Genomic DNA, 144,179 nt, shown 5'->3' with positions numbered 1-144,179 from the left:
CCTCCCCAAACACGCACAGTATTTTACCTGAGCCATCTGAGTACAGAGAACGTCAGAGATGACTTTAGCCGGCCCCTATGTGTCTGTCTGTTTTACTAAGTGTGATCAGAACAAACTCGGCCTGCTCCTATCCCCCTCAACAAGCGCTCTCCATGCTGTTCCTCCTGCATTAGCTTGATTGGAGGAGAAGTCCACGGCCCCAGGGACTGTCCGGCGTTCGGTGCAGAGAGAATTATTTTCTTGCACGGCAACAGATCGTTACATAACAACACGGTCACTAGCTGTCCTGCACATACTGAAAATAATTGAATATGCAGAGGAAAAATAATCAGGTCACCTAACGCGATAATTATTTACTGCGAAACACTCGCATAAAAGAATGAGAGAGACAAAGCGTGCGACAGTGGCTTAATGCGGATTCATTAAAGGAGACTATAAGGTCATTTTAAGATTTGCCTCCAGTGTCTGTTGATTAGAAGCGGATATTTAATGTTTCCAAAGGCCTCATTATGGGCTAAAATAAAACATTCAATCACTGAGGCCATTAACGGTTCAGAATGGGAGTGTTTACCATGGCGAATATAAAACGGATTATGGAACGCAGGAAAAGTCTTTGTGTGCAAATGAATGACCAGTTACCGTATATGTACGTTCAAATACGAAATTGTCCATTTCAAGTTCTTCTTTTCATTTCACCTGACCTTTCTTCACTCCACCAGGCCTGCACTAGGAAGCTTTGTTGATGTCTAGAGTGGGTTATTTGGTCAGCCACAGGGCACTGGGGTCATTCAGAGCACTGATTTAAGGTGCAGTGACATTGTGGGTTTCTGCAAGAGCATCACATGCACGGGTGTGTGGATGGAGGAAGGCTTGGTTAAAGGAGGGCCCTGGGGCTGCTCCAACACCACAGTGGTGAGATGCTGGAATGGTGTGGAGGAGAACCGGGTCAATATGAGCCCAGGCTGCAGCACAACCAGGTCAGTCTTCCCATTCATTACAAGCCGTGGAGGAGAAGTGAGCCCTCAGGGATCAGAGCAGATCCTGTCTCCCTCTCCTCAGGCTGATACTCCCTCCTCCACAGGACAGCCATCCTCCCCAGAGAGAGAGAGAGAGATGGGGGATGTGATGAAGACAGAGCCATGGAGTGAAGAGGAACAACAGGATGGTGGAAGAATCTAGGACAGGTGTCTTCTATCCACACAACTGTTGTTTGCACGTGTGTACCCACATGGATGTTTGCTAAAAGCACACTTGTGAGGACACATATACACGCATATAAACAGATGAATGAACATTGAATGTCAGGTTAAGAATCTGTGCTCACCTTCTTTAAACACACAAAATGCCAGTCACAATCTACGTGAGACACGGACAAGCAATGGATGCCAGAGAACAGAGAGTGTAAATAAAACAGCAGTGCAGACCGTGAAATCGCAGCTGAACTGAAGGCTTTCCAGGAGAACGATGGAAGTGTTTTGAGTTAATCTGAAGAATTACAGAGGCAAAATTGTGGCACGTCGAAGAGCTTCCGCCTAAATTGAACTTTCAAGGGCGAGAGCTTAAAAATGACACGGGTCTCTGCAGAGACAGCTCAGTATGAGAAATCTGACTGCTACAGAGAGATCACAAAGCATTTAAGCTGTGAGCACTCTTATCAACATAAAGACATAAACAAACCCTTAACCTCGGAGATTCAGAAACTGAGGCTTCATTGTAAATTATGACATAATGTTCTATTTAAGATGGCAGGGTCACATTCTAGTCTAAATGTCTGCGCCAGCAATATTAAACTCAGAATAATAAACATAGACAAACATGGCCCTGAACTCTCATCACAGTTTATGGTCTGTGGCTTCTAACGCTTCAAAAAAAAAAAACAGCTATTACTTGAGTAACTACAAACTGTCAAGCTGAAACATTACAAGGTATTTTTATCTGAGACTGCAGTACTTATTAAAAGAAAGGTATCTTTCTTGCTTTGAAATTAATTTAAATGACATAAAGTGAATCTATCAACATACAAAGACTTACATAAATCAGTAATAACCTGACCTATTCTTCAGTAATTCAGCAAATGACAGCTTTTTATCTGCATTATTCTAGGCCAGGCGGTGGCTATACAGCAGGTATAAGTCACTCACTCACAAATATTATGTATGAAATATAGCTTATTTTGACCATTTGTTTGATGTCACTAGAGGCACAGAAATTACAAATGATTTTAATATTGTCCAACTATTGGTTACACTATTTTAATAGTCAATTTTAAACATTCAACTTACTGTAAGTCATTTTGCAACTTCATGGAAAACTTATTCTCATTCATTAGCAACTACATATCTACTAACTCTCAGAACAGACTGTTTGGTTAGGTTTAGGGTAAGTAGAATAAGTTGACATATACTTGCAAAGTTTCTCATAGTCATAGTGTTGTGGACCCATCTATTCCAGTCTACTAATACTTTAATGACTGCTAGTTGACATTGTAGTTGTAAAATTACTTCCTGTTAGTAGAATGTCTTAAGTGGGCTATCAACATAAAGTGTTACCCAAACATTTTTTTCTTCAGCGGTGATATTTATCACACACACACGCTTTAAGTGCATTTTCAAGGCAATAAAGATAGAAATAAGACATTGCATTACCAATGCACTGAATTAAATTGGCATGAAACAAATCAGGGTAAAATTTACTTGACAGCCAATGGTTTCATTTTAGGAGGAAGTCAGAGGGGAGAGTTCCTCTGCATGTGGAGCATACAGACGTGTGTTTTATCTGTGATGTAATTTTAACGTATGACATTAGTGCCTTTATTAACAGACAGATAAGAGGAACAGATCTGAAGTTGTGCCGCAGCCTTGATGGCAAGGCAAAACAGAAGAGAGGAGAACTGTGTGGCTTTTGATTAAGATTTTAATGAGTGCATCCTTTCCCAGACAGGGGCCATTAATCATGTCCTATATGGAGGTACGACCGACAGGATAGGGTCTGTGCATGGCAGTCTTCAGCTGGAAACAGGCCACCATTTTAGGTCCACACATGACCAAATTCTAGTAATGTACTTATGCTCAATTCTTCCCTCTTGTTTGCCATCTCTCTCTCACTCTCTGTCTCTCCCTCTCACCATATATATACACTACTCAACATTTGATTTGAATAAAACCTTTCATCAAAGTTGTCCTAAAACCTAAAACCAAAATGCGTTCTCGATCCACTTCAAATGTTGACTACTATATATATATATATATATATATATATTTATTAGACGCATGCCCAGTGTGACAAATTATTCAGGTCAGGAAAGGTCTCGTCGATCTCTGAATTCTCAAGATAGTAAAAAACAGCGACGAGCGCCGTGACGAAAACACCGAAGAAGCTTAAGGTTTTACCCCAGTTACTCTCAAATACATTCATGCCAAGCTTGATAAACGACTTTGGTAGTTGATACGCTGAAGCTTCTTCTTGTTATAGCGTCCTGTGTTACACACTGCGCATGCGCAGAACGCCTACATGCAATGCAGCGAAAATTACAGCTGTTTGGAAAAGCATATGCATTTTTACTTGGTTTTACTGACACTTGAAGCCTTCAGAACGTGAAAATATCGATCCTAAAGTATTGTGGCAGAGCAATTGAACACCTTCCAAAAACAAGAGTGCCCAGAGTGCTGCTTATGTGATGGTGGCGCATGTTTGTGTTTCTGAGTTCATTCTTTCGAGTTTCTCTATGCATAATTTCATAGATATGTGGCTATATTTAACCACTGGTTCACCTAAAACTCTTAAACTATCTGTAGTTAAATGGCATGGTTTGATATAGTGAACAGCTAAATTTGATCTAAGTAAATGTTAAACTTTTGAAATTCAAAAAAAAAGAACCACATATTGATGAATCAATACATGAAAATTATGTATCTGTGTCCTGTTATTTATCTTTTGGTATGCATTTCAGAAAAACAAAATGGTTGGGATTCAGGTGTAATTGCAAATAGTGATTAATCCTGATTAATCCACTGAAAATTCTGATTAATTTTATTAAAAATTGTAATCATTTGAAAGGCCTTAATTATAAGGCCGACAACTAAGGAAAATCCCAAATTCAGTATCTCAGAAAATTCGAATATTACTTAAGACCAATACAAAGAAAGGATTTTTAGAAATCTTGGCCAACTGAAAAGTATGAACATGAAAAGTATGATCATGTACAGCACTCAATACTTAGTTGGGGCTCCTTTTGCCTGAATTTCTGCAGCAATGCAGCGTGGCATGGAGTCGATCAGTCTGTGGCACTGCTCAGGTGTTATAAGAGCCCAGGCTGCTCTGATAGTGGCCTTCAGCTCTTCTGCATTCTTGTGTCTGGCATATCACATCTTCCTCTTCAGCAGAAGCCCACACCGGGTGCCATTCCTGTCAGCTAAGACCAGGAAAGAGAAGCTACAATTTCCACAGGCTCACCAAAATTAGAAAATAGAAGACTGGAAAACCATTTCCTGGTCTGATGAGTCTCAATTTCTGCTGTGACATTCAGATGGTAGGGCCAGAATTTGGCGTAAAGAACATGAAAGCATGGATCCAACCTGCCGTGTCATCAACGGTAATAGTGTAGGTTTTTTTTTCTTGCCACAATTTTGGCCACTTAGTACCATTTGAGCATCATTTAAACGCCAGAGCCTACCTGAGTATTGTTGCTGACCATGTCCATCCCTTTATGACTACACATCTTCGGATGGCTACTTCCAGCAGGATAATGCACCACGTCACAAAGCTCAAAACATCTCAGACTGGTTTCTTGAACATTACAATAAGTTCACTTCACTCGAATGGCCTCCACAGTCACCAGATCTCAATCTAATGGAGCAGCTTTGGGATGTAGTGGAATAGAAGATTCACATCATGGATGTGCACCCGACAAATCTGCAGCAACTGTGTGGTGTTATCATGTCAATATGAACCAAAATCTCTGAGGAATATTTTCAACACCTTGTTGAATTTATGCCATGAAGAATTAAGGTAGTTCTGAATCCGTAATAACATCCTCTCATTGGCGATCTCAGTTGTCTCAATTGTCCATTGTCCAACCCCCTTATTTCACACTTTCACAAATAAGTGCAACAAGACAGGCGGTTTATTAGACTAATCACAAAATCAACATCTGGCCCATGCTCTCAGTTTCTTAATCTGCCTCTAAACAAAGGGATTTGAAGCAGTCAAGCTGCTGCAAGGGGAAACAGAGACAGCGCATAACCTGGTCTGCTGGGAGTTTGAGTAATGACTTCCTTTACAGCTCCGGTGAGATTATGTCTAAACCCACGCCGCATCACGCACAAGCAGAATTACACGTACATTAACCTACAGCTCACGTAGGGTGAAATAACCGAGATGGCGCGGTGCTCTGCTGAGTGTTTCCAGCACTGGAAATAGGAATATCCAAGCACACTTCCTAATGTAAACGTTTCTTTTTTTTTCCTTTTAGCGAGGCATGCAAACATATGCCGAGAGCCCGACGAGAAGTTCAGAAGTTAAGAAAAGCTGACAAGTTTAACGCCTGCAACAACAGCAGATGAGGAACACGAATAGCACCAGGTGAGAGCATTGCTCAGGAGCACAGGTGCACCTCCCATCTCCTCTCCACGTAACCTTGATGAGGGTTAAAGAGACGTTGGGACTTTGACACAGACGGTGCAGAGAGCAGACGGGAGCGTGTGACCCACGGGCCATGCCAGGGCTGCCAGAGCCGGTCAGACGTCACCCGCCGGCACCTCCCAGCATTATTAAAACAATACACTTGACAGCCTCGTATCGTCATCTCGGGGAAGATTAGTAAATCTGTGTCACAGCTTGACATTCTTACCATCTGCTGGGCAAATTATTCAAATTTGCAATAAATGCCACCGTAGAGAGTGGTGATGCAGAGTAATTAGCAAACTGACAGAGGTGCCACGTTAAGGCTGAGTGAAGCTGCATTTTTCTACTGCCTTGGTGTTGGTTTTAATCTTCGTATCACAGGACACGAGAAGGGCAGGGCGAAACATGTTAGAAAGCCACAGAAGCACTGTTTAAACACCTCCTGGGTAAATGACACGCGCGACCAGGAGCCCAAATCTCTCCACGTTGAATAAATGCCAGTGGAGACACATTTCATGCGCGGGAAATGTCAGCGGGAGAGCCGCAAGTGGGCCGACTCATCTGCGGTCTTCATCAGGTGAATAGGACACCCCTCTTCATCATCGCAGCTCAATTTAGAAGGCGGTGATAAAAGCACCGAGATCACTTCACGCCCTCTCTCTCTAATATAAACCCACTGAAAACCCCATGCCAAAAAAACTGGACATGCAAGAACTGGCTAGGATTGGCTCACAAATCTATTTATGAATTGTCTTTGTCATAACAACATAACAAATTTGACATATTGACGACGTTTATAAAAATGTTATGTTTTTCATCAAACTAAAACGAGCTTAAAAATCCAAGGTCACCCACCATTCCCTTGCATTGTATGAAAACATTATAATTGGTGAACACCCTGATGAATCTACTTTTGTGTTTCACTCAACTAATACAAGTTGGGAACAACACTACAGTTCAAAAGTTTGAGATCAGCGAGAAATTAATTCATTCATCAAGGATGCGTTAAATTGATCAAAAGTGCAGAAAAGTCATTTATAATGTTACAAACTATTTCTATTTTAAGTAAAAGCTGCTAATTTGAACTTTCTATTCATCAAACAATCCTTTCAAAAATATAATTTTCACAAAAACATTAAGTAGCACAGCCGTTTCAACACTGATAATAATGAGTTTTATACATCAAATCATTATATTAGAATCTATTTGATTGCATCGCATGAATAAATTACATTTTAAAATATATTAAAAAACTACTATTACTACAATGTTTATATATATACACACACAACACACACACACATATATATATATATATATATATTTGATCAACTACCTCTTTAATGTCAATGAGAATGATCAAAATGTCTCTATATAGTTAATGAGTCTCATGGGCATAATAAGGCAGTGCGACTGGTCACTAGAATAGCTTATTAAGCTAGTTTTCCCAGAATGCCTATGGGCCATGGTTCACCACACAACCTTGCACACATGACATCATAATCAGGGCCTAGTCGCAGCAAACAAGTCTGGAGGGAGGCAATTAATGTCCGTCAGATGAAGAGTCACAGATGACTGAAGGTTGGTCTGGCCAAGGGACAGCTGAACCCAGAGGGCTCCGTGACAGAGGGAGGGAATATGCAATATGCTGCACGCTCAGAAGACCGTTACCAACGGACGCCAGATCTTACAGTGGGAAATTCAAGATGAACCTGCATGATAAACAAGACAACAACACTCACATCTCAATATGACAAAGAAAATATTGTGGTTGCGTAATGGAAGGTCTTTGAAAAATGACTCACAATGGCAAACTGAATTAACATATTTCTGCTTTTGAGTAATATGTGGTGTATGTCACTGTACATCTGTGGCCAATATGTAATTTTCTGCAAACAGCAATAAACACATAAATGCATTGCAAAACTATCAGAGAAGGTATTGAGTTTCATTATATACGCAGCACTGCCACTGAACAGATTGCTTGGCTACTAAAATAAATAATGTTATGAAAAATGCTATGAATGAAATAAAATATGAAACTTTGTCTGATGGGATGCATGTATAGAGGCAAAACATGTTTTGATTAAATTTGCTACAAAACAAAGCATGCAGCTAGACACATATTCACTGACAGATGCGTAAGAGGCTGTTGTTTGAAGGGCCACTGATGAAAAGATTGAACACAGGAAAAGTTTACACTAGAGTGACGCTCAGTCTCAGTCGGCCCAGCACTGTTTCCCAAGGGCACTTCATCATTCCCAGCTGTGCAACATGTATAATGTGCATCATTCTCCTAGCACGTCCCAGTCCTGGATGCTGAAGAGCATGCTACATAAACAAGTGTCTTACAATTTATGAGTTAACATCCTGCAAAGCAGTGACAACATTCACTGGTTCCTCTCTCTGTCGACCACCAACCCATTCCAACACTGTCTGCACTTCCTCCCCCTCCGCCCACCCTGGTGTCACAGGGCTGAAATTGCCTTTGGGGCCAATAGAAACACAGTTCCAGCTCCAATAACATAGTTCACTGGTCCAATTAAGCATGCTAGATTTAGCGTCATTAGGAGAGACATCTTTTGGAAGGAAGAAATTCGGGATGAAATGTAGGGTGCACCAGAGTGCAGAGAGCAGGAATGGCTGCCTTTTCCATATATTCAACATAGCGGTTCGTTTCACATTCAAAACAATACTAATATTTATTTATGTATTATTTACTTATTTACTTGAAGCAAATGTATAATTTTTAAAAACTAAGCTAATGAGAATAAAAGACTTAACATTATATATTACTGAACCGTAAATTAATAAATGATTTTTATTATAATAATACAATTATATTAAAATCAGAGTGTTTTATAAAAATAAAATAAAAATGTTACAAAAAGTGAAAGTGAAGTGAAAAAAAAGTAACAATACTATTAATAATAATAGTAGTAGTAGTGGTAAAAATTATTGTAAATAATCTGTATGTATATAAAGCTATTTATTTATATATTTATTTATGGAGGGATGATGAACATGTTATTCTTCTTTTAGTATCGATTTTTTAATTATTTTTCTTTCTTTCTTTTTTTTTTTCCTTTTGTATTTATGTCCAGCCTTATAAAAAGCTATTTGGCATGGCAGTATTTGAGCAATAAAGAGAGTGCTGTCGGCCATTCATCTCCACCAAACAAATGACCTCTAAGGTGGCTTGATGAATGTGAACACAGCACGGGTGACAGTGGAAGGTTAAGTGTGAGTGGGACCTCCGGGGAGGCCCGAGACAGTGGGTGTGAAGAGATCTGACCCTCAGCTGAAAAAGAAACTACACAGTGCTTCAGGTCAAAGTCACTGGATCTCCCACTGATAACAGCCATTATGCCAGAGCGGCCAGACTGTAAATCCAAGGACATCAACACAGCTAGTGCACGTTTCAAAAAGTCAGCTCAAAACTTCAGAAGTGAGCAACCTGTGCACGGTAACATATAGGTATATACTGGATACAGAGTAGTAAAAAATGCAGTGGGAAACGTCGCTCTTGTAAAGCAGCAGTGTGACGTATTGTCATATTGATGAAAATGTTCAAATGTGCTCTTCCTCCGCTACATGGGGGCCTTTGGGATTTTATGCTAAATGCACATCCACTAGTCACTTCGCAGTGTGACCTCCCAGTGAGAGCCTACAGACGATAGTGCTTTTTTATTTGTTTGTAATGTTAAAGCATTCCACAAATGGCCGAGTCAGTGGTGTAAATTGTGCGTACTTACATTTAGGCAATCGACAGAGCTCGTTACAACAAAACACAGTGGATAAATTTATTTAGAATGGACTGAAAATCCAATACGCAAGTGCGAGGAAGTGAGAGAGAGGGAGAAATGGGCAGAGGCGCAGAGGGACTGATGGTAAAGTGAAGGAGACGCTGAGAAGGTAAATTGAAAAGGTAAAAGATTGCACAGAAATTATCTCCCGTGAAGATGCTATTCTGAAAAGCAAAAACAGAGGAACAATGGGGATAGGTATAGCACACTGCAAACAAAGAGCATCTGTCATTTAGTTGTGTTTCTAACTGCTAATTAAATAGGCCTGTAAATGGAAATAGACGGGAGCATGAATACATGACAAAGAGGTTAAGATGCATCCATTACATGTGAGGTGATGCTAAGGCAAATGTGTTTTTTGTTTTGTTTTTTTGGCTGGTTTTGAAACAGGATATTCAACTAGGACCAACGCAGGACAGGACATTATTAGATCGTAGGGAAAATACAATTATATAAATAATAACATACACTGTTTTTATTTAGTGTAATCGTAAGTCAAAGCTGCTATTTGGTGTTTAAATCTTTTATATTAGCTTAATCTGCTCAATTACAATACATTTTGAATTCATTTCTCTCTTTCCCTAGTCTTGGGGTGTCATATTAATTCCATGTTCCTGACTTAATTTATACCTGTTCCAGTTAAATTTCTATTACTCTTTCCCCTTTTCAGTAGAAATCAAAGGCTTTTTGACATAAATTAGCAAAAATGTCTTAGGGGACGTGCTCAGAAGATTATTTCTCAGAAACATATTCATTAGTTGTGCCTTTCATCAGTATATGAATTCTAAATGGCGTTTTGGGATTATTGTGTTTACGTTTGCATCTCAGGTGAATTGTCTTCAGAGAACCAAGGTGTCCTTGTAAAGTTCCTGAGTGCAAAAACTAAAAAACTAAAATAAAAAACAGGTCTTCGTTGATGAGAGGAAAAAAAGAAAAAAGCTGGAAGAGGGGATTGAGAGAGTGTGAAAGCAAAGAAAGTGTCTGATGCGGCCTCTGCAGTGAGAGCGCTGAGGGAGCAGACACCCTCTACAAAAGAATTGCTTATTTGATGAGAACATTTTCTCCTAAACTAAATGTACTGCTACACTGCTTTTAAGTAATACAGCACAAATGATCTTCACTCTTCCATCAGTCTGGTCTCTCGGTCCCTCAATGGCAATGAAATTTTCTTTATTCGACTCTTGATTCTATGCTGGATGGACTAATTAAACAAAGGTAGAGTTTGAAGGGTGATTACGGCAGACTGATTAATCTCCAAAGAGTGAAAAGATTCAGAGTGGGCTCAAAAGAGTGTTTGAGAAAACGTTGCTTCATATTTTCACCTTCGACGTGGGATGTTGGGGTTATTAAACACACACACACACACACACACACACACACACACATTGTTCTCGCTCATGTGTTCCTTCTCTAATTGTATCCACTCAGCATCACTTTCCATCCCCTTGTGCTTCCTTTCATTTTGTGTAAAGTCTTCCTCTGTCCCCGTGGCTGGCAGCACATGTCATCCTGCAGTAATTATCTTCACCCATTCCGGAAAGTGACCTTCAGCAACTCTGAGAAACATACTAATCAGAGAGCAATTAGAGCAGATTTGTCAAAAGCAGGCAATGTGAGCCTCAACAGCGATCGCTCCTTGCACGGGCCTGCTTCTAGTTAGTTAAGGGGTAGAGGTGTGCAAACATCCAGTGCTTGCACCACAGGGAATATATAAACCATGGACAGGAATCATTCTTGCAAATATTCTTTATTTTTAACAGAGAAGCGGGCATTTTTTTCCACCCTGATGCAACATGGACTCTTGCCCGAATCTGTGCTAAAGCTGTTCTAATAAGTGACCAAATAAAGGATGTCTGGAAAAAAGGAAGGGCAATTAAGCAAAACAAACAAACAAAAAAATCTGTAAGTAAGTTGATAAATAAATCACAATCAAATTACATAATGAATTATTACAAGGCCTGCTGATTACAGTAAGTACAAGTTTACATAGTCAAGGCAGGGGGCATCGTTGTGTTAATTACTAATGTTTTCATATAATTAATCTCACTAAATAAATGTTACACTGACAAAACAAAACAGGAAAAAATAAAAATAAAAAAAGTCACTAATAAATGTTACACAAGCGAAACAGGACAGGATAAAAAAATCTGAGCAAAGCGAAACAAAAAGTAAAAACGTATGGTCATCTAGAACAAAAGCATTCAAGCAAATCCAAATAAAATGTAAACCCGTAGAGTATAGAAATATGGAACAAAACGAACAAACAAATAGAAAAGGTTTGCTGAGTATTTACAAGCAAAACAAAACAATACAAGACAAGAAAGGATAAAACACCAGAGCAAGCAAAACAAACATTAAAGAAAAAAAAACAAAATTTAAAAATGTATGGAAATATGTGACAAACCCCAAAAATAAATAAACAAATAAGACAAAACAAAACAAAAAACAAAACATCAATACAAATAAAAAAAAAAAAATGTATGGGGAAACTAGGACAAGGGACTTAAGGGTGTTCTCTATAATTAATGTAGTAACAAGCAACAGAAAGTACATTAGCTTAAATGCACGAGTAAGGAGACATACGTACACACAATGAGAGCCTATTCAAGATGTTTATCCTCTTGACATTTACAGCTGTTATGATCTAACATGTCTGTCTCTCCATTTTAATGACTAAAAGTGCTTATGGACAAAGTATCTCCGGCATTTTCCACTCGATTTGGCTCTCATCTCCACAAACACCAGTGCAGAGCATCCCACATCAAAGCACTGCACATTCTCTCAGTCTGATCGCATCTGCAACACTTACAGCTGCATTCTGGCACATGCAAAAACACTGCAAAAGCCTCATTCAGTTTTTTCCCATGTAGAGAGTGAAACATAGCGCTAAAGCTATTTCCAGAAAAAAAAAGGCTATGCTGTGCATTGAATGTCAACATTAGATGACTAAGTATGAGGTGGCTAGCTAAGTGGAACACCATTAACACTTTCAGCAACTTGAAAGTGCACATTTTCAAGGACTTGCAATTACCTAAGATACAGATACACATATTGGCTTGTCACACTTGGAACTGTAAATCCTGGGTTGGCATACAAACATAACCCTCATTATCTAGTTCCATGTACAGTATTACACTGTTTATACCTCATCTTAGGTAATTATGTTATGAAATTTGATGCTGAACATTTGTAACTCTGGACTAAGAATCTTATAAACATTTATACTATGTATAACTGACGAGACCAATACAGGATGCAACCTGTTTTAATAACTGCTCGTCCATCTGTGGAAATGTCAAGTCAAAGCAATAATAATAGTGTTTCATCATCACTCATTAACACATTTGTCACCGCTGTTCATGTTTCTCTCAAACGCTGAAACTAAAACACAGCATGAAGATTTCAGTGACTGTGCAAAGTATATGAATATTTAATAAGGTATGTGCCGAGGATGTTTATGATTGGTTGTCTGTATCTAAACAACTATAAATGGCATTGCAATTTGGAACTAGCCTTGCAAAATCAAGGCTTAAAAAGGCTTTAACCCAGGGTTAAATGCAATGTGAAAACCCTAGATCAATAAAAACACTTCCATACCTGAAAAGTGGCTATTAATGTTGATAGTGCTATGTGGGTTCTTATAAAACTTGTCTTCTATAGTCCACTATGCACAGTTCTGTCGATGGTACCTAAGATAAAATACAGCAGCACATACCCGCCTCTGTCACTCCCGCTGTTCTCATACATGCACGGTTTGAATCCAGCACCATGGCCAAATGCCATGACGTAAATAAGCCGAGGACCTTTCTGTCAGCTCTCTCCATACTGCCAGCTTACTGCTCCCAGCAGTTATGGGAGAAAGTCTCTTGGCATCATGCTGACGGCGTAAAAAAACTCTATAGTAACTAATGTAGATAAGCCAGAAAATGCCTACACTGCCTAAACACACAGAAGCAATAAAATAAATCGCAAATAACAGCACGGGCAGTCAGATTGTGTTTGAAAACAAACCAAAACTGTCTGCAGCCTAAACAGGCTTAAGGTCATTTTAACATCCTATTTCACGTTTAACATCCTGATCAGTGCTAGCAAGTGTTTCAAATTCCTTGTGGCCCTCCACAAGGTCTGTAATCTAGTGAACACATAATATCATTTGTATGTCATGTGTATTATTGTGCATTATTGCATGTTGATGAAGAACAAAAACATATGTGCATTTCTCATTTCAGTCTACACTTGTATGTGCTTTGCATGTTCAGATCAAAAGAACTTTGCACCTCTTTTACACCAGTTTTAAGTGTTGCTATTTTATGCATGTAAACAGAGAGTGCTGCAGAAAAGACTAAAAGTGAAAGTAGAATAGAATAGAATAGAATAGAATAGAATAGTTGTACTGAAGCTGAAAATGAGCTCTGTGTCAGGGAGATGGAGGTGCAGATGTCTTCAGGCTCTAGGTGAATGAAACACGAGGGCGGCCGAGTGACAGAAGGAACGCAGAGATAACCGGCTCCTGATGATGCTGTTATTATTGTGTGTTATTGCTACGTGCCACACTGGCACAGGACTGAATAAACACCCCAAAAACACTGTGTACAACAGCACAGAATTAGGTCTAGCCAAATCACAACATATTTCTATGACACAACTATAAAAAATAATACAGACAATTCATATGGAGCCATGATGCTTTTTCAAACAGAAAAGGCACTTGAGCCCAGATTTCTAAATGCAACCTCCAAAAAAGAATCTTCCAAATATATCTTGGATGAATTTTTAAATAAATAAATCACTTACATGAAAGCAAGCCAAACAAACTACATTATCCGAAGTTTCCCACAATCCATCATGCAAACTTCATCATGACGTGTTAATGGGAGTTTAACGCATGTAACACTAGAAAACCTGACTGTTTGATGTTGAGACACTTTCAGAAACACACTAACAACTACAAACACCCTTCTAAGTGGATGCTAAGCGGCTCCTGGCACTGTGATGCTAGTGGGTGTGGGAGAGAGCGAGCTAATGGACGGCATTAGTTCTCAGGCTGAGACAGTAATGCACAATGTGTCAGATTAAGGAGATATTTATCAACACAGGTGGCTGATGGTGGACAGGCAATACACAGATCTCCCATTAGACACTTATAGTGAACATTATACATTGTGTTCGGTGACATTAGAACACCGGCGCCGGATTTACCTTCTTTACCTTCAGGTCTTTAAAGTTTCTCTGCAATGCTAAGCCAGCACTTTTTATATAGCGGACACTGTTAGCAAGCAATATTTAAAAGCTAATTGAAAATTGACTAGAAAGCAGTATTCTTACTGTTATTATTGTAAAACAGTTTAACTAATTATCGACAACTGCAAACTACAGCTATATAAAAATCTGATAATTTGTGCAGAGGTCAAAACATTATGTGTTCCCAAACCATTCACTTTTAAAGTTCCATGCAGTCTATGTAGAGAAGCAGAGAGGCAGCTCATTAGGTTCTGGAACAGAACTGCAATTTATCTAAGAGTTTTTGACACCTATGGACAGTTTCCTTCAGGTATATGCAAGAGAGAGATGCTGGAGATTGAGACTTAGTTGAGTCTGATGGCTTTCTGACAGGAGAACAGTACACACTGCCATCTCTGTATCATGCGGCGAAAGTATAACGTCTGAAGACAATGAAAAAAACATAGAGTGAGTGAGTGAGTGACAATACATGACAACGGTTATTTTACAACTCATGTCGTTCCTACAAAATGGCATAACAATGTGTCATAGGGAGAATTACAGTCGCTGTTATCTAGCGACGATTTCACCACAATCTGAAAAAAAAAAAAAGACACTTGGGTAAGAGCTTACGGATATATAACAATGGCTCAAAACAGCTGCACTTGAGAGTGGAGAACCTGCCAGCTTGAAATGTGAATCTATCGCTGAAAAACAAAAGGAAGAATCTCAGTGATGTCGGAACTGAAAAAGTGTCGTTCATTGACTTGGCGGAGCTATTAAAAAAAAATCCCAAAGAACACATTTTGCTTTGCTCTGCTTTAATTGTGTAAATGGCAACCTAGGCTGTTATTTACATCTGAACGACTCGGTGCCGTTTACGATTGTGCGGCAATGTTTTGACTGGGTGTATGGATCTTTTCAGAAGGATGTCAACACACAGCCACAGCTATTACAAGGACAGTTAGATCCCCATAACCTGAATCCATTCTAGTTTCTCATTATCATTCCGACTAAATAAAAGCACGATAACGCTGATCCGCAATGAGGCCCTCTCACGCATGAATAACAAACTGTTTCATAACACCCGTCTTCCCCTGCCGAGGACTCAGGTGGGGGGGTAGGAGGATCAGCCACACTTCAGAGAGAGAGAGAGAGATATCAGAAATGGAGAAGATATCAGCTAGCTGTTTTTCATACCTGAAAACAAGACAGTGCCAAAGAAGCTGACAAAGCTGTCTATTTCTAAACTGTGGCAAATGGAAAGTGTGGTGAGAGCTATACGTCTCCAGATTGGCTACGAGACCTCGTTCTCTCTAGCTGTTTCTATCCCACTTGTTCATTGCTCGGTTGTATTTCAAATGCACATTCCCTCTGTAATTTCCAAGTAATCTTTTGGCCATGAACACGTTCTTTTTGAGCATATGGCATATGGGCTAAACATGGATTCAATCTTATATCTGAAGGAAAAAAACAATCATAATAATAATAGCAAATAAAACATTAGAAAACTAATGTGCCATCATTTGTAACATATGGTGCATCGTTTGAATTTTAAACGTCATTTGGCAGATTTGCTGTGAGATGATTCTGTGGAAGGGTATAGGAATTGGATAATTTTAGTTTATAATTAGGGATGGTTCACTCAGAAAAATGAATCATTTACTCACCCCAATGTTATTCCAAACCTTTATGACTTCCTTCTGTGGTAAACACAACAAAAAAGAAACATGTCGTTTGTTCTAAATAAAGAAAGTCGTACAATAGGATGGCTGGGTACAGTTTGACAGTGTAAAGATAGACATCATGTCCTCAGAAACATAACCATGAATACTACCTTAATAACATCTCCGGTCTTTTCTACTGCTTTGGGTTTTCTGAATGCTCTCAGCCACTTTATCCTAATGCACTCTTGGTTCATCTCAGCCATTACTAATGTGTGACTCAGTCTGGAGAGATTTCCTCCATAAGGTGATTTTTGCAGAGACAGAAAACCACAAAATGAAAAGTGAAATCCAAGTCAAGGACAAAAGCACCTCCCGACGCACTCTTCAGCTGCCTGTGCATCTCATTCACATTCAGGCCCGAGCCACAGATTTGACAAATTGGAGTGATCTCAGGACATAAGGTTTCTGCAGGGGAAAAGTGTTGCTCCCTGCAGTCCGGTTCTGAACTGAGACTAGGCACGACTGTGCTGGAACAGTAGCGATTCTTTCCAATTACCCACACTCCCCAGCGATGAACATCAGGGAGGACCCAAACTACAGGCTGATCTGACAGTCACTCCGCAGGTGACAGAGTCAGCCACGGCGAACACGGCCGGGCTGCTCTCCGCTTCCTCTCTCCAGACCTGCAGCTCACGGCTTCGCTACCGGTGCCGCTCTCATGCGTAAATGACAGAAAGAACAAAGAACCGTTGAGCTCATGCGACGCTTGCCGCTAGCTCCGACTGACAAAACCTGATACTGATGGAAATCAGCACAAGCTAAGAGTGTTTTTACACTAGAGCTTTCTGTGCAAGCCAGAGTCTGCTTGAAAATACAATTCTGAACTTCCTGGTTATGGTACAGACGGCTAATTTGTCATCATACTAATAATGTATTATTGATATAAATAGCTAATGTTCGGTGGGTTAGTCACTTACCTAAAGCTGGGTTACTGGAAGGAACAGAGTAAAGGCTTAGAGGCTGTTGATAATGACTTTTATAGTGACTGATGATGGTCCAGTTGTATGGTGAACATACTGTTTAGGTCCTATTATATCCAAATTCAAGATAATGAATGAATGAGTATTTACCAGCCATGTCATATGTCATCTTATATAAACAAGCCCCAAAAATATCTTCCCATTTAATCCTACAATCAAATATTCAGTGGATTGACAGTCAACCGCAAAACACTTCAGCTAAATTCAAGTCTTTCACATCTTTACATCCTGTCTTCACGATGTCTCACATAAAGAAAAAAAAAGAAAAAATGTGAACTCTTCACCCTTATGACTACAGAATCAGAGGTCAAAGCCTTAGAGATATCGTGACCTCTTCGCCTCCACTAGGGTCCCGAAAGGAAGAAAGGTCCGTGTTCGTTTCACCCGCTGTAAAATATTAATCAAAGCCCAAGAAAATTAACTTTTAATAAACATGAAACTGAAACCAGCCGTATTGTAGTTGCGTCCAATCTATTCTTCTGCTTTCTCTCCTCTCCGTTCCTCTGCCTCTCCCGTCTTTTCTTTTTCCTCATGAATAATGAAGGGAAAATATCCAGCTTGTCCCTGCAGAAGAACACTGGGCTCTCCGGTGTTGATCAAATACGGCCTGTTAAATAATTGAAGGGAGCCTTTGTCATGCAAATGAAGGGCCTCAGGTCTGGAGAGCGGTGTGGTTGGGCCGGATGCTAATGTCTTACGTTTGTTTGTTTCTAAATAGGTTTTTTAAATCTAGTTTTTGAGGCCTCTTTGGCCGAATACAATGAAAAATAAAACCAAGGGCATCACGTCTGATCACACTTGCTCATTTTGGGGGAATGGGCAACCTTGGGCTTATAGGATGCACTTTATCAAAAATGAGGAGGCGTGGCCACAATACACAATACTTCAACCACAATACTCAGAGGAACTCTGTTCGATTTAAGGACATCCATCAAACACAACTAGACGTAGTTTGTGACACTTGGAAGAACTCCAAGTAAAGTTGAGGACGCTCCGGCGTGAGGCGGGGCAGCTGCTCATCAGAGAGTGAGAGAACATGAGCTAACACAAGCAGGGCAATTATACCCGCAGATAAAAGCTCATTACACAATCAATGAGCTGCTTTGTTTCTGGGGCCTATTATACCCTGTTATCCTCCACTGGAAGCTCTCACTCCCCCCATCCTTTTATTCACTCCACTCTTTTTCTTCTTTGTCCCTGGCGATTTCGGATGAATGATAAATAGCTTAAATGAAATAGCGGAGTCGAAAGAGAAAGCGAAACATGGTACCCAGTGAAACAAAAGACTTCCATAAACATGCCTGCGCTGATATATCGGATCGAACCGGCTCTTAGGAAAGGAAAAACATGGGAAATCAGTGATTGAACTTCATTCTCTTTCATGCACACAAACAAACACAAGGAGACTATGAAGAAGAGGCACAGGTATGGTGTTGTTAAAATCGACAGCAAGTCATTTCAGTGTGTATGTCTTTACACTAAATCACACGGGTGGGAATGTGCCCTGCAATTTCACATTTAACCAAAGGGGGCAATATCCACAAGCAGAAAGGGGTCAATTCAGGGGTGCGTGAATGTGGCATTTCCCAAAATGACCAGAGTAGGGTGCGTGTGGAAATGTCCTTGAAATGCACAGATACAGAGATCTTTATGTGGCTTCCTTCCTGGAATGATGCTCCGATTACAAAGAGTTACAGTACATAACTCAGGCTGGACAATAATACACTCACACAAATCCTTAAAATCTAAGGCAATACTGCGCACAGTTTTTGAGAGAGAATATTTATCTACTGATACTTATATAACACGAAAAAATGAATCATGTTATACAAAAAAAGACCCGGCATTAACATATGTACTTTAAAAAAACATACATGCATTCCTACACACAAACACTGCAAACTCCCCATTTCTTACTGCATTTTTTTTTTTTTCATTTCTTTATGATCTACTTAAAAAAAAAAAGTATACATCATTGGTGCACATAATCTAAAGCGTTTTCTTTTATCATTATATAACACCAGAACCTCATTAATAAAATATAAAGAACAAAACTGAGAAGACTATTTGGTATTTAAACTAATATGTTTTCAGTTCTTTAGTTATGCAGACAACATTGTTCACAAACTTAACCCTGACTGACGAATAAACAGCCAATCAGGCGAAGACCAACACCTCTGGGAATCCATTTGCCATTCAGAGCTTCCAGTTTGTCTTTCTTTCAGTATTTCTCTAACTTCTCCCACCTTGCCTTTATTTCTGTTCACTCCTCCCTTTTTCTATACCTCCTGACCCCTCTTACCATTTCACAGCACCTATGTTTATAACATACTTCATCCTTTCCCTCTGTCTCGTTCTCTGGCCTGTGGCGGCAGTGTGTGCAGCTCCGCGGGGATTCTTTCTCTAAGAGGCATCCATTAGTTACACTCTTCTCAGAACCTGTGGGCTCTATGGGTCACGGGTTCTGTTTCCCTCTGAGTGACAGCATGCCTGGAGAGCAGACCGCAAGCGCTGCGCCGTCGCGCCACTCAACTAGAAACCTCCACACACAAATAAACAAACATTCACAGTGGCCTCCGCTACAGACAGAGGATTCGAGGAATGAGGGAAATATTATACAGAAGCATCTTTGCTGCTTAGTCATGTGAAGAAGAACACTTATCGCTGCAGTAAGTGATGCTGGCTTGATGAGACATGCTCTTTTACTGGGCTTATGGGCCTCGGGGCACACAGGCAAACAGACTGTCTAACAGCTTCCTGTTTATGGTTGGGAACATCATTGTGGCTGTAAGATGCGTTACATCTCCTAATCTAAATGTGCTATAGATGTAGTATTTATTGACTCTAAAACCGCACAAGAAGCAAAGAAGGGCTTAACAAACTCAAGAGCAGGGCTAAAAAAAAATTCAATCGGTTCACTCCGAGCAGAATCAATATTTTAACATTTATTTTCCTGCGTTCTGTATTATTACCGTTCTGAAACGGATTATATCAGTTTATACTTTTTTGTTTGTTTTGCCTATAATAATAATAATAATAACAAAGTACAGTGGTTTCTTTACTCAAATAAATAAATAAATAAAATAAAAACAAAGCGATCTGGTAACCTATATTAACCTGCAGCACTTAGTCACAGCCAATACAGCATCATCTTTTCTAGATTTTGGCCAAATGTAGGTTAATAAACAAACCTCAATCTAAAAACTAATTAATTTAAAGTGAAACTGATGCCTACCTCTCTCATTCGGCACGGTTACAAATGTTTCCATATTTGTGACATATCTGGATGCTAAAATATTATTTATTATAGGCTAGGAATTGTACTTTCATCTACGTAAAACATCATCCTTCACATCGGCTATTTCAGCACAGTGAGGCGGTGGTCATGCTGAGCGCAATATATTGTACAACCGAGCAGTGTTACTTTTTATTTCGTTTCTTTAACTGTATTTTATTTTGATAATGAGCTGGCTGCAATGTCGCAAAATATGTTGTGACTGTGTTAACGATTTTCATTTCCTTTCCAAGAACTTTGGAATGCGTCACAATGAACCGTAACTCAGCACACTTTTTTATTTTGTTTTGTTAATGTGTCAATGATTTAAGTGAAATATATTTTGTGTATGCCTATATATTCCTTTTATCAAATTAAAACTTGCTCTTCATGCCATCTTTAATGTCTCAATCAACCTAGTTCCATATAGAAACATAGGGCCCTTTTTTAATGATCTAAGTGCATGGTTTAAAGAGCAAGGCACAGGTGCACTTAGGGTGTTTTTCAAATCCACTTTTGCTATTTTAACGATGGGAAAAACAGTCGGCATGCCCGGGGAATGGTCTAAAAGTATTGTCCCTATTCTCTTAATGAGTAATGGGTGTGTTTTGGGCATAACATCCAATAAACCAATCAGAGTCTCATCTCCCATTCCCTTTAAGAGCCAGTTGCGCTCGCATCATGGCAGATTTGCTATTGTATGGCGGAATTTGCAAGCGCAAAGAATGAACTGATCTCAGAGGAAACCCAGCTGCTTGTGCACGAGCAAATAGGTAGCCTAATTCTGATACATGCCATTACTATTCAGTTGCCTCAAAATAACAACGAACCAACAATGCACCTGAACACACCTTGTTTTCAGACCGGCACGCCCATGGGCACAAAAATGCATTCGCTATTTAAACAACATGGTAATGATATCTGCATCAGGCTGAAACTAGCAAAAAACACTTGCGTTGCACCTGGCGCCGCAATGTACCATGGGTTTGATACAGTAGGGCCCATGTTCCAATTTCATATCAATCCCTGTTCAAAACGTGTAGAAGCCCCAAAAATAAGCTGTTTTTGTTTTTTTGCCTTAGGATAAAATAATGTGAACATCTTGAGCTTGTGTTAACTACAGACACTAACTTTAGGACAGAAAAAAATAATAAAAAATCCTAATGTTAAACTTCGAGGTTTAAGGACTCATTATTGCAGCACTCTATTTGTTAAAATATTTAATCTCCAAATAAAATTTAATCTTTTCAAAGTAATTCAGATCATTAGAGCCATTATTTTATTTTCTAACATTTATATTTTTTAATGGATGTTTTGCCTGTCAACAGACAGGACAGCAGAGAAATACTAAGGAGAAGTGATTACACTTTAGAATAAGGTTCCATTAGTTAAAGTTGGTTAACTACTTTAGATAAAATGAACTAAGCAAGAACAAACCTTCTGCAGCATTTATAAATCTTGGTTAAAGTTCATTTCAACATTTACTAATGCATTATTCAAAAGTTGTGCTTGTTAACATTAGTTAATGCACTGTGAATTTGCATAAACTTACAAAGAATAACTGTATTTTCATTAACTAACAGTAATACATGTATTGGTCATTGTTTGTTAATGTTAATTAATACATCAACTAACATTAACTAATGGAACCTTAGTGCTAGATCAGAAAATGACCCATGATGGAATCCAGTTCAAAATCCAGTTGCCCACACACAAATAACACAAAGCAACATGGGGGAGCATATGCATTACCCAGCAGGCCAAATCTAGGACAAAACATTTTTTTTTCTTTTCTTCAGAATAATGTGTACTGATGAATAGTGCTCGACAATACCAGGGACATTTATTATTGTTAGCAAAGGGGTCGGTTTTGATTTTATGTTGTCAAAATAATGAAAACCCACAAAATCACTCTTTGTTTCCCCCTCCAAAATGCAAAATGCTAATTTGTCTCGCATGTGGGCCTCCATTTGTCATTCCATATGTGTAGACTGACCCGTTCATGAATTGTACATGCAAACAGAATCAAACTAACCAGGACAGACATCAACAGAGCCGAGATATTCAGTCTGTGATCTCACGTCAACCCAGAGACCTCATAGTCCATTACCTATAGAAACAGTGATCAAAACCTCTCCGCTGCTCGTGTATCTGCATTCATAGAGCCGGTTCCCAAAGGTAGCGAAAGCTGCGGCGCTGAAGATTGGCTAGTGTAGGCTCTTTAATGTCTGCAATACTAACAAGGCTGGCTCGCAGCTACACAAAGCAAGCGTCTCCATTGCTTCGCCGGGGACCAGGCGGCACCAGGGGTCAGACAACCCACACTTCCTCTAATTGGTTTGATGGAGAGTGAGAACTGCCACAGGGCGCAGGCTGTAAATAAAAGACAGGCCACTGAGCGGAGGAGAGCTCGACAGTTTACTGTATGGTAATGCACTGTTTTTTTTTCATTTATACCACTCACGCTCTCATCCTCTCTGCCCTCTGAAGAATTATTTAACCTGAAAACATTCATAATTCATAGAACATCAAAACACGTCTGCAAGAATGACATTTATGGAGAGTTTGTCAATATCTCTCCTCACCCCAGGAAAACCGATGTTAGGCAGCCTTTTGACTCCGTTTAATTAAAAAAGCTGATTCGGATCATTTTGCCTTGTCAGTCAACTCCTGTTTTAAACGTGCTGTGACTTTCGGGGCATTGTGCAAATTAGCATACAGAGTTTTCACCCGCAGTAAAAGGCCATGTCACTGATGTTTGTTGAGCGGAGAGCTGAACTTCACTCGTGGAATGACTGATATGATATTCACGCTCGACTGGAGCTCTGAGTTACTAACGGGCCTAAGTCTGCCTTGGCTCATTTTCAACGCAAAGAGATGTTGCCGGTTACTTTAAGCCAACGGCGGACTACCTGACGAGTCCTAAATCTGACAGCATGTCCGTGTGTTACTCTTTGCAAAAAACTATTTAAAAAATGATTGCCACTTGATTAAAGAAGGCATATATTCTCCACCAGTGCTGCACCAGCAGTCGTGCTTATATCTTACAATCTTCAGTCCATTTCCTGACCCAATGTGCTTGATGGCATACACAGGAGAGTCGAACCAAAGGGAACGAAAGTACTCTGATAAGTCACATTCAAGACACCTAGACACCCACTCTCTCTCTCTTGCACCTCAGGCTGCGGCAGAGAAAAAGCAGCCTAAGAGCTTTTGCTGCAACATCTCCCCCCCAGTAACCAGTAAGAGAACAGTCAAGAGTGAAAAAACACAAATAAAAAACACCACAGCAAGTCTCTGTATAAACACTTCTATTAGTTCACCAGGCTTTCAAATGCTTCTCCCCAAATACAGCATAGACAGCTGCAGGGGTTTGTCATCTTAGGAGCAGAAGGAGGGGATGAGCGGTCTAAAACAAGATGTTCAGGGACAGGGGAAGTTCAGAGAGAAAGCAAGAAGTGTAGGGGGAAATCAGAGCAGAAATATTGACTTTATTGTATCAACTTCTGTTTTCCCAACCTAAAGGGCCAATGGGCTTTTCTAGCTAGATAGTGATCAAAGCCAGGTGAGGTGTCAGTACAACTAAAGCTCCGGATGTCACCTTCTGCTGCCTAGAAAGAAGCTATGAGTTATTATTATTAGGCTCTGAAAAGAAATTTCATATAGATGGATATTAAGCTGTATTTAATAACAGACCCAGAGATAAATTCTCACATCAAACGAGAACAATTCAATATAAAACTTTCTATTATTAATCTTTAGAAAGAAAGAAAGAAAGAAAGAAAGAAAGAAAGAGAAAAAGAAAGAAGAAGGAAAGAAAGAAAGAAAGAAAGAAAGAAAGAAAGAAAGAAAGAAAGAAAGAAAGAAAGAAAGAAAGAAAGAAAGAAAGAGATAAAAAGAAGGTTGATAAGTCACACAGAGTGGGTGTGTGGATATAATGTGACACACACACACACACACACACACTCCAGACCGTATTAAAATAGCTGTCATTCAGCAGACCCTCTCTATACCTACTGCAGGTAAATTGATAAAGCTCCTCACTCTGCCTTCTGTTGGAGAAGGAACACCATTAAGACCAATCCCTTCAAATGGCAATTTAAACAAGGTGTGAAATAACATGAGACTACTGGAACTTCCTGATTGCTATGACAACCCAGGTTCATTTCTGCTTCTCTGAAGATAATCCAATCACCAAATCAGCCCTCAAAGCACATACAGACACCATGGAGGAAATGAATGGAGAAGTGCAGCTGCTTACCTTAAACAATACAAACTGGGGCATGAGAAATCAGAATTATTCTCAAGATATTTTCTTTCACACTCTTAAAGGGATAGTTCACCTAAAAATGTAAGTTCTGTCATCATTTCCTCACCCTCATGTCATTCCAAACCTGTATGACGTCCTTTCTTCTGCGGAACATAAAAGGAGATATTTTGATATCGTCTTTCTTTAATTTTTCAAAGTCAATAGTCAAATAGTTTGATTGCCAAAATTCAAAAGATATACTTTTGTGTTCTGCAGAAGAAAGTTAGTCATACAGGTGAGGGAGAAAAAAAAAAAGAAAGAAAGAAAAACATGAAGGGAAGTGAATGATGACAGAACTTTAATATATTATTTTAAAAATCAAAGGTTTTTGTTTTTGCGAATCTTTAGTTCGGCCCACTTTTTGTTTTCTATTTGGTTCCTCAAAAAATAAAATTTTTGACATCATACTATACATAATTCAGAACAATATACTAGACTATGCTACATTTATTGATGCAAATTCCTGTTCTTATTGTGCATTACATGTTATTCCAAAGAAATAAAATGTTAGCCTTCACAATCTGTATCAAAGTGAAATATACATCACAGAAGTTATTTCCCCACTTTTTCTGCATTTCTCTCATACTGCAGAACAACAGTATGCAGATGCTTTTCTAATAAACTAATAAAAGGTTTATATGTAAAATAAAAAAGCATGACCTTGGATGCCTCCAGGCTGTGAAATCCTGGTGGTACATTTATATTTAAATGTGAATCATCAAGCCAAACTTTTTAACAGGTTTTACAAACTTGTAAGCCTACACTAATTGTGCGATTACATCTCTAGACATCAGTTAAAGTTGAGGGTGTCATATATCCCAGCATAACCTGAGAGTGTACTCAGCTCACTGTGGATGGAGAGAGAGGATAAAAAGTCTAAAAAGCAGCTCATCAGAGGACGGAGACTGGAAGAGTGAAGACGCTGGGGACGTGTTAGCTGCGACGGGATAAAAAAAACAGACACTCTCCGCTGAATGATAATGTTATAACACCAGTCTAGATAAAACCCCAACCAGAAGTGAATTAAGCAGCCCTGTACCTGCAATCCACAGTCTTAATAGATATTGATGAAGTCAGTCAGTTAAACAGTGAAACAATTAGACCGCTCCCCTCGACTTCAGACAATTACAGAAGAGCCAGGACGGTGGAGCCCTTAGCAGAGTCTACATCGCAGAGCCCGTCTCTCTCAGGGCCCCAGAGCAACTACCCCTCTTGCTGAGGCTCAAACAGACAGATTGGAGCTCATTATACCTGCAGTGGGGAATAGCGCCCCTGCCTGAGGGACTTCATCTTGCCTATGCAATAGATTAGGGGTCTGTTGCAAGCTTGGAACCCAAAGCATGCTTGTGCTCTTGCATCAGGGTGAGCGAGAGGACGTTCGTGTGAAGGATAACAATAGTAAATGGGGCATGCCGAACAAGAAAGGTCATGCCATGGCTGTATAAATGTATGAGCCATGAACTCAACATGACACGGAAAGAAAAAAGGGAAAGAGAGAAGAGAAAAGGAGTTTTGTGAGCCGAGAAGGCAGGGGAAGTTGGGTCACGGAAACCCACATGGAATCCGCACGCTCATTTCACGTTTTCTGTGCTGATTGTGGATGAAGGTCTGAGGAATTCTGTTTGAATATAGTTAAATGTTTTAAACGGCCCTGAGAGTACATAACGCTTGCTGGTAGCTTTATGCATCATCTGATTATTTAAAAAAAAAATAATAATAATAATCTCATAAATGAACATGCAAGGAAATAGAGTAGGGGTGTAGAGCTGTTGTAGGAGAAATAGAGAAATTGAAATAGCACTGCCAAACATAGAGAGCTCTGGCAGAATTTGGTTTGTATCTTGTTGAAAAATCTATCTGGTAGCTGAGTCAAGATTTGCTAAATAGGGAAAATTATTATTAGAGAGCATTTCCATAAAAGTGAAGAGGGAAATTCTGTTCGTGATTTACTAACAATGTGCACATTATAGAACACAAACGCAGCCAGATCATTTCCATAATGACCAGCGCAATCTACCAATAGCAGTGCAAATTACTGCCTGCTTTAAGATTAGATTTTTTGGGGGCCTTAAATAATGGTACAAACACCGGTAATTTGGCAAGCACAAATGTTAGTAAATCACATTGTTTGATTCATTTTAATTCTCTGCTACCATAAATTTTGCATCTAAAAGGGAAACTCCTATAAATGCATATTCAAGGTCATGTGCAAAAATAATTGTCCACGCCTTTTCAGCGCTTTTCATTCTTAACTGTGCATCTTTAGTAAATCCAGAAAGTTCTATTTTTTTTATATATACATTAATAATAAGCCATTATTGTTATTATTATTGGAACAACTGGGTGTGAAAATGATGACAGAATTTACATTTTTAATTGAACTATCCCTCAACACTTTACATTGGCATGACCAACTGCAAGCGTTTGTTTGAGGAAGCTAATGACTAATTTGGACCATTTAAAATCCAGCTCAAAATCAACTACAATGTTCCAAAATACAGCTACCAATTTAAGCTGGATTGTACAGCAAGGCCTAGCTGTTGTGTGGATACAAAAACATCCCGCTCACACAAACACATACACACACATACATCCTGGAGGAAATGAGTGTGTCCTGAGGAAATCACCCCTCCCCGTTTCACTGTATCCCAATGGTATGGCTGCTTTTCTCTCTGATATTTATACTCTGGTGACCCAAAGCCCCAGAGAGAGCCTGACCTCAGTCAGCACATCTAATCCTGTGGGATAAACAAAAAACACCCTGCTTTATTCATAAGCCCCACACTTACACACCACACAAGTTCTTCATAATTGATGACACCGCTGGCAACACTGCCAACCTCCCCTGTAATGAGACTGTATGTCAGATCCACCTCGTTCTCTTCAAGTCAGAACAATACCACACATATTCCATCCTGCCTTCTTCAACACCAGCAAACATGGCCCAATTCAACTTGTTCTTGCCTAATACAGCCTCTTAAAGCAACCATTCCCATTCTTCTCTTAGACAACAACCCCCACCTGAAGACAGTCATCACCTTCTGAGGATATCATGGTGCATTTTGCTGAACACTTGAGAGAGTAATGAGCAGAGATACACGGAGACACCTTTACTTATTCATAGTTAGTAAAGATACTCTTAGATTTAAAAGCTTAGCGCTGCAGTCAGGTGTCTCTGCGCTGAAGGAGGACTTCCTGTGCTGCTGTAACAACATGGACACACACCTAACGGCCTTGCTAATGCAAGGAAAGGCATCGGTAACAACCCTCAAAGACTTCAGCGAGCCGCTGACCTTCACAGAAGCCCCTCCATATTCATTCAACTGCAAGTTCTGACTCATGCCATGTACATACACAAACACACAAAAGCACCTGATGTTGATCTTATATGTCAGATGTGTGTATACAAGATTCATGCATTGATTAGTTGCTTGGTCAAATGGACAGCCTTTCAGCAGGCCAGTTTCATTCTACACATGTTTATTAATAACCACTCACATCTGAAAGGGCTCGCTTCACATACGTAAACACAAAATATATGCGGCCATTAATGTTTAAATGATGTAGACCAGTGGTTTTCAACCTGTGGTGGTATTGCAGGTGGGCCGCCAATTATTTTCTGTTCATTTCCAGTCCATTCTAGGGCTGTGCGATTAAAAGAAAACGTCCTAAAATCACGATTTGAGCGTGCGCATATGCCTAACTCCAGGTTCACACACTGTCTGTGATGCGCCTTTTTTCTGAGCCAATGTTGACGGATCAGAGCGTTCTCACTGCGGTAAAAGGCTAGAAATAAAAACGTGTGAAAATAATTCATGTCTAACACATGAGCATAGAGTGAATTTGTTAGTGAACAGGATGCAGTTTAAGTGAGAGGAGACACGTTTTAAGTGTGCACACTCTCTCCTCGCAAAGCAGCGTGTATCTGAGCAAGCACGACCGGTTTTGTGACAGAGCAAAGGAAATCTGCTGCGAACAGAGAGATTCGCACTCCTGCATTATTTTAATGTGCTTTCGCGTTATATTTATGCGCTCTCACTGCTGACCGCATACACATACTGTATACACACTGCAAACACCTGAGGCACCGCTACAATTAATGAGCTCTATGAACAATGCATGGCAAAAAAGAAAAAAAAGTCCCTGTATACAGGATTTTTTTTTTTTTTTTTTTGCCATAAGTCTATACAATTTTTTTACATCTTCACTATAGGGATAATTTTGACTTATGTCTGTTCTAGAGATGTTACAACTTTTTGATAAAGCTCTGATTGGTTTTCTTTTGGAAATATGTTTCAAATTAATCCTGGATGCGTTCATGACTGTAAAAGCACAATTGCAAAATTGATCAAAAAAATCGCCATAGTTTTTTTTTTTTTTCATATCGCACAGCCCTAGTTTATTCAATAAATAGCTTAAAATCTAGCTTCTGAGTACTAAGTTATTAACCCAACAATAGCGGGGTCAGTTAATTTTTTTGAAGTGGGCCGCGCAAACATATGTGTTTGGTTGTGTGGGCCGCGAGTTGAAAAAGGTTGGGAACCACTGATGTAGACAATCTAGGGAAGACTGTTCCTGGCTCGTTGATTATTTAACAATTATTCAACCTCTGCTCTGAAGTGCCTTTGGAGAATTATATTGGTCAATGGAAAATAGGAAAGGGAAAAACATTTTCAAAAAACAAAATAAAAATAATTTAAAGTGCAGTGTTTGTAGTCATGTACTTAAAATAGTTAAAATCTTAAAAATTACATTTTCGAGAAAAGATCATTTTTAGACAACTAAAAATAACAACTAAACAACTGTTGTTACAACTATGAATTAAAAAGCAAATACACTTTATATGTGAGTGCATACATTGTAATATTTTCCTGCATATATATATATATATACATACAGTATATATATACATACAGTAGTAGTAATAATTAAAATATTAAAATATTTCAATATAAACAGACAAAGGCAAAGGCATGCATACACATTGTACATGTGAGTGCACTTATTGTAATGTTTTTAATTATTTCATTATGTATTCTATTTAATAATAATAATAATAATAATAATAATAATAATATACACATAATAATAATAATAATAATAATATATACAAATAATAATAATAATAATAATCATCATCATCATCATTATTATTATTGTTGTTGTTGTATCAAATTAGTATACACATACTCCTTGTTTTCTTTTTTCTTTTTTTTGTGAATATTGGATATAATTAGATGTAAATTATATTTTATTTTATTAAAAAAACGACAACAACAAAAATATGCAACATACCACTGAAGCACATGACAGAAGCCTACATGGCATGTACTGTATTAAATTAAAGAACTAGAAATGTAACCTGAGAAGGGCTTGTTTTTAAACGCTGCCCTATATACCTGCAGCTAATGAGGCTTTGTCTTCATGGGGTGCAGTTTGACTGACACATTCACCATCATTAAAGGTTCTCCTATTTATAAGTCATCACAAGGATAGGGGAAAGCAGTTCATTTGAAAGACTTCATCTGAGGCATTTTCAGGGAATCAGTTCACCACCATCCACTCAAAGCATTTTCAGCACACCCTGGATGGCACATCCTACCCAGCAGAGCACTAGTATCTCCACGTGTGGAACAAACGACACATGGACCTGACGAGATCCCGGCAGTAGGAAGATTGGATCCTTAACCCTTTGGGAAGCAGGCGTGTCATTGGTATGCAGAGAAATGAGGGAAACGGGAAAATGAGACGGCTTAACAAAGCACCACTATGCAGTCAGAATGAGGTTTATTTGACAGGTCTCAGTGCCGAGCGAAGACCCACGAGATGTTTCCCTGCTTGCTATGGGTGATGTGAAGTCACAGGGGTCCCTGTTCAATAGGTTTATTCAGTCCAAACAGCACACACACATGCCAGACACGTAACCTCTGATGCACGCTAGCTAGCTTTTCTCACCTCCTGCATGCCGCATGCACAGTGGGTGGAGACGAGCAGCGATCCAATGTGAAATATTCCCCAAACACACATCGTCCTGTCAGAGCTGATGACATTACACTGCTCTTTAATAGCGTGCCGTCTACGCCAAGAGACTAATACACACTAATGTACAGAAACAAAGGCCATTCATCCAGACAGATAATCTTCTGATCCAATTGAAGGAAAAGCAATAGAAAAAAGTGAAAGCATGCTTTGCTCAAATGAAACCCACTCGACTTAAGCGAGGACCATGCTGTTCAGTGAGGCCCCTGTGTGGAAATTAAATTGCAGATCATCTGGGGAATCAATAAACAGACAAATTCAGAGGTTTAACGTCTATTCAGAGATTTGGTTTTAATAAAGGCATTAAAGTATGTAGACGCTTTAATCCTACAATCACATCAGTTACATACTGTAGTCTACTTTGATAGAGACTGGTAAAGAATCAAACACATTCATATACAAAAACAGAGATGAACACAAAGTGGGTTATAAAAGAGCTATATTTTATGCTATAAAAAATCTAAAGAAAATGCAATGCTCAATAGTGAATAACACATCTGTCTTTTGCTGTAACCAACACCTTTCTGTTTCACTATCTTTTTTTAGTTCATCTTGGTTACTAAACCTGAAAAACATCAAGCAGATGAATGTCCATTTCTCATGGATATTGATTGCCATTGGTCATTTATCAAAGGCTTAGTAAAAGATTAACTATAGACTACATTCATAGCGGTTCTGCTAATTTGCTGGTAATATGAGATCAATACAACCACGCTAATGTATGCGTATGAAAAGATGTAACAAGATTATGCCTACGAGGGTAAATAGATAGTTTGTGTTTGTTGTGGAGAAACAGCGGCCAGTCATTTTAATTTAGTAAGTTTGTCAAATAGCATTAATTTCCTCTTTTGGTTCATTTCTGACTTTGTGTCGTGCAGGTTATCGATTACACATTCCTTCAAGGGATATCGTTTAGATCCCACCATTGGCAAACAAGCTGCTTAACTATCTTTAATCCATGAACAGACGAGGTTGAAAGTGAAATCAATAATTTAAATCAAAAAGACAATTACATTTTTCACAACTATAATAATAATAAAGTATATTTTCAGAATGAACTAAACAGATGTGGCATGTAAAAACCAGTGTCTTATTGCTAAGCACCTACAGTACAATCCAATTTAGCCAGACATTAAATGCAGTGAATAAACGCTGCACTGGGATTATTTAAGTAAACATGCATCTTTTCTATGCAAATGAGGCTTATTATAGATTGCATCTCATTCATTAGTGAAATCCCTCCAATGAGTTTCAGTGGTCAGAGGTTCCAGATGGAGATCTAAGCAAATGCAGCTTTAAGCCAAAGTCTTTCTCAGCGGAGATTAACACACACGGATCCACCTGTTGCACCGCTATTTATGCTGTACTCTTCCAATTTAAAGCCTCGCAAACATGTACAATAGTACCGACATCAACGCATAAGCATCTGACACAATCTCAGCATTTACGCACAAGCTTGAAAGATCTCGGTAAAATGCTCCAGTGTTTAATGATTCCCAAGATCTATAAACAAGCTTTAAACTATTGACAGTTTTAAATTTGCACTGCATTAAGTCTGAGCAGTGCGGTTCAGGGTTCCATCAATTATACAGTATTATTCTTTACAGAGTCGCTCTCATTCAAACAACTTCCTGCAACTCTAAGACATCTTTTATTTAAGCACAGATACTAAAGCTTGAGTCAACTAAAGTGTGCCAAAGGAGACCTTGAGAGACTCAGCACACATCTGTAGCATTGAAGTCGCTCTATGTGCAGCTTTATGTGAATGGACTATAATTACACATTCTGTTTCAGATGAACTGTCAAAAACTCTAACCTTGCCAAGTGACTGCAGTCCTGAAAGGTGATGTAGGATTTTTAAATACACCTGTACAGGCTAAATGACCCCATGTGCTGATCTAGATGAAGATTAATTATCCTGCCAGGAAACTTTCAATCAACTGGTCCAGCCATCAAGGGCATCATCTCATTCACACCGTAGTTAATGGGCACCCCTAATTCTCCTTCTCAATAGTTCCTGTCTTTCACTTACATAGATTTGAAACACTTTGAAACGTTACCTCTGAGACAGTTTGCAGTGTTTTAAAGTTCCATGTTGTCATGTATTTCTAAGGGAATATATGAATATTCAGTTAAAAATATAGTGGAAATTGATTCTAACTTAATGTAAATTTGATGTACCTTAATGAAATTTTTTATCTATCATTTGCCCTAATGACAAAAAGCCATAAACTTAAAAACGAATGAATAACAATTTAATAATAATATTTATAATTATTATTAGTATACATACACATACATATACATATATATATATATATATATATATATATATATATATATATATATATATATATATATATATATATATATATATATACACATTTTTTTACGCATTTCACACATGCCCAGTGTGACAAATTATTCAGGTCAGGAAAGTCTCGTCGATCTCTGAATTCTCAAGGTAGTAAAAAAACTGCGGCGAGCACCACAACGAAAACACAGAAGAAGCTTAAGGTTTTACCCCAGTTACTCTCAAATACATTCATGCCAAGCTCGATAAACAGAGATGACTTTGGTAGTTGATACGCTGGAGCTTCTTCCTGTTATAGCGTCCTGTGTTTCACACTGCGCATGCGCAGAACGCCTACATGCAATGCAGCGAAAATTACAACTGTTTGTAAAAGCATATGCATTTTTACTTGGTTTTACTGGCACTTGAAGCCTTCAGAACGTGAAAATATCGATCCTAAAGTATTGTGGCAGAGCAAATGAACACCTCCCAACAACAAGAGTGCCCAGAGTGCTGCTTATGTGATGGTGGCGCATGTTTGTGTTTCTGAGTTCATTCTTTCGAGTTTCTCTATCCATAATTTCATAGATATGTGGCTATATTTAACCACTGGTTCACCTAAAACTCTTACACTATCTGTAGTTAAAGGGCATGGTTTGATATAGTGATCAGGTAAATTTGATCTAAGTAAATGTTAAACTTTTGAAATTCAGAAAAAAAGAACCACATATTGATGAATCAATACATACCTCTACAAAACACACAAAATTATGTATCTGTGTCCTGTTATTTATCTTTTGGTATGCATTTCAGAAAAAAAATGGTTAGGATTCAGGTGTAATTGCAAATAGTGATTAATCCTGATTAATCCACTGAAAATTCTGATTAATTTTATTAAAAATTTTAATCATTTGACAGCCGTATATATATATTCCACTGTCTGAATGAAAAGTTTAATTAATAAAAAATATATTAGTATAAATAAAAACATTATTTAAATTAATTTTATTCAAATTATTGTCCATGTACAGCATGACAAACTAAATATTCTTACAGTTCAACATTAATGTTTCCAATGTCCTAATGAAAAGTAAAATAAATAAATACAAATATTATTATATATATGAATTATATATTTAAATAATTTTTCATCAAATTCTCACTCTTTTGTCCATGTACAGCCCAATAATGACAAAAAGCCAAAAACTATAAACAAACAACTATCAAACAGACCTCCACATGACTTTTATATTCTGATACATGCAAATACATTGGTCCAGAAACCAATGGACTCATGCCTTCTGTTTCTGTGCATCTGTTCCTGAAAATATGGCAGCAAGGTCATCTCTGCAGGATTTCATGTCAGTACACAAGCTGAATTAAATGTAGCGCTTGACTTATACACACAGCTGTCAACCTCCTCTAGGAACAGAGCACAGCAAACTCACAAACACACACACAGGTGTGACTACGAACGCAAAGATCTCACACTAACACGCTGTTCTTTCACAGCACATTGTTCATCCATAAAAATCTAACAATCTAAAAAGCTCCAAAGAGATTTATAGGCTACGCCTTCACAGCGCACGGCATAAAAATAGTAATACCTGTGTTTATTTTCAGCAACGCTGTTCAACAGCCTGGAGCTGTCTAACTTACTTCTGCTGTTGTTGGAGCACATTATTGAAATGCTCTTGCCAAGGAAACACGTTTGTTACAGTGGCAAAGCATCTCCTGTGGCACATTCACACTAATGCAGGCCGGTAGCCATACGGTGCGAGACCGGACACGTCTGAGCTGATCGGGTGTGATCGTGGACAGCAGGGTTTCACTCGTCAGCCTGACAGCTGCAGCAGAGATCACTAAAGCAGATCACACTCACACACAGACTGACAGGCCAGCTGATCCAATAAGCCTGTAGTGACATATGAGCAAAGGAAAGTCAACTTACTTACAACATCTAGAGGAGGAAAGAATTAGTGGACGAATGAGCCGAATGTTTGTCTTCTTCCTCCGACTGATAAAAAGGAAAGAAAGAAAGAAAAAAAAATCAGCCATATTATGCCACATAGACTAGTACAACACAACTCCCAGAATCCTCAAAAAAAAAAATATTTGTGCAGCTAAAAGCAATTTATTTCCAAAGGCAATTTAGCTAGTACAACATCTTTTGTGATTTTCCTTTCTTTTCTTTTTTTTTACTTTAAATAATGAAAAATGTATAAAAAAAAAAAATAAAAAAAAGAAAAAAAAAAGAAAATTTGTTTTAAATAATGCCTGAGTCTCAAAGTAAAAATGTCAAACAATTCACTAGATACATCATTCACTACCGCAAAATAAAACTAAAACCCAACAGGAACCCAGTGTGTAGCTTATTACACACATACAAAAAATAATAATAATAAAATAAAATAAATGGACATAGAATTTTGATCTTATTATTATTTTATGACCAGAAACTACAGTAACAGCGAAGTTACATAAAAGTCATAAATCTAGAACAGCTATAGGGAATCAATTGTCAGCAATTAATAAAATTTTAACACCCATTAAACACCAATATATTGAAAAAAAAAAATAATAATAATAATAAAATAAATAAATAATATTAATATTATATATATATATATATATATATATATATATATATATATATCTGGTAACTGGGATTCTGAATATGTTTAAGTAAACCAATAAGAACACTGTTCTATCGGGAGCTATGGCAAGTTTGTGTGAACTTTTCTTGTATATGCACAGCATGTGTGAGTGTTTGTGTGTGAGTGTTTGTGTGTTTCCAGAATCTCTCTGCCACCAAACTGACACTGGAGTCAGCTGTTAATCTGACAAATCCCTGACCAGTCTTACACCCACCCATGTTCACAGAATAAGCTCAACAACATATGCATGTACAAACCTGCATGTGCATGTACAAACACGTGCACTTTTCATTTGTGTCTAAAGGGAACTGCAGTGGACGTGTGTCGAACTTCCACACTTCTCTGTGAGGTTCCATGCGTGACTGGAAGCCGGGGTGCGTGTAATTCTATTGAGAAGCAGCTTCTGAGTACACAGAGAAAAGCTTCCTCTCACTGTGGGACCAGACCTAATCTAGCACTGAGAGACGAGCAGGATTATCAGCACGTCACTATAAACCTCACCCTGACTTAACTCTGATTAACATTTACAGATAATATAGAACTTCAAATACATCTCGTGCTTCATAGAATATATAACCAGTTACTGTGTTTTCTATTAAGTACAATGAACTTTCAGTTATATTTGTTTAATTTAAAGGTAATTTTGCAGTTTGGTTTTACAGTGTAAACTATCCCTTTAATAAAACAGGTTATATACTTCCTGGGCATACTACATGAGCCAGATGAACAACTAACAATGAAAAATGGGAATAGGAATAGAATGCTAAAACTTAATGGAAAGTTAGTTAATCTACACACCTACAGGATATGATAAATGTTTGACTAAATATTGTAAAAACTTACTTAGAAACTAACTTGCTTTGCAACGATTAGTATCGTAAAAAGCACTATACAAATAAAAAAGTAACACTAAATAGCAGCTTTCAAACCCGTTTACAGCCACATACAAAATTCCTACAAAATTGCATTGCACGTGGTGTTAATGTGAGTGTTTGGGGAAATGTGTGAATTTGTCATTAGATGGTTATTCAGTTAATGTGGTGTATTTGTAATGCAGATCAGCTGTCGCTATAAGGTGAGCTCGCAGTAGAGAAAAAACCCCAGAGAGTCGACTCAGACTGTCACAGCCAGTGTTGAAACACAATTAACAAAGATGTGTGTTAAGAATTCCTCCAGTCTGATTCTTTGCAGATTAGCAGGGATTCATAATTCATTAACCTTGGCTGACTTTACACTATAGATTAATTTTTAATTGCAGTTCAGCGGCGCAACGGGAAGGTCAGCTGTGTGATGTGTCGCGACATCACTTCCTCCAGGAGCCCAGGTCCGCGTTGACACTTCATTTTGTGGCTCCTCTTGGAGAAAATAAAATAACAGCAGCTCATCTGAAGTGCTCTCTTCACACGCTGCAGCGCCGAGTAAAACCTGTCACTTACACTCCATGCGGAGCCAAACCGACAGATAAACAAGCCAATAGCATAACAATTTACATCAATATGAGGGCCAACACAGAGAGCAGGAGCTGAACGAGTCTTAAGCCCAAAGGCAGGGAGAAAGAGAGAGCGACAACTCGTGTATACAGAAAAGGAGAGACAGAGATTCCCGTTTATTGTTGTGCAAGTCTGCAGGGTAAAAGCGTGAGGGGCTTCTGAGAGGTAATAGATCAATATGCACACTGAAGCCAGTCTGGGTCCCTACGGCTGAGACGGATCGTTCTCGCACACACATCGAGAGGTGAGCCCAGGGCAAGCCAGTGGACTCATCAAACACAAAGACCTATTTCATGTGCAATCTATAGGCCAGCCGGAATGACCTGCCGGCTACGAGACACAAAGTACTTAAAAAAGCACCCTTGTCAGCAAATATCAAAATCGATCGGCATGTAAATCCAATAGGGCCCGCGTAGAAGTGGCTGTTTTGTGTGCAAATGACTAGCTGTTGCTTCAAATGGAGTCTGCCGGCCTATCGCTCGAAATATTCTATCTACACATGCAAATAGAGCGCAGTTCTGCCCCTCAATATACCTAGCCACATAAACCCAACCTGATTGGACAATGAGGAGTGCGTGTGAGCGCCAAAACAAGCTTAAGGCTCGCCAGCACACTCGCACATTCACATACTGACCCAATAACTGAAGACTTAAGACAAATTAGCACCTGCCTATTTAATTACAGCTCCGACTTAATTAAACTCCCAAGGATTAAACACTGCTAACTGGCAGAGGCAAAAATATTACAAATACAAACATGTGTGCGTAGCATCATGCTGCGAATCCATTGTAGCCTGCGAAATCGGTTACTTCACGCTATTACATCATGTGTGTTTTTATGTCAGGATGATGCAAAATCAAAGCTAAAGTGTTTTTTTGTCGATTTACCTTTCATCTGCTTTCTGTAAACACCAAATATGAATAGCGCAGCCGTAGGGTGGATCAGATTATAATCAGCCGAGACATTTAATCTATTCTTTACCCGACACAGTGATCGAGCCTGGTTACACTGATATGACAGGTTGTGCACTGGACGAGATTATTCCCATGCTTCTCCCAGATCCCTGAATTTACTAATAGTCAGGCTTGTTGGATGGAGAGGTAGAAGAGAGACTTAAGCACAATCGTGGATAAAAAAAATAAATAAATGTAAAACATTTTTTTTTTTTTTGCTCAAGTGACAACATGAAACAAATGCACTTTTAAAAATGAATGTGTCTATTTACAGTACTACTTTAATCTTAAGTATATAAGTTGTTCAATAATAAAATACTTTTATCTCAGCTTAATGGGATGAGACATCTATGAGAAGTAAATCATAAATATTTAGAATTTGTATAGAATTTGTTTGAGCACCTTGACCAGCTAAAAAAAGAGAGAAAAAAGAACCGTCTCAACCAGTGGCGTTTAATTTTATTGTTTGAAAGTATATTTATTTATTTATTTATTTGTTGGTTTGTTTGTTTGTTTTCATTCATTCATTCATTCATTCATCATTTATTCATTCATTCATCCATGCATTGCATTGAAATATAGAGGATATAAATACATTTGATTGCTTAAAGAGCCACACAGATGGGAAATCAAAAATTACCTGTATTACAGTGTATGATGTAGCTGTCCATCAGTGTAAACAATGTGCAAATAATTAAACCAAAAAGTACACGATTTATAAAGTTATTGGCTTCTAAAGTAAGGAGTCGACTCTGAATTGCTGAAACGAGTCGTTATAGATTTCAAATCTTTTGCCCATCTCTATGTACGTCACTAGGAACACTTTGCATAATAATCTCATAATAATATATAATGTCACATATATAGTAGCCTAAGAACAAAATAGCCAACGTATTATTATTTGAGGCACTTTCTTGCAGAATTTCACTGAACATATCAGACAACGAGAGTGCATGCCCCTCATCTGGTGCAGAGACGAGTCTTTTTTTCTGTGCTCTGATCGCTGCTTCTTCGCGGGGAGCTCGTGGTCTGCGCTATGCAGGTGCACGTGCAGGTCACGGTTTCTGTTTGCGTCATCACAACATTTCGGCCGTGTTGTTTCGGTGATAAAAATCTATCGGCTGAAAACCGAAAAGGCCATTTTCGTCCGAAAATTTCCGGTGGCCGAATATTCGGTGCATCCCTAATAGAAAGCTTGACATGTCTACTTTAAAACTAAACAAGTGCTGCCGAAAACAGATATTCTGTGATAAAGTAATCCATATGAAAACAACACGATATCTGTTTCTCATGTCTCCCTTCGTGACCACGCCCCCGCGCTGAACGCGGTATTCAAATTCAAACTGAAGCGCGCGGCTTGAATACACACACACAGAAGAAAAAGCAGCGAGACTGTTCAAGTTTTTATTTTACTGTTTGCTTCGCGGTGAGAGGAATAAGACATAATTCACCCCAAACAGATGCTAACGCATAGTTTACCGTGGAGGTGCAACCAATCAAACCTGACTATGTTAGTTGACCAATCAGAACACAGTATGCTACCGAAAGGTGGGGTTTAAGGAAACTGAATCTTTTGAACAGCTTCGCGTGAACCGTTTCGGGATCTCTGAGAATTGAGGTAATTTTAAAATGATATTTTGACAAAATGACAATGTTTTTAACCTTGGATGGATTTAAACCTAATGTACAGGACTTATAAACAGTGATAGGAAGCTTAGTTTTTTCATCATACTGGCTCTTTAAAATTGCAACATTTACTTGTCTTTACAACACAGCATTAAAAAATATTTCACACTTTTTCACCAAATATTTAACAGTTTTCCCCAAAAGAACGGATGATATCTAAATTTGAAAACCAATGACTTAGGGAAAAAAACAAAAAAAAACAATTTACCTGCTCAGTAGTAATAGAAGCATTAAAATTCAATGACGCATCTCTGACTCGTCTCTGATTTGAAATGCTCTTTACCTTTTCTGCACCAAAATCAAACGGCAGCACACTTCCATAGCAATATCTTACTGCCCGCTTAATGTGAATTTAATGATAGCAATCTCCTATTTAACGTCAGTGTGTTCTGTAATGGAAGGCTCTCAGTGGGAGAGAGCTGGAGAATCGTACGGTAAGACGCAGGAGCGGCGCTGGGGCGATGCAGCCGGAGATACTGTGAACCCGGCAAAGTAATCACACGGTACAAGAGTAAATCAGCCACAACATTTAGAAGTCTGGAGCATGTGAACAAAGCCCAGGAGGTAGTTAAGACTGGTTCTTAATGAGCTAATTAGGTTTGTTTAGGCAGCTTTTACATGCTGCTGGTAATGAGGGGAATGAGAGACAAATTTCTTTGCCAAAGAGGAGAGGATGTGGAAAGAGTTGTAAAAAAGAGCACTGACAATGGTTGTTTTGAAATCTTTCCATGCATGTTCTTCAAGCCAACGTTTCCAGATCGGTGTTATCAGACCTTTGACGTCAAACCTTGTAATGAAATAACACTGTCCAATTTCTCAGAGGGAAACAGCTTGCTTCCTTGCACTGACCGCAGACTGAGGTTTCATGTCACCTGTGCTCCGATAGCCAGGTTACAACACACACACACACAACCAGATTAAAACAACACATGCACACCCCACCTGCTGTCTGCTCTCACACTGGTGGCAAAATAATAAAAAGATTACATCTATTAATGCAACAAAATGCATCATTTCAAAGCGCTTGAGCATTCCGAAAAACACTCATCAGTGACTGTGGCCTTCACCGTCTGATAAAGCACTGCAGCAACAGGACCATCACAAGCCTGTCGTGCATAATTAATGAAAGAGATGAGAGCTGTTAGCCACACTCACACACACACACACATACACACACATACACACAAAAGCTGAGATGCCTGGTACCAGGGTAAAAGAAGTTAGATGAATGAGATAGGACGGTTTAATCTTAAATAGCTGTACAGAATCTTGTGCATCAAACAGGAAGTCTTTTCTTTGATCTGAACCGCTGACTGCCCAATGCCGTCAAATCGCACACATAAATACAGGTGATTGTGTAGAGCTGACAGTTCAAGGGTGAGTTTTACAAAATGGCAAGGGATGTGATAGTCATATTTCAAAAGTATTTGAAAAATGTGTTTAAAGAAAATGAAGCCAGTTTGTGTAGTGAAATTTCAAACATTACTTTTATTCAGCAAGGACACAATAAATTGATCAAAAGGAATATGTGTTATCCAATAAATATTTCCATTTCAAATAAAATGAATATTTTATTTATTAAACAATCCTAAAAAAAAATGATGTATGCAGAATTGTTTTGATAATTGATGATAATAATAATACATTAATATATTTTACCAAATATTTTTATGATGATGATGATGATGATGATGATAATGAAATGTAGCTATGGTGAGCACATTATATATATATATATATATATATATATATATAAAATAACTCCAAGCTTTTTAATTGTACTGTATTATAACTACACATCAAGTTAGCACATCAGTATAAGTAAATAAATAATCACAGTGCAATAAATAAATAAATCACAATGTTAAAATAAATAAAAAAAAATTTTTGTTCTATTCTTGAAAAATGTCACCCTTTTCCCCATTTTGATTTGAGGATGAAGTATAATCCAGCCATTTTCTGTGTAATTCATCCTCAAAGGGAAGCATGCTGAGAAGGTCGCTGAAAGCATTTGTCTGAACTAGCAGTGCTTTCTATTTCTCTACCTAGAAATGTCCCTTTAGTCTTTTCTACAGAGCATAACACGAATGCTTTTAGCACCTATAATCAATAGAAGAAATTGTTTCAATATCACTGATGTGTGCGAGGTGAAAGGTAGTGGAAGGGTTTAGACGGGTACCCTACAAGTGGTATATACACAGACACACACACACACACACACACACACATCCACAAACAAGGACAGAACAACACCTATAGAAGGGTCATCACATACAAAATGTGCCCAGGTAAGATCTTTCTCCTCCAACTCCCAGGAAATGACTGCATACATGCGTGAGAGAGAACCCGTGTGTTTTGTGTTTGGGAAGAGGGTGTTCAGAGGTTAAACTTGTACTCCTAAAAGTGTTCCCAGCAGAGATTAATCATTCCGGGCCGGGATGCATCATCGCAGCCATAAATCATTGGGCCTGACCTCTCTCTTGTGATATTAGTGAAGAGCGGTGAGTGGCGAGATTGCTCTCTGCGTGATGGTTGCCACAAATGGTTTGCACATTACATATCTATCAAAGTGCATGTATCTCAAGTCAGGTAAATATGGAAACAGCAATTGCATCTCTTTCTTAAAAGCACTCAGAGGCGTTTTTTGGGGATTAAAATGTGTCAGATATAAGTGAAATAGGTGTCCGGTGATGATCACATCGTTCTCTGTAACACAACAAACACAGAGTATGCCAAAAAAATCGGTTTTGAATCATGGGCGAACCCCAAATGCATGTTTGCCTTGAAAGGCAGTACAGGAACCGCACACCATTCAAACGGTCATTTGAAATGAAACTGAGCAGTCGCATCTCTTCACAAAGAGCTCTTACACAAGGACGTTAGCAAAGCATACAGTCATTAGGTCACTTCAAGAAGCAATTTTGCCATTTATGATCACATGCACCCTCCATAGTACTCACTTCAAGTGCTTTGCCCTTCTAAGTGAGTAGGGCATACTGATGCTCACTTCTGAATGCAGTTCATCCCTTTTTGCTTGTTCAGATTTGCTGACATGTCTTTAGAGGGTGTGGTGGTGTAATTCAGTGGCTAAGTCAGAAAAAAGGTAGTAAAAAAGTCTCTAATTTCTTACAGCAACTATAAAATCACAAACACGTGAACTCTTGTATTGGCACAATATCCGGTTTAGCTGCAGATGCTCAAACTGGCAGCGTTCAGGAGGTATTCACTGCTCTTCTGCTTCACTTCTGCTGCTTGTCTTGAAAAGCATAAACATCTTTTCAGATCACAGCACATTTAAATGGGATCAAGGCCAATGGGATTGCAGACTTATTGTAGTTGTCCTCTTTTTTCCTGAGTTTTGCTGTTGGTACATGTTCTTTTGCGTTTTCTAAAATACATTGACTTTGCTCTCGTGTCAGCAGGTCAATGCTGAAGCTTTGCTATAGAATATGCATGTGGCCTTTAGCAAGCTAACAGAGAGAGTTTTGCTTTTTTCCAGAGAGCAATTGAGGGTTTTTTTTTTTTCTCTGATGAACACAGATGTTATCACCTGCAAGAAGTCTCTACAGACCCTCAGCGGTGACCCCAGGTTTCTGTGTCACCTATTTTAGTATTCTGTTCGTCCCTTTACACTAATCACTGTAAGAGACCCACTGCTAGAGAGAGCAGCTGCTGAATTTCATCTTATAAATGGAGATCTGAGTGTTTGTGCTTTCTTCAGCTCGCATCAGAATGAATGCATTTAACAAATGAGTACACATGAATGTGATGTTTAATTACCAGAAACCAGAGAAACTTTGTTTTTCTTTGAGCCCTAACTTTCTCTAAAATACTCATTTAGCTGATTTGTGAGCGGTTTATCTTCAACCAAACTGTGAGATACTTAACTACATAGATAAACTATCAGTCACATGGTTATGGCTCCAGTGCAACTTTTCTAACTGCTAAAATTTATAAAAGCATTTATGAGAGTTTCAAGTCATCAAATAATTTATCATTATTTATTAATTTGCCTTAAAGCACTACTAATCAGCAAATACCCATATCTTCTAAAGCGCAGGCTTCTTATTCCCATTTTCTTATGTTGTTCTTTATTCATTATTTCTTTAAACAGAACTGTAAAAAACCCTCTTAAGAATTGAATGAACTAAACATCACGTTAGCTGTAGAAACATCTGAGTTTATTAAATTACTTTTGTCTAGAGTCTCAAGAGATGTTATCTGATCTAAACTCTAAACAAAATTCCCCTCTCTCTCCATCTGTTGCTCTCAACGTCTCTCTATTTACCATCTTCTTTCTGTTAACACGTAGTCACCGCATAAAAATCTTTGTGATATAATAATGCAATTATTTCAGTCAACATAGTCATAACTATATATGTGTGTATGTGTGTGTGTAATTATATACTGTAAATATGTGTTGTCCTACAAAATTTGATGAAAGTTTATTTTTTCCCCCAATGAAATTGATTCAGCAATGGTTATGAATTTAGAAATTATAGATATTTTGACATAAGTCGTCATTCTACTATGAAACCTTCTTGTAAGTCTCTCAAAATAACAATAATTCAGGATGGCTTTGTTTTACAGCTCATTTAATATGTACTGACTATTTATAGGTTTTTAAGCAAAAATAATTATCAATATTATTGTTTTTCTGTGTGTTTGATCAAATAAATGCAACCTCTGTGAGCAATAGACATTTCTTTAAAAAGAAAATAGTAAAAACACACAAAGTGATGTACCATCCCTCAAGAGCTGCAAATTAAATTAACAATCAGCTAGAACATCAGGAGCCAAGATAGAAATGAGAGGGGAAAGAGAGAAAGAGAGAGTACTGAATAAGCTTTAAATGACAACATGTTGATGAAACAGTACAGACTATAGCTCAATCAGTTTCTGGTAAACATCTACAGTTAAAGCACGGAAATTAACACGAGTGAATAAATTTAGATAGAACAGCATTTGAGTGTCCCCTCGCTTTCACCCCACTGAATAGAAGAGCCAGTGCCAGGAATCACAGTCGGATGATGGTTTTGGGAAGCTCTGCTGTAACTCAGCACCAATTCAGAGTGCCAGCGGCGAGGTATCAGAGCGGGCAAGACACCGGTGACAGATGTCTAGGGGGTTCTTCCTCTCCGATACAGGCTGAAGATAGCATCCTGGGCCATTGCCAAATCAGCACTGAGTTTGCCTTTGCAATAAGACACCATCAATCAGGAACTCCCTTGCTAACAGCTAAAACCCATGTTTATACAAAGAATCACAGAAATTCATGAACCAGCTCCCAGAAGTTAAAAACTCCATGAAATGGTTTGACAAGCAAAGTTAACTTTTCTGTGCTGATGTATTTCCTATTACTGAATGTAGAGCACGCAAACTTGCTTTACAGAGAAAGCTACTATAGTATTATTATAAAGCATATGTATTTATTTTTGCTACTTTAGGTCTGGTATAATAATAATAATTATTATTATTATAATTATTTATATAACATCATGTTAGCTTTAGAAACATCTGAGTTTATTTAATTACTTATATTTATATTTATATATACATGTTTTGAAAAACAATTAAGCTGCATTAATTTGATTATTCATTGAAAACTGAAATACCTGTTTTCTATTTTTATTAATTTTAAAATTGTATTTATTTCTGTAATGTAAAGCTGAATTTTCAGCATCATTACTCTAGTCTTCTTCCGTGTCACATGATTCCGAAATCATTCTAATATGATGATTTGCTGCTCAAGAAGCATTTCTTTTTATTATCAATATTGAAAAAAGTTGTGCTGCTTATTATTTATTTTATTTTATTATGCGTATGTGTGTGTAAATGTATATCTTAAGTTTTTCAGGATTCAGTGATAAACAGAAAGGTAAAAATAATTTATTTTGAAATGGAAATGTATTATAAGTGTCTCAAATGACACCTATGCTCAAAGTATTAATTCTTTCCAAAAAAAAAAGAAAAGAAAGAAAGAAAAGGGGATACGACCACAAACTTTCAAATTGTATTATATATAATTCATACTAATAGCAATCCTATCCAGCTTTGCAGCAATGAGAGCAGGAGAGACTCTTCTCGTGCTAAAAGTTGCTTTTAAGCTGCTATTTAATTGTAAGTCTGTCTGGGTCATGGATTTGACACCATCACCTAGTTAACGCTTATCAACAGCAACCTGAGCTGTGCCGTGTTGAGGTAAGCCGCATCTGTCCCGGCCTGACTAGAAGTGAAAATATCAGCTGTTAACTCTGTGGTCAATGTCGGCCTGACCTATCATGAAGACATATTGAAGATTGCAGATACAGTTCATCAGCACTCTGATGTTCTCAGCTGTCCGTGTGTGAATGTGGTTTTAGATGCATTAGGGTTATTATACACTCCCACCCAACACTGTAATCTCTTAATCTGCTGAGGACTGGAATCACAGGCTGCATCTGTCAGAGTGCTTGACAGGGGAGAGACCATACACCTAATGTGTCAACACACCACACAAGCATTTTGTGACTTCCTGTGAGAAAGCATTTCAAATCTGGCACTTTATGCCAAGTCAACAGTCAAAAACCTCACCACAAGTGCACACACACACACACACACACACACACACAGACACATTCATCCATTAGTGCATCTCCATACCTCGGACAAACACTCCATTCCCTGACACACACACACCATCTATCTGGTCTCATTCCCAACTCTCCTTCACACGCCACAGACCTGGCTGAAGGACGCAGGACTGGGGAGGGGGCCTTGATAATGATGCAGACACTCCTATAACTGCAAATGGATTTCGCTACATCAGCCAAGCCAATATGTACACACAAACACATCTACAACAACACACTCACACAAGCGTGAACTAGAGTTTTGCTTAACAATGCTAATTGGTTGAAAAGGGTCAGGCTTATGTTGACAGTAATGAAGACTGATGCTCTGGTGTGTCCACAAATGTGGGAGACGCCAGTGTGGGTATAAATAAATACTGTCAGCGCTAACCCAGATCTGAAGTCTTGTGTACACGCATAAAAAGAGACTGAGTATAGTTCATAAAACACATATTATAGCAAGCCATTAGAATACAGTAAATTTAAAACAGATTAACCGTTTAAAACCGTGTCTACACAATTCAATGTAAGATATAAATAAAAATACACACACGTACAGTATATATTTTGAAAATATTTAGATGTTTATACATTTATATATTCATATTCTTATATTTTACATTATATGTACATATATTTAATATATAAACCTAAGATACTTTTATTAAATATATACATGCATGTGTTTGTATTTATATATGCATAATAAATATACACAGTACACACATATATTATGTAAAAAAAAAACTTTTATTTTTGATGTGATTAATCATTTGACAGCACTAATAAATATTATACAGTGCCCTCCACTAATATTGGCACCCTTGGTTAATATGAGCAAAGGCGTTTGTGAAACTAAATCTGCATTGTTTATCCTTAAGATCTTTCATTTAAAATAAATAAATAAATCACAAAATTTTAACCTTTCAGCGAAGTAAAACAATTGAAAGTTGGGGGGAAATTCTGATGATGAAATAAATGTTTCTCTCCAATGCATGTTGGCCATAATTATTGGCACCCCTAGAAATTCTTATGAGTAAAATATATCTGAAGTATATCCCCATTCATATTTACCTGACTAGGAGCATGAAATTGTCCAGCCATGACATTGATCATAAATATGAGGAAACAAAGGCCAATTCCCTTAATCATCCATCACAAGGAGTAAAACCAAAGAATATAGTTCAGATGTGCAGAACAGAAAAGATTGTTGAGCTTCACAAAATAGAAAGTGGCTTTAAGAGAAGAGTTGAAGGATTGAAAATCCCCATTTCCACCATCAGGGCAATAATTAAGAGGTTCCTATAAACTAAAGATGTTACAAATCTACCTAGAAAAGCATGTGTGTCTATATCGTCCTAATGCACAGTGAGGAGGAGAGTTTGAGCGGATAAAGACTCTCCAAGGATCACAGCTGGAGAATTGCAGAGATTAGTTGGGCCTTGGGGTCAGAAAGCCTAAAAAATATAAAATAATAATAAAACAGCCCCTACATCACCATGTCTTTTGGGAGGGTTTCAAGAAAAAATTATCCTCGCTCATCCAGAAACAAACTCCAGCATATTCAGTTGTCAGACGAAACTAAAAAAAGGGTTAAATATACTGCTGGATCTTTAATGTTGTGGGCCTGTTTTTCTGCCGGAGGTCCTTGACATCATGTTCAGATACATGGCATTGTGTATTCAGTCAGATACCAAGAGATACAAATTCTAAACCTGACTGCCTCTGTTATTAATCTTATAATGGACCACTCTTATGACGGAGTACTCCAAAACAAACATCAATATGAACACAGAAATCAGTCACTGATCACAAAATGAAGCTTCTGCCATGGCCATCCCAGTCCTCAGACCTGAACCCTATAGAACATGAGTGGGATGAACTAAAGAGAGGTAGCACCAACATGGAGCTGTGAATCTAAAATATCTGGAGAGATTTTGGATGAAGGAAAGGTCTCTGATCTTTTATCAGGTGTTCTCCAAACTCATTAGGCATTAAAGGAGAAAACTCAGAGCTTCTATCTTGGGAAAAGGACATTGCAATAATTGGGTGCCAATAATTGTGGCTAACATGAACTAGAGAAAGCAATATATATATATATATATATATATATATACACACACACTCATATTTTGTCATCATTTTCTCACCCTCATGTCACCACAAACTTGTGAAACATAAATTATAAGAAATTTCTGCTCTCAAAACTTTTTTACATAAAATAGCAATCAATATTAACCAATACTGCTTCTTCAAAATATTTTTTTCATTTCATTTTTTAGTTCAGAAGAAAGGAAGTTGTACAAAGTTCGCTCAAAGTTATTTCGTTTTTCCATTGCGTACATTGGTGTGACTATATGGATGTTCTGATTTGAACTGAGGTGGCCTTGAAGCTTTAAGAACCATTCACCTAGAAGAAGGAAGATGAGTCTAAAGCATATATTTAAACAAGTTGGACATTTGTTGCTGTTTGTAAACATGTCTTTACATAAAATGTGAAAAATGACAGTCTTACGAAGCAAGGCTTCAGGGTACAGGGGGATGCAAACAGAAGGAGTTTACATTCAGCAAAGGTGCTCAGCAGAGCCGGGTTGAGTCAAGCATCTGCTCTCATTTTGGAGTTCGTAGAGAGATCTGTGCTGCTCGTGGCCCAAAGAAGGCAACGAGCCAGTGTGTGAGCTTAAGGGGGTTAAGGCCACACACAAACACACACACACTAACTGAGAGAGAGAATGAGAGTGAGCACTGCTAAGTGTGATCGGCTCTACACTGCTTACTCTGCCATGTTAGCTGGAGTTACACTGTGCCAACTGGGCCAGGATGAGGGATTGTGTATGACATGCACGGCTGTCCGGCGTTAAAGCCGTTTAGCCATTCAGTGTGAGTATGTGTGTGTGTGTGTGTGTGTGTGTGTGTGTGTGTGTGCGTGCGCTTAGAGTTATCTACACATATACTGCTTACATCTAAATATTCGATTGGGTTTCACACACACCAGGTACCAAGAGGCTGATAACGATGTCTGGCAGGTGCCTACTTGATAGTAGGATAACCAGTCAAATCTTCATCCCCTTGAAACTGCATGTAGGATTTTTAGAAGTAAGGCACAAATACGCAGTTGGCCAGATTGTTAGTCTGTATCTGTGAAAACTGAAGAAGATTTGACTCATTCTGTTCAAACATCTCACATTCTCACTTTCTCGCCCTCTGCTGATCTCTACTTGGTGTCCATTAGTTTTTGAGCTCTAATTGAGAGATACGGTACATGAGAGGGGGATCAGTCGGAGGGAAGGATCGGGGGGAGATCGCGCAAGCAGATGAAAGCCAGAGACCCAGCAGGGAGCTTCCATCTCTTGATCTTTTCTATCTATTTTCTGACCGCCTCGTTCATATCGAAGTGCAGCAGTATCAATAAGTACACTAACTCACCTACTTTGAACTCGTCACATAGTAAGGGACATTCAGCCAACGCTAAGATAGTATAACACAAGATGATAACAGATATGATTCATAACCGTTCAGTAAAGTCATTCCACTTTCTTCTGAGACAGCTAAAATGAAAGAACTTGAGCAAGCGTTTCGGGGAGAGAAGGAGAGGGTTCTTTAAACCTTGTAATTGGAAATTCGGTGTTTAAAGAGATTCAAAAATTTAAATTCTGTCATCATTTTCTCATTCTCATATCGTTCCAATTCTGTATGGATTTCTTTGCTCTGTGTAGCACAAAAGAAAACATTTTGAAAGATAATGGTAATCCAAAAGTTTTGGTTGCTATTGAATGTCTCGTCCATAAAATGGAATTCAATGAGATCCGAAACTTTTTGATGTTATAAACGTTAAATGAGCTGTTATTCCACAATATTAAACCTTCTGAAGGAAAATAGATGGTGAACAAATTGCAACTGTGCATAATGCATTACTTCAGAGATAAATGAGAAGAATCAATGCTTGCTCTTTGCCATTACATCCATCTATCTAAAGTGCACAAATAACAGGGTATTCTAGATCCAAACACATAATTGTCACTGCAAAACGTGACACATAAATTGGAAACTACTCATTGTTGGGTTAACTTATCCATTAGATACAAAAAGCACCATCATGGTATCTACTGCACTCACACAAAAACATGCATCTGGCTCATAGCTTCACCATTTTTAACCAAATAATTTATCAGAAATTAATCATCCGACATCACAACTTGTTTTGTGTATTCTAATGGATGATTTATGGAAAGCTCAGACAGTAAATAACATACTGTATGATGATCTGTTCCGCATATGCACACTAAATATAGTTAATGTGGACTTTTAAGATATGTATGGTTTGACATATCCAGTCACTATCTATGTGTTAACCAGCAGAGAAAACTCGTACAGGTTTGAAGCACCTTGAGTTGTGAATAAATGATGACAGAATTTTGGGATGAACTACCCCTTTAAGGTGCATAGCAGCAAAACAGTCAACCTTAGAGAGACAAAACACTGAATATTCTGCTGTAAACGGATTCAATAACACACTGTTTTCCCTGCTGAAACACTAAGTAGTGGTCTGTGCCTTCTCTGACCTTAACAGAGCATAATACACTAATTGCGGCTACACCATTAGCCATTTCTGGCATGTTCTGCAGCTGCTGATGATATATGACCTTATGCGTAGCTGTCAATAGCCAGAAGGGAAATAGATGCAGAGGGTCAGACGCTTCACCGAGAGCGCGCTCTCGTAGATGGACAGTGTCGGTATGCGGTCTCCTTGAACCGGACCGTCACGGACTGTAAGCCTGTTTCTCAACCATCTAGCTTTTAAACCCGCAAAACTGCAAAGCGGACGCGATAGACAAATGAAAACTAAAAAAAAGTGTCCGGCGCGTCCTTTTGGCGTCCCGCTCAAGCGCCAGAAATAATGAGGATGATGAAACCAACGAGAGAAATCCACATTGCCACGACTAAGATCACACGACAGGGCCAGTTTAACCAAAAGGATCTGTCAGTGAAGCGACACTGTTTAGTTGCATTTTCAGCATTCATACAAGTGTAGAAAAACAGCCGGGACATTAACGCGTGCTGGTAAAAACACACAGAGCTTGACATATAAATGCAAGATCTTACCTGTGCTGGACAGCCTTTTCATTTCCCGAAGGAAACTTTTATTTCCCTCGAGGAGCACCTTCCAAACGCGACGCCGACGAGTCGATACTTTTCTGAAGATAACTGTCAATTGCTTTAAATATAGAGCATCGCACGTGAAAGCAACTGATAGCGGATAAAACACCTAACGCAGAAAGATAATGAGCACTGAATGGAGAGTCTGTTAGACGATGACCGTCCGTAGGGAAACCCTGCTGTCCTAAAATGCGCACACGGCGAAACACGGTAAGATCGCGAGTCTCTACAACCTTCTGGTTTGATTAAGCGAAACAGTGGCGCGCGCTGAATGAGCGCGGGAGAGGGAGATCGGACGCTACCATTCACGCTGAGGGACAACTGACCGACGCCTCAAGCATCTGTCCAAGCGGATAAACATTAGAGCTGATGGAACGTGTGAGCCTTCGAGTCGCATTAAACCTAAGAGAGTGATTCAACTGTCATTTCCTTAAGGAGTAGGCTACTGTATATGCTCTCTCCTCAGGTACATGCCCTGCATGTGGGTGCACCTGCTTGAGATGTGAGAAGAATGAAAATTAGCTCTCTCTGTCTCTGTCTCTCTCTCTCTCTTTCTTTTTTTTCTTTTGGAGTGTCAAAAACACCTGTAATATCATATTCAGAATTATTTGGATTCAGTTATTCATGCAAGGCATAACACAGTTTACAGTGAACTTAATACTATCAAAAAATAAACCTAGAAAGGGTGATTAGGATCTAGCTACATTATCCATAAGCAAACGAATTCAAATGCCTATTTACAGAGAGGCTGTAATTTAGCACAAGAAAAAAATAATAATAAAAATTACAAGCACATAATCACAAATCATAATCAAGGGATTATGATTTTATTTGTCTCTACTAACAGCAATTCTAATAAAAATACACACTATTAACCAAATGCACCATAATCCACTTAAACCTGTATCATTTGCAGCCTTCTTGAGCAATGTCAGGGCTAAATTAGTTTATGGAGGTTTTTCACCTGTAGAAGAGATGTTTTGAAAGTGAGTGAATGTGACGTGGCATTCAGCCAAGTATGGTGACCCATACTCAGAATTTGTGTACCCATCCAAAGTACACACACACAGAGCAGTGAACACACACACAGTGAACACACACCCGGAGCAGTGGGCAGCCATTTATGCTGCGGTGCCCGGGGAGCAGTTAGGGTTCAGTGCCTTGCTCAAGGGCACCTTGTCATGTTATTGCCGGCCCGGGATTCGAACCCACAACCCTAGGGTTAGGAGTCAAACTCTCTAACCACTAGGCCACGACTTTGTGAAAGTCCTTTCACTGAAGTCTTTAGCACAAGTGAGTCAAGATCAATAATTTCAGCCTCATACCTGACAAGTAAATTTAGGAGGGTACAGTATGTCACAAATGGGGGGAGGGTTATTGCTCTGCACACAAACAAGGTGACTGAAATTTGGTCTTTTAGTTCCACAAATTTGACACTTTGATAACCGCATTAATGCACCTGCAATGACATTACTTTAAAAAAGCACGAGAACAGGGCAGAATGAAAATGGGATGCAATTACAGCTCATAACCAGGGAGTCATTGTTGAGCGTTTCTGCGTTATTCAATGCCAAACGAAGATCTACCACATATTTCCCTATAGGTTGGGAACATTAAAGCTCGATTATTTGAGAACACCTTGTTAGAAAAACCCCATGGCTGCTCATTGAAATGCACATTTCATAAATTTCTTACACTCTACAGGTGATTGACTGATTTGGTTATGACACAGCATGTGCTCCGTCGTGAGATTTGTTTGGAGACAAAAATGGGGAAGCATTTAGTTTTGTCCCTGTCGGCTTGTGCCCCCCACCTGCAACAAGATAGAGGCCAGTGAGAAAGAAACTGTTTTGTACCAAGCTGTGATTCTCAATGAGGTTATTCTCTCTGCTTCAAACCAAGACTGCTCAGCATGGAGTTGTTTTCCTTGTCCCACAACCAAGATCAGTCGGCTTAAATCCATGTTCGGACGGTATTCGTCTCAAAGATACAATTTCAGCATTGCCACAACACTGACCATTTGTCCTCACACAAACCCACCTTTAGATTTTGTTACAAAATGTTGATTTACCTGTGATTTGCCAGAGAAAGTAAAAGAGTGGAAGTAAAAGAGAGAGTGAGTTAGTTTAAAGGTGCCTGCTGACACTTGTACAGTCTAAAAAAGCAGATCCACTCAATTCTCACACAATAGCGCAGATAATATGGAATATATGGATTTTTATATGGTACAAAGATATGATTAACAAAAAAGCTGTTATTTTAACATTTAATACATAAAAAAAAATGTGAAAAATATATCAGAAGTAAAAAAAAATGTTGCAGCATAACTCAGTTTCCAACATTGATAATAAATTGGCATATCAGAATGATTTCTGAAGGATCATTTGACACTTATGACAAATATTACTAAATGATATTTTGAAATAAATCATAATATAATTTTTTTTTTTAATCTTAAATTGTATAATATTTCGCAGTATTAAGGTGTGTGTGTTTTTTTAATCAAATAAATAAAGTCTAGATGAACATAAGAAACGTCTTTTAAAACAAAGAAAATGTTACTGATCCCAAACCTTTGAACAACACTGTATGTATATAACTCTTTGTATGTATAAAATTGTAATGCACATGAACCTTTGGAGTTCTTAATGCATATATAAAAATATAAGTTTATAGACAGTACAAAATTAATGTCACAGTTCCAATAACTTATGACAAAAAAAAGACAGTTGTTCATGGTTCATAATCACTTGCATGAACATGCTGCAGAGAGCGATGAGGACTGCAGATGTGACCAGAGCAATAAACTGCGATGTCTGTAACTTAAGACAATGCTACAGAGAGACAGGAAGTACAGCAGATTGTCTTCGTAATACCAGACCACATGCGACCATATGAACCCCAAGATGTTTTGTAAAAAGCGCTATACAAATAAACTTGAATTGAATTGAATTGAATGTGTTCAAGAACTTGCAGTATATCTATTTACACATACAACTATTCAAAAGTTTGGGGTCAGTAATATTGTTTTAATCTTATTTTTACTACGGCTGCATTTATTTAATAATAAACTGTGATATTGTAAATATGTGTTTTTATAATATAAATATAAATTGTAATCTATTCCTGTGATGCAAAGCTGAATTTTCAGCATTCATTACTCTGATATTAAGTGTCACTTACTCACGTACTTCAGTTTTTTGTGATTATTATGCATCAGACCTTCATTAAACGGATGGTGGTTGATCTACTGGCATACTGTTTGAGACTGGGACTAGGCTACTAGGTATATGAGAAAATCTTTCCATAGGAGACCAGAATTGACATGCAAACAGCACGCCAAAGTCACCTCATGTCAGAGAGCAGTCTATCAGTCTCTTTCCTGCAGATACCACACCACATCACGCCTGCGGAGCCAAATAATGTCTATTTTTGCATGTAAACACATGGTTTTGGAAGCCAAAGATGGAAAACATGATAGTCATGCTGCGCTTGTGTAAGTCTGCATGCAAAATAATATGTATGTGTTTGTTGGAAAGCCAGAAAAAGAGAGAAAAATCCAGGACAGGCCAGCAGTCAAAGCTCAACAAAGATATAAACTTGTAATTTCCAAAAGACAACAAAGGCAATGCCAGCGCCATGCTAAAATGATATGGAAGCATGAAATATTGCACACTGTATGGATGCACATGGATGTTCAATATTTCACCCCTGGGCTGCATTCCAATTCCACCAACGCTGTATATTTATGAGCCAGAGCTTCTCTTCTGACTCCAAATGAGAAGGGCAATGCAATCCTCTCCCTCAATCCACACCTGCTGCTATTAGATTTCCACCAAAGGCTTAGAGAGCCACAGAGAGCAAAGGTGTGCTTGTAAGCAGATGAGACTGTTAGAATCAGCATGAGGCCAAGCATAGGGGAGGACACAAAGCCCCTTCCTTTAGAAGCTTTTTCTCAGGGTTTGTGGGAGAGCCAAATATGCTCACGTTTGGACGGGACTGATGCAGGAGTTAATTTACTTCCACCAACTGTTCTGAGTGAAGAACTCCGATGTCAGCAGTGTTGAAGCTGCTTTCTTGAACCCTCATCTCTGAGGTAGCCTGGCAGAGGGTATTTTCAGAAGATTAACCGAAGTCCTAATTCTCCTTAGCTCCTAAATCTTACAGACCTGCTATTTTCCACCAGGAATGAGGTACATGTGGGAACAACATTGGTTTATAATCTAATCTGACTCCTTTAGAAGCATCGCTTTGGTAAAGGGCAAATTGCTTTGGTAAACTGCACTGCTACATGCTGGAATTAGTGTGGAGGAGGCATTTCGCCTCACAAACCACAATGTAGGCGACACATTCTTTCTCTCCTAATTGCTGCATGGCAACGTACATTCTTGAACATGTAACAGGCCATTACTTACGATGGCAGAAGATGATGGGAGGTTTATCGATGGCTTTGATGTGCAATGAGCATTTCCTGATTGCTTTGCTTGCATCATCATTCATAACAGTGGCAAGTTCCAGGGTTAATGATGTCTCTGTAACTGCAAGCATGGCTTTGTGTGCATGTTCCTAAACTGCATTTGTTACATTTTGAGTAAGATGTATTGCACCGTTAATTATTTAATCAATTTTGATTAATTCCTTAAAATGCAAATTAGCTCATTAAAAACCTGAATTTATAGAGTTACAAGTGATTAGCTTACAAAGCAGTACTGTGGCCTTGTGGTTAAGAGTGGATGGATATTTGATTGGAGTTAAATGGATATAATTAGACTGGCATAAAGAAAATGACAAGGGCTAAAATTCTGTATTAATAATAATAACAATTATGAATATTATTATTATTATAGGCAATAATTTAATTAATCATAACAATAAAAAAACGAATTATCACCATCATGTTCCCATTAAAAACCACAGTTTAGAAGATGCTATTTTCTTCATAATAATAATAATAATAATAATAATAATAATAATAATAATAATAATAATAATAGCACCAGTATTATTATTATTATTATTATTATTATTAATAATAATAATAATAATAACGAAAACAAATTATTATTATTATTATTATTATTAATATTATGAAGAAGAATAAGAAGAAGGGCGAGTTCAACAAAAGATAAAAAGTAAAAAAATAAATAATAATAATGATAAAGTTTGAGATTAATTATATTAATATTAACAAGAAAAAAATATTGAAATCTAAAAATTATCTCCAAGTGAAGTAAATTTACTTAGTTTACTCTCACAACTATATCCGTGCGAGCTTGCAGCCATGTACAAAAATTAGAGGCTGCTGCAGGGGGTAAGTGGGCATTTATTTGAAGGGGGTTGCTTTGTGGTTGGGGGGCTGTCTCCCTCAGTAGGGGGTGGTGCTGGAGCACAGGCAGGTTGCCAGAAGGATGTTCCAGAAGAGAAAAAGAAAAAGGGGGGAGATAGGAGCCTGGGAGAGAAGGATCTGGCTGAAGGGAGACGTGAGGCACAGCACAGCTGGCTCTTAATTGAATTTTTTACTCAGCACTTTCACAGCTGTTTTGCTGAGATGAATGAAGAGCTTATATCTGGCACACATCCCCTTAGACACACACACACACACACACACACACACACATATAGTCTGCCTACCCAGGTCACATGACTGGATGCATCCCAAGCCTTTCTCTGAGAACAAAGTCTCACCCTACATGTCCAATGGTGTGGAGTGAGCAGCTATCTCCATTTCATTCTCTATGGGAGCCGAGTGGCAGGCTTGAGCAGGGAATTGTGGGATTGACAGAGGAGCAAGCAGTGAGACCATCGAAAAGTTGGAAAATGTGGAACCTGAATACAAATTAAGGACAACAATGCTAAGCAGGAGTCCATCACTGCGAGGTAAAGCCAAGTCAAGGTCGTGATATCTCTTGTAAATTACCAGTTCAATCATGCATACACAGGAATTCAAACTAATTAAAACCTGGAATTAAAAATAGTGGGAAATAAATAAATAAATGCCATTATTTGTATTAAAATAATGTATATTAGCGACTAAATGCTTTCTAAATAAATATTAGTAGTAGTAGTAGTAGTATAAAAATATGTACATGCGCCAAACAGAATTATAAACTAATTTTTATTTGTACAAAATATATGTATATTTGTAACAAACCTTTTAAACAAACAAATAAATAAAACATCTAAAAGAAGACATTTGAGATGCTGCTTTATTACTAGGTCAACAATCAAATATTAGCGAATTTGAAACCAAGGTCAAGGTTTTTTTTTTTTTTTACAGATATTTCCCTCAAGCAGCAGACTGTGCCAGTGAAAGCATATGGTCAGTCCAGTACAATTAACACTCTTATATCATTGTAGTGTACAGTTCACTTTCAAATACTTACACTCTTGAAAATAAAAATGCTTCACGATGCCAAAGAAGAACCTTTTTGTCTAAATGGTTCCATAAAGAACCTTTAACATCTGAAGAACCTTTCAGTTACAAAAAAGTGCTTTGTGGAGAAAGATGGTTCTTCAGATTATAAAAAGGTAAGAAAGAGACGGTTGACTGAATGGTTCTTTGCAGAACAAAAAATGGTTCTTCAGAGGCATTACAGCCTTTATATTTAAGACTGTACAGCACTGTGTCAAGAAACTCCTAAAGCTGCAGGTACAGTAAGAGTTACCCTTTTTCCTCAAAGAGATCCACTTATATGTCTTTACATGTGAGCTTTCAGAAGACTGAAAAGAATAGGATAAAATAGTTTCCTGTACAGTAAAACCAATTCAGTAAGAGGCAAATCTTTCCACAGACAGGAACGGAGGTATAGCCACGGGTACAGCAATAGATAAATGGAGCTCCCTCCTGCATTACAGTTGCTCAGCCGTGCCGTTTAGTGCTGTATTAGTGCGATCCGGCCTGCCTCACTTGCCGATTCTTGACCACATCTGAGCCCCGTCAGCCTCTCCTCAGGACATCCCAAATGACAGTGTCTTCCGCTTCATTTGAGTGATTCCTTCACAGTACAGTTGACAACAAATGAAAGCCACCTCATTAGATCCCTAAGCCCTGAAGCTAATGGGCCACAGAGAAAACAGGACTCGGCTCCATCCATTAATTATAATAATAACAATACCCAAGCTCCTTGGGCAGCTATTTGCTTTTCTTTTCAATTAATTTCATCACACACACTTGAGGGAGAAGACACAGAAAGCGAGACACATAATTGCAGACACCGAGGTCTGCAATTATAGTGGCCGTAGTAGTTGAGCCGATCTTTGGGATCCACAGGAACAAACACTGGAGGTTAAAAGCGTCCCAGTGTGCTGCCCAAACAGCACTGCAGAACGAGGGAGCTATTCAGCGTATTCATGCCGGGGCCCACGAGAGGGATGATGGAAGGATAGCAGAGCCGTGCCAGGGAGACGGGAGAAGAGATAGACAGATACACAACGCAGATAGAAATTTCTCCCAGAAGAGGTGAGGCACAGAGGGGAGGAGCTTTGACATTCCTCTCACCTCTTATCTTCCCTCTCTCCTCCTCTCACCCTCGGGGCTCACGCTAGGTGTTTAAACACTCCGGCGAGTGCAATAGGACATCGCTGGATAAGACGGAGAAATCTGCAGACTGGAAAATGTGTTTATGTCTGTATGTCATCCATGCATAATGCAGGGTTAGAGCTCAGCGTTTCCCAGCTCACTCCTCTCACCTGCCCAGTTTATTCTCTCACCAACTGCAGGTTTCAACTATGAGAACAAAGAATGCTGGATATATGATTATTTCAGTAAACATATCTAATGTTAAAAACAATTTAAAAATCAAATGAGTTTTTTCTTTTCTTTTTTCTTTTAGTTTTTCTTTTGTTTACAGAATATAGAACTGTTCAAAAGTTTGATGTTTGTTTTTGTTTTTGTTTTTGTTTTTACGTTACATAGCCTAGATCAAAAGTGTCCGTAAAGACTTTTACATGGTTACTAAATTAATAAATTATTTAATGTTTTCAGCTTTCTAGTGATCGAAAAATCTTGGAAAACTAATTTTATCATGGTTTATACAAAAATATTAAGTACTAAAAATATTAAATACTAAATATTTAAAATATTTGTCAACATTGATAATAATAGGAAATAGTGATTTCTGAAAGATCGTGTCACACTGAAAATTCAGCTTTATATTAAAATCACATTTAAAAAATATATTAAAATAGATGTTATTTTAAAGTTATTTTAAATTGCAAATAACATTTCACAATTTAATATTTTATAAATTAAATGAATGCAGAATTGGTGAGTATAAAAGACTTCTTTCAAAAAATCTGAAAAATCATACTGAAGCCAAACTTTCAAATGGTGGTGTATATTTAAGTTTGTTTATTTATTAAATTGTTCTTATTACATTAAAATGTTTTTGCTGTTGTTCAAAATAAACCTCACACAATTCTGTTTAATATTCAAAACAAGAACCTAATTTTGTTACATTTATATTCTAAAAACTTAATTCAATCTTGAATTTATAAACGTTATTCAAGATACACTATCTGAAAATAGGCTTTTACCTTAAACCAGATTTGCTTCTCAAGATAATTTATCTTGTTTTAAAAAACCGAAAGGGACAAGTTTCAGACTGTTCGCCTGCCAGGAGGAGTTGGGCATTGGGGAAAATGGGTGACATGCTGCTGCCAGAATGAAATACAGAGACCTCCCAGATTGGATTCTCTTAATGAATTCAGAGATGCTATGAAATCATCTGAAAACTGTCATTTATTTTGTCACTGGTGCCAGATTTATACACAAACAAATCAGAGAGAGAGATGACATTTTCACTCCCGCGATGTGTTGTCATGAAGCAAAACCAACAAGTCTGACAACATACGCTTCCTGCGTACTGCTTGATAATGGAGCACACGGATTACACATCGACACATGACGGACGGTGATGTCAAACAACCAGGAACATAACTTGGATCAAAAGCGAGATGAGGGTGTTTAAACACTCTTACGGATCATCTTTAGATGAAAATAAATGCATCAACAAAGTGTGATATATCTTTATGCCACCAGCTGATTCTGGTTGAATGATGTAAAGATGTAAGTCCTGAAACTGAAAATGCTGTTCTAATAATGGCTAAAAAAGATGCATCACTTAGCCTACATTTTCTGGCATATTTTGGCACTATTATCAATCTCACGCCGGAGTTCTGAAAACACATTATCTCACATTTATTGTTGCAGTCCATCTGGCTGCCCAAGTTCAAACTCCATGATGAAAAACTCATGAAATGACAGATGACTCATGAAATGAAATTGAGGTAATAGGCAATTACCGTCCAATCAGTGTATATCTGTCCTTCCAGAACAGACGATTAAGAGGATTTTATTATTTGAAAATACATATATTTATATATCCTGCAGCTTGATATTTTTGTATAATTCTGCTCTCAAAGTGGTACCAGCAGGAGTTCAACTGATTTTCAAGGGGACAAAATGCTTGAGGACAACAGATCTTTTGAAATGGATGCAATGTAAGCTGGAATAACACTCGCTCATTCTCTATCAGCGATTTTGGGCACTAGACTTGTGCTCTTCTCAGCAGAATTATTTGTTCAACCTAATAAAAGTTGTTATTGATGAAAACTTGTGAAATGGCTGCAGCTGAGTGTGAATAATGTACTTTCTGAGAACTAACACACACACACATTCACACCGAAAGATAGATTTGAAACTCTGCCATCACTCAAAACCCTATGACTTTCTTTCTTGTGTGTAGAAAAGATATTTAGCAGAATGTCCAAGCTGCTTTTTGTTATACAATTAAAGGAGATTGGGACTAGGAACTTCACTCTGATAGATGACTATTCCATTAGTGACAATCTGAAGAAACTGTACATGGTTAAACAGTTTAATTCGGTTTAGCTTTGTATGTCTCTTGAGATCCTAAAACCATTTTAGGATGATTGGGAGAAAATATGTGTTTCTGCAAGCACTTAGTCCAAGGATGTAGTCCCATGGAAATGGCTCCAATTTTCTACCTGAAATCATGTCCATGACTGCTGTCTGAAACAAGATGAAGTTTTGGCTAGGCAATGAAATGAAGCTTGTCCTTGCCCATCAATCAGACAGTGTGCAGACAGACAGCTGTTTAATATACAACCACCATTAGAAACCTCTCTCTCTTTCTCTCATGTCTTTCCCTTGCCCCTTTCTATCTTTCCATCTCTCTTGCTCTCTTTCTGCTCCCCGGAGACAGAGCTCAGGTAAAGTGCTATCTATCCACCAACAGATCTCATCATAACACCACCTCCTGTCTCGTCTTACACCCTATCTTTCAAACACATATGTCTCTTCTGAACACTTATCAAAACTTTTAAATTGCTTCCAGAATGGAAAATAGAAAATTTACTTTGCATTATGTGTATTAATAGTGAAAAATAGCATTAATTCATTCATTCAATCAATCAATCAATCAATCAATCAATATTGCCTGACTGACTAATATTCAACCGATCTCATCAAAGTACCTATCAATAGCACAAGTTTATGTTTCGATTTGGCATACTGTTTATATGCAATATAGATGCGTATCATATGTACACGATAACTGCATATCATATTCACGCAAACAAATTTCTTATCACAAAAAAAAAAAAAACTGTGTAGTATATGCACGTCAAACAAGTGTGTATCACATGCACGGCAAAGTCAATTTTTTGCATATCAATACCACGATTTTAGTTCATAAATATTCTTTCAAGAACAAAATTTTAAACAATGAAAACATGAATGAATGAATGAATATTTCACATAGGCCTACGCACTGTCACATGTTCTGTCCTGAAAAAAATATAAAAAAAATGTTTTACTACTATTTATCAATTAAATTGCTATTTTATAAATCAATTTATAATTAATTAATTTTACACAGAGATAAAGGAAAAGTTATTTATGACAGATGTTTCTTTAGCGTCTTGATTTGAATCTCATGTCAGAAAATATTTTTGAGTTTAATTTATACATGTATTATGTTTAGTTCTTTATGAAGTTACTGGCCACGGTTCATTTGCTTGCCAATTTTTTTTAACAGCCAACTTTTGCATTTGGTGAATTCTGGACCTTGGGCATTCAGTAAACTGTCTCCCGATCCTTTCTTCAACATGTTGAGTCGCCTGCAATGTTACACCCACTGCCGGGTGATTTATTTTATATCTTCATGCCGGGCTGTAATTTGTTGTTTAACTGTCATGGTTTTGTTGATGAAATAATCCACTATCATTCTCTCATGTTTCTTTTTCTCTTTATTCTTCTTTTTCACCCTGATAAGAAAAAAACTGCAATTTAATTTGATTCATACAAAGAGTTCAGTCTGTGTGAAGACACAATGCACGCTCACACAATCAATATTTCCTCCGGCTCTCACTCCCATCCTCCTAATATATTGAAAATGAAGTTAGAAAGATTGATTCTGTATGCGGTGCAACGGGCCAGTAGAAAATTAAATGAAAATGTAAATGAACGCTGTTTTGTTTCTCCAAAGTTGCACAGCGAGGTTTTTGCTGTCCTCAATTTGTATAATTTGGTATTTGTAGCCATTCACAGATACAGCGTGACTCTGCGAGCTAGTTTTGATTATTTATGACCCTCGCTAATTCACAAAGTGTCAGGACAATGTGATGACAGGAGGTGGGGTGGCTGAATACATTGACTTTTTTTTTTTAATACATTGAATTATTCCCCCTTCTTATCTGTTCTAGTGTTTTGCATTCAGTACAGACACGTTCCTCATTCAGGTGAGATTTATGAAACTATTCATCCTTTAGTGATTCAGAATACCTGATCATTAAACATGTAGCTATACACATGTGAATGAAAAAAAAATATATATATATATATCCGAGCGTCTTCATCCACCAACGAAAAAAATAGAGGTGTAGGCCAGCGAGTTAACAGACCTCCACGGCTATAGGAAAATACAATCTTTTGTTCCACAGACATCTTAAGCTATATCTGCTCAGACGGTACTGTACATCACCATACTGTAATGGCTCTCATTGTTGTAGGGGATCTGAGAGGTGCTATTGTAGTCAGACTGAGTCTAAATGGCAGTGTGGGGGGACGTTTCTGTACTAAACTGCCTTTCTGATGACTGCTCACACTTTATCCTGAACACCTGCTTCCTGACATGCTCTCCCAATCTCCCAGACTCCCCATTAAGCAGAACATTGAGGGCAGAAGAAAATCTGACATAAATCCTCAAAAGAAAGGGATATTCCTGCAGATTAAAACACTCTCCAGGAAATGCAGAGACAAGTCTGCCATTAAAGCCCATTTAATCCTCTCTGGAACATGACGGGATTGTTACAGTACAGCGGAGATTGCCAGAGGAGATAGACGCAGTGCTCAGGCATCTCTATTTCCCCGTCCACTGGCGCGGATTCCTACGCTCTATTTGTAAAGTCATCAAAAGATGGAAATTGAAAAGAAAGGAGAATGTCTGAAATGTGTTTTTGAATGATGCGAGGCAAAATCTCATGCTTGTCTCTCATCTAGTCTACTTCCAGACTCGGGGAATAATGGTTTACTTATAACAATCAGGACAAAAAGGTAGGTGTATTCAGTTACAGTTCCGTTTGTTTAAAAATAGAGAAAGCAAGCAGAATTTGTGTTTTAATGAATAACTGAAGAGATATAGCAAGATAGGATGGTGTGGTGGATGCTGGCATTGGCAACATCATGCTGGCATCATGCAACACAAGCAGTGGAAGTTCCTGTTTACCTCTTCAGTTTGACAAGAGTACGCTTCTCTGATTGAACAAGAAGTGTGACTTAGCGGGTAACTTTCAGAGTAGCTTTCCAAGGCTTCTGAGAATGTCTGATCTCACCTCTAACTCTCACATGCGCAAATGACACTGCGCTCATAACTCAGCTCAGAGTCAAACACTGACACACATCACAAACCAACTTCAGAAACTTCCACCTTAAAAATGCCATTTTACTAACTTTTTTTCTGTAACAAAGACAAAAATTTTAAGTAATCTAGCATCTACCTGTCACGGTTGTGTCAAGTAATGCACACGAGAGCAACAATAGAATAAGTACTTTAATAACATCTAGGAAGAAGATAATCCACAAAGATAAGCGGTAGACACACACCAATACAAACGTAATACCAGACACAGACTAGAAAAAAGGAGTGAGTTTGACAGCTAATGACAAACAGGTGATGGGAATTAACTAATGAGCTCTAATGAATCAATGAACTAAACTAGGACAGGAACAGAACCATATAAGGGCACAGAATGACTAAACAGACCAGATGACTAAACAAAGTGAAGAAAACAATTCATAACTGTTACACTACCACTTTAATTAGCATGTGAGGAAATATAAAAGTGTATAAAACTATAAAATATAAAATATAAAAGTAATCAATACTTAAAAGGAATGTTTAAAAGATTGAAGTGATACATTTTTTTCATTTATTCATTCATGCATGCAATGATGTACAAATGACAGTAAAGACATTTACAATTGTACAAAGGATTTCTATTTCAAATAACTGACGTTCAATATTTATTTCTATTCATCAATAATCCCAAAAAACACAATCAATCACGGTTTTCACAAAAAATATTAAGTATTAAAAATATTTCATATATTAAATATTCAAATATTAGATTTCCCCCCAAAATTTCAACACTGATAAGAAAAGTTTATTGAGCAGCAAATCAGTATTTTAGAATGATTTCCGAAGGATCATGTGACACTGAAGACTGGAGCAATGATGCTGTAAATTCAGCTTAGCATCACAGGAATAAATTATATTTCAAAATATATTAAGATTGAAAACATTCTTTGTGAAATGGAATAATATTTCACAGTATCAGTGTTTTACTGTATTTTTGTACTGTATTATACTTATTTCAAAAACTTAAAAAATCCTACCTAACCAAAATGGTAGTGTACATTTTTCATTATTTTATGTGACACAAAAAATAATAAAAAGACAGATAAAAGCTTGTATAATGCATAGAATCTGCTCTTCACTGCACTAAAAAGCTTCCTTTGTTCGCCAGGAAGTAAAAAACCGAGAAATATGAAACTTTCCATCCAGCCACCAAGAAAACACTGAGGATTTAACTTTCCCAGTCCCAGACGGTCCATCTGACAAACAGTGTTCATGAGCAGACCTGTAAAAACACTATGAATATCAATTAACAACACGGCCCATACTTACGAAGCAGCATTCACGGACCTCAAGAACAATGCCTATGAGGCCTGGCAGTCACATGAAGTCTAACCAGACACGGAAATTTCTTTAAACAGGATTTATCCTGCTCTTCTGACTCTCAGACAGCTTTAACAATCAATCTAATGCCTCTTCCCTCAAGGTTTGCATAAGCCAGTGGCTGAGGAGTAACACAAGTGCCTTCACTGCTTCTGATTTATTTCTTTCTGCATGAAGATGAGACGCTAACAACCTCCCCTCGGACTAGGAAGCACTGATAATACACTCTTGTCTGGAAACATTTGAGCGCTGTGACTCGTCCCATTCAGTCTCTGATGTGAACAGAGGGAACACGGCCACAGCACTAAAGAGGAGGTTTCTAAAAATGTTAAATCCCTTCCTTGAATTACAATAGACAAATATAAAACCACAATGAAAAAAATCTAATGCTCAAAGTCACCAGATAGAAGAGGTCAGTCTTATTAAACAGCTGAAGTCAAACATGTAGACAGAGTGGAGCGGATTAATGCCTCAGAAAATTAAATCAAGGTCAGTACACATGACCTGTACGTCCATTTCAGTCTTGACTATCAATCTATTGTGCATCCAAAGAAAAATCTGCCTTAATAAGCAAAAATGAGCTTAATACTTTGTTATTAAATATTTTAGAACTAAATGTAGAACATAGAAATTCCTATGACTATTTAAGATTTTATTAATTTCCTTGACTTTTTCATACCTGGAAATCATGCAATGTCAATTTGTGGGGAAAAGTCATGGCTTATTAGAAAACTTAAGGTTTGCATCAGGTTTGTAATACTACTACTACCACCAGTGCTACATTAGTCATATTTATTTACAATTATTTAAAATATGTATTCATATTTAGAATAGTTCATATTTTAAAGTTTTTATAAATGTCTTATATGCTTTTGATTATTTCTATACAATTCTATATGGCTTTTAATCAATTTTATTTCAGTTTCAGTTCTTATTTGTAATTTTTGTTTACATTTTTAAGTTGTTTTCCATGTAATATGTTTTTTTTTTTTCAGCACATTTTAATTTCAGAATTTTTTTTTAAAGTTAATGATATCAATTACAAACAAACAAACTTATTCCCAGTCCTCTTTTCCCCTCAGTAGAAGTAAAAGTGTGTTGTGAATACTGTCAAATATCAATTTACAGGGTAAACAGGGTCACACTAAGCATTTTCCAACAGCACTTCTGAGGAAGACTTCTTAGTGAGTCTGGAATGGTTGAAATATTAGTGTGGTTCATAGCCAAGTTGTGTGGGTCAGACGTGCATGAGCGTCATTGCCATGTGTGTCATCGCTCTGAATCTGCTATGGGTGCTACCACAACTTGGCTGTGTCTGAAGTTCTGGTGCAGAGGAGGGCAGAATCCTCCAGACACTGAATAATCTCAAACCTGAGAAGATGCAAATTATCATCCTGCATGGAGATACATGCCTGATGCTATGATTTGAGGCCTTTCTTACAGATGGTGTAAAGAATAGTATGGTTTACTCAAATGCAGCACATAAGTGTCAATACATTTCCTTACTTAACAATTAGCAGCGAAAGATCAGCTTACAAGCAAAGTCATATAAACAATTTGATGTTTTAACATAGCCTTACCCTCTATAAACTCAAACGATTGTCACACAAACAAAACCACAAAGTGCTCATCTAAAAGGAAAAAGTTTCTGTCTGTTGAAAGAAAACATAACTAATAGAGAAAATAGTGTACCATCACACCTCTTTAAATAAGTGCAATCCTCATGCTCCGAAGAAAATTAAAAAAAATTACACATGACTGTGTAATACTACACTGTCTTCTGTGAATGAATGACTATTTCCCTAAAAAACCAACTGTGTATGAGAAATAATAAAGTACATTTGTAAAGTTGACAGATTAGAGACAGCTCCAGAAGAAAAGATTTTAAATAAGCCAAAGTAGGGGGAAAGGAAAGGAAAGGAAAGGAAAGGAAAGGAAAGGAAAGGAAAGGAAAGGAAAGGAAAGGAAAGGAAAGGAAAGGAAAGGAAAGGCAGATGCCAGAGTGAATATACACAATATATGCCTACCGGATGAACTGAAGTGACGCAAAGAGCGTCTGACCTATTTATGAAACTGGCAAGAGAGCAGCAAAGAAACATCAAAATACTTCAAAGGCTTCTTTTTAATGCCTCGTTGTGACTAAGTTTGGAAATGTCTACATATACACATACACTCTCTCTAATTTTCATAAACAGTCTGCATTTCAAAGACATCTTGCCAATATTTTGTGAAATAAGATGAAAGGTGTTGGGTTGAGTGACAGAGGGACATGAAAGATGGACAGAGTAGTAGATGTCAAAGTTCTGATGATGCAATTCAGAATACAAGCATCATGAATAGGCATAGTGAATTACTTTGGTGTTTTGGACGCATTCATACATAAGTTTATTTATTATTTATTTTTAACAGTTATTTCCTGTAAAACAAAGTTGTCAAGAGTTTTCAAATTGCACATTCAATCAGTATCAGGTGGACTGATTAATACAAAGAATCCGACAATTAGACAGGAGGGGGCGTCTGATCATAAAACAAGCCACCATTTGTTAAGCTGAAATCAATAACAGCACAATAATGAAGCAGAATGCAGAAAAGTGGTCAGAAAAGTGGCATTTATAGCAGCAAGAACTGAAAATGTTTTGTTATGAATTTGACAAATAACTCTTTCAACAAACTATAACAGTGTTATTTTGAATATGGTGCACTTTCTTATAAAGCATAGTATGTGTCATGACAGCTGATTTCTTTAGAGATGGAAACCAAATTTTGTTAAGAGAAAATATTAATAATAATAAAAAGTGAAAAAGCGAAGTGAAAGTGACATGTGGCCAAGTATGGTGACCTATACTTAGGATTTGTGCTCTGCATTTAACCCATACAAGTGCACACTCATAGTAGTGAACACACACACACACACTGTGAACACATTGCCGCGAAGCCCAGGGAGAAGTGAATAATAAAGCACAATTAAGAAAGAAAGAAAGAAAGAATGAATTTTAAATAGCAATATCTGCCAGAGAAGCAGTACCTTGGACAGCTCCTATGACAATGTGGATGGTGTGATTCAGCACCTTGGACAGCAACACCAGCCTGAAAAGCTCCATGTGTGTCCGAGTTTCAGTCTTCTGGGGGTGACTGCTAGAAGGCCAAGTTTAGTCAAGATATATATTGCAATAACCTCTTTAGCTTTAAAAGCCTCACCAAATGAGGACAGAGCGGGACACATTAGTCAGCTGAACTGGCCCACAAAAGAAGAGGTCTGGAGACATGCTTTCTTCTGTTTGGGTCATGACGCTTTATGTGCTTACACAATTCTGTTTTGTTGTGGTAGCAACTGGAGCAAGTTAAATGTGTCTATTAGCCACAAGTGAATGATTAAAAAGAAGAAGAAAAAAATTAGAGTTTGTTTGAAAACATAACATGGTTGTGTGTCTGTGTTTATAGTAAAGCCTAAATAACAGATGCTCTTAACTACTAAAACACCATGTATCTGTCTCAGTACCAACTCATCTCACATTTCAACTTGCTGTGGGATCTCTCTGGTGGGTGCTTGCTTTATTTACACAGAGATAGAGTTGTTTCACTGCTCATTGGCACACAGAGCAACAGAACAGACGTTAGGCAGCTCATTACTCCTGAATCACACTGATTTGGAAATCAAGAGTAACTTTCCAAACACAGAGACACTTGATGACTAAAACGTATTGCAAGAAGGGGTTCCATCTAAAAGCATGCTTCATCTTTGCCAATTGCATTTTAAAACTCCCGGTTATTCTGTTACCTGCGGGAATGATGAAGCATTTCTGACACTATGAGTGTGTTCTGGAGTGTGAGATCACAGGAGGAGCTGATGAATGCTGATGATCATTATTCTAAATGTATAAATCTGACCACTTACATTAAATTAGGGCTTAAAATAAATGCATTAAGATGCCAGCTTCCTTCTCCTAATGGCTTCCATGAATACATAATTAGGCACAATATTTCTGGCAAAAGACGAAATATAAGAAGCAAATTCCAATGCAATTAGAAAGCTTACGTGTGAATCTGAACTCGAATGTGCAGGCGGGTAAAATATCCCCGAGATATGAAAATGTGGGCATGCTTTTGCCGGGGTTTGTGAGTCTTGGCAAGAATAGAAAATGGGTGAACCTGTTTCATGCCTCGCTAATTCCTTTCATCTTTACAGACACTACATCAGAGATAAAAAAAAATGAAGGATGATGAGTGCCGGCAATAAAGGAGTCACATTTCACAGGCCTGAGACTGCGTCACATAACTATGACTTCAAAACCGAAAAGCATCAAATGAAAACTAGCTACTCACTTAAATGAGACACTCTTGGTGATTTCTAATGCCTGAGACGAATGAGAAACAAACAGATTTTACTCTGTCTGCATGAGATAAAAACATGGGACTTTTAAAGAGAATTTTCATCAAAGAGAAAATCACCTAGATAAATTGGCTTTAGTTTCTGTGTGCAAAATCACTCTGTGAACTGATTTTAAGCTTACAGGGGGATTTACTTTTGCAGACTAAAGTGAGAAGCAATATGTGCTTGACATTTATTCTTAGCAAGTTCCCCCTTAGTGTTATTTGCTATATTGCGGCATCGTTGTTGGGCAGAGCACTTCTTGCCCACTCAATAAAGATCTATGGGCTCCCCTGACAACTTAAAATGTTGAATGCTCAAAGCAGCCTTTTGCTTTTTCAAAGCATGAACGAACATCCATAAAGGCACACAGTGGAGTGAAGTTTTTCGAATCCATGGGAATCTGCACTCAACTCACTCTCGGAAAAGTGTTCAGGGAACACAGGCGCTGGTGGAAAGAAAAACAAACATTAGTTTTAAAGCTGAAGCCCAGCCTCATGACGTTGCCAGCCACAGTCAATCCACTGCCATGCACTTATAAAAATAGAGATGCGATCTGTGGCTTAGCTGGATTGTGGGCTGTCTAAGTGTTTTGTGTGCGTCCAACCTCCCTACTGCTGGAGGAATGATGGGACATGTGTGGACAAAGGTAGGCCATTTTGAGATCCTGCTCTCGCTTGCTTCAGGCTACAGTGAGTGTGGTCAAAGTCCTTTCAGGCAAGTCGTGCCACTCGGCCGCCATCTTGGCAACGCCTCCGGGCAGCTATTTCAGAATAACAAGACCAGCTCCTATCTAAATGAACTGGCAGAGGGTCAGAACTGCACTTTCACTGGTCACCGGGACATAAAAACAACATGCATAGAAACAGCAGTGAAATATGAAAAAAATCGCTGAAAGTTTTTGATGACTTTGCCCCAAAATAAGGTTTAAAATGCCTTTTTTCCCACAGGTTATACCTTGACTACGCATGCGCAAGGGCTCCTCAACTGTGTGCATACGTCAGTGGAAGCAGACGATAGGCTTAAATGTTTCCCGGCTTGACTATTAAAAGCAGATGATTGGCTTTCCAGTGGGAGGGGCGGGACATGTGCACACAACCGCTATCTTTGCCGTTACGGGTTTTCCTTATATAGTTGTATTGAGGATTGAGGAAGTGACATGTCTCTTATAAACTTTCTCTGGTGTGGTGCAGTCTTTTGCTATATACAAAAATCAAAACCTGGCACATAAACGTGAACATGTTGAAGAAACACCCAACTAATGTTGCTATTGAATTTTCAAAAAATTCCAGCATAGCAGAGGTCACCGTGACCAAGCATTAATGACAAGATCACTGCTGATTTGAATTGTTCTTGAAATGTCATTCCTCAAGCCTACATTGCGGAGAGATGTGAAGACTGTATTTATCCATATGCCAAAAGCACTCCTCACGTCAGGTGATGATAAACAAATTATCAAGAAGGAGAGAAGTGCAGTCATATAACAGGCACTGGAAAGCATTCACAGTGCATTTAATACCTGGTGCAAATGCATACAAGGTGAACTAACCAATCACGATTGAATGGTTTAACACAAAAAAAGAAAAAGAAAGAAGGAAAGAAATTAAATGCTTCCGAACACAGTTTAAATAAATAGCACCATCACAGAAAAAAGTGCTGAACAACATTTTTGTCTTGCAGTGAAATTGTATATGTAATTATAACCTGAAATTGCTTCTTTTTTTTTTTTTTTTTTTTTTTTTTTGATTTTCTGGATGAATTTGAATATTTCCCTTTGGGCTGTATGGTAATTAAATGGCAAACTCGTCAGTGGGACAACATTTACAAAAAAAAAAAAAAAAAAACTTTTCACATTTCAAATCCAAACAGAACAATTAAATCAGTGAGCTTTAGGATAAAAATAAAAATCATGTTTCTAGAGCATCACTAACCTGGGAATTAAGCACACAGTTTGAATCGGAGACTAGGACAGCATGTGGAAATTGATTGCGACAGGTGGCAAATTTCTAAATGTCAAGAGCTTTGGCAAACCAAGGCCAATTTCTCAGCCTTTGCATTATTGCTGGAGTATAATGCTGGAATAACACTTCATTGACCAAATGTGTCCAGCTTTGCTGTGTGTGGACTCAATGCCACAAAGACACACTAACAAACACGGGAGCTCAGGCCTTTAGAAATACAGTACTGAAGCGAGGAAAGTGAGAGGGAGGGCAAGAGTAGGAAAAACAGCAGTGTAACATTCACTGCTCTGTGCAGTGTGACCTAGTTGTCCACCTGCACTGTTCACTTTTATAAAATTCCTCACCACATTCTCAGAGCTACGAGTAACATTCACTGTATATTTACAGTAAAGAAAAAAAAAAAAACAGACACAAAAGTGTTGACAGAAATGCTTCTCATACAGTGGAAGTCGATGAAGCAATTTTGCAAAGGGTCAGATAGATTTAGTTTGTTTTTTTTTGTTTATTTTTTAGATCCTATACGTGCTTCTGCTGTTTGCATCAGATGTTGTTCCAATTCCAATAAGTAAGTGATATCTGATAATTGTTGAAGATCAGTTTAGCCTAAATACCTGTAAACAACAATTTTTATACAGTTCTTACTTAAAGCTGTCATGACATGGATTATTTATTTATTTGAGTCATACATTCAATAGTCAAAAAATATTGTATTTAATCCTCACTCTGATGTGTTAATAATACAGCAAAAATCAAAAATCAATACATACAGAAATCAGCTGAAATACTGTAAATATTTTACTGACTCATGCTAAGAAATACAAACTGATTATGTCAAAGATCATATCTGTGCATTATGCCCTGCTGTGGACATTGCTGCTCAGATTTTGGGGTGGCAGTGTTACTATAACTTGTTTGAATTTATTTTAAAATAGAATTTATTCCTGTGATGTAAAGCTGAATTGTCAGCATCATTGCTCCAGTCTTCAGTGTCACATGATCCTTCAGAGATCATTCTAATATGCTGATTTACTGCTCAGAAAACATTTCTTTTTATTACCGTCATCAATGTTGAAACCAGTTTTGCTTTTTGTATTATTGTAGAAACCATGATACATTTATGCTTCTTTAAGGGAAAGGAGGTTTAAAAGAACAATTTATTTATTTATTTGAAATTGATTTTTTTTGTAACATTACAACTGTCTTTACTGCCACTTTGATCAATTGAATGCTTCCTTGCTGAATAAAAGTATTATTTTCATAAAAATACACTTTTGTATCGTAGTGTAAGATGATGTTGTTACATGTGCACAAAAACACATACAACACTGTCTCAGATCTGATTTCATTGCTTCCGATTTGGGATACTTTTACATGTGGTCCTAAATATGTAACTGATATTCGAGTCAAGTCTAAATACCCATAACCAACAATTTTTAATACAGACCTATACATTTCTTCTAAATATTTAAACTATTGTTGTACAATATTTTTTTTCCACACTAACATAAAATTTGCAAAAATTAACAGAAAGCAGAGGAAAACCCCATACATTACATATGCTATGTTAAAATTAACATGTTAATTTGTTATATGTTGACAGACATAATTGTATTTACAGTAATATTTTTACTTTGTATTTAGCTACTTTTATTTATTTTAATTAATACATTGTTTTATGCAGTACTTTACATGTTATGCATGTGGGTTATATATATATATATAATCTCATCTCAGACACAGTATTCTGCAATAGCCTGCTTCAAATGTCTTTTCATACAAGTGGACCAGCACACGGACACACAAACACAAACAAACAAAAAAACTAATTGCACACTTTCTAAAATATACAGCATGATGTACTGTACTTTGCTTCACTTTCTAACAGTCACTGCACAGATCAGATATGTGAATGTTTCAAAACCTCTATCACCACGTCAGAACTCGGCACGGCATGGAGGCTTAAATATCCATCAACAATGTTCCCTACTAATGACCAAGAAAAATAACCAAGTACTCTCAGCATAACCTTAGGAGACTTCATTAATCAACCACCATATCACTTTAAAAACAACACATAGGAAGTGAACGCACACTAAGCACAATGCACAGCCTGTTGATGCAGTAGCCTCTCATTAAACAAAGCAGTCTGCTGCACTAGTTAGAGAAGCACTATTTCATCTCAGTAGTGAGATGAGAAGACATCACAGTAACAGTGGCAGAATCACAGGGGTCACAGAAACCCCAAGGTGTACCGTACGAGGTGCCGGTAATGAGAAATCACTGGATGAGCCGCAGCCAATCAGACTGCGCCATTGAGCATGTCAAAAGCATTGAGTTATGATTGATTTCTCCCTCAGCTAGGAAGAGTAACAGAGGCATTTGAGAGAGAACAGGGGAGGCGTGCATGTTATTCCAGCACTGGTAATCAAAAAAACATAGAAATACAGTCTCAAGGCTGATTGATTTTGATGTCTTTTCTATCATTGATCTATGGCTCCCGTAAAACAGCTGATTTAATCCATAGATAAAGAGCTAAAAATCGACTGGATGAAATCCAGACATTCCGGGGTGGGGCTGCATGTTTACTTACATTTCTTCTACATTTCATACTGGTATTTTTCTTTCATCTTCAGTGTGAAAGAAAATATCTCAAATAAATAAAAATTATAAATAAATAACTATATTTTTAATGGATATTTCTACATTCTCACGATCGCCAAGACTGCATTTATTTCAAAACAAATATAAAAAAAAGTGTTTCTGCTTAATAGATCTTAATAGTTCAGTCCAGTTCTAATGTGCTGATTTGTTGCTTAAGATGATGAAAACTTTATTTAATTTAATTATATAAAATAATTTTGTGGAAACTGAGTTTCTCTTTCTAATTTATTTACTGGTAACATCTCTTTACCCTCTATGTTCTTCCTTTCACATTAGCACATTTGTTTACACACACAAAAACACTTGAAAAGACAAACCCCTTCCATATCTTTCTCACACATTTGAGCCGTTTTTATCTGGTTCATTAAGGTGAGGGAGACGGGGACAGAAGGACCCTCAGGACGTGATAGGGACAGTGCCGTCACCTCTTACAGCTGCTCTAGGCCAAACTGTCTTTTCTTCGTAACAAATGCCGACCCAGACAATCTCAATGGACCGCTTAGCAGCATCTGAAAGTGAGGTCACAAGTCCAGTCCCGACAGATCCATTATACTAAAGCCCGATAAACAAGAACGCACCAAACTCAGATGGAGTCACACTACACTTTTTGTCTGTTTTTGCTAAGTAAATCTTACAGTAGCACTACAGGTGTATAAAATCATCCATGTGTCATAATGGGTCTCTGTGACAACAACAGTATTCAAAGCACTGATTGCATAATCGATTATAATTGCTGTAATAATACCCAGTGTATTATGCAATCATTGCTTAACCAAAATACAACTCCTAAGCCTGGTGCATTGTTTCTGTCAGTTCTCCTCTTCAACTGGCACCCTGCAGGCCAAATCCAGCTGTCAATCATTTTTATACAGACCTACAATTGATTTTGATGAATTTTCTGCACTGCCAGATCCATTAGAGCACTCTTTGCACAAAACCAGCAACGAGTTCAACTGTGCTCATCAGTCATCAATTGGTTGATCACAAAAGCACTTCAGGCTATAGTTAAGCTACACTAGTCAACTTGTAATTGCATCATAATGAATCAAAAGTATGTATGCACAACCCGATCTCACAGCAATCCGTACATTTTTCACAAGGTTGCTTATCCGTACGAATTCGTACGACCACACTCATACAAATTCATACGATTGTTGCCAATGCGTACTTATTTTACGAGTTGCACAATTCGTATGAATTTGTACGAATGACCTACACCTAACCCCGCCCCTAAACCTAACCGTCACTGGGGTTTAGACAAATCGTATAAAATCGTACGAGTGAGGTCATACAAATTCGTATGAATAAGCCATCTCGTAAAATACGTATGAATTGGCCGTGAGATAGCCTTGAAATCACCAATGTGTCATAATGGGTCTCTGTGACAACAACAGTATTCAAAGCACTGATTGCATAATCGATTCTAATTGCTATAATAATACCCAATGTATTATGCAATCATTGCTTAACCAAAATACAACTCCTAAGCCTGGTGTATTGTTTCTGTCAGTTCTCCTCTTCAACTGGCACCCTGCAGGCCAAATCCAGCCGTCAATCATTTTTATACAGACCTACAATTGATTTTGATGAATTTGCTGCACTGCCAGATCCATTAGAGCCCTCTTTGCACAAAACCAGCAACGAGTTCAACTGTGCTCATCAGTCATCAATTGGTTGATCACAAAAGCACTTCAGGCTATAGTTAAGCTACACTAGTCAACTTTCTAATTGCATCATAATGAATCAAATGAATGTATGCACAACCCGATCTCACGGCAATCCGTACATTTTTCACAAGGTGGCTTATTCGTACTAATTCCTACGACCACACTCATACAAATTCATAAAATTGTTGCCAATTCATACGTATTTTACGAATTGCACAATTCGTATGAATTTGTACGAATGACCTAAACCTAACCCCGCCCCTAAACCTAACCGTCACTGGGGTTTAGACAAATCGTATAAAATCGTACGAGTGAGGTCATACAATTCGTATGAATAAGCCATCTCGTAAAATACGTATGAATTGGCCGTGAGATAGCCTTGAAATCATCGATGTGTCATAATGGGTCTCTGTGACAACAACAGTATTCAAAGCACTGATTGCATAATCGATTCTAATTGCTATAATAATACCCAATGTATTATGCAATCATTGCTTAACCAAAATACAACTCCTAAGCCTGGTGCATTGTTTCTGTCAGTTCTCCTCTTCAACTGGCACCCTGCAGGCCAAATCCAGCCGTCAATCATTTTTATACAGACCTACAATTGATTTTGATGAATTTTCTGCACTGCCAGATCCATTAGAGCACTCTTTGCACAAAACCAGCAACGAGTTCAACTGTGCTCATCAGTCATCAATTGGTTGATCACAAAAGCACTTCAGGCTATAGTTAAGCTACACTAGTCAACTTGTAATTGCATCATAATGAATCAAATGTATGTATGCAAATAAATCATCAGACATTAAAAGCTGACCACCAAAAAAAATAAATAAAAAGTATGTATATATATAAACACACACACACTCGCTGGCCAGTTTATTAGGTACACCTTGCACCGGTTTGGACCCCATTTTGCCTTCAGAACAGTATTAATTCTTCATGGCATAAATTCAACAAGGTTTTGAAAATATTCCTCAGAGATGTTGGTCTATAGTGACATGATAGCATTACACAGTTGCTGCAGATTTGTCGGGTGCACATCCATGATGAGAATATTCTATTCCACCACATCCCAAAGCTGCTCTATTAGATTGAGATCTGGTGACTGTGGAGGCCATTTGAGTAAAGTGGAACTCACTGTAATGTTCAAGAAACCAGTCTGAGACGATTTGAGCTTTGTGACATGGTGCATGATCCTGCTGGAAGTAGCCATCAGAAGATGGGTGCATTGTAGTCATAAAGGGATTGACATGGTCATCAACAACGATGCTCAATTGGTACTAAGGGGCCCAAAGTGTGCCAAGAAAACATCCCCCACACCATTACACCATGGCCACCAGCCTAAACCAATATGACAAGGCAGATTGGATCCATGCTTTCATGTTCTTTACGTCAAATTCTGACCCTACCATCTGAATGTTGCAGCATAAATCGAGACTCATCAGACCAGGCAATGTATTACAATCTTCTATTGTCCAATTTTGGTGAGCCTGTGCAAATTGTAGCCTCTTAGCTGACAGGAGTGGCACCCGGTGTGGTCTTCTGCTGCTGTAGCACATCTGCTTCAGGGTTCGATGTGTTGTGCGTTCAGAGATGTATTCTGCATACCTTGGTTTTAATGAGTGGTTATTTGAGTTACTGTTGCCTTTCTATTATTTCTAACCAGTCTGCCCATTCTCCTCTGACCTGACATCAACAAGGCATTTTCTTCCACACAACTGCCGCTCACTGGATATTTTCTCTTTTTTCAGACCATTCTCTGTAAACCCTAGGGATGGTTGTGCATGGAAATCCCAGTAGATCAGCAGTTTTTGAAATACTCAGACCAGCCTGTCTGGCACCAACAAACGTTGCACGTTCAAAGTCATTTAAATCCCCTTTGTTCCCCTTTCTGATGCTCAGTTTGAACTTCAGCTTGTAGTCTTCACCACATCTAGATGCCTAAATGCATTGAGTTGCTGCCATATGATTGGCTGATTAGCAATTTTTGTTACCATGGGACTGAACAGGTATACCTAATAAGTGTGTTGCAGCCTTATGTTAAACTACTTTTAATTCAAACAGTCTTTATTCATTTTCTAAAAACATCTAAAGACTCGCCATCAACTAATACTAGCACTTACCTTTTCTTTTCATTTCTTGTCTATCATATTCTTGAAAAAATAAAAATAAACCTGGCTATGTGTTCTGTTCTAGACTAACTGAGATTTGTCATGGCACTTGTATACTGTTGTTGTTCTCTTGTTGGTCTGATTGCTTCTATTTTGTCATTTGAAAGTTGCTTTGGATAAAAGCGTCTGCTAAATGATTAAATGTAAATGTACTTTACATTACCTTTTTATTCCACATTAATCTGCATTTCATAAACCAGAATGGCAAAGCAAAAACAGAACAGTCACAACTTTGTAAATTCATAAGGCTATCTCTATATTCTGGTGCACTGAGCATTTTCTTCTACTCTGAAGAGTCCCTCAGTTCCTGCTGCTAAAAAGCAGCCGAACAGAATGAGGCTGCTACCAGCACACTTTACTTTTGGGATGGTACTCTGCAGGTGATGAGCATTGCCTGGCTTCCTTCAAACATGATGCTTGGAATTGAGCTTCATCAGACCAGATAATCTCGTTTCTCACAGTCTGAGGACCCTTTTTTTTAAATTCCAAGTGTGTTTTCATGTGTCTTCACTGAGGAGAGAATTGAGTTTGGAGTGGAGTGTTGCAGTGATGTTTGTCCTTCATTAGATTCTCCTATCTGCATATATGATCATGGACCTCAACTAGAGTGACCATCAGGTTCTTGGTCACCACTTTAACCAAAGCCCTTCTCTATCAGTTGCTAAATTTGGCCAGGAAGCCAGCTCTAGGAAGAGTTTTGGTTGTTCAAATGTCTTCCATTATTGATATTTGGTCTTTGCTCTGATATGCATTTCCAGCTGTTAGAAATTTTATTAAGACATGTGTGCCTTATCAACCATACCCATTCAACTGAATTTGCCACAGGTTAACTTTACTCAACTAAATATTAGTATTCCAGATGCACAAGCTAAACTACTATGTTTATACATAAACATATATTAACTATGTTATTATGCAGACAAACATATGTCTGCATCAACTGAAAGAGCTGGATTTGGTTGTAATGTGCAACTCATTCTGAGACTGAGAATTAATGAATCGGATATACTCTTGTCAGCTTGTGTGCTATTTTAATGTAAGACAGCAGCATAAGGCCCCATTTATTAAGATCAGTAAACTGACAGGTGAATGTGTCTAAAAGCTTCAGCAAAACGGATTTTGATGCCACCTTCTGTTTACAGCACAGCGATATCAAATGGATTAATGTTGTCAGAGAGAGAAATGGATCAATCAGAAGGTTTATCAAATATGACTTACAGGTAAACAGCGGAGCGGGGAAAATGGGTGTGCACGTGTGTCTGCATGTTTACCTGTCTGAATGATATGACCAACCCTATCTATACACTAAAAGTAATGTAAAGTCAGTCCGAGTGACAGACCTTTCACTTCCTGTGCTATCTTATCTCTCAAGGAATGCTTCCAGCTAACAACCGTTCAAAGCCCTTTGTTCCATTCCGCAGTCTATCCCCCTCACCACAAAGTGCTATTCATTTCCAATCACATGACCCTGCAGTTGCCAATAGTGTGCTTTACACAGAGACCTGTATTTGTGGTTTTCTTTCTACAGCTCCAGACATGTGCCAGTCAGACTGCTGAAAAAGAACTAGAAATTGAACCGAAATGTTTACTGGGCCGGAATAGTATGTGTGCATGTACATACTGTTTTGTTGCTACAAAGATGTATGTTTTTTTTTAATAATGCGCTAAAATAGGAAAGTACTATGTAAGTTGACTTTTCGCAGACATTGTGAAAAACTACTTTTTAAATAGACTGGCATGTCAACTTCTGGCTCATCCAACAACTTGTTTGTCAGAATAATAGCCATTGGATGTAGAGGAAAAAAAAACCTTATGTTTTTGCTATTTCCATTGAAAACTCAAGAATTCCACATAAAAATATGAACAGATCAAGCACAGTTTACAGGCGTACACAGTCCAAAACAGAATTTTGATGTGAGAGGAAAACAAAGAATGGATTTTTTTTTTCCACTGAAAACAGCTTAATTATGGATATATACTTTGGTCAGAAGCAATAGTTTAAAGTTAAAATGCCTTGATGGATTTGTTTCTTGAAAACATTAAGTTGTTCAATTCACAAGATGTTAATTGATGGACTGGGGTGGTGTGAATTATTGTTTTATCAGCTGCTTGGACTCTCATTCAGGATCCATTTACTCCAGAGAATCCATTAATAAACAAGTCATGTAATGCAACATTTTTGCAAATTTGTTCCAATGAAGAAACAAACTAATCTACATCTAATATGGCCTGAGGGTGAGTACTTTTTCAGCACATCTTCATTTTTGGGTGAACTACTTCTTTCATACTCTGTACAACACACAAAGAAAGTTAAGCAAAACATTATCAATATACAGTATGTATGACCAAACTATTGTGTTCATATGGCAAAAGCTTAGAACCTGGCTCACAACTTTTCCCCTTTACACTATCACTTCCTGTCATTTTAGGTCCTTCTTACATTGTCTCTGACAATAAAAAGTAGTATAACAGAAGAACCATTAACCGTTAAAAAGAACCATAACCATTTCCATCCTGAAGAGCATAGTTTATCTTCACAGACGTCATCACCTCTGGCCTACTTCCTCTGCCTGTTCCTGTCAGATGTTGTTTGCTCTGGCTGAGGCTGCTCGTGTGGAACTCTTCATAGTCCGATGCCTGCCGAGAGGTCACACCTGGTTGCTGTCCGTGACACCTGACAGACACTTGGTGGCCCTGTATCCATGGCAACTGTAGACTGGGATGGAAAGGAGCAGAGGTCAGGTTTAAAACAGGTTTACCTGGAGCTTTTCCCTCACACAGGAAATGGTCTGAGTGAGCAGGGGGTTGTCTGAAGGACTCCTCTTGATGGTGGAAAGCAGAAGAGATTTGAGCAGTGTTTCCCAACGGCACGGTTTTGAGAAGTAAAAAAAAACCAAAAGCAAACCATTAAGTACTACAAAGAGCAAGATAGCGAGAATTTTTTTGTTTTTTTTTTGTTTGTTTTTTTTTATAATTAAACAATGCGTCGTAAGAGTTGTTATTTTGGCTTTATATATGATCAGACACTTGGACTTAACATTTTATGAAAATCATGCTCAAATGAAGTTAACAAGGTTTTTGACTAGCAAATGATAGAGGTACAGTATGTGTTTTGTCATTATAACAACTGCATCTGAGGCAGTAAATTAATCGCATTACGTTTTTAGCAATTTACAGGTTATCCAGTTTATTGCAGCTATATGGGAGCTCAGTTTTTCTTGTTGTTTAATAAATTTGGCCAAAATCTCATGAAATAAAAGATGAAGCACTATGCACAGGATATTTAAAATGTGCAAAAGAATATTGACAAGACAGCAAATGGTAAGACTCTCCTCCACCCTTTCAAACTTTTATATACAGTGTTTCAAAACAGTGAGTAAAGAAAACACTGTACTTATTCAAACAACAGTTCTTTATTTACCCTTGTATTTTGAATAAGCAGACGCCTGTGGGTGGAGTTATGATGTTTGACTGACAGTTTGAGGATCCAATGGAGCTTAAAGATTTAGTTTAAAGCTTTTTTGAATGCTTTTCATTTGTTAAATATTTGTAAAACCCACAAACAGACATAACGGTGATGAATAGCACTGATTTAAAATAATAACAACAACAAAATATAATAGAGAAAGTAAGTTTTTGATTATTTTCCACAGAACACCCAGCAACCTATCACAGCACACTAGTGTGCCACAGCACAGTGATTGGGAAACACTAGAATAGAGGACACCTGAGGAGAAGGGTGGTAAACTAAAAGACAGACGAGTGCCTGAAAGTGACAAGGTAATTGGCAAATATTAACTTAATCTCAGGATTGGCCACTTAATTGTTTTCAAGAGGTACTTTGTTACTACAGATCAAGCTTCTCGTTCTGAATGTGAGGGCATTGAGCAGAATCAAGGTTACCATATGCTCAATAAACAAGGTAATTTCATAAGTATTTAAAGCACATTACAAGTCAATAGTAATGCACTCTTGGAAGACACAGATGTTGCATACAGTAGACTTGTTTTGCTTCTTAATCCCACTTGGGAAATGGGACTTCAGAGCATCTGAGAGACATCTGAGCATTCACAGCTACGAAACAATCACTACTCTATGAGAGTGAGTGTGCAAAAACAACTCCAGCACTTGATTTGTCAGCACTTATTGCATTGCTGTAATCTTATATTACATTAGTATAGTATGTTTTAACTTGAACAAAACAAGGGTGTAGTATTTATAAAAGTTAATGTTGTTTATCAGACTAAATTCATAGCCCCAGCTGTGAATGAAATCTGGGCTATCCTGTAATGCTTTCACAAATCATTTCATTTCATTAAACAGTTTTTATGGAGAGAGTAAAATAAATGTCGTTTAGATGCAAACAGGGTGCTGCATCAAAACAGAAAATGCATAAAAGTGCTAAATAAAATTAGAGATGAAAGGCTATATTCAAAATAGCATGTTACTATACAAGACATATTATTTGCTTAATATTCAGTACATACTGTATACTATTCACAGTATAAATATATTCCATATGCATGTCATATCCAGATGGGCTGCATCATTTGACAGAGTGTATGTATCCATCCATCCATTCTCCAAACCACTAATTCCCTGTAGGGTTGCAGGGATAATGAAGCCTAGGAATACTGTATCCTGCAATGCAATTCACATGACTTGATTTGCTATTTCAAGTGTGTGAAATGAATAGGAAGTAATATAATTCTTCATTTAAAATGTGTGCTAACATGCAACAGAACATTGTTAGTTGGCTTCATGCGCACAGAACATTTTCAAATAAGTTCATTCCCATTTTGACACAAAATCCATAAAAAATAAAAACTTTGCAAAAGTGTAACTGTGGTATCTCTGGTAGAGCTGCCAATGAAGTGGACATAGAACAGCAGGAGAAAATCTGAAAGCCATAGAAAAGAGAAGAGGATGACAGTTTGTGATGGAAAGCAAGAGGACTGAGAGAGGAAGAAGATCACTGTCACTGGGATATCCCTTGGGTGAAGGGGTAGAGGGAGCTTGAGTAAAACATGTCTGACAAGCCAGATCAGAAGCGCTGACACACGTACAAAGCAAAACTCAGGACATGCACCGCATCGCCAGGCTTCCTAAACACATACACACACTTAGTGTGTCATTGTTTCACAAACATAAACCAGTTCTCAACTCGAAATGAAACACAAATCTTTAACAATTTTACTTGGCGAGACAACAATGAGCAAAGATATTGCTTAGGGTGAAAGCAAAGCCGTACATAAATCATTTCTCAAAGTGTGAAAGCTAGAGTGAAAGCAGACCCAATGCTGTCCCCTTTATCTGTGCCTCTACCAGGAATCTCAAAAAGAAGGAAAAAAGCCTTTCATTTTCTCACTTCGATTAAACTTTCTCTTTTTTTGATGAAAGTTTGGCTCTAAATAAGAGGGGAAGCAAATTGCCAAGGCTTGTTTTGTGTGGCTATTCCTTCGTCTTGTTGACCTTTACTTCAATCTGTTTGAACAGCTCTGTGGACACACCGAGACCGAGTTCATTCAAGATGAGATTGCACACAACACTAACCAGAGCGGGCTGGAATGGACAGAACATTAGAGGGAAGATTGGTCTCAGGTTTAGAGAGATTACTTACAAGTTGTGTGTTTTAGAGGAATGTGAAACGATTCGCGGTCAATTATAACTAACAATCCTCAGCATCGAGTTTCATCAGAGTTTAGTCTTTGTTTATCTGCTGTGCCAATGTAGACTTAAAAATACATTGAATTTGATAACAACAAGGCTGAAAGATGGTAAAACAAAGAACAGGACTGAGGATATCATATTTCATATAAAAAATAAAAAGTAAATCTTCAAAAGAGCGTAAAAACATTTGGGCTCAGCTAACCAAAATATCCCGGAAAGCGCTGCATTCTAATATGAATGAGAGTGAACATAACGTAATTTTCAGCCCCATCACAGCCTCTCTTTTTGTTTAAACTCCGTTTGTTCAGTTGCCTTGTGAATAATTTAAGCTTTGAAATCTGTTCCGTATCTCTGACAAGCAGGTCTATTATAATTATGGGCCGCTACATTATTATGATTACCAATTGAGAAGAGAGAGAGATAAAGGAGCGAGAGAGAAGCTGCTTTTCCTGAGTAACCATGAGATGATATGCAAAATGAAAGAAATATTCGTTGAATTTCTCATTTAAGTCGGACGTCTCTGCTCCAATCGGGAGACAATTTATTCATCTGACAATATGAAGAATGTAAGATGCATATCATCTGCACTAATGAGACTGAAGCACCCGGAACATCAGCACAATCAGAGAGAATAGCGAATCATTTAGTCAGGTTTGTTGCTGGCGATTAGAAAAACCTCAATCGTCATCTTTCTCCTGGTGATTTGATCTGCTTTCCAAATCATCTCTTGTGTCTCTAAAATTGGGATTTGGGATGAGGAATATCTTAATTTTCTGTTTGACGAGGCTCGGGAGGTGTAGATTGGAACAGACAGGTTCAGTTTGAAACCCCTCGGCGTGTCATTATGGCAGCAGAATTATATGCCAATTTTTAATATGACTGGCATCGAAACGAGGACGAGGCATTTATGATGGATATAAAACATATAGCAGAAATGGCAAGTTTTAGATAACCATTCCATTATTATTAGTAACTTATTAATATTTTAATACAGATATCTGAAAACTTTACAGCAAGGTTCTATGCATTTAAAGTAGGGTTCTTGTGTAAAAAAAAAAAAAAGAACAAAAAAAAAACCTGAAACCAGAAAGTACAAATAAAACCATTTGCCATCTGCAACCATATTCTAATCAAAAATCTCTTCATAATTGGGTGCCAATAATGCTCTGCAACTTTGATTCTTGTACGCCCAATTTATATGATCCAGTTGAATCCTGATGAATAAAACCAATGCACTCCATACATTTATTCTTGTTGCACATCCTGTTTATTTCACATTAGTGAATTACAATGGGCTGTGAATGCTATTTCACGTTGACTTTAATTAGTAGAGGATATTGGTGGAGCACCTCAACTGTGAAGAGCTGGGGGACACTAACGCGGTTTGAATGCAGCCCAATCGCTGGGATCAATAGAAGCTAATTACACTGAAGATTAGTCCTCGATGCTCCTGTTTTACAGCCAAAAACACTGCAAAAAAACAAACAAACACTCAGATGCACTCAGCTACACCTCCATTTCTGACATATCTCAGACAACTCAATGAAAGCATGCTGTCAGAGATCGACCTCTCCTCCTCGCTTCCTACAGGAACCAAATTTAACTTTTTACTTCATTCCTCCACCCATCCAAACATGTTGCCTGTCTCTGTGGGCTGTGATTTATTCTGTCATTTCGCTGACCTCAACAGAATCTGCAATAACAAAGCATCTAAATGTCAGATGTTTGTATAAACAGCCGCTCTAACTACAGTTACAGATGTTACAGCGCGATACATCAAATATGACAAGGTTTTCATTTTCCTTTTAACGGTTTGCATAGATATTGAATAGTTGGTGCCCAAAACTTTAATCTAAACAAGGGCCGTTAAAAACAAGTATTCAAGGGAACAATAGTGACATTTGGAGAAGGATGGATATTGAAGTGACCTCATAGCACACTATGAGAAAGGAAGACGGCCATTTGAAGACGAACAGACCTGTTCTGGAAGAGTCCACGGTCGGGGTTTCAGACAGCTTTTGGGGGAAATGTCAGGACGGATTAGGTCAGCGAGGGGCAGCTGGTGAAGCGGTGATATAACCGGTGCAGTCTGCAGGAATTCACATTTCAATGACATCTGCATTTAGATAGAGTCAAAACTGAGATTTAGCACTTCAAATTGCACGCTGTCTTTTTTTCTTTTCCGTTTCAAACACAGAGGTGATTTAAATTCAGTCTGTCTGGAAAAAACAACAACAACAAGAACAACAACAACAACACACACACACATACTCGGAGGGAATCAAATTCTTCCCAGGTTGTTAGCTTGCCGTCACCTGTATCTGCCTGAAAGTTCAAGTGTGAAAGTTTACATTTACATTGTAGTTATCGAAAGCTGTAAATGATGTGATACATTCTACATTATTCATCTCTAACAAGCTCAGTTCATCAGATAATTATTTATGTTGGGGTTGATTTCCTGCAGAGGCTCTTCAGAGACTTGTTATAACTCAAATGTATTGTTTTGGCAGCCAAGTAGAAACCAGGTATAAACTACCAATGAAGTTTTGCGCTATGTCATAAAATATTTTAAAGCCACAGGTCAGAGGAAAGCACCTTTGGACTGCAGCTTCCTCCCTGAATGATTCCAGCCAGATATTCCTTGGTGCCTTAAAAACTCATCCTGCTCCTCATTGCTCCTATTGGCCGGCTGGCAGAGGTAGCCTGCTTGGCTGGAAAATGTGATTGGCTGCATAAAGCTCCATCTGAACAAACTCACTGCTAGAGGTCAAGCAAGGAAAGAGAAAGTTGGGATAAGTAACAAGAGTTTGCTAGTGAAAAGTTTCTATTTAAGGTGTCAGTGAGTAAAGTTTACAAGTACAAACTCAGAAACTTCACGTTCGAGTGCTTGCTGAGACAGGAAGTGAGCTAAAGTATACGACTTTGGTATGTAGCTAATCGTATATATTTTAACTACAGACATGAATGAATTGGAGCGGCCTATTAAAATGAGGTGTGTTATTACTTTTCAAATAAATTACACTTATGATTTTTAATTTGCAGTAAATAAAATGGTTAGGAAATGCCTTAGACTTGCGAAATCAGAGCAACCACCTATATCTAGGGACAAGAATATCATTAGTCCTGATTACACCTGAAATTAATACGCATTTTATATCAGGATGGAATCTGGATTTGTTTGTTTTTGTTTTGTTTTTTGTTTTCTTTTGACTGTTGTTAAGGGTAACCAAAACTAAATTAAAAACACAATGAAAATTAAGCTGACATAAAAGAAATAAAAAGGTTAGATAAAAGACAAAAAATAAAGAGAAATGTTACCTGTGCATCTAATTGAAAGTTTAAATTGAAGTATTAAAATTACTTGCTGAACTGACACTACAATAAAACTGAAAAAAAAAATACATATTAAATAAATAAAGCGACAAGCACATAACAATTACAAATAAATAAAAATAATACATGTATACACAGAGTATTGAAAAAGTATTCAATAAAATTAATACAATCTATGATAGTAAACAATACCAAAATATCACTTTTTTTTTTTTTTTTTTGCTATTTATTTTTTTACAACCCCCTTAATAAAGGATCTAAACATAGAAAAGAAATGAAGAAAAAGTTAAAACACCTTTTACAACCTAATTTTTGGAGTAAAAAGAGAAATACAATAATCGAAGTGAAATTATTCCATAAATAACTGTATATGTTGAATATACTGGATGAGAAAAAAAGGAAGAGTGAAGTGTCTATTGTCTTTCACATTGCAAGACCAGAATAAAAAAAAATGTCAAGAGGGTGCACAATGTAGATTTTAAATCCATTAAGTGCAGTGCAGTACAGTATATAGTGTACAGTACATTATTCAGCATATAATTATTAGCAGTGCAACCACATTACATACCGTATTGCACACATAGCTGAATGCAGATTACGAAAAACTCATTTGCATGCACCATTAAAAGTGGTGCAATGAGGGCAAAGAGACCATAGAGGGCTTTTTTGAAATTGGGTCAGTAAGCAACCCCTTACTGTACATTATAAAGCAATGAACTAGCTGAAATTCAAAACGCCCTGCAACCAATTAGAAAATACTGGTAAAGTTGTCAGGGCCAACTTTGAGTTTGTAGTACCACAAGCGCACAAAGTAATATATTAAAAAAATATATTTTTTAGGTTTAACTTTCTAAATCTGAGGCTCAATCCCCTTTCCTACAGGGACTGTACAGACGGCACACTGACTTAATGGATGAAAAGGAGAATTCTTCTTCTAAGAACTTCTTCTTCCTCCGCTGGTATTTCTTATACAGTACGAATCCATCCTTGAGATGCTTTCCAAAGTAATCAAGTTGGAAGAAAGCATCCCGAAACAAGACCACTCCATCAACTCTGAAGACTGGACAATGCTCACACCGCACATGATCTCCATGGAAACAGAGAGGAAGAGTAGGACACTCCAACCGGCCTTCACCTCCCTCTCCGCTTTCATGTGGTAATAGATCCCACAGTTTGAGAGCAGAATGAGATGAACTGGAGGAAGCCGCAAGAATGAGGCTGAAGGATAGAAATGAATAAGGAGATGACCCCTTCGCCAGCAGGATGTCTTGCAAGTGGCCCGAGTGCTCCTACTGTTTCCTGAAGAGCTCCAGGAATAGTCGTCCCCTCCGCTGATGCTCTATGACAGCTGTGCCACAAGGGTTTTGTTTGTTTGTCTAGTGGAGTTTATTTTCCAGAGTAATTTTGTCATAGTGGAGAAAAGGTTAGAAAACAAGTCTTCTTTTCTCAGAGACATTTATGCTTTATGATGTTTGCAAGCGAACGTCTTTTCTCCAAATGTGATTTGGAGGGATTTGTCGATGTCAGGAATCAAAGAGGAAGTGGTGGGAAAATGAATAGAAGGAACGATTCAAATGACCGAGTAACAAAACCAACCCTTGAGTGCATAAAAATACATTTTAGATTTTTTAAGGTACAATACTTTTCTTCCTAGGTAAGGGCTTTTAAAAGTAGATGCATCGCACAAACGCGCGCACACACGCTGACAACATTGTGTTTGGCAGGGAGCTGAGTAGGTGTCTGATTTCAGCTAGTGTTTCAGGTCGCCGCAGGATATCTTTACTGTCAATGTGTTTGTGTACCTATGTGTTATACTAGAAGCTGTGCTAGCATGTGTCAGAGAGATGCCCTCACCCGCAGCCCTGATTTCAGGTCAACTTGCTGAGAGAAGAGGGAGATGGGATGTAATAGAGCACAAGATGCGGGACTGACTAAACACTGATTTTCTGATCCCAGTCCGTGTTTAACGGAGCTGCTATATCAGACTCAATACAGACATTCATACCTCAACAGACACAAGCATCTGTGAAATAAAACTGATGCTGGGAGAGTAAACATCCGTGTGACACAATTGATGACATCACTGCATCAAAACATAAAAACGGCAGAGCATGAGTATATGGAGGGAAAGGTGACCGATTCAACAATGATTAATTGTAGACAGTTTTTAAAGGCTCCTGCTGTAATGAAATTTAATATAACATTATTTTTTTTTTATATAATATAAATTAGGATGAAATGATTAAAGAGCCACAAGAAACAATCTAAATCATTGATCTTGAGAATTAAAAGTGTTCATTGTACTATGGAATTAGCTCTAATTTCAGAATGGAAAATTGTGTCTCCAGTAGTGTTTGGCCGATAGATGATGCCATCGTCCATCGCTGATGGCTGACAGACATCACAATGTTAAACTGACATTGCAGTGTACGGAAACCCAAAAGGGAATAAATAGCCTACAAGATGGGAGGATAAAAAAACAAAAAAAAAAAAAACTTATTTTTCTCACAATTATATTGTTGGGTAACTATAGGCGACTGTATATAAATTGCAAGCATCAGGGAGCCGCTAATGAAACCACTTTTGGTTGAGTGCTCTCATTTTACTTTCACTTTCGAGATTCATGATCAAGGACTCGGCAGTACTTAAATAAATACAGAAAGGAATAAAGGAAAAGGAATAACTAAACCAGGAATAGAATGAAATAGCTCATCTAGCCACAAAATAAATTATATATATATATATATATATATATATATATATATATATATATATATATATATATATATATATATATATATATATATATATATATATATATATATATATATATATATATATATATATAAAGGAAAAAACTATTTTTGGCTCTGGAAAACCATTAGATTTAAAATAATTATGCAAACAATGCTGTTTTTACCAACCCAAATAATTCTATTTAATTTGTCTCTTTTGTGTGCTCGCTTGCTTGCTTTCTTTTTTTCTTCTTTTTTTAAGTGGAGTGACCTTGGGAACTGTGAGAAACAAAGTCTGTGTATTAAACGTTCCATAATACGATCATACAAATGCCATCTTCACAAAACCTACACCACACAACCAACTTCCCTTTATGGTATACTACACACACTCAACAAATTACCAGTCTTCACATCTGCTCAGTTTTCATTTTTCATGTTGTGAAGGAAACCAGCACAGGTAAAATTAGAACAGCTATTCACCAAAACTAGCAGAATAAATAAATTAAATAACAACGACAATTGCAAAATAAATCTGCTAAGCTCCTGTACTGTGCTTTAGAAAATGTAAAGAGCAAATTGCATCTCAAACATTTATATTCTAAAGGGTGCTTTTGTTGTCATGATTTGGCTGACTGGCATATTTCAGTGTGTTCCTGCAAAAGTTGCTTCTACTTGTTCCTGAATTTTTCAGAAAAAGACAAACTCCATTCCCACACATTCATAATTTAGCCAAAACCTCTAGCAGCCACAGGCAACATGCCTCCAGTTGTTACAGACATGCAGAGCTCCACAGCAAACATTCACACAGCATATTCCAGCAAATATAAACACAATGTCAGTCCTCTATCCATGTAGCTATCCTTGCATCTATCCTTGCATCTATCCTTGCATCTATCCATCTATCTATCTAGTTTAGCTTCATATTCTCCGTAAGCACTCTTTGGTATATTGTAGAATTCAATGTCTGTTTAAAATGCATCGACAGTAATTGAAACTGTATTATATAATTTATTAGAACTTCTGTTTGTCATACACATTGCTGCACACAGAAGGCTATTATTAAACCATGTCTCACGATTAACTAGTTGCATATTATCATGCATATAACTAACGGTTTATTAATACTTTTAAGGCACATATTCTGACCATATTCTGCATCCCTTAATCCTACCCCATACCTAATTTATTTACTACCCTGTAGCTGTTAATAAGCTGTTCCCTTACCAAAATAACAATGGTTATATATAAAAGGAAAATTGTAATAACCATGGTTTGTTGGTGTATTGATTACGATTTGTACTCTTCAGGAACTTATCGGAGAACGTTTTGGGGACCCCTTTAGCGTGACTGGCTCTGAGTCATGTGTTTAATCAGACCAATGGATAGGCGAGACATCATAGGCGGTGACGCCAGAGACCAGGAAGCTTAAAATCATGTGCGGCAAAGCCGGCATACAGCCTTTTGTTTTTCAGCAAGTGCTCTGTGTGTGTCTGTACCATGTTCGTTTGTGAGTCTTATTGAGTGTTGCTGTCCCTCCTAACATGTCAAAAGCTATTTAAAAGACTAAGCACAAACTAAAGGGTGAGGGCATGCAGCATTTCAAGATGTGTGTTCCTCCCTGCGTGGGGATACACACCGTTTGTGAATTGTTTGCCTCGGAGCAGAGCATGCAGAGTCAGCTCTCGAGCTCCACTCTAGGAAGGCTCTCTTTGCAGAGGGAGCCTTCGCTTGCATTCCCCGTGGCACTGGTCCAGCTTCCGCCGAGGTGGAGCAGTGGTCTCGCTTTTGGGGTTCGCAGTTGGATCTGGCGGACTGGAGATGGGCGAGTCCCTATCTTCTTCCTCACCATCCAGTACCCATTCTCAGGGATCGGAAGTGCACTTCAGCGCTACTTCCCCCCCGGGGAGCGGGCTCAACTCTTCACCTGTCTTCCTCCGAGGAGGTTGACGTGGTAGGCGTCAATGAGGATTAGCCCCCTCAGTCACCCCAGTATGAGGAGCTGCTGGAGGTGGTAACTCGTACTGTGGGCAAGTTGCACATTGATTGGCCCTCTGAGAAAAAGGCTGAACCGCAGAAAAGCAAGTTGGATTAGCACTTTCTGCGAACTAAGCCGCCACCTTTTCTCCGGAGCCTGCCTTTTTCCCCGATTTGCACATCGAAGTGTGTAAATAATGCGCAAAGACCTTTTCATGCCGCCTCTTCATTCCTGCTTCTGATCATTACGGCAATGTAGCAGGGATGAGTAAGCATGGCTATAAGACGATGCCACAGGTTGAATAAACACTCATGAGCTAACTGTCTCCCAGTGCAGCATTGTCTTTGAAGGTTCCAGCATTGACCTCTTGGCTGGTGCGTGTCTGCACACCAGCATGATGTTACAGGCATTACAGATGTTCAGCCAACCTGCTGAAGGAACTAGATGAGCGCGAGCAGGTAAAATACGAGGATATTATGGAACTCAGGAGAACCGCTGATTTGTCTCTCCGCACTACCAAAGAGTTCCTAGTCGCCGCGCAACGCCAGCGACAGACGCGTCCCTCACTGGCTGGGGTGCAGTCATGAGTGGACACCCAGCCCGCGGCCATTTTTTTTATTTTTGCATTTTTTAATCAAATAAATACATCCTTAATGTGCAGAAGAAAACTCTTTAAAAAACAATAAAAATCCTATTGATCCCAAACTTTTGAGCAGCAGTGTTTATATACACACACACGCGCATACATATAGGGCTTGACATGTTTTGCTCACCACTCACTTTAGCAAGAGGTTTTCCAAAATTAATAGCCACTCAATTTCAAGTTTTCATCTCTCTTTGGAGTGTTGCAAGCTGTTAATGTATAGATAAGTTCTTTAAAGTTGGAAAGACTAAATTTTCAAACCAAAAGAGATATTCTTTATAAAATTTAAGATTCGTCCACGCCATCCTAAAAAAGCCTTGTTTAAACACCCCCCCACGTCTACATCACTATCTGGGAAGATTTGCATAATGCTGCCCAAATGTTCATGCAAAAAAAGAAGTCTTAACTTTGATTCTCACTGTAGTATTGTTGCTGCCGCCGCCACCATGTTGTGGACATGCTGTGTTTCATTGTGAAAGCGAAACTACTTTGTTTGGCATTCCAAAAGTAGACACAACTAGAAAACAGTGGTTAGATTGTATTTACAACACTATTCAAAAACAGTTCAAACCAAATATTTATGTGTGTGCAAGGCATTTTACAGGTTTCCTGATCCTGGGAGAGTAGCCTACAATGCCATCTGTGCTCAAAGGCTGCTACTATAAAGTGGGGCAATTCCAAGGACAGTCTGGTGCTTCTGACTCACAGCCTTTAAGTACGTTTTCATATTTAAGAACATGGCATCACAGTAAGGTAAGGGCATAACATTTCCATCACACAACTGAGATATTCGTCCATTCACAATGCACTAAATAGCTGGCCAATCAGCATACACCTTGCTTTTCAGAACGATAAGCTTTGTAAAAATCGACTAGTTTCAGAAAGGCGAGACATAGAGGAGAAACGATAATGCACAGTATATGGAATAAAATGTGCTTTTTGAACCTTAAACCACATACAGACATTGCATTACACCAAATAATGCTCTTTTTAGCAACGTCATATGACCCCTTTAAAATGTTAAATTACATTGGGTTTGATAGCCTTGTGGACACTGCGCTGACCTGTAGTGCTGTTGCGCTTCAGGTGTCCTGAGTTTGATTTCCAGCTCATGGACCTAGGAACAAACACTCGTAGTGGAGTTAGAGTGTTCTGCCATTGTTGTGTCATGTTGCCAAGTATGGTAACCCATACTCAGAATTCGGGCTAATCAGAAATATTTAATATTTGATCAGTGAACAAAAACTTTGCTAATTTCACCAAACAGCTATTGAATTACCTTTTCAGTAACATATCTTTTTTTACATCAGTGGTTTTTAAAGCTCTTCATGAAGTAGCCCCAGCATTGTACATTTTCTATGTCTCCCTGAATCTGACACACCCAATTCAGGTCTCCGCTGATGAGTTGAATCAGGTGTGACAGATGAGGGAGACATAGAAAATTTACAGGTTTGAGAACCACTGCCCTAAATGACAAATAAGGGGGTAAGAGGTTTACATTTACAAAAAAAAAAAATTATAATAATAAATTACCCCCGATAAGGGCCACCCTACTGTTCAACCTGCCAATGTGACTAGTTGGAGTGACCATATTCCCTGCTACTGCAGAAATCCACCTGAGTGTGAATGTGTGTGTGTGTGTGTGTACTTTTCAATGTTGAATTTTAAATATCGCAGCATAAAACCAAAAGCTATATGCATTGCATATAAGGATTTTTATCAAATGAATGAACAGAAGTATGATAAATTACTCACCAGTTTACAGGTGTAGTGTTGCAGCACAGATCTAATTGAGTGTTTAATGAGTGGTGTGTGACAGGTTCTGTAGCATTCTCACGTCTTTCCAAAACTTCCACATGATCTAAGAATCAAAGATGGAAAACATACAAAATAATGTGAATTTAATGCAATGCAACAAGATGTTCAAGCAAAGTGAGTAACAATGTTAAACGGCACAAAAAAAGAAGAATAAATAAATTACTTTTAAGCTACATGTGAGATTTCAACACAATCCATTAGAAATACAGCAAACAAATCCACATAGAGAATAATAGCTCTGAAACTGGAAAGAGGCTACCTGAATTATGCAGTTATAAATCAGGATTTAAGTGTGAAAGCTCCCAAAAGATTAGGAGAATGAGTATAAGTGAGGTGAATTAAAAACCTTGCTTGCCAGCCCTTATTTACAAAACTAATTAAATTCACACTATTAAATCAAATATATCAGATAGAAAGTACTTAGCATTTTTATAGCTTCGCCATGCATTAATGCCTGTGCGGGCATTTGTGAGCATTCAGAGGTTTTGCTCTCTGCAGGTTTGAGTGTTGCCGGGTGTCTGGCGATAATTAAGACACTGGTGTCCCCTTCAAGTTTCTACACTAATGACACAACATGCCACACCATATGGCCCTATCGCCTGGGTCCACCATGGATCACTGTTCCTTCAACCCTCCATAACAGGGCAAAGCGTGTGCCCGCCTACACATAGCAAACACACAGATAAACACACACATACACTTGTAAGATGACAACGACATGACATTCTAGGAATACCATGTAAACATTACATCATATGGCATGAGTATCATTCCCTACTACAGTTTTTAAATATTAAACTATCATAGTACTACCATATCATACCATATTCCATTATATCACCGATGTACATTTTGTTGAATTAAAATGGTACTTTCAACATTTTTAGAAGTAACGATAATGATATAATAATAATATATGATTAAAATAGCAGGTTGTTATAACATCACTGGCAACATACAGGTGTGTGTATATATGGTATTCTTCATCAGTATGTGGTAAGGTTTAAATACAGTGAAATCATTCCAGGCAACTATTGTCAGGATTTGATGTACTGGCAGACACAGCCAAATGACCTCTCTCTGTCTAATGTACTGTTCAAATGTGTCAGCCTTTCGCCCAGCCAGAATTAATAAAATAGCAATTAAAACCAATGGGGATTTGAGTCCTTCTCTGACAATTACATCTGTTAAACTTTGAGAGCATTAATGCCTAAAAATATTAATTAAAGTGATTGATTTGAATGTTAAAATTCTATTAAATACAAGTGGAGCGCTCAAGTATCAGAGCTGATTAGAGGCTGATTGTTGTAGTTGAGATGCTGATTCTCATTTACACATTTAAAACGAAGGTAACACTTATACACACACAACATTTATCATAATATACAACATCACATATTACGTAGCGGTTTTCTATAGTGAAAATAGGTCTATAAAACAGTGCACACTGTAAATATTTTCTTCTGTCTATTTTGGAGAGTTCAAAGCCGAAAGGCCCACATTTATTAGACGAATAAGGAAGAAATCACAAAGCATGATTTAAGCAAACATTTATTTTTCATTAAACTACCAGTTTGTCACATGGAGCTTGCTTCGTCGTGCATAGACAAGCACAGTAAATGTTTCATGTACTTTCTCTCTGAAGTAGCAAATGTGTGCAATCTCTTATGTTAAAGGCTACGTGGGACTTTTCATCTTAACGCTTGGATTGAGTTTAAAGCGAAATATCCACATTATAAGAAGACAGGCTGAGACTTATTCAGCTGTAAGAAGAGTTTTGAACATTAGGCCACTGGTCAGGCAATAGGACAGAGAATAGAGAGAGGATTGAAGTGCTATAGAGCAGCTTTGAAAGAACACAATACAGAAATAGGTACAGGGACTCTTTATTTCAGTGAAATTGTTGGAAGGTGCACAGGCTTTCTACTGCATTGTTTCATTTTTAATTGATGCCTTGAATGGGGTCAATTAAAATCCTGGAGTGTAATTTCATGCATTCACAGCACCAGAATGTTTCCTTCTTTAAGCATTTGTCAGACGAGGCACTGAAGCACCCCCCCTCCCATCCCCAATTTACAACTGATGGCTCTACACATGGCAATTTCTTCAGACACCCATTTCATTCTCATTTGCAGACAGACAATCAGAATGTCATTACTGTGTCCACATTGGGCAGCCACAGGAGTAAATGGGCAACAAGAGGTTGAACAAGAAGCTCAAACACAGAGAGGGAGGGAGTGAAGAGAGGTGGGATAAAAGCAGGAGAGCAAGGGACCGATGGAGGTCCGGGTTAAGAGATGACTGAGACTCGACTTGACTTGTCTCTCAGGTATCCAGACCTGACCAGGTGGCCTATTACTGTCACTCTGGTTAACCATCTAATGTCAATGTCATTTACAACAGGGTCAGTGACACTTCCCCTTCAGCCCTTACTGAATGCACAGACACTATTTAAATTGAACAGAGATGACATCACTGAATTCAATGATGAACTGCCTTTAACTGTCATTTTGCATTATTGACAGTTTTCCTAATGGATGTTGCTTAGTTGCTTTGACGCAATGTATTTTGTTTAAAGCGCTATATAAATAAAGGTGACTTGACTCCAGAGTAAAGCTATTTTACTAGTCGATTGCCAAAAGTTATATTTATATTGAATGCACTAACACACATTTTATTAAATGTAGTTTAAATAATAACTAAATATAAAAGAATGGCTTGCAGCCTTCTAGTATTAACCATTACAATATAATTTATAAGCCTTATAATTAGTGCTGTCAAACAATCGCAATTAATCGCATCCAATATAGAAGTTTTTATTTACGTAATATATATTATTTATTATGTCTAGTTAACATCTGTTTTTTTTCTATCTCAGGTTATGGCTTGGTGCTTTAGCTATTGCAATACTGCGACCGGACGAACTGTTCGAAATGGTGGTACATGAGGCAAACTGCTCAAGTCAGTGGAATTTTATTTATGGTAAAGGTTTGTCGGTCAGCTCGTGCCCAAAGCCCCTCAACGTACCCACTTGGCACGGATCCAAAGACCTGTTTGGCCACAGAGGTACATTTCCATCTCATTCATCATGGACAGACAGATAATCAGAAAGTCATTACAGTAGCCTGACACCACCACACACTCCAGGAAGACAGAGTAATTGAGCAGTGCAGAAGGGAGGACAGCAGCACGAGCCAAGGCCAAGGGATAATGAATGCGAGATGTCTTTCTGCTACGGGAGAAAGAAAGAGAGAGAGAGAGAGAGACGGCTGCTTGAGCGAGACAGAGAGAGAGAGAGAAAAGTATGTGTATTTGAAGATAAGCATTATCATAAAAAATGAGCTGAAAGTTGTAGTGTTAGAAAGAAAGAAAGAAAGAAAGAAAGAAAGATTTTAAGTATTAAGAGATGAAACCGTATGTGAGATCTCTTTAAAATGGCAGAGCTTGTTTAAAATGGCAGCCCTCTGTTTCAATTCATTTGTCCCAAAGCTTTGTGTTGAACGTTGGCGTTTTGTCGATACACTGGTGAAGCTTCTTTCTTTGTGTTGTTCTTTCATCAGGCCACACAGAATGCTATCTGTCCATCTTCAATCAGTTCAAAACACTGGCTCCACTCTCATGAAGGATTACTAACAGTCTGTAACACCATCAGCACCTGCAAACATCTTTCTGAGAGGCATTTTCAAGGTTGATGCTGCAAACTGCAAAAGCAATACCTTCACCGCATGTGCATAAATCAAACGGTGCTGGGGAGCAAACAACTAAAAGCAGCGCTGCGATTAATTTAGAAACATTGTCAGGACCTTGACAGTGGTGTAGTGTGACAAAATGTTACATCATTGCTTTTATGCTATTGCATTGAGCACAAATGAGCTGAAGCAATAAGAAAACACTCCACAAATGTGCTCGCTTGATGCTGGGATGTTATTTTAGTGAAACAATTTGTTCAAATGGTCAATTTCAATTTGTTAGCTTGATTTGTTAGGCAATTTTGTATTTGTAAACTGTAGCATAGTTTTATGAAATGTAGACTGAGTGTCTGAGAGTCAAATTGGATATTCAACAGAGTACAACTTTAGAAATTACAGAAGAATTGAGTGGATTGTGAAAAGTGGCTGTTTCAAACTATAATGGCGCCATGTGGGAAAATGTGCCATCCTGTAGCTCACATTTAGTTAAGTTGAATAAAACAAACATTAAATATAAAATATCTACTTTTACTACCAAGCATGCAAAGGCTTCGAAGTCTCGATATATGTTTTGGGGTAAAAAAAAAAAAAACTAGAATAGGTTTTTAATGCTTGATTCAAAACCAGATTATTTTGAAAATATTTTACATTACTGCAGCACCTTTCTTCCCGGTCTGTGTCAAGTTCCTATTTCAATGAAACCCCTGCTCTGATTGGTTAAAGAGTAGACTTCAAGCTTTGAGCATAAGGAAAGATCTGCAAAGTTTTAAACCACAACATTAAACTAACTAAATTTGAACAAGTGGAAAAGAATAGTATGACTCCTTTAGATAATCAAAAAGAAGAACGTATACGCATCCTCTGTGAACAGCTCACAAGTTTTTGTATTTTGATGAAAGTTGCCAAACTTTTGCCAAACTTGGAATAATAAATCCAGGAGCGTGCATCAAAAAAAAAAGTACATTTGGATTTCATGCTGACTTTAAATTATGTATATCTTTTAGCTTGGCAATCAATAGCTCCAACACTGGAACCAAATCATTAACGAAAGGCATGAAAACGTATTCCAATATTTAAAAGATCCCACAGCTGCTTCCCTTCCTTGTTTGAAACGATCTGATGAGAGGGAAGACGTATTAAGAAAAGGTTTGAGCCACGAACCAAATCAATGAGAGGAAAGATTTTGGTTGGATCTCATGAAATATTAAAGTGTTTACAAAAGCACTTGTACAGCAGGAGCTCTCATCTCCACAGGCCTGCCACCTTTTATCTGGCCAAATGTTATTCGATGGTTTATCGCTTGCTTTCCGACTTCAGCTTAAAATTTTTGCATTGTTATGTGCGCAATACAGAGAGCGTTGCCATCATTGCTGATGCTCATCTTCAAACACATGTAATTTCTCGAAGTGCTTTGAAATTGAGTGAGGTATGAAATCGGTTCACTGTGTCAAACATCATTTGAAGAGTCCAAAGGGTTCTTCACAGTGGAAACGTGTCTTAGAAAAGCTGGCATTTCCTCTGAATAACCCAAGCTGGCGTTCTGTATATGGGTATAGAATGTTTCTGAAGGACCCCCTCTAGGATAAATCACATTCCCCTGATCACTGCTCTTTTACCAGACAGACACAGAGAGACCACAGACATCTGTCTCTTAACGTCCTTCTGCTTGGCATCTAAAACCGGAGCAAATAAAACTCACTGATACCCATTCAAATATGCACCTGCTCTGCTGCACATATAGTGCAAATACTTGTTGATTTTTTTTACTCACTGGCTCAAACACTGCAAGGATGACAGTACATATTATTTCTGATTCAATAATAATAATAAAAATAAAAATAAACATTTTTAACCAATCATTTCAAAAAGCATGTTCTTCTGAGATACTATTATTTCAGAGCACTTAAACATATAATTAATTTATTACCAGTATATGATATCTGACTATGTTATTAAATATTTAAACATTTAATTTGTATGGTTAATTGTAAAGCAATAAATACGTTTCTGTGTTTAATTTTAATTATTGAAATTTTCATGTAAAATTATGCAAAATATAACACACTTTAATTAATGTATATAGATTAAATGTTTGAATTATTATTATTTATTTTTTTCTGGAAAACAACATAATAATATAAATAAATAAAAATAATATATAAATATAAAAAAAACATACTCAGCCGAGCCTTAAAGATCTCATGCATTCATCTACAAAATTCTTTCAGCAAGATCTTCAGAAGCACAAAATAGAACACACCGTAATCTTACACACACACCGTGACGCTCTCAACAACACCAGCTTCTGAGTACACCCCTCAAGAGCCGTTCTTATTCATGAAGATTACCCTTAATGCACTACAACGTACCACAGTGCTACAGCTTCTCTTTGTACACTTTATTTGAAATTCCTCGTACCTACGCTCAAGTCCATTCCTGAAAGAAGCGTGTGATGGATGGAGGACAGAGAAGAGAGGCTTGGATGGAGTGATGCAGAGAGTTTTAATAGAAGCACTGCCACTCAACATCCCAAAGATATCGGTCTGATCTCATTAGCTGCCACTTAGAGGACCATAACAACTGCAAACTGCTCATCCTCCTGCTTTTTTCTGAAGACCTGCTTCACATCTTCAGTCCTTTCCTATCTGTCTGTCTTGTACTCTCTTTCACGGCATTCCCTTGTGAAAAAACATGCGCTTAATTGTACTGAATGTGCACATGGTGTAGTGTGCTTGAAATCTTAAAAGTACATTTTTTAAAAGACAGTATGCAACAACATTGAACAAAAAAAAAATACTACTTAAAAGCACTCTTAAGTCCAACTAAATGCATATCTATATATATATATATATATATATATATATATATCTATATATATATATATATCTATATATATATATATATATATATATATATATCTATATATATATATAGATATATATATATATATATTTAAATGCATTTTCATTTGATTGCAATTAACATGGAGTTAAGTGTGCAAAAACATTGCATTCAGTTTGACCTTGTATTATTTTTGTTCTCTTTTCAAAAGTACGCTAACGTGTACTTTTTCTCACAAGTGTAAAGATGGCAGACTTCAGAAGTAATGCTTTAGCTAAGATAAAAGTGGATTTGTTCTCAAAATACATTTTCATAAACAGGAATAATTAAAGCAAAATAAATGAAAGACTAAAATAAATCTCAAGTAAATGAGCTATACTGATATGTAAGGGCTGTGTTTCCCAAAAGCTTAGTAAGCCTAAGAAGTTGGTAAAAACGATCATATGACTGATCTTAATATTACTGTTTCTCAAAAGCATCAGAACTTAAGTAGCACTTGAAAATCATCGTAGATCCACAAGTGTTCTGGAGTAATCGTAAAGCCCTAAGTGCATCATAAGAAGACAGATTTATGCAGTCACCTGCAAGACAATCGTCAGATTGCACATTTAACTTTATTCAAGTGCAATGTGATTATAATATAAGGATTTGATCGTGCTTTATTATACACTTTATTACTTGTTTTCTTGTTTGTCATTTTTTATTAACTTCTAAATTAAACAATTAAAAAGGGCAGAGTTTTTTTTTTTAAATACAGTACACATCTTAATGTGTATACAAAGTGTATACAGTGCTTTTTAGCATTTGGCTCCTAAACTCTGGAATAGCCTTCCTGATAATGTTCGGGGGTCCGGACACACTCTCTCTGTTTAAATCTAGACTAAAAAGCATTTGAATAATGTGTCTCATAATTTGTGACTGCAGTTGTATCTGACCAAATGCGCATTATTATTCTTTAGCTTGGGTTAAACTAATTAATTTTATTTTGTTGGAACAGCAGCTATCCTAATGATGTCTCTATTTGTTTCTCTGTTTTGCCACGGGTTTACACAAGCTCCGGTCTGGATTCAGAACACCTGAGAAGAGATGATGCTGACCCTCAGAGGACCCCAGATGCTTCTAACCCTGAAACAACATACAGAACTAACAAATATTGCTACTTACTATGCAATCACATTATAATTGCTGTTAATAGTGTTCATCGACTGGTTGACTATGTCTTGTATAAAATTTTCAGAACATTCCTGTCATTTGCACATGAACTGATCACCACTTATAAGCTACTACTAAATATTGTAGAAAATTAATTTTCTGTAAAGTTGCTTTGCAATGATTTGTATCGTAAAAAGCGCTATACAAATAACCTTGAAATTAAATTGAATTAATTAAAAGAAAGAAAGAAAAGACTGGGGAGTGGGTCTATCAATGACTTGCTGCCGTGCATGAAAACCAGCTTTGTATTGGACCCGGAAATCTCTCTCTCTCTCTCTGTGTGTGTGTGTATATATATAAAGTATATTATATATTATTATGTAAAGTTTAATATTGTATTACATTTATTATATCCAAGTTGTCTCTCTGTAATGCAGCCTTAGGTTAACATTTCAATAAACAATCATGCACTTCAATTACGAGCCATTCTATAAGGTGACATTTCAGCACTTGACAAACGGATAGCGACTTCTAAGTAGCACTTAAAGCACAACTACGTGCAATTGCTTTGAGTGCATTTTTGGGAAACGCACGTGAAACAATAATGAACGATCGTAAAATGAGCACTAAGATCAATCGTTATCGGGAAACCCGGCCCTGACCTGTTTTGTCTGTGTGGGAGAAGTTCACTCAGCAGATTTGGCCAATTAGAAGATGTCTTTAACACTGCTGAACTGCGGCGGTTTTGTCAAGATGCAACGCTATCAAGTTTTCCATCATCTGAGCTGGAAAATCAACAAGTGACAGAAACATTGCAATGTTTCTGCTTAGTTTAGATGTGAAGTACTTTGTTAAAGTTATGTCGATTCCTGATTGGATTTTTTTTTTTAATTAGTTTCCAACAAACATTCCAACAAAACCACTACTGAACCTAACAAACATTAAACTGAAATGAAAAGTACATTTGAAAATAAATTTAATTAAAATAAAAATAAATGTTAAATGCCATACTGAAATAACCTCCCTCAGCTCTAAAGCAGCCAATTGAGTCTCATTCCTCCACTGTGTTTCCATCTAAGAGATACCTGGCATAAAGATGCCATTTGCGTGTGTGAGTGTGTGCATGTGTGTGTCTGTGCTGGCTAATTGACAAGATGGACGTTTGTCATAAATAGTGCCTCAGTCCACCGAGTGCCATTATATAGTCATTTCCTGGTTTAATGTGTATGGAGAGTGTTCATTATTTGTGACAGATGGACTCTTCTCTTCCTCTTTGAATTCCTGCTCTCAGAGAGCCAAATTAGAATCTACTAATCGGACGGGACCTTAGTCATTTCATTTTCCTCTATTCATCTATTTCATCTGCACACACACACAAACACACACACACACGTTTTTTTTTTTTTTTTTTTTTTTTGAAAAGTGGAGACATCCCATAGGCGTAATGGTTTTTATTCTGTACAAACTGTATATTCTATCGCCCCTTCACCAACCCTACCCCTAACCCTAACCCTCACAGGAAACTTTGTGCATTTTTACTTTCTCAACAAAAAAAAACTAATTCTGTATGATTTATAAGCGTTCTGAAAAATGGGGACATGGGTTATGTCCTCATAAGTCACCCTCTCCTTGTAATACCTGTGTCATACCCATGTCATTACACAGAGTTGTGTCCTGATATGTCACAAAAACAAGAGCACACACACACACACACACACACAATTAAAGCAGGTCAAAATGATCCAGTAGACTCTACTAAGGTAGGCTTTTTTTATTATTATTACTTATTCCCCTGCAGTCCTCTTATATTTTTATACACCATAAACAGACAATTTTATTTTTCATGACCGTCTCTCTGACTGTATCTTAACCAAGCACAATGTAACAAGCTCACAGCGATGAGAGATGTCCACAAAGGATGCAAACTGCATCACACAATCTGACGTTTAACTTACAGTAAGCAATTTGGGCCAATGAGGTTCAGTTGTGTGTGGGGCTACCTAGTGTGATGCAGCACAAATAGAGACCAGTAGGTTCATTATATGTTCAGTTACTAGTTGCCTGTTGGCACAAACAAGTTTTGATTTACACTGGGGAAAAAATTATAATGGTTAGGACACCCAGCTATTTTCAATCAAATTTGAATTCCAAGATATGTCATCTTTAAAATAACACATTTGTATGTGAAGGAATATAGGCACTAGTGTGTCAGTATATGCACATAGTCAATCATTACATATGCTCATAAGTGAGTATTACTGGCAAAGCACACACATGACCTCTTTTGGCACTGTGCAGCATTACAGTGCTTCATCCCATTAGGAGCTCACCGCTTCTGTCACTGCAGAAATGATCTGTGTAGCATATGTACAGGGAAAGCGAGACATTTGTCATACTTCATTAGGTTTATTGCCATCCTAGAAGACATGACTAAAAATAATGTGCAGCTAAAATGCAGGGACCATATGGATAAAGACGATGTCCCTATAAATAACACACAGTAGAGGTTCAAAAGTCTGAGGGATTCAAACACTAATTTAAGCTTAGAATTAACTAATTTAACCTCATTGTTTAATTTAACCAACATTTTCACTTCAATTGGAAAAATATTACACTGATATTATATTTTGCGATGAAAACAGCTGCTAAAGTACACCCCAAAACCCAAATACGTACGTTTGAACCCCAGTGTGGATATGCAATTTGTGTTGGCTTGACGGACAGAGCTCTGGCTTTAACAGAAATATGTTTTATCTCTAAAGCAGCTGTTGATGACATGAATGCTTGAATTATTCTTTTGTGTCACAACGAGGGCATGCCAATCTGTGTCATGCCCTCTGTCATTTCTTCATCCAGCCAGCTGGTGAAATCAAAGAAAACTGCCATCGAATCTTTCCACTGTATGTTCTACTGCCCAATTGAACAGAAATGTGCAGCAGGATGTTGTATTACACAAATGACCCAATTGAAATAAACGCTGACATCCCCAACTATCCCAATTCCTTCCCCTGCTTCAGACTGTCCACAGCATCACTGCAGCGTCACGCATACTCAGACACACAAGACTCCAGATGTTTCACCACAGCTGTAAACGCAATAAGGCAACAGGTACCAAGAGCTTTAAACGAGCCATACTTCATTTAATACATGGTTACTTTGTTATAGCCATTCAAACATGGCTAAAACGATTACACAGTCTAACAACAGCAGGCAGCCATATGGTTCTGTACACTTGTAGGTTAAAATGATGAAATAAACCTCTTGAAAACAATGGAACAAAAACATTTTTTTTAGCTTGTTTTTTTTTTTTGGCCTAGTTGAAACACAGGAACAAAAGTGACAATTGGATGAATAATTTCACATACTTAAGGTATTTCTTTATTTATGTATTTATTTATTTAATTAATTAATTCAATTGGGACTTGACGTCAGAGTCATGGCACAGATGTTCTAGTTCAGCCTTCAATGTGTATTTTCAATGTGTTTTCAAAAACAATATTACAATAAAAATGTAACAATGAATATTAAATAGCTCACAGGCAACAAATTTAGGCGCTTAAATAGGAGTGGCACTGATTATTCCTTTTACAAATTTAATTTATCAACTTATCTTCCTATCATAATATCTTAATTTACAGATAAACCGTGGGGCAACAGGAATAGTTTGTTAATTCAGTTTAAATGATCTGGTTTTGTTTCTGTTTTACTCTTAAATCCAACTACAGTATGTGTGGAAATCAGAATAATTTTCACTGTTTGCAAACTATTCCTTTTCTTCCACAGCAGACACATTTTCATTGAAAGGAAGCTGTAATTTAGCACTCCTTTACACACTTTACTAAAAATAAAACAGCCTTAGTGTGGTAGGTAATCATCTCAACATTCAGAGATCATATTGCAAAGAGTCTTTTATGAGGCACTTTCGCCAGCTTGAAAGCAAAGTAAAAATCATCGTTCATCATCTAGCGATACCTAATAAAACATTCAGCCGATGACCTCATAGCACTCTTCAGGAAGGATTTTTTTTTATGCCACACTACCTGCATGAGATGAATTTATTTGACAGTTTCGGCAGCATTTAAGAATTGTTTCGCTTTAAATAAAAAAGACACAATCATATCTAATGCTTTGCAATCCAGCTTTGATGTCTAACATGAGTATCTAAATTAAGTTATTGTCATTTTTTCTGCCCAAACCCAACTATATAAATTAGTGTTATCCATATATAGTGTCTTATGAGGTACCTTTTACAAGAAAATGTTATTTCAGTCTTTCTACTTCAAAATGTCACATTTTATAAATTTTTCAAACTGAAATATGCTATATTACGTTTGCCCAGATTTTTTCCTGAATTTACAGTGTGGACAAATTGATGCTAATTGCCAAAAGTATGCAGATTTGAGTTAACTGCAGTGTATGATGGTCACTCATGGTCAAAAACTCTGCTTTAGGCAATGATTCCATCCATTTGGAGGATATCAAACGTTTGATATTTTGAGCTGATTTTACAAAACACTGTTTTCATTTTTCACACCCCTCCTTTCAACAAGGAACTTGGTTCTTTGTGAGTATGTTGTGTTTGAAATGACTTAAACGACTGGTAGTGTGTTAGTTTATGATGCCCAGTTTTTCCTTTGTAACGGTTTACAAAGTCAGCAAGTGTATGATGCATAGGGCCAGGGGCATACATTTCATCTAACAGTTGGGGGGGACAATAAACATACAATTTCAAGAGCAATTTTTGAAGGGGACATAAAAACTACAGCTTAAATTGTACTTAAGGATATGTAAACACAGAGGAAAGCCTTACTACTATTATTGCGTCAATCTGCTACAGAGGTCGTGTACGTTGTAGACATTACTATCCGTCACAGTGTTGCCAACTCTGCGGTTTTACTTAAACACTGTTGCTGCAGGTTGTTTGCCATATCCGCGGGTTAAAGCGACCCAATAATGTGACCCACTGGAATGCAAATTTTACCAGGTGACCCCTCGAAAAGGAGTTAGTTTGGGCTAGTTTTTAGTAGCAATTGCGCGGGTTTTGTTGTGAAAACTGGCAACCCTGTCCGTCAAGCAGGTAACTTTGTTATTACTAAACTAGTGGACTCATCGGAAAATACACTGGCATCATATGTATTAAAGAGAAAATCATTTAATCCGATGTTAAACTGAATAAAATAGTTTAGACAGCCATTTAAAGTCTGAAACATTGTTTTTTACAACACATGGTGTGATTTTTAATGATTTTTAAGGGGAACAGCTACTGTTATGGGATTTAAAGGGGGGGGGGGGTGAAATGCTATTTCATGCATACTGAGTTTTTTACACTGTTAAAGAGTTGGATTCCCATGCTAAACATGGACAAAGTTTCAAAAATTAAGTTGTACGTTTAAAGGAGTATTTCTGTTTCAAAAATACTCCTTCCGGTTTGTCACATGTTTCGGAAAGTTTTTTTCGAGTATGGCTCTGTGTGATGTTAGATGGAGCGGAATTTCCTTATATGGGTCCTGAGGGCATGTCTGCCGGAAGAGCGCGCTCTCCCGTATAGCAGAGCACTGAGAGCACAACAGACTTCACTGATCAGAGCGAGAGCGTCGCGAAATGTCACAAAAGGAGTGAGTTTTTGGTTGCCAGGGCAAGACAACCCTGCACAGATTACCAAAAGAGAAACAGCATTAAGGGACTGGAGTTTATTTTTACAGAGCATCAACGGAGTTGTGCAAGTGTTTGTGTTTGTTCCCTGCATTTCGTCACGCCTACAGACGCTCGTGTTTTTCCGGGAAAAATCAGTACAGACTATCTTTCTCTTATGAATATAATAAAACCAAAGACTTTTTGGAGTTATGAAGGATGCAGTACTACTCTATAGGTACTCAAGATTAACAGGATATTGAGTGAAAACGAGCATTTCACCCCACCTTTAATTCTCTGGTTTATTTGGCCTGTTTAGTTTATCTTACCCTTGTGTTTTAAAATCTGTTCAGATTTAAAAGACACATCATATATTCCAGCCTTTACTTGCCATTACATTTAAATCATTTTTGTGATCTGCTACAATCAATGTCTTGATATCAATTCCTTTAGATGTATACCAAGAAGTAAGATTGTGCTAGTCAAAAGAGCACTTAAAACCTGCATGCAATTTAAGGCATTGTGCCACGCAAATTGCATTCAGCAGAGATCTTCAGGGCGAGTTTTTGTTGTTTCTTGATTTGCATAATGCCTTTAGTGAATTAGCATTAAATGCATGCAAATAAACAGTGGCACAACTCAATCCAAGTGAATCACCCTTCATTTCCTAAAAAGTACAAGGAACAAGAAATACTCAAGCAACTTCGGTGGACTGCAGGGCCGCTCTGTTGGTTTGTCAGACAGGGTTTTGTGCAATAATATCTGAGGAGACCACTGGACTGAAGCATGTATGATGCTGGAAGTTCAGATCTAATGGCCCGAGGAAAAGCCAGAGCAGGTGAGGTTGGTGCTTCGGTTAGATCACTCAGTTGTAATGGAGAGCACAAAGCTTCTCCTATAGGCCAAACAGGTGTGGGAGGCTTTAAGAAGCCTCTCGGTTTCTCTCCTATCCCTACGCTCTCTTCACGAACACAGGCCCACACAATTTGGTTTTTCTGTCAGCGGTAAAATGATAGAACGTTACAGGTAGCCTGAAGAGACACATTTTTTTGTCTGTGTAGCTACCGATACATCACGTATAACAAGTATAAGCACCCCAACAGCATGTAGTGCCATCCATCACGGCGGAGCAGTGGTTACCGTACACACGGCACCGCTACTGCAACAACTGCTGATGCTAGGAGAGAGCATCATTAAAGAGAGCACAGAATGATGGGAACGCATTACAGTGTGCTATATAACACGATTTGTACTTCGCTGGGCCGAAAACAACACCTTTCTGTTAACTGGACTGTTGTGAAGTGTTCGATGGCCTTCGTTGCACTTCGATTTATATTGAATCCTTAATCTGTTAAATAGTTAATGCCAAATTGACGACAATTATGAGCAGCTTAACTGGCACCGGCACCTTGGGAAAACCTGATGCTATTGTAGCGAAATAATTAAACACACAATTAGTTTGGCAGCTTAAGACGGGGATTATAATTATTCTAAATACCTTGATGCATTTCTGAAAAGTGCAAGGACAACAAGCGAGCGTTTAACGATTCGGCTCCCATCCCCGCGTCGCTTTCCTGTATGTGATCATGTTTCTTTAAGGAAGCGTGTCATCAGAGACAGTTCCCTAAAGGAGGTCGGATTAAGCCCTTTCTCTCTCGAGAGAATGGCTGTCCTTAATTATGCTGGTATGCATCATCAGTCTCTGGCTGTTTTCTGCACAGAAGGACACTGTGGAAGTATGTTTATGTATGTGCGCGGGGGGTTGGAGAGCACTGATGGATTTTTTAACTGCTAAACAGTTGCAAATCTCATCACATATTCTCCTGAGAGCAGTGTCCATCCGGGAGAACGCTCATCAGGGAGATTTCCCGAGAGGGAAGTGAGCATACGCTTTCTCACAAACACACTCTTGTACGCATCAAGAGACGCCTACCGCAGTGAGTCATTTTTAAAGCGCTGTTGATGTAATTAATTCTAATGACTCGGAATCTGCCGCTGCTAATTTTGTTCTGATTGTAGAATTATTCTAATCAAGAAGCAGAAATGACAGGTAAGAGCTCACTCTTCAAACTCTCAAACTTTGTGCTTTTAAAGGCATAGTTGATAGTTCACACAAAAATGACATTTTTTGTGATTGTTTTTGTTATTTACTTACTAAAATAAAAACATGTTCTTTTCTATACATAGACAGTAGATGATGAAATATATATCTAGAGAATAATAATGTGTGTATATACTCGCTTGCCATGTCACAACTGATCACATGACACATGAGAACCAGTGATGTTTGGCATCAGTGATCAAATCTGGTGTGAAACATGGAAAGGTGCAATTTTGAAATAATTGCAAACTCAATTTGTGATCTTTGATTTGGGTTTTCATTTGCTCTTCCTCTACTTGTTCCAAACCAATATTTTCCTCAGTGGTAGTGTAGAACAACACCCTTTTTACCATGTCAAAAACAAAAGTTTTTTTTTTTTTTTTTGCTGTTAAACACAGAAGATATTTTGAAGAATGTTAGTAACCAAATATTTTATGGTAGCCATTGACTTCCATAGTACTTTTTTACATTCTTATTATCATCTTTAACTGCTTGGTTACTTTTATTTCTTCAGAATACCTTCTTTTGTATTCAACAGATGGAAAGAAAAGAAAAAGCATAAAGATTTGGAACAACTTGAGGGAGACTAAATGCTGACAGATTTTTAGGTGAACTGCCCCTTTAAATTGATTGCCCCTCTGAAAGACTATGTTAATGTTGATGCACCAAAATGAAGCAGGTTAAACCACAATACAGATGCAACTGCCACATTTGGTGCATACAGTAAAAATATGTTCTTATTGTAATATCATTAGTCTGGCTCATATATATCTTGCTCGCAGGACATGTATGCTGGGACCCGTATGAAAACATATTTTATTAGGTAACAGATTATGTCTCAGTATAAAACTGCCTACTAGATGTTTTCATCATTGTTTGTTTGAATCCTTAAAGTCATTTTAACCAGTTCCCACCAGTTATGACCAAAAAATTCAAATGTTTGTTTAGAATGTTAAGTATATAAGGTGTATACACACACACATACACACACACACATATATACATACATACATACATACATACATATATATATATATATATATATATATATATATATAGAACAAAACAAGAATACGCCCCGCCCCCACTCCAATCACTTAGCAGGGAATAAATGTATCTTTACTGTATTCTTTTGTCCTTTTAAGAGTGTCAGCAACATAATCACTGTCCACTTTCAATGCACGGAAAAGTGCAGCTTGTACATTCTGCCTAACATCTCCTTGTGTATTCCACAAAGAAAAATAATACAAAGACAAGACATAAGAGTATTCATGTTCAATACGACATGACTGCATGGATGAGGAACACCTGTTCCACTCAATGTTTGTTGTAGAGGTAGCCATCCTTACTCCCATAACAGAAACAACAGTAACCTTTGGCACGTTGCTTCCAGGGTGTAATTGAGTATTAATGGAAGCTTGACCCAGCCACTGTGAGAGTTGTTATCACCAGCCCATGGCTGGCAATGCTGACTGTGTTTTAGAGGATTTGGTTATCTATTATTTATGAGGGATTACTCTCTCTTCTCTCCGCTGTGTAATATCAAGGCCCCCACTGGGTCGATTCGCTGCCTACACAGATCCATTGATGCTGAAGCCCTCTCATTTTTTAACCTTGAGGGTGGATGTCCCATTAAGCACACCACATATATCCGAACACACATCGGACATGTGTTTGAGGGTTTGCAGATGTTCCACAGGGTGCTGCTGTCTGAGCGAGCCAGTGACTTGTATTTCCATGTCTCTTCATGCGGGATGATGTAAACCAACCGCTTTCCAATGCTCGAACAAGCTTGTTTCATATGCATATAAATATTAATAAAAAGCTTTCCGCTAGACCACATTCCTCTATGCTTCTTTAATCTCCCTCAATTGAAAGCAAAGGCCCCAGAGACGAGGTGGGCAGAGAAAAATTTACTTTGTCATTCCTCATTCGGTGAATGTCTCCTATGTGGGTAGGACCCCTAATCCATCAAGATCTCTTTTCTTATTAAATTCTTAAGGAGACACTTTCAATGCCCTCCATGTGCTCCTCTGTCCTCTCCCATCTTAAAAATAAATAGCCAAAGAAAAGCAGAGGGGAGTTAAAGTCCCTCATCTTGGAGTAACCGTGAACACAGTGGGAGGAATTCACTAAGGATCATTTACACCCACTGACAACATTGTGCTCTCTGTCACTAACAGACTCATGTAAATCAGGTAAGAGTGCAATCATGCCCAAAAATGCATCTGTTTGATACGATGCAACAACGTTGGAATTTAATAATCAATTATGATGACAATAACTACTCAGTGTGTTACAGAAGCAGTCTCATATTACATATTCACACACTAGCAACATTGCGTTTAAAGCAAATTGAGTTAAATGTTCTTGTTTTCTTACCCAATTTCATTTTATTATGCGCAACACACATCTTGACTTGACTTGGAATGATTATTTTCCTCATTACCTGTTATGTGGCATTACATAATTTGTAATTCTATGACCCTGCTTGGTTTAAAAATGGTCACTTATCCAGCATTTTTAGAGCAGACGCAGCAATTATTAACTTGAACATTCAAGGCTTCCAGTGTCATCGCTTGCAGATCTATTGTGCTGCTTAATATTGCAAACTGATATCCATTATCATAATCATTAAAATACAAATGTTTAGGAAAACTGGTTTTCCATTTACTGCACTTAAATTGTATTCCTCTAGTTATTTACCAATAAAGCTTATGTGTCTGAAGTGTCACATATTCTTAGAAAATAGCTTACTTCACATTGCAAAACAGGGTAAATACTGCATGGCAGAGTTCATTTATATATTAATTAGTGTTTAAGTAAAATTTCTTATACTTAATATCTGTAAGTATTAGCTGGCATTACTTGTTTATAATGGAAAAAACTATAAATAAATATACTACTTTGTCAATCCGTGCCAATACACAAACTGTTTCACCTCTTAGCGCTATTTTCGAATATAATTATGAATCAATCTAAAACAACTGAATTGGATCAGATTGTAAGCCAATTTCAGATTTCATGGTGCATTACAATTACAAAGTAACAAGTCGTTATTGAGCTAAATCACTGTCAGGACATTTACACTTCAAGTGCTGAAGTACATTTGCATCTCACACTTTCCTATCTTACACACTGGTTTAGAGTCCTAGGTTTCTGGAGGATACAGCAATGTACTACAATCTGCCACACTTTACTGTGACTATACATCATTCCACATGTATACATATCTCTTTTAAATCCATTACATTTACTTAATTTCATAACTCTCATGCCATTCACCATTTCAGAGTAGATGGTATCTGGTTAAATGGGAGTGCAGCTGGATAGTGAATAAGGTGCAGGTTTTTGCACTTAAAACACCACATTCAGAAATGACACTGTTTCATGAATTCATCCCTATGTGTTGCGTTCGTTTCCATCCTTAAAGTAGACTTAGTTATGTCAGGTGTTTCACTGCAGTTTCATCACTTCCAGAGTGACTATGTCTAGTTTTCTTTGCTTGTTCTAAAAAAACTTGCATTAATCTTCTGTTAAGAATCTGCCTGCATACACAATACGTTTGTTTTTCTCTGTAATGGAAGTCAATTAACTTATAAAATGCCAAGAATTGATCATTAAAAGTTGTAACGGATTACTATACATAACGGATTATTTCACAACAAATACGCCAACAATGAAATGCTTGGTTAAAAAAAAAAAACTGCTGCTAATTCACCTAAACAAAATAACTCTCCTGATATCACCTCCCACCCCCCACCCCCCAATTATACGCTCAAAGGTTTCAGCTTCTTAAATATCAAAGGATGCCCAGGGAGAGAAGTTAAAAGTGGGCATCACTACAACTGCAAGAGGCCAAAAGGGAGTGATACTCAAGAAAAAACAGAGCATTCTCATTAAGAGAAGAGAGGTGATAGAGACAGCGGCTTCAACAGGAAAGAAAATAATGAGTGGTGGGATGGAGTGACCTCTTGGGATGATCTGATGACAATAGACTTTCCCAGGCATTCTCTGGTTTATCACAGGTGGGCGACTAAAGCCACATAAGTCTGCTTTAGACAAGCAAACTAAAGTTTGTGTATTAAAGCTTCACATTGGCCATTAAGCCTGTTATGACTGGAACAGAGAGAGCCCTGTGAGAGCTAACGGCCCATTGTCCACACGCTCCGAGTTAAAAGTTATTTATACAGCATTTTGTTCGCTTTTTGAACACAGAAGGAAATTGACCTGAAAGCTAATTTGATTTTCAGGAGCATAATGTCTAAGACATTGGTATAAGAAGAGCCTAAAATGTGACTGACTTGGCAATGAGGCTAAAGAGAGAACCGCATGCAGAGATAAAAGGACATAAAACTCAAATTATGACTTTGCTTGTGGTATAATGACATAATTTAAACTTATAATGGTCTGTAACTGAAACAGTGATGGACTGTTCTATAGTGGGTCACATGAAGAGACTTCAGCCTCATGGAGCTTCATTATCGTTAGTCAGTCATCCATGATGAAGTCTGGCAATCCAAATCTGCTAAATCAGGGGTTCTTAACCTTTTTTTTGGTCCACAGCCCATTTTTGGCACCACACCGAACTGCTGTCACAGACTTAAGCTGCTGCAAGATCCCACTGTAGGCAAATTACATCCTTTAGAATAATGACAAATTTTACTGTTTAGTCGATAAATTATTATTGATGAAATATTAAATGAGTGAAAAGTCCCTTACCACAGAAAGCATGCATCTCAATTCTGCTATTGTATCAAACTTAGATCAATGTTTTGTCTTGATTGCAACACCATTTCTGAATCCGCCTCACACCAAAAAGTGCAAACAGTATGAGATGTTTAAGCTGGTTATATTTATCTTTCTGTTACATTACTAGTCTCATCATAATCTAATTTTAATACATGTTAAGGAAAGCTGTATTTATAATATAATACAACATATTACAAATTAGTTATATTTAGTTTTCATATATAAAGAGCATTTATTTAAAATGGAAATCTTTTCAAAGGAATTAATACTTTTATTCAGTAACGATGTGTTAAATTGCTAAAAAGTGATAGTAAAGACTTATATTGCCAGAAAATATTTATATTTTGGCAAGGCAAGGCACGTTTATTTGTACAGCACATTTCATACACATAGGTTATTCAAGGTGCATACATAAAATGAAGTAAAATAATCATGGGCCATTGAGTGATTTATAAAAAAGTCAAAGTACTTTAAAAACAATCCTAAATATAACTAGAAGCCAGAGTAAGGACCTGAGGACTGGTGTGATATGCTCAGATTGTCTGGTTCTAGTCAGAATCCTGGCAGCAGCATTCTGGATGAGCTGCAGCTGTCTAATGGTATTCTTGTGAAGGCCGATGAGGAGACCATTATAATAGTCCACCCTGCTGGTGATAAAGGCATGAACAAGTTTCTCCAAGTCTTGACTAAAATCATAACAACTAATTCTTGCAATGTTTTTGAGATGATAGTGTGCTGATATAGTTACTGTTTTGATATGACTACTGAAACTAAGGTCTGTCTCCAGTATCACACAAAGAATCTTGGCTTGATTTTTAAGTGTTTGACCCCTAGAGTCAAGTTATGCATTCACCTTGAGAACTTCATCTTTGTTTCCAAATGCAATGACTTCAGTTTACCCCTTGTTTAACTAAAGAAAGTTCTGGCACATCTAACTTTTCATTTTAACAGTGCACTGGCAGAGGAAGTCAGTGGGGCTGTAGTCATTTTGGTGATAGGGCTAGGTAAATCTTGGTATCATAAACATACATGTGCTAGGCAATTATTATTTATTATTTTTTATCATTATTTGGCTTAGTGGGAGCATATACAGGCTAAACAAGAGCGGTGCAAGTACTGAGCTTTGTGGGACTCCGCATGTCACTTAGACTTACAGTATGATCTCCTATATTTACAAAATAACCTTTCCCTTCTAAGTATGACCTGAACCTTTTGAGTACCATCCCAGAAAGCCCGACCTAGTTTTCCAGTCTCTCTAGAAGTATGTTATGACCGACAGTGTCAAATGCATCACTAAGATCTAAAAGTAGCATCATTGATATTTTGCCAGAATCGGAATTAAAGCAAATATAATTTATTATCTTAATGAGCACTGCCTTTCTGCTGTGATGCGGTCAGTAATCAAATTGAAGATTGTCCAGGTATCAATTTGAGTTTATTGGTTTATTGGTCTATAGTTGCTCAATATGCAGTCATTGATCACTCTTTTTCAGAAGGGGCAAATAAAGTTTTCAGGGAGTTTGGAAAAGTCTCAGAAAGAAATGAGGCATTCACCACTTGATCTACTTCTAAACAGTAAAGCACACATTAATAAAAAAAATAAAGAATGAAAGGATAAAGGAGGAGACCGTGACAGACAGACAGAGATGAGACTGTTTTGAGTCAGAAAACTAGACTAGACAAATATTATATTGAATAAATAAAATATTAAAGGTACTATAACTGATTTTATACTTTCTGATGAGTTTCACTAACAAACTTTATTTCAGCAAAAGTAAAACATAAAATAGTTCTAGTTGGCAAATAATAATAATAATTTAATATTTTTCTATGGTATCTGTCAGGAAGTAGTATATTAGTAGTATATTTTATATTAAAATAAAATAAAATAAAATTAAATTAAAATGACAGTACTTAAAGTTACAAGGTAATGCAGGCCTTCAGTTTTCACAGCTCACACTTATTCGTTAGGCTTCATCATCATTGTCCTGAGGACTCAAGGTGGACTCTAATGTCTCCCTCAAAATTGGCAACCACCAGCAAAAGTTTATTAGGTAGTTGATTAACTTTAGGTGACCTGTCCTGGCTGCCCCAAACAGTCTTCATCTATATATATCATAAGGTACTAAAGAGGAAATTATTATGTAAAATCTGAATACTCTATATAGATATAAATCAGAATGTATAAATGTAAATTATGAATATATAGTTATTCATCTGAATATATTGTTATGGCAGGATATATAGAAGTAAGGTCCTGAGGACTGGTGTGGCTTCATCATCATTGTCCTGAGGACTCAAGGTGGACTCTAATGTCTCCCTCAAAATTGGCAACCACCAGCAAAAGTTTATTAGGTAGTTGATTAACTCTAGGTGACCTGCCATGGCTGCCCCAAACAGTCTCCATCTATTCTCATCTCTGTCTGTCCCGGTCTTTCCCTTTCTCCAGACCCTTCTTTCTGCAGCTCATGTCCTTATCACTACAGGATACAGAAGAAGAGCGTTGTGCTGAATTATCATCAAATTTTATCTCAGGCTAGAGAGCCGCAGGGTCTGGGAGCCCAGATCTGATAGCCTGCGCTCATCTAATGACCTCTGGGCCTGCACTCAACCTTTTAACGTCTAGCTCTTCTCCTGGATTTATTGTGCTCATAAAGCAGGAATCGTTATTATCAGGCATTGTCCCGAGGACAGCATGACTCGGTCTGGTTTACTTGTCCAAGAAACTTTTGCAAGATGCAATTAGAACTGACTATCCTACAAGTAACGTCCTCATCAATGCAAGAAAGAAATGCTTGTCAGTCATTGTTTGGTAAAGGAGAGAAGATTTGCCCTTACCCGTGGCCTTCAAATTCACATGCACCCTGTCCTGGTCTACAAAAAGAGGATCCCATCCACAAGAGGTTTGCTCCACCCATTCTAATGCAGCACTATCAAATAGGAAATGGCTTCCTAATGGTTCCCGCTAGCTGCTAATTCAATAAATGCACTGGCTGCCTCTTGTTTAGCCTTTTGGGAGAAGCATACAAAAAAATGTCCAAAGAAAGATGAAAAAAATAACACGAATGGATCCTCTAGATATAGATATGCACTGTCCCTCCAGCATTTCATCATTGGGGTTTGAGAACATCGGTCCTGAGAGCAGATAAGTAATGTTTATCACTGCCACATGTCTCTTGAGCTTATAAGACAAGAAATCTCTTTTCCCGTCTATCTCTTTGTCATGTAACCACGGCAACAAAAGCAACTCAATTTGTAGAGCGTGCACATTATATTTTCTGTATACTGTATTTTCTTGATAAATGCAGAAAAGCATGCGACTGTGAAAGATGCTTCTCGGCAAATGGAGGGCTTCAAGCTTTTTTTCCCTGAGTTTGGGTGTCTGTGCGTGCATCTGTTTGTAAGTGTGCATGACTAAGTGCAGCTGTCATTTTCTCAATATTATATAAGCTCTTCTGCTATGTGACAGGCTATGTGAAACTATCATAGAAAAAAAAGCTAAATGCATATATCAGAGTGTCATCCTGAAGTACATGAGCAACTGATCAAACCAGGAAGGGTTCTGCATTGATGTGCTTCAAATAAATAACTGCCGGTTATATAAACACACACACAAAAAAAGATTAGTATCAGGGACGTCCTGGCACATTTGGTGCCAGAGGCGATATAAGACATGACCCAGACACAAAAAAAAACAAAACTGCAACAAAAGAAAATGTGGACAGTGCGACTGGACTGACCAAAGTTAACAAATGGATTAAAGTATATTTACAAATTAAATCAGAAAAAAAAAACAGAATAATTAGTTTATATATTAAAATGTATTATTTAATAAAATAAGTATATATATATAAAAAAAAACAATAGTAACAACAATATAGTACGTCTATTTTTTGATTATTAAAAAAAAAAAAATATATATATATATATATATATATATATATCATAAGGCACTAAACAGGAAATTATTATGTAAAATTTGAATACTGTATAGATGTAAATCAGAATGTATACATGTAAATTATGAATATATAGTTATTCATCTGAATATATTGTTATGTCTGAATATATAGAAGTAAATCTGAATATATAGTAATAAATATGAAATATTGCAATTATATATGTGCAATTATACATATATGTGTGTGTGTGTGTGTGTGTGTGTGTGTGTGTGTGTGTGTGTCTGTTGCAATCATTATTAATATTATTGTTATTATTATAGATTTTGTCCTTTACATTGTCTCAACAATCAAAGTTGACCTAAAGTTCCTAGATATGCTTTTGAAATGCTTTAAGAGAAACATTGTGTCCCTTTCTTCGTATAGATCTGTACTTTTTGTCCGCCTAGTGCTCTATCAAGATATGGGCGGATTAAAATCAATACCAATCATCAATCATGAAAGACATTCAATCTATTAGGAAATGTTTTATGCGAGGAGGAAGGATACTGGTGGGGGAAACAACAGCAGAGCTTAGAGAGATATTAATTATATAAAATGGAGAATAACCCGTGGCATACTGGCACATTTGGAAACGGACATTAACCCCTCAGGGCCCACTTATCTCTACAATATCTGAATGCAACACGGACCTTTTGAAAATGCTAGAGGACATGGGAATCATGCAGCTGGGGATAAAACCATGAAGAGCAGAGGGCTAACCTAATTGCTTTCAATATAAAAGGTATATTGATGGCACTTAAACGAGACTATGGCCTCCACACCAAATAAATCAGCTCCACCACTAAGATCCAATCCAGTCCTGCGCGCATTCATCACTTCAAATGACTCCAAACATGCGGTATATGCAGCGCTCTGTAAAGCCTTTATTGCATGCCACGTCAGGTGTCTAAGCGTGTAGCTTTAGCATTGCTGAAAATATAATTCTTTTCATGCCCCAAGAGGCAGATTTTCCTCAGTTTCCAATGAATTTTGTATGTAATCTGATGAATGATCCACACTTTAAGAATTGAAATATCATTGCAGAATCTAGCAGGGCTCAGATGATATCATAAGACTGCAGGTAATCTCTGCTTGCATGCTGTCATTGCAGGGAGCAGTGAGGCATACGCTGGAAAAGTGTGAACATTAATACATATTAGAGTCTTAACATCATGTGTATATACAGTACCATTACTTTGGATGTGCTTATGGGAAGCGCATAAGCATGAACACCTAAACCCATGTGCCTCAGCACATGCAAACAATACATGTAATCACTGCTAACTCATTTATGAGCAGTGTTTTACACTCATACACACACATTCTACTCGTGGATCTCAGCTTTTCATTTGTGGTTCAATTCTTGACAACTGTTTACTGTTGGCAGGCTTTCTTTACAAATGTCAGATAATGTCATCATCAACATCATCTCTGTATGTTATACAGACAGAATTAATCTAGAAATGCGCTGTGAATTGTTACAGCAAATGTAGTTAGTTTATGGTGAAAATAATGTTTGCATATGATAATAGTGAACAATAACAATAACAATAATAATACAAATAACATTAGTTATTTATTATAAATGCATTAACTATAGTTACATTGCCCAGCATCATTTTTACTGAATGTAATACAATACTTATTACACTTATTAATTGAGGTGCTGCTTCCAGACAAAGTGCCTTGCTCTAGCATGTCATACTTTCTTTCAAACAATAATGTGCATTTTGTAACATTTTTGCTTTCCAGAACCATTTGTAAGGTTAACGCTTGCATTATCTGTTAATCATTTGAAAAAGACATCTATCCTTTTCTGAGCCATGCAGCCTATAACTATTTGTTTAATTAAAAATTAATGTAATTTTCAAATATATGGAAGATTCCAAGACATTTTTTATGACTAATCCTCAAGGTTAGAAGTGTGGCCATTGACATAATTGCAAACACGACTTATTATTTAATAATTTTTGAAGTCAGCGCCATTAAAAATAATAATTAAAAAGACACTATGCGAAAAGTGTGTACTGATATTTTTGAAATCAGCATCAAAAATAGATGTAATATTAGGCCTTTCTTGGCAAATCAGCAGACTTTTTGATGATATATATTTATCCTAGATTAAAGTAATTTCCTGCAAACAGTGTAAACATATATAAACATGTAACGATCAATGAAATAAATATATACATCACTCTGGCTTATATTACATACATTTCTAAATGACATTTGGTGAATGTAATATGCTCTATGCACTATTGGTCATTTCAAAGGCAAACCGTGTCTGTAGTTTTGTCGACCCAGCTGTTTTAGCAGACATTCAGGCAGAGACACACTGTCTCCTGCTGAAGCCACCTGGCTAAAAGGCAGTTCTGGAACAGGAGGGAGCAGGTGAGAGGGAGAGACAGACCGGGGGACACAGCAGGTAGACCGTCCTGCCAAAGCATTGTCTCTGGAGCCGTGTGCCGGGTGCACCTGCTGTCTCAGAGAGCTGCTGCTAATCCTCAGGGGCCTGATTTGGCAACCTTGTACTCTGGCTATTTTACAGATATTTACTAAGAGATACAGCAGCCTGTGACAAATACGGTTCTGATTCTAAATAAAGGGATAATATAATCCCAGGCCCAGACTGAGCATTCCAATACCAAACTTCTGTCATCATTAAACATTAGGGAGCGAGTGAGAGGTTTGGATGGAAAGAACAGGACAGTCAGTCAAATAGGCTTTAATATTAACCCTTAATCCACAATCTCCGTCTGAATAGATAAAGTTCTGTTACTTTCCTTTATCTTTTTATGTTGCGTTTTCATTCCTCGTGTTCTCTGTGTGACCTAGTTTCTGTCTCGTGTTAATTGTGTCATTATGTGCAGGTGTGTCTTGTCAGTTTCCCTCTTTAACGTTCCCCTTATAAGTTGCATTTTATTCAGTGTTTAGTTGTCCGGTTTTGTCGAAGTGTATGTGTGTTTCTGCCTTCACCTTACGGATTACCCCTATGTGGATTATTAAAGATTTGTATCATCCTCTGCCTAGTTTACGTGCTTCTCTCTCCGCACCACACCGTGACAGTATCATGCCATAATCATGAATGAGGACTGCAGCTTTCAAACATCTAAAGCAAACAAAAGCACCATAAAAACCTACCAACTAAACAACTAATTCAATAATAATTGAACTAAAAAATTAATGTGATTTATGTGAGATTCATTCAATCATTTATTTTTTTTTATTTACTAATTAGTCTTCCTCTTCCCAAGTGAAGGATCGAGTCACTTACCTAACTGATACACTTACCTAACTGAATCGGTCAAGGCCAGTTTTGTGAACAGGATAAACTGGTTCATTCACATTAATTCTCTTTTACAGCGTCAAAGATCATTTAATGTTGCAAAAAAATAAAATAATAATAATAATAATAATAATATATAGAATAATATATATATATATATATATATATATATATATATATATATATATATATTTTTTTTTTTTTTTTTTTACATACCACTCTGAAAGTTAATGCAATTAATAGTAACAGTCTTTTCACTGTCATCAACCTCAGTGTAAATAGAGTTGACCATTTTGTCCTCAAACAGAATTGTTATATCTGTAAATGTAGATGTAAATATGTAAACAATATTTTAATTTTAGAGCATTTCCAATAGGCAGCACCACCCAAAGAAAAACCTATTTTAAAAGCCAAATGAAATATTATGCTTTTTACATGCACTAATCAATTTGAAAATTTTGGTCTATTTTGCCTCCATAACATCACCAGTGGAAAGAAAAGTAACAATTACAAAATACATTTCTATAAAGGCTTTTTCTAATAATTTTTTTCTCATGCCCGAGCCGAACATTTCCACTTTAGTAGTAGTTACATACACCAGACTTTCCATTGTTTTACAGAGAGGTTTGTAATAATGTCAATCCCATGTATTTATATTACGTTTTATTCATAAAAATGTTATGGATGTTACAGCAATTTCTGATTTATGATAGGGATGCATCGATCCGATACTTGAGATCGGTATCGGCTCAGATCCAGGCATTTTCTGCGGATTGGGTATCGGTCAGACGAGACTGATCCAAATCCAATCCTGTGTATACTATTCCGTGTTATTGTTGAGCTCCACGAAAGGCACAAAACATTATAAAGCACCAAAACGTTTAGAGAACATATTTCAAGTGTTCCGAAGCTGTTCCATAGTTCAATGTGATACAGATTAATACTGAAGTCATTAAATTCAAGTTCACATAAACTCTTCTCTCCGCTACATCTGTCTGTCATCCTCCATTCAGTGTTCAGACTGCGTGTCGCGTTCGGTTACAGTCAAAACTATGAAACTCTCTTCAAGAGCGCACAGTAGCCTAACTGAGGTTTATAACTGTTCAAAGAAAAGGCTCATTAAACTAACGCACAGATTTAATAGACTACTTATCATTATCTCTTCACTTTATACTAGTGATGTCTGGTTCACAAATTAATTGTTTGATTTAATTGGTTCTTCTTAGTGAACCGATTGAACCAGTTCACCAAACAGGACTCAATCGCTTAAAATGGTTTGCGTTTCCAGTAAGTCTTAATCCACAATTTATTTACTTTTTAAGGTGGCCAACAATCCCCGAGTCAAAATCAACCAATACCACAGAGTAATTCATTTACTCAAACACTACACTGTTCTTGATATGTCTAATCTATGATATATTGCTGTCTTTATTACTGTGCTATAGATTTAAAAGAAACTTCTTTTAGATTTCTATATAAATGTATATACTTGTTTTTTCAATAATGTATTTTACAACAATAAAATGAGCATTGTGTAACATTTTACCAGATTTTAGACTTATTCACTTTTATTTGTAAATAAAATATTTCAATAGATTTGATCAAATTATTGTGCTCCCGAGATTTTTCTAGAATCTAGAGTATCTTTTGCTGCTGAATTATCTACCAACCTAGTTTATAATGATATTTTTGGAATCAATTTTTGATTATATATTTTTCAGTTTGTTGTTTTTCATTCAAATTAAGTTGTGTTTATGCAGTAGATTGTGATTAACACAAAAGAATGATGATCAGGTCAACACAGAGAAGTACAGAAATTCTATATTGAATGAAAAAAAAAACTGTGCTGGATCAGATTGGATCGGTATCGGCAGATACTCAGAATTTTCGATATCGGATCGGTTCTGAAATAAAAAAATGGTATCGTTGCATCCGTAATTTTAGGGGTGCTCCGATCATGATCGGCCGATCGTTAATGCGCATCTCGTCAGTAAAGCCGGTTTTCTAATCAGCGGTTAATTCCATCAGGTGCGTGATTTAACATAGAGCAGCTGTTACTACACAGAGCCGTTGTTAACTGAGAAGATGCGCCAATAAACGCTGAAAATTAACGTGATTTGCGCATCTTTTCTATTAACAATGGCTCTGTGTAGTAACAGGTGCTCTATGTGAAATCACGCACCTGATGGAATTAACCGCTGATTAGAAAACCGGCTTTACTGACGAGATGCGCATTAACGATCGGCCGGTCGTGATCGGAGCACCCCTACGTAATTTAAGATAAAAAGTGAAAGGAGGTGGCCAAAACCTCTTCTTCAAAACCTTCAACACTTATATTTCTTCTATTGTCATCATTTTTAAGTATCTTTGGATAAAAGTGTCTGCTAAATGACTAAATGTAAAAACATAAATTGTCTTAAAAATGAATTGAACCTTGTACAACTTATAAATTAAAGCTGAAAATTGCTTACGAGTTAATGTAAAAACACGTCTTATTGGTCGTGTCATTTTTTTATTTTTTTTACAGTGTATGTTTTAAGTGTGGATAGTTGGGATTTAATCTGAAATAATTATTAAATCACTTTTTTCATAAGTCTTTTAATGAATCACCTTATGAAAAGGTCTTTGTAAATCACTCAGGGAAATAAAGGAGAATGAAGGTGTATGAGATAAACATGCCAGCATTATAAGTTGGGAGCAGATGTAAGGGAGAAGCACATTTAGAAACAGAGCAGTAAATTCAAGGCTTGGTATATGAATGTAATAATCCATACAGAGAAGTCTATAAGGTAGACCAAAAGTAAGACACACAAATGATTTGTGCATCTGCAAGGTACAGCCACAAACTCCATGTCTTCATAAACAGAGGGCTATTAAATGTGTAACTGAGGCTAGAGGGAGATTGGGTAATCAATCATATGAACCACTGGTGGGTAGACCACTGTGTGTGTGTGGGCTACACACACACACCTTTATCAGGCTGACATGGTCTCACATAGACCAACACATCCCCATCAACAACCTATCATTGGTTCTCTTACATATTTTTGTATTTTCTCCTCATTTTCAATTGAGTATTTTAACTCAATTTTTTAGTTAAGCATTTTAAACATCATTTGTATAAACTAGAAATAATTTGTAATCAGTTGAATTTGTAAGTGAAGAGCACAGCAAAAATGTGTAAAGGTGGAAAAAAAATAAAAATGTTTTTTTTTTTTTTTTTTTTTTAGTTTCTTATGCTCATCAAGGCTGCATTTATTTGATCTAAATATACGGGGGGAAAAACTGTACTATTTTGAAATATTATTTCCGTTTGAATTAATGGCTTTCTGTTTTAATATACTTTAAAATGTAATTATTCCTGTGAAGTAAGGCTGAAATTTCATTATCCATTATTTCATGTAAATGATCCTCCAGGTATTTTTTTTTTCTACATAAACCTATAGTAGCTAGCTTACAGTAATTATCACCTGTTGCTTAACATAAGTTGATATAAGTACGAGTTAATAAATAAGATAAGAGGGAATAAATAAATATTTACATGAAAAACAGGCATACATATTTCTGGATTCAACATGGTTTATGAGAACATGATGCTGAGTCAGACCTTAGGACAAATTACCATATGGAAATTTTCAAAATATGAGATAAGGGGCGGAGAGTGATCCTGAGGGAAATGAAACGAGTGTATCACTCTATCTGCCAGAGAAAACATCTGCATCCACACATTCTTAAATCTGTCACTTGTGAAGACTTATGATCACTGAAGACTGGAGCAAATCTACACCTGATGACTCAAGAGGAGCTCTGTTTTACTGAGGTACTTTACATGCACTGAAACAGGGGTGAAACTTCTCCCATATCTCCCGAATGTAAAAATCCGCCTAAAGCTTGACCCGGAGTTAATCATTCATTTCTCTAGTCTAATTCACCGGCTCATCTAGCAAAGCCCAGGGCTGTGAATATTAATTTGTGATAATTTACCAGGTCAAGACTTACATTTCTCATGCAGCCCCAACATTGTTCGTAACAGTAACTGAATGCATTAGCATGAAAAGCAAAGAGAATAGCAGCTCCCTGTCTACTTGTGTTTCTGAGTGATGCTGGTCTCTAGACAATGCAAACCATCACCGTCTAAAGCTACCAGCTCTGTGTTCTTTTGTATATTTCATGCAGCTCAGTCGAAGCTTAAGAGCTTTAATATTCTCTATGGGTTTGTCCTCAACATTTTATCTATTGACACTTTTGAGAAAGGATATAAATAGAAATGCATCAACATATTTTAAAAAGCCTGAGTCGGTGGAAATTGATCCAAAACTGTATTGGAGATTTTCTGCGCAAGTTATTTATACTGGCTATTATCTTTTATTAATCGGGGAATTTTAATCAATCTGTGCTTTTTAATGAGCAATATTTTAAAATAAGTATTGCTTGATTGCTAAAAGTTTTTAAAGAGTTAGATCATTCTCACCCTTACGTCATGATTCCAAATGAAGAAACAGAAAAAAAACACCAGAAATGATTATACATTATAAACAGGAATAAGATCTCACAATGTATTTGCTTTAATGTTGGTCACTTTAAAGATGGTTTCCATTTCAACTCTGTCATTTTCATCTTCAATTCTCTCCCGCTTTAATTCTTTCCTTCTCATTGCTCTCCATCTATCTAATGGGCCAGAGATATTGGGTAGGCACTAATTATGCCACGAAGGGCAGAGGAGTGATGACAGAATGGCTCATCAAAACCAGAGCAAGTAACAGCCTGCTGATGGGGAGCGAAAACAGATCATAAATTAGCAAACAAGAAAACCACACATACATATTTGCTTAAAAGGTTTTGCCACACAACACACAAGTTGCTGTATGTTTTCTGTAAAATCAGTTAAATATATGAATAAATGGAATTAAGAAGACAAACGTATAAGGAAAAAATCTTAAGAAACCCAATTATAACTACAATTTTTATAAGCCACTGGAAACCTCGGTAACACTTTAGAATAAGGTTCCATTAGTTAATGTTAATGTATTAATTAACATGAACAAACAATGAATAATACATTTATTACTGTATTTATTCATCTTGGTTCATGTTAGTTAATGAAAATACAGTTATTCATTGTTAGTTCATGGTAATTCACAGTGCATTAACTCATGTTAACAAGCACAACTTTTGATTTAAATAATGCATTAGTAAATGTTGAAATTAACATGAACTAAGACTTACAAAATGCTGTAGAAGGATTGTTCTTGCTTAGTTCATGTTAACGAACATAGTTAACTAACATTAACTAATGGAACCTTATTCTAAAGTGTTACCGAAACCTCTAACGCAGAGACCTGAATGCTGAACTTGCACTTAATAAGAACAGTAGTTTTGTTGACCAAGATGCTTTGCTCTCAATTAATCATTTCTCAGAGCTGCAGCACAAGCCAATGAAGCTAAAGGAAGCTATTAGGCTCCACATGTATGAGCTGAATGACAAGATTTTCTGCAAATCTCTGCACTGCTTTACTCAAATTGAGTGTGTACATTTGTTTAATAGATATTTTACAGTTAATGAGTGGCTTTGTTTATCCCAAAAACCACTTACAATTAGCATTTTTATTTTAGTTGTTATTCATTTCATATAGTAAGGTGTAGCTGTCACCAAGTTAGGCTGAAAGGCTCGCTTTGGGAAAAAGTGCTTTCTTTTTCCAGACAGAAAATGACTTCAAGGAATGGACTCTTGACTAATTGAGCACAGGGACGCTTCTTCAGATGAGGCCTTTGAAGAGAGATGAAATGGAATGAAGTACAAGTTCTCTCTCAGAATGAATTTCAGGATGAAAAACATGAAATATAATGAATCCAGATCTAATGAGGATGATGTCTTGAGAAACAGACATTCAGCTAGACTGAAAACGATCACTATACATGTGTCATGGACCGTAAATGTTCACAATCTCTTTAATGGCTTGTGACTAATCATGTAACATGTTACACAGCTTATCTGCTTGCATTACAAGTATAATATGAATTGTTTAGACTACTGTCATCTGTCTCAGCTCACAAGTTAAACAAAAATAAAATTATAATAAAATTATATATATAAATATTATATATATATAAATTTATTTATTTATTTATTTATTTATTTATTTATTTATTGAGCACATTTTCCACAGCACAAAGTCATTTCAAAACAGAAAATAGAGAGAAAAAAATAGTAGTCTATCATAAAATAATAAACACAGTAAAATAATAAAATAAAAAAATACAATAAAATAAAATAAGACAAAATCAACCGAGCTAAAACAATGGTTTTAAACTTGGCCAGAAACATGCAACAGATGCTTGACTAAAAATGAGCACTCCACTAAAAAGCCAGAAATGTTATGTTTGCATATATTAGAGAGCATACGTTTTTCTACTCATAATAGCCATTTTCCAATTTCTAATTAACACTGTTATACACATAATATTATAATACATCCTACAAATTCACACTCTTAAACTGAAAGGGAGATTTTTTTTTTTTTTTTTTTTTGGTAAATGCTAATATCTGGACATCGATGTCAGGTAACATGAAGATGTGATCCTGAATTATTACGATAAGGGTTTTGAAAGATGAAATGATGCCTCATAACTCTTTCCCAGCAGGGATCTGTTTGTCACACGCTGTCATGAGTTTGGACTCAAGCCAAACAGTGAAGGGCAAGACACTGACAATTCGAGTAGAGCCATGTCTTTCATCACTCAAAACAGTCTCCGGTTAAAAAGTTGTATTATGCAGTTTTAATTAGACCCTCTCTGTGAGCACCTTTCTGCCTGCAGGCTGTGTAGAAAGTTTGGCTTTTGAAAAATCCACGCAGACGGAGTTCAAATCTTGCAGAGTCTCAAAAAGTAAAACGAGACCTTTCTATATATGGCTCTTCAGAAAAGAGGAAAAAAACCCTCAGTGACATGCCAAGTTGGCATTGTTCCTGGCATTTCTCTTGCCCTTAGTCGAGCCAAGAGATGCCATTAGTTATGGTAAACCCCTGAGGTCTCAAAGTGATGGTTTTCATTAGAAAGAACGTGGCTTATCATCAGGAGTCTGACATTATACCACGACCAGATTCATCGGGGGTATGACACATGGCAGAATGAATCCCATCTCACTCGGACTCTGAGGGGAACAGTTGGGGTAACGTCAGACAGCAGCCACCATTATGTTTGTTCCTGTATATTCTGGAGGTCCTCGTTTTAAAGCGAAAAGAAAGTCCCCGTGACAGACTTCAGGTGTACTGATAATGAGTTCAGGGACCCATCCTCCACCATCCCGGACACCTGTATGATTTGACTTCTCACCCTTTTCTGTCAGATGACAGTGTGAAATATCACTGCAGAGAAGGTGATGGGTACAAGAAGCCAATTCTTCACTTAAGATGGAAATGTCACAATACAAAGTCAGGAATGGCAAGATTAAAAGTTACCTCTCTCACACTCGCGCACACACACAGACACACATAATTCAGGGTTTCCCATACATTCATTAATTTGTGCCGGCCTGTCACAATATCAACGCTGACCGCCACGGATTGATTCCGATTTTTTTAAATATTTAATATGGGTACAATTGTATTTTATTGTAGATCTGCGCGCTGCTTGCTCCCTCCCTCTCACAAACTGACAACGGAGTCCCGCGCGACTAGCCCCTCCTGTTCGAACACGATCTTAAATCAAAACATTAGCATGTGTTAGTTAGAGGACCGATCACCGGTGCTTATTCCCCCAGCGAAGATTCCAAAATCAATCTGGAGTTGAATGGTTAGTAATGAACACTGTTGCTCAACATAACTCTGAGAAGTTAGTCTATGCTAAGCGCTTTTGCGTTTCCATTACAGATTCGCGCAAAACTTTTGTGTTTTTTTCTTCTCTAAATATCGATAAACAAAACAAAATTACGGCGTTTTCATTAACCGATGTTATGCGACTAAAACGTCATTTTTTTCCTCTCGCGATCAGTCATTCCATAAATCATGGCAACTGAAATCACAGCAACCAGGCTAGACATTATATTATTATTATCTCCAGGTTCAGGTTTGTGTGTTTGTGTGTCCACCTCCAGGTCCAGTTTTGTGTGTGTGTGAGGCTGTGTGTGTCTGAGTCTGTGTGTGAGTGAGTCTTTTTGAATGTTTGAGTGTGTGAGCCTGTGTTTGAGTGTGTCAGTAAGTTTGTGAGTTTGAGTGTGTGTGTCCATCTTCAGGGCCAGGTTTGTGTGTGTGTGCGTGTGTGTGAGCAAAATTTGCAACAAGAAGTCTGTGGAGCAGTCATAGCATAGAAAGTGTAGCAATGGCATAGCAATGTAGCAATAGCAATGTCTTTAAAGGGATAGTTCCCCCAAAAATGAAAATTCTACCTCAAGTTGTTCCAAACCTGTATGAGTTTCTTTGTTCTGCTGAACACAAAGGAAGATATTTGGAAGAATGTTTGTAACCATACAGATCTCGGTCCCCATTGACTACCATGTTATACATTCTTTTCTACTATGGAAGTCAATGGGGACCGAGATCTGCTTGATTCTGTCATTCTTCCAAATATCTCCAAATATAACCAAATTATCCATTTAAGGTATCTGACACTAAGTGTTGGCAATGGAAATGTGTACTTGTCACTAAAAATATATGATATATATATATATATACACACACAGGACACTTTTTTCCAATAGAAATCTTTTGTAACATTGTAAATCTCTTGCAAGGTCAGGCAAACATCTAATACAGTGCTCTGTTGGGGGAAATTAAACTATTTTCACCAGATTCACAATTCACAATCACAATTTGCTTGCGTTGTCTGGTTTTTAGAATGATTTTTAGTTACAGCATAATACTGTACATTTAAATGCATTAATTGCCTAATGTAAAAGTGTAATTATAATAAGTGTTAATATTACTTTAACATAAAATATAATGGCTGTAGAAAACAGTGGGTCAGAGTTTATAAGCATTCCATTATCTTTCTAATTTCCTGCACCAAATACCCCCCCCCCCCCAAACCCACTCAGAATGTGAAAAATAATAAACCAATGAACCAATCCACCTGCTGTGTAAACTCTCACACACTAATGCTCCATTCCACAAACGTTTAACAAAAAATGCTTTGGATGTCTCCGACCGACACTGACCCCGCCAACCTCCAACCATTTATTCTCAGAAGCGCTCCCCACCCTGAATCGAATACCAATGATATGGTCACCTTGAAAGTCCAATAAAAAAAGCACCAGTGAAAACATTAAGTGCACCGACCACACACCCTTGGGGTGTCTCTACTCCCTCTGTCACTCTAATCCTTTATCGTTTGTAATTGAGGTAACAATTACATTGTGACCCTCTGTAGAAAATAAATCTTTTGCTCTGGCTGTGCTCTATCCGTCTTCATTAACATGGCACTGATGTGGTGTTTATTATCTGCTGAGTAGGATCCGGGTCTCCTGAGGCATGGCACCAATTCACAACTCTACAGCTCTCTGCTGAAAATACCTGAAGAGCGCAGAAGTCATTCAGGGATACGCTAACGTCAAAACCTGAAGGAGAACAGTGTATATGTAAACAAACCGGTTATTAAAGGAAACGCAAGATATTGATTTGCCAACAAAAGAACAAAATGCTTGTGCGTTACACAATCTAGGAAGATGTCATTAAAGGAATCCTATTTTGTAGTTTCACAACCAAACGCAGGATAGTATGTTCAGAAAAAAGAACACACTCATTAAAGTTATTAAAGCATTTTTCCCACCAGATGTTTCATTTATCACACCAAGGCTCATTCAGCAAGCTCCGATCCTGCTGAACGTTAAGCTCCTTGGAATAACACCCAAACAGATACACATTCACTGGTGTTTAAGCCTGACCCAGGAGGGGGAGGACATCGTAGCCCATCAGAAGGTCTGTCTGGCTCAGCGACGCAGTCAGTCAGGCCGAGCCCCTGCTGGCGACTAGCCCCTTCATTATCTGCTTTTAATTGCTTATTTAATGGGCTCTCCTCAAGCACCGTAGCCCTGCTGTGAGAGTTAGACTGCAGCTTGGCTTCAGCCATCCTAGCGACACTCCGCATCAGAGCGATCGCAGCAGGGTATCCAAACCCACAACCAGCATCCTCCTCTTCGTCGTCATTATGGGTTCTCATTTTAATCGGTACATACAGCTGTGGCTGGAGGGTGAATTCTGCATTTAAAGGACCCCATCGAAGATAGAAGATGCTCATTTGACCCTTGTTTACTATAATTACACTGTCTACGCATGTCTCAAACACATATTTCCCCCATCATGGTACTGCAAGCAGCAATTTATCCATTTCATAATGAGCACCTATGCAACTGCCCTCCAATCACATCAAGCAATGAAAGTTGACGTGAAATTCACACAGAATTCTGCATTATCATTGCAGTGAAATGTACAGTAAGTCAGTACAAGCCAATAAATGTTATAGAGCATTTACAATGGAAGTAAATGTGTCTAATGTTTAAAAATATCATTTTGGTGCATCCCTCGTTTTCAGAGAGAGAGAGAGAGAGAGAGAGAGAGAGAAAGAGACAGAGACTTAGAATGTTAAGGTACTAATAATGGAAGAAAATGGGCCATATTTTTATATGTAAAAAGCTGAGAAGAAAAGCTTATAATTTTATAAAAGTCACAATATGAATTAAAGTAATTTCCTGGCTCAATTTGACAGAAATGGTGACATTTTGTTGATAACCACAAAAAAAAACAAAAAAAACTCAAGGCTCTGGTGTGGTACATTCAATGGGGGAAAGGGGGGGGGGGTTAAATAGCAGAAATGTAAAGCTAATATTTAGATTTCATAAGGTCACATTTTGATTTTCATGTAATGTTCAGAAATCATTTCATGTTAATTTCAATTGAAAGCATTGGTGCAATTTTGCCTATAACCAAAAAAAAAGGTTGATAGAATTTTATTGATAACCCACCCCCAAACCCCACAACAACAACAAAAATGTATTACTGTAAGAGAGAGGTTCTTTCAATGGAGCAAACGGGGGGAATTTTTTATGATTTTAAAGCAGAAATGTTAAGCTTGTTACACACTTAATTCTTCTTTTAAACCTAAATAACCTATATAATGGTTTTCAGTGTTGCATTTAAATGTCAACAGTGACTAAAAGTATAATTTTACACAGAAAAGGTTAGCAGGTTATTTTTCATGTAAGCATGCATATTATTTACTTTTTATACATACTATTTATATCTTATTATACATACTGTTAAAACGTAATATTTGTAGATTGGCCCCATGCACTTCCATTGCAAGTGCAGCACTGTAAACCAGCTTTAAAAAAAGAAAACAACAACGCGATTAAGTCAAAATTTGTTTTTGTATAAATCAACATTATGGCACAAATACTGTTAATTGTGCTTAACGTGTACCGAACCCAATATATTCCATTAAGCATTGAATAAAAACGCATTAATGCCAGATTGAATGTTGTAGTTGATTGCCTGCTCTGCTCTGATTGCTGCACAATGCACTGGTGAACACCACAAATGCCAAGCTGCTCATCACATGGTTGAAACGGCAGCATGCCAGAGGTGACCTTTTCATCCTATCCCTGTCATGCTCCATCATGTCATGCTCCTAACCCACGGCAATGCCACACACACAGCACTTCTTCAATGCTATTGAGCGCAGTGCACAACTCTGAAACCGAAACCAAAGAGCAATATGAACACCTGCAAGCACTAAGCACATACATAAAACACGGCACGGTTGCATATGAGAGGATATGTAATGCTTGGCTGTAAACTGGTGTCGCAAAATGTGCAAGGAACATATTGAACGGTGACGCCACCAAGTGGAACGCATCACCACTCTCTGCTCATTACTGCTTTCCACAAGACATTAGCTCAGCAGTCAGGCGTGCTTTAATTATAGAGGCCGGCTCCAATACCACATCCTGAGTTTAAACGTCAAAACACAGGTGTAAACATTCCCTGAGAGGTGCTTAGCCATGCGGATAAGAATAAAGCCTGTACGAGTGTAAGAAAAACTATTCCAGTCCTGTGTCGTGCTGTTTGTGAAATCAAAGCTAAATCAACTTATCTTTCATGTCTATGAACAAAAACACGCAATCAATGATGTCCAATTCTTAAACTCAGTCTAACCGAAATAGTTTTTCCCCCTCTAGTGGCATGTAATCTAATCGAGTCGATCAATATGCATCCTCCCCCTATTCATTAAGAGACAAGCGGTCCAGTCAGCTCAGATTTTCAGTATGATTGCAGAAATTCTACAATTACACTTCCGCCACTGACAAGTCATTTGTAAGAAGAAAGTGAACATTACAAATTAAGTAATTAAGTCCGACTGGAGCAAAAACAAATAGCAAAGCTTTTATCTTGCTTCCAGTAAATGCAAAGTCATTAGTGGTTTGGGCTAACAAGCAATTGACAGTGGATTAAATAATTTTAATGAGGTGCAAGACTTTCCTCAAGCCAAATATGAGAATAATTAAACGAGAGCAAAATAAAACACTAGTTTGTGTCCGAGACTTCAAATTTCAGTGCAAAGAAATCTAAGAAAATAAAATACAACTAAATGAATAAATGAGCTGAATCATTAAAGCTTATCTCTTACTACAAGTAATTCAGGGAAGGAAAAGTTCTATTTAAGCACTATTTAAGAAACTCTGACAAACATTTAAACTCATCACACTACAGACTTTAAAGTCTCATTTACTAATTAATACAAATGAAGTAACACGAAGACTCTGAGCTTGAGGAAGGATAATGCTGTACTGTCTGCTTACTGAAGGATAATGCACTCAGAACTGCATTAGCATCTACTTCAAAATGCTTTGTGCAGCCTGAAAAAAAAAAAAAAAAAAAAAAAAACACTTATGTTTAAACCAATAAAAGAGCACCTGGCAAATATGATGAGCTTTTGTGATCGGGCTCTGTGCCAACTTACTCTATCATATACCTGCTCATTTATATGTCTTGGTGAAATAAAGCTAATCAGCTCTGAAAACGTTTGCTGACTCAGAATAACACGCCGTCAAAACATGTTGTGATTATGGAGATCATGAACACAGATGCAAAACATGGTTTTACATACATTTGTATGTAAAATCAATAATTTTACATACAAATTACTAATTAGTTTTTAATACATTTAAAGTGCCAGACTACTTCACCATCAAATTCAAAGTCTGGATGAAAAGAACACAGATCAGAATATAAAACAAAGTGCTGACAAATTATGTGTTTTGCCTGCAAGTCACAAGCTAATAATAAAAAAAATGCATTCAATACTTCAGATAATACATAATTTATCATGCACTTATTTATATAACTGCCCATATAAATGTGAAACAGTCCCTATGAAGAGCAGAAATACAGCACTGCAGTGAACCCTTGGATTTGACATATTACAGAAGAGACACTTACTTAAAGATCTTTAAAGAAGAGTTACTGTACAGGTGATATGAGTCCATAGTTATTGTATTTCAAAGTTTTAGCTATGTGCAGAGATTTGAAGCAAAAGTGCAATAGATTTCTGGACTCTCATGGAGAACCAACAGCTGGCATGCTGTGTCAAATAAAACACAACCTGTGTGCTGGAAGTGCTTCTTCCTATAGTGTCGATTGGATTACACATTTCCTGACCTCCAGACCTCCATCGGTCTGTTTCTAGCGCTCTAGTTTCTTGTGATGTTGAGCAGTGATCAAATAAGTACATCTGAAACCTCCTGTCATACAGATTTTTACCAGTATATCGGTATAAAATAATGGCCTTGCAGGTACAGTAGTTGCCAAAAGTATTGGCAGCGACAAATAAAAAATTGTGTTTCGCAAAATTTACTACTTAGGCTGTTGTGGTGTTCATTCAAATTGTTTCTAGATTATGTCATTGCCAATACTTGAAGAAACAATGCGAATGCACAGCAGTTTGTTCAACACAAAATTTATGTCACTGCCAATACTTTAGTCCATGACTTTACACTGTTTTGATTGTGTGTGTGTGGATTGTAAGTGTAGACAGATGTAAAAGATGCAGCAGGTGTTCTCTGCTGGGTGTGCATGAAGACAGATATATTGAAGATGATGAACCCCCATTATTCCACACACCTGCACCTTTGGAGACATGGCGAGAGGAAGCAGAACTAGGCATTGCAGTCAAGCTGGATAACTTTTTATGTGCTTTCAGGAGCGCAGGAATGAGACATTTGTTCTCTATGGTTATGCTTACACTGCAGCAGAATACTGTTGCTAGTCCTGTTTGGAGTAACTGAATGTAACAAAACATTATTACTGTATGTGATAACTAAAACAACTCTTAAAAGATTAAATTAAAGTAATAATTTTTAACTATTATTAAAATAATATATATTTATTTGATGTAAAGATGAATTTTCTGCATCAATACTACATAAATCATTCTAATATGCTGATTTGTGCTCAAGAAACAATATTATCAAAGCTAATAATATTTTAGTGAAAACTATTTTTTTCTGGATAGTTTGATGAATATCATTCTTTTTTAAAAACATGTATTTGAAACAGAAAATATAATAACTGTCAATAAGTTATGTCAGTTACTTCTCTCCAGTTGTGAAAAGTATGTATACATTAGTATATATATATATAAAAGATAAATAAATAAAATAGCTAAGAACATTAGTTTGTCTCCCAACTCTCTTATAAATAAATACTTGATGGAGGCAGAATTTTTGGGGGGCTACATATCTAAGATGGAAAAAAAAATATTCAATTCTAGATAAGTACTTAAATATGCATTACATATGTGTCATTTTAGTCAGAAGAAATACTGAAAGCTATTGCAAATTATCAATTTCAAACACCGCATCAGAAAGACTGAATGGACTGAGGTGTTTAAAATCAAGATTAGTTCTCATGAGAGCCGTCTCACACATCTGAAACCCCTTCTCTGTTCTAATGAAGTGATATTTCACCACAATCAATCAGTCTGTATGTCATTTACTGTTCCTGCTCCCTATTTCACAAATAAATTGCTACCTAGACAGATGACCTTATTTATGGTTGTACTTCCATGTAGGTTCACTTATTTGCCCTATCCTCTCCAGTTCCCAGCAACCTCTTTCGGGACACTCTTTTTGTGAGTACTTCTGAACATATTTAAATGTTGTCGTAGGTACACGAGAACTGAACTGCGTGAGCATACTTAATTGTATGAGATCAGAGCCATAAGCCCTGAGAAGTGACATGGAGTGAATAAAAAAGAAATGGCTGCTGGCAGTCTGTCCCAAAATGGACACAGAATGGCAATATCATATAGTCACTCAGTTTCCAAGGTCAAAATCATGTCTCCAGTAGCAACATGGCTGACACAGAGACTCTATGTGCTAATACTGAGACATAGTGAGTCAAGAACCGGGCTGCTCTATTTTAGTACAAGAGCTTTAACACAGAGACAGTGTTTTTATATGCAGAAATATAGCTAGACGTGGTTAATACTTTTATTAACCAATCAAGTACTTACCTTTCTCTGGGAGAATATACAAGTTATTAATCAAATCATATAACCTCTGTCGAGGTTTATTCTGCGAGAACAACCTGCTGGATGTACATTAACCCTTACTTTAAGATTAATAAAAATACTGCAACAAATATATTGTTAGATGATGAAGTAACTGGCATTGCTAATGTGACCTCATTGTAAAGTGTATATTTCCTTTAAGTCGTGCCCACTGTGAAAGTAGGTCTGGCTATAGCATGATGTGCTGTAACTCTTTAAATCTATGAATTGAGGGCTGCTGTCATCCAATCCCATTAGATTAATTCCACCTCATAATCAGATGCTAAATTAATCCCATCATCCATGTAAAGTGATTCATGTTAAAGGTGTCCCATTAATGTCGCTACTGTAATATTCAGCTTCAGATGGTTGGAAAGAAGTTAATTACGAGGAAAAATGAGTTTCACTATCAGTGATACGGATGAAATGGAGGTCGAGAAATGTGATAAATGTACAACTGAAAGGAAAGTAAATATGTAACATTAATACAACATTTTAAATATAATAAATATATATATATATATATATATATATATATATATATATATATATATATAAAAAAAGTTTAGAACTATAAAAAATGTAAGAAAATGGATATTAATTAGGTGGTTATAAAAGAAAAAATAAAAACAATAAAAACTTTCATATATATTAATTACAAAAGCAGGTTTAAAAATGTTTCTTGGCTCCATTATTTCCTGACACAGCATCATGGGTAGTTTTAACATGACTTGAGGTTTATTACACCTTTAAAAATGTGAAAAAACATGCAAACCCACCAATGTCTTGGGACCAAGAAATCCGAAACTGTTAGCTGCTTAACACTACTCTAAAATAGCAAAATGTAACATACAATCAGGCACTTGCCACTTTTTCACTAAGAGTGTTTCTTCTATTCTTGTTGGGCAACACAAGGCTGCTCACCTCTTATTGTGTCGCTGTAGATTTGTGCTGTATTTTGCCCTTTTATTTACTGAGCAAGCCAACCATGTAAACATTTATCTACAGGCAATGAAAATCTCAGAAGAGATGGCTGGCATGGATCTTAAGGGTGATGGGTCAGACTTTAGTTTTATCAGGATGTTTCAGGATGCCACAGAATTCTCACCTAACAAATTTGGGCGTCAATGCAGCTGGCCAGTTTGGCTATGCATGACTTCCATTCATAAACTGATAAATAATTCCAAAAACACAACTGAGGTGAGGATCCAGATGGATTCCACAAAGATCCGGTTCAATTTACGAACACTTCTTTTAACAGATAAAGTTCTGTGTCAGTCTATGCAGTTCAAAAGCAGGATAAGATCCTACCACAGAACGATGGCACAGCAGAATCAGTCAGCAGTTCCCAAGAGATAGGAATAGCATGATCCATTTTATCTGAAACAGGAAAGAAGCTTTTTCAGCTCTGCGGCACAATACCGTTAGATTACTATTACGTTTACAGCACTAACAGTGCCTTAGGGCTGCTTTACTCAGATCTGACGGTTGAACATGCTATTAATGCCTCATATGAGACGTATACCTCCAGAAGCACATATATCCATAGTAAGCCGTGTCATTACTGAAGGGACATAACAACAGCAGGACATCACACCGGATAATCTGCAGGCAAAGACGTACAAAGGACGGAGCTGCGGTTTCTTGGCCCATCACATAGGCAGGAAGACAGGTGCTCAGATCAGCCCGCTGACCTTTACGCATCCCACCTATCCCGCAGGAGCCGGCAGCATGCCGCAAAGCACCACCGATCTTCACACGTTTCGGCTCTTAATAACCAGCCCCCACCTCTGTACGACCCAGCGGAGATCCAGACGGAGTCACTGGCCCTTTGTCCTCCAGTCGAGGTGTGGGAGTTTAAAGGAAAAGAGGTGAAAAAGTGAAGGCACGGGTGGAGGAGTAGGATTAGAAGAGGGGTGAGCAGAGCAAAGGAACGAGGATCAAAGATGGACACTTCACAGAAGAGCAGTCGCATAAGGGTGAACCGAGATCAGACAGAAGGTGGTCCATAGGGAACATGCTGTTACCATATCCCGGTGTCATTGTCCGATGGTTGATGGTGTCACTCCCTGGAAGATCTGCGTTTTTAAGAACAGTCGGCAGTTGGAGGTTGTTGGGAGGTTACAGTATCCCTTTGGGGTCTCCTTGCAGGTGGCTTTTAATTTTGGTGACGATTTGCATATATTCAATCAGTATGAGTAATTGGAGAAGGCGCAGACAGAGCAGAGATGCGACCGATTTCACCGCCGTTTAAAGACGAGCCTACAGCTGTTGAGATCAGCTGATGACACAGATAATCTTGACACTGACTGATGTGTCTAATCAGCAAAAGTATCAGCACAATCAATTGCCCTTCCCCACAGCATTTCAAAAAAGTGCTTTTCTCGCAACCCGGGAGAGACGAGTGTGTTCTGGCAGCACACAAACAGAGCGAGATAATAAACGACCTTGACAATGTCAGGTGTGCCAGAGATAAAGGCCACCTACAGTACGGACCCTCCTGTTCTTTATTTTTGCCAAGGACCGCTCAGTCGCTCGACTGCCAACAAGAGTCGCCGTCTACGCTGGTGGTCTCCGGTTAGGTTTGGATGCACCGAGGGCTAAGTAATTAAGGCATGAAGTTAGGCTTACAAATAAGAGCTAGGGTTAAGATTTATTTAAAGTCTGCATGGTACTCTGTTCTGCTGAATTCATTTTAACGACGAGCTGGCCTTCTTAGGTGGCATACCAATGAAACATGAATCACACCGGAGTGAAATGACACATAATGGTAGGTAACGAAGAACTGACGTGTTCCACGGGCTGCCCGGATTTGAAGGGCACAACTAAAATGAGGCACAGGAAGAAAAGAGCTTAGCGAAACCGTAATTATCAACATCCTGGCAAATGGAGCGCTGAGTGTTGCCATGGCATAATTGGCAGTTAGATTTTGCAGTGGCAAAGCACAAAAACAGCAGCAATAATTTCTTAATGGAGGCTTATTAACATGGAGATATCTGGCAGGCACTTTGGTTGGCTGGGGTCCCTTAAAGATCCTTAAACCTCTTCAAAGACTTTAGTGATGTGAAATAACACTCCTGATACGCTCCTGCTGCAGCCTCGCTGATATGGCAAAGCAGAAAAACATCAGGATGGCTACTTGTTTGCCAAGTCACTATCCGGGTCTGGAATTCTGGTCTGACGGAGCGGTGTTTGGACCTCAGCTTGACCCGTCCGATAATAATCGCTCAAACATGTACCATTGTACTGCTTGTCTTGTTTGAAGTCTCCAGTGGGATTGCACTGTAAACAAATGATCTTTGTTTAGAAACAAAAGCAAATGACTGAATAATCCTCTTCTGTGGAAAATAACAAGGGTTTCTGTACACTCTTTGCTGTGGTTTTCTTCTGTGATGGCATGATGGAGCACAGTGCTGACAGCTGCCAATCAAAAGTACTACAACAGAAATGGACAGATGAGCTCATCTAGATTCTGTAAAATTCTTCAGACATCATCTTGACGTCTCATCCATTTTATCTTTGCCTGATCTAACTGTTGATGTTTGGGACAAAAAGAGCATTGAGCACATGAGCATAATCGCTCACCAAAATAAAGTTAGATTCTAGTTTATAATGCCACAAAATATGAAAATGCCATCGACATATTCAGCAGAAGCAGTTGTACTGGTCCTTTTTATTTTTTGTTTTTTAAATGTAACTACAATTAATGGTGCTTGAACTTGTCAAGGTCCAAATGCCACAAACAAAACAACAATAAAAGCAAGACAAGAAAAACTTTGGAATCAGAATGTTATACGACTTCTGATTTTTTAAAGTCGACTTTTATTTGATGAAAGTCGAGTTTTTTTTTTTTTTTTTTTTTCTCTTTTTTTTTTTTTATTATTATTATTTGACTTACAAACTTACAAACATTAATTCCAGCAAATCAACATACAACTACAGTATTTCACAAGACAAATATCATACCTTTAGACAAGATGACAAATCATAACAACAGCAAAAAAATAAAAAATAACTAAAATAAAATAAATGAGTAAAAAAAGAAAAAAAGATAAAGCAAACAGCATATTACCTTTTTCCTAATTAGACATTCATTATATACGTATATACATTTTTGAGAACACAATGGGGACTTTACAGTATAAAAAATGTCTCCATAAATTTTAACAAAATTTCGTTCTTTTTATTTTTAACTAACTTTAACGATTTCTTTAGCGATTCCATCTCGATTAAGAATAGACTACATTTAGGTATGCATTTTGCAAATTTTTGTTTATGGATGTAATATTTACCATGCAGGATATAAAAGTTCACCACATATTCAAACATTTTGCTTCTAGGTGTGAAAGAACATATAACATCTTTTAGAGATAATTTATAATTCACCTTTCTTGGAGCAAAAAGAAAAAAACTAACGTCAGACCACAATTTTAAAGACACATCACAATTGTAAAACAAATGAGCCAAGTCTTCCTCGTGTACATTACAAAAAATACACTTGCTGTCAATGTCCATGAATTTTGATAACAAAGCTTTACATGGGTAGATTTTGTGAAGTATTTTAAAGTGTAACTCTTTAACTTTATTTAGCATACAAAATTTGTTTGGATTTAACCATGTTTCTTTCCAACGAATATCATCAATTTGTGCATTCCAAAAAGATTTCCCTCTAGGAGAAATTTTATGTTTGGATTGAAAAATTAATCTGATATTTTTATTCTTACAGTAATGAGAAAATATTTTGATACCATCAATTATTAACTCAGGAAGTTTCCTTTCGTTACTTCCAAAAGTAAGGTGACTTTTCATCAGATGTTTTAACCCATTGGGAAGTGATGAAAGTCGAGTCGAAGTCGCTGCTAGTCGCTGATGACGTCATTAATAAACAAATAAGTCTGGAGCTGTGGAAAAACACCTTTTGCACAGCTATGGTATATGACACAGCGCTGCCCACATGCTAATTTCTCCATATTGTTCAACTTTATAAGTTCTTTTGCCTTTGGGTAGTTTTATTTCTCACATATTTCTGCTCGTTCTAAATCAGATACAGATAAAGTAGCACAGTAAAGATTACATTTAACGTTACATCTATGCATAAGTGAAAGCGATTGTGTGTGTGAATTATTTCTAAATGGCAACGTCTCTCTGGTAGTAGTGACGCTGTGAGATTTAGTTATTAACAAATAAATGCTTGAACTTTTCAGTTTCTAAGCTATTTTATTGAGAAATCACAGAACAATGTTGACAGTACATTTCAGCGCTGAATGACTGAATGTGCACGAGCGATCATCGCGTGACGTACGAGTTACTGTTTGTAGGCTGTGCGTACATTACTGTGCAGCAGAGCATTAGATTAGGACAGCAATTAACTTACCTGTACACTAAGTGGTTTAAAACGTGCTTTCTCCCGTTCAATTTCGAGTGTCCAGTAATATAACCACACGTCTTCTGGACCTTTCAGAGTATACATTTATTTGTCATTTTAACCGTTGTAAATGTGGAAGTCCTTCAAACATTTATTATCCTGCTACGCCCTCTATAGGACCGGCGACTAGCCGACTAATCGATTAGTCGGTGCAATCCCTAATTCTCACACACATAAACAACATAACATTAAAAAATAAATGTTAATCTAAACTTTTAAAATAAATTTAAATTTTTGAAAAAGATTTTAATATATATGCATACATACACACAAACATATAGAAAGATATATTGATAGATAGATTTGAAATTATGATTTAATTTAATAAGGCAAAAAGGCTGTGCAAACCCTGCCTGGCACTATGTGAAAAAGTAATTGCCCCCTAAAACTAATAACTGGTTGTGCCACCCTTTGCAGCAACAACTGCAATCAAGCGTTTGCAATAACTGGCAATGAGTCTTTCACATCGCTGTGAAGGAATTTTGGCCCACTCTTCTTTGCAGAATTGTTTTAATTCAGCCACACTGGAAGGTTTTCGAGCATGAAAAGACTGTTAAAGGTTATGCCACAGCATCTCACTTGGGCCACTCCAAAACCTTAACTTTGTTTTTCTTGAGCCATTCAGAGGTGGACTTGAGGGTGTTTTTTGGATCATTGTCCTGACTGATACATGTCAACTATTTTGTTTCTTATCATCTGTTGGATCTCTTTGGACTGCAGCATAAGG

The 144,179-nt window shown here is 37.5% G+C and overlaps 1 protein-coding gene and 1 long non-coding RNA gene across 4 annotated transcripts in view; both read right to left on the bottom strand.

Annotated features, from left to right (window-relative positions):
- The window catches only part of tenm2a (teneurin transmembrane protein 2a), a 273,356-nt gene extending 221,217 nt beyond the window's left edge, over positions 1-52,139 (bottom strand). For 2 of the 3 annotated variants that reach the window (XM_026281000.1, XM_026281002.1), the window contains exons 1-2: positions 51,771-52,139; positions 35,222-35,287 (exon numbers count right to left, since the gene is read on the bottom strand). The gene's annotated coding sequence lies outside the window, so the exon portion shown is untranslated. The remainder of the gene's footprint in view (positions 1-35,221; positions 35,288-51,770) is intronic. The other variant, XM_026281001.1, reaches the window with a different exon arrangement.
- Positions 52,140-85,760: 33,621 nt separating this feature from the next.
- Positions 85,761-143,500, bottom strand: LOC113114521 (uncharacterized). The gene is made up of 4 exons (XR_003293756.1): positions 143,402-143,500; positions 95,032-95,137; positions 86,566-86,703; positions 85,761-86,057 (listed from the first exon to the last, which is right to left on the bottom strand). It is a non-coding gene; the product is annotated as an uncharacterized LOC113114521 (long non-coding RNA).
- Positions 143,501-144,179: the final 679 nt, after the last annotated feature.

Source organism: Carassius auratus, chromosome 14 (genome assembly GCF_003368295.1).
Source record: "Carassius auratus strain Wakin chromosome 14, ASM336829v1, whole genome shotgun sequence".
Lineage (NCBI taxonomy): Eukaryota > Metazoa > Chordata > Actinopteri > Cypriniformes > Cyprinidae > Carassius > Carassius auratus.
Note: the sequence above shows the minus strand (reverse complement) of the source record. Positions and strands in the feature narration are given on the sequence as shown.